General features: G+C 49.6%; 2 protein-coding genes across 3 annotated transcripts; one reads left to right on the forward strand and one right to left on the reverse strand.

Annotated features, from left to right (window-relative positions):
* Positions 1-806: 806 nt before the first annotated feature.
* ITPKB (inositol-trisphosphate 3-kinase B) lies at positions 807-83,093 on the forward strand. The gene is made up of 10 exons (XM_038760841.1): positions 807-1,002; positions 1,112-1,572; positions 1,675-2,174; positions 2,513-3,589; positions 68,343-68,442; positions 68,944-69,157; positions 74,282-74,486; positions 76,002-76,103; positions 77,700-77,771; positions 80,145-83,093. Exons 1-10 carry the CDS (start codon positions 827-829, stop codon positions 80,358-80,360), a joined length of 3,123 nt encoding a protein of 1,040 aa, XP_038616769.1. The 5' UTR covers positions 807-826; the 3' UTR covers positions 80,361-83,093.
* An 11,506-nt stretch (positions 83,094-94,599) lies between these two features.
* Positions 94,600-118,289, reverse strand: STUM (stum, mechanosensory transduction mediator homolog). 2 transcript variants are annotated; one of them, XM_038761315.1, is made up of 4 exons: positions 117,765-118,271; positions 96,263-96,442; positions 95,910-95,918; positions 94,600-94,865 (listed from the first exon to the last, which is right to left on the reverse strand). In XM_038761315.1, exons 1-4 carry the CDS (start codon positions 117,991-117,993, stop codon positions 94,831-94,833), a joined length of 453 nt encoding a protein of 150 aa, XP_038617243.1. In that variant the 5' UTR covers positions 117,994-118,271; the 3' UTR covers positions 94,600-94,830. The 2 variants fall into 2 exon arrangements, with proteins under 2 accessions (XP_038617243.1, XP_038617244.1); XM_038761316.1 differs by lacking the exon at positions 95,910-95,918 and having other exon boundaries at positions 117,765-118,289.
* Positions 118,290-142,582: the final 24,293 nt, after the last annotated feature.

Raw genomic sequence — 142,582 nt, forward strand, 5'->3', positions numbered from 1 at the left:
CCAGGTCTGAGTGACTATATTACTATTCAGTGGTATTGGGCGCTTCCTGTGTGCAGAGCGCTGTGCTGAGCGCTCGCCCCAGATCTAAATGACTTCATTCCTGTTCAGTGGTATTGGTCGCTTCCTGAGTGCAGAGCGCTGTGCTGAGCGCTCGCCCCAGGTCTGAGTGACTTCGTTCCCGTTCAGTGGTATTTATTGGGCGCTTCCTGTGTGCAGAGCGCACGCCCCAGGTCTGAGTGACTTCATTCCCGTTCAGTGGTATTTATTGGGCGCTTCCTGAGTGCAGAGCGCTGTGGTGAGCGCTTGCCCCAGGTCCGAGTGACTTCATTCCCGTTCAGTGGTATTTATTGGGCGCTTCCTGTGTGCAGAGCGCTCGCCCCAGGTCTGAGTGACTTCATTCCCGTTCAGTGGTATTTATTGGGCGCTTCCTGTGTGCAGAGCGCTGTGCTGAGCGATCGCCCCTGATCTAAATGACTTCGTTCCCGTTCCGTGGTATTTATTGGGCGCTTCCCGGGTCCCTAAGCGCCCTCTGTCTCCCTCTCCCCCTCTCTCCCCCCCCCGTGTGCCCCCTGCCCAGCGGACCTGCGGTTTATGGAGGTCTGGGCCGGGGCCAGGCCCGCCGCCCCGCCCGGCCCCCACCCTGTTGCCCAGGCGATGGTCCCCGGCCTCCGCGGACGACGGGGAGGACGAGGACGAGGACGCCGCCGCCGCCGCCGCCGCCCAGGGCCCGGCCCCGGCCCCGCCGCCGCCGCCGCCTCCCCCGGGCCCGGCCCCGGCCCCGGCCCCGGCCCCGTCGGGCGGGGGGCCAGCGGCGGGACCCACTACTATGGCCGTCTACTGCTATGCGCTCAACAGCCTGCTGATGATGAAGAGTAGCAGCAACAGGGGCAACAGCCACGGCGGCAACAGCCCGCCGCCCCCCGGGGGCCCCCCGGCCCCGGGGCCCGCGCCAAGACCCCCGCCCGGACGCGCCGCCGGACCCGGGACCGGGACCGGGACCGGGCGGGGGGGACCGGGAGGACCGGGAGGAGGAGAGGGACAATTTGGAGGAGGACAGCCGGGAGGAGGAGGGGGACAGTCGGGAGGGCGGCCGGGAGGAGGTGGGGGACAGCCGGGAGAAGGGCGGCCGGGAGGAGGAGGAGGAGAGGGACAATCGGGAGGGCGGCCGGGAGTTGGAGGAGGACAGCCGGGAGGAGGAGAGGGACAAGCGGGAGGGCGGCCGGGAGTTGGAGGAAGACAGCCAGGAGGGCGGCCGGGAGGAGGTGGAGGACAGCCGGGAGAAGGGCCTCCGGGAGGAGGAGGGGGACAGCCGGGAGGGCGGTCGGCAGGAGGAGGGGGACAGCTGGGAGGGCGGCCGGCAGGAGGAGGCCCGGGAGGAGCAGAGGGACAAGCGGGAGGGCGGCCGGGAGTTGGAGGAGGACAGCCGGGAGAAGGGCGGCCGGGAGGAGGTGGAGGACAGCCGGGAGGAGGAGGGGGACAGTCGGGAGGGCGGCCGGGAGTTGGAGGAGGGCGGCCGGGAGTTGGAGGGGGACAGCCGGGAGGAGGAGGACAGCCGGGAAGCGGAGGGGGACAGTCAGGAGGGCGGCTGGGAGGAGGAGGAGGGCCGGGAGTTGGAGGAGGACAGCCGGGAGGAGGAGAGGGACAAGCGGGAGGTCGGCCGGGAGTTGGAGGAAGACAGCCAGGAGGGCGGCCGGGAGGAGGTGGAGGACAGCCGGGAGAAGGGCCGCCGGGAGGAGGAGGGGGACAGCCGGGAGGGCGGTCGGCAGGAGGAGGGGGACAGCTGGGAGGGCGGCCGGCAGGAGGAGGGCCGGGAGGAGCAGAGGGACAAGCGGGAGCGCGGCCGGGAGTTGGAGGAGGACAGCCGGGAGAAGGGCGGCCGGGAGGAGGTGGAGGACAGCCCGGAGAAGGGCCGCCGGGAGGAGGAGGGGGACAGTCGGGAGGGCGGCCGGGAGTTGGAGGAGGGCGGCCGGGAGTTGGAGGGGGACAGCCGGGAGGAGGAGGACAGCCGGGAAGCGGAGGGGGACAGTCAGGAGGGCGGCTGGGAGGAGGAGGAGGGCCGGGAGTTGGAGGAGGACAGCCGGGAGAAGGGCCGCCGGGAGGAGGTGGGGGACAGTCGGGAGAAGGGCTACCGGGAGGAGGAGGGGGACAGCCGGGAGGAGGAGGGGGACCGTCAGGTGGGCGGCTGGGAGGAGGAGAGGGACAATCGGGAAGGCGGCCGGGAGTTGGAGGAGGACAGCCGGGAGGAGGTGGAGGACAGCCGGGAGGAGGAGGGGGACAGTCAGGAGGGCGGCCGGGAGGAGGAGAGGGACAATCGGGAGGGCGGCCGGGAGGAGGTGGAGGACAGCCGGGACCGGGAGAAGGGCCGCCGGGAGGAGGTGGGGGACAGTCGGGAGGGCGGCCGGGAGTTGGAGGAGGACAGCCGGGAGAAGGGCGGCCGGGAGGAGGAGGGCCGGCGGGCGCCTGCGGCTCCTCCCCTCCGAGGCTCCCGCGGCGGGCGGTGCATCCGGGCCAGGTGAAGCAGAAGGTGGGCGTGGTGGAGGCAACCATCCCGGACCTCCGCCAGGCCCAAAGCGGCGGCGGCAGCAGCGGCAGCGGCAGCGGCGGCCAGCCCCCGGGGAGGGGCCCCGAGGACACCGGGAGGGGCCCCGAGGACACCGGGAGGACCAAGTCCTGCGGCCACCAGGGCCAGCCGGGCCCGAGGGGGCCGGGCGGCGACCCCCGCCCCCGGGAGCCGGCCGGGCCCGACGGCCGGCCGGGCGGGGACCCGGGAGCCCGCGCAGCGCTTTGCTCAGCGCTTTGCTCAGCGCTTTGCGCAGCGCCCGACCCCCAGCCGCGCGGGCTCCAGGCCGGGGGGCCGGAGGGGAGGCCGGAGAGGAGGCGGCCAGCCGCAGCCGTGCCTCCGCCAAGCTCCGCGCCCTCCCGGGCCGGGAGGGGGCCTGGCTCCCCCCCAGCCCCCGGCCCGGCCCCCTCCGAGAGGTCTGCCCGGGGGACCCCGGCCCCCGGCCCCGACCGGACGGAGAAGCGGCCCGGAGCGCCCCCGGGGAAGGAGGAGACCCCCCCGGGGGGACCGTCCGACCCGCTGCCCCCCAGGGAGGTGGCACAGAAACAGGGGAGACACCAGGGCCCTCCCGGTAACAACCGGGGCCAGCTCAGGAGTGGACTGACTTTGCCCAACTCCACGGAGAAGCCCGGCACGGCTCGGACATCAGCTGGGCCAGGGATGCTCTCAGATGGGCCGCGGCGGCGGCGGCAACAGGATGACGGTCGGGGCGAAGAGCAGGGGTTTGACCCCCCACGGTCTCCCGAGTGGGAGAGGAGGCCCTTCCCCAGGGAAGGCTGCTGCCCCGGCAACATCCCGGCCGTCATCATCACCGACATGGGAGCCCAGGAGGACGGGGGCCTCGAAGAGGCCCAGGGGAGCCCCCGAGGGAAAGTGCCCCCAAGGAAACTGTCCTCTTCCTCCGCCTCCTCCACGGGCTTCTCCTCCTCCTACGACGATTCCGAAGAGGACATCTCCAGCGATCCGGAGCGTTCCTCGGACCAGAACTCGGCCTTCCTGCACACCCTTGACCAGCAGAAACCTCGAGTGGTAAGTCTGACAAGCAGGTTCCTGCCGAGGTGCGTCCACGGTGACCCCGGGGCTATTCTGAGCTCACATATGTTGGCTTCAGTGGCCCAGGCTCTCCGTCCTTTCCTCAGGGGTGAACAAGGGACCTGGTCCCTGCTTCTCCACACTCTTAAAGATCTCCCTTTCCCCCTCGCCCTAGGATGGGGTTACCTTCTTCAGAGGGCAACTGGGACAGTCACAACTTAAGGTGGGGTAGCATCTCTGAAGCTACCGTAAAGTCAACTAAAACTTGATATAAGAATTGCTGCTAATTTCTTAGGTAAGGCTGGGCCCTGGGTGCGTCTTCCCTGGAAATGAACATTCTGTCGATTTATTACCCAGAATGAGCTTGAAGCAGTTCTGACCTGTTGCATCCCTTGGTTAGGTTATGTCAACCTCTCCCAGAGGTACGGATGACTTCCTTGCAGGGTGGGACCTGGAAAACTTGGGCAATGTAACGGTCCCTTACATTGTGGGGTTTTACAGGGTATCCAATAAGCCCCGTCCACCCACCTTCTATCAGTAGGATGAGAGGCGATTAGTGGAGTTTGGTGTCTGATGTGACATAAGTAAAGGACAGGCTTTGGACTAAGTAGGAAGTGTTTTTCTGCATCAGTTTGAGGTTAATATTTGGGTTCTATCAGAATCCAGGGGTGTGGTGTTGTGGCAGCGACTGAGGGATGGCTCAGTTTTTGTGTCTAGGTAAGATCGTTTTCTCCTGTGGGCGGTACATTTATTCATGGGAGTCATGTCCCTGACCTTTAGTTTTGGTGGTATCCCTGGACTAATTTCATCGCTGGGGTTAGTGTCGGTCCAGCACGATCTCCCTCTAGGAAATATCAAAGGAACTGGAAGAGATGGACGAGTTGAAGTTAGCCCTTTTCTGAAAGACTGGATAGTCTCCAGCTTCAGGGAGCGGTAATGGAATTATCGTTCGATTCAAAGGTGAGGTGCAGTGATAAGACTGCATCCATAAGTGAGGGGGGACTTTCTTGCACAAACTTGGTCAGTGAAAATACTCTCTCTGCCCCCTTGCCATTGTCCTGGTGAAGAAAAGTTTAGTTGAGGAATTAGGAAGGTTTTGACTTGGTGGGGATGATCCCACTTCCTCTCCATCTGTTCCCCAGGGGGATGCCGCAGTCCTGTTCTGGTTGTGGTAAAAAGCGTTTTATTGTGGCTGGGACAAATAAGTTGGAAACCTCACTTTTCCTGCGGCAGCAGTCACTGATATTTAATCTTAAAAAACAAAAGTTTTGAAATGCACTTAATGCCTTTTAGTTAAGGCTCTTGCAGTTTTGCCTTTTCTCCTAGTTCCATTGCAACACCCAGAATTGCTAATGATATGCTGCCTTTTCCTTTCCCCACTTTAAAAATAGTAGACATGAATTTTTGTAGACCAGGCATTTGTTTTCCTGAAACTCTCAGGTTTGTTTGTTGTCTGGAAGCAAATCTACATGCAAAATCTAGTCCTGATTCAGAGTAACATTTTGTGGCAAAAAAAAAAAGCCCCAGGCACTCACACCTGCAGTCTGTAACATTAGTTGCCATCCTGAAAGGAAGTTTGGTACACCTGAAGGAGGAAGAAGGGGAGAAGAGCAGGCAGAAGGTGGTTCAGAGCAGAGGTGAATTGAATGGCTTCTCAGTGTTGTGCAGTGAGAGACTCCTTCTCTTGTTTCTCTTCAAAAGTTGTCAACCTGTGAGCTCTCTAAATCACGTCCAGCAGGCTATAGTAACTCTAATGGGGCCCTTTAAATGTGACATTAGCAGGTTTCTGTTTCTGGTGTCTCAAACACACGTAGTTCTAGGGTTTCTGAAGAGCTCTTGACCCACCCCCAGAAGGAGGTGATGCTTAACGTTTTTTCTTTTCTGAAAGGGGAAACTGAGGTACAGGAAGGTTAAGTAGTTTACCTGAAGCCACAGGTTGAGCATTGAGCCAGTTCTATCCAGCACTCATTGTGTTTATCAGCTGATGCAATTCTCTCCTTCTACACGTTTTTTGAGGCATGTTACAGTTGTACCTAAACACAAAAAAACAAGGTAGTGGGGTGAGAGAAACTTTCCTGCAAGGTACTCATGTTCTGTGCTATACAAGCTTTAGGAGTGAAGGGAGATAACCAGAAAATCTTGGGCTCTATCTTACTCTGACCTCTCACCCCAGCCTGTTTCTGTCCAGGAGCATCCTCCCTCTTCATATCTGACAGACAATCATTCTTTCCACTTTCAAAGCCTTATTGAAGGCGTATCTCCAGGAGGCCTTCCCTGACTAGCCCTCATTTCCTCTTTTCCCACTCCTTTCTGCAGCGCTCTGATTTGCTTCCTTTATTCACCTGTTCTTCAGCCCCATAGCACTTATACATGTATCCATAATTTATTTATATTAATGTCTGGCTCCCCCTCTAGACTGCAAGCTAGTTGTGGGCAGGCAGTATCTACCAACTCTGTTATATTGTACTCGCCCAATCGCTCAATCGCATGTTAGAGCACTCGTGTGTAGAACGCTGTACTAAGCACTTGGGAGAATACACTAACTAAACAGACATTTATTGAGCACACACAGTAAACAGTTGAATATGCAGAGAGTCACCATGGCTTGATGGAAAGAGCGGAGACTTGGGAGTTAGAGGACATGGGTTCTAATCCTGGCTCTGCAACTTATCTGCTGTATGACCTTGGGCAAGCCAATTAACTTCTCTGTGCCTCAATTACCTCATCTGTAAAATGGGGATTAAGACTGTGAACCCCACGTGGCACAACCTGATTACCTTGTATCTACCCCAGGCGTAGAACAGTGCTTGGCACATAGTAAGTGCTTTAACAAATACCATTATTATTATTATTATCATCATTAAACAATAATAATGTTTTTTATTAAATAATGAAAAAATAAATGTTTAATTGAATGGATAGTAGGGGCTTGCTTGCCTGCTACCCTAAGATTTCCATGTGCCTGCAAAGTGCTGTCCTGAGACAGACCTCAGGTTTCTTTCCATCTAAACCTGATTCTGCTCCAGGATTAAAGCTACCGTCCCTGTTAAAAATTAAAACTTGTTGTGCATGTGATCCAATTTTAAAATTTTGTAGAAATGTCAGGAATATTAGCCCTATCGTTCAAATAAATGCTGCTTTTGCAAACAGCTCTCTCCTCATTCCTATTCTTTTAAAGGCATTTTGAGTTCATGCGGTTACTCTGTAAAAAAAAGGCTTCACTAAGTAGGCTGATGCTAGATGACTTTGCAGGAAGAATGTCTGCTTTGCTAATTTTCTGTCTGTCTAACCCAACCATGGTTTTTCACAGTTGCAAGTAATGACTTTGTCCTGTCCCAAGCCTAGTAAAAGGGAGACTTGGATTACTTTTCAACAGTTAAAAGAAAAGTGATGTACACGTCGTTCAGAGGTGCTGTGAAAATTACTTACCATTTAGTGTATGCAAATAAGTGAAGGCCTTTTTACTGGAAATGGATGATGTGAGAGGCCAGTTACTTCTCTGACTCCTTCATTTCTGCATCGTTAGAAACTTCTGATCATTGACTTTAAGGATCAACTCTCTCCCTCTACTTATCCTCACCCCTCTCCCACTGTTACCCACTACCTTTGTTTCTTTCAAGCCAACCTACTCACTGGGCTTTGCTCTCTTCCCTCTCATTACTGACCTCTTGCTCATGTCCTCCTTCCTGCTTGGAACTCCCTCCCACTTCGCATCTAGCAGACCATTGCTCTCTCCATCTTTAAAGTCCTTCTGAAATCAGGAGCCCTTCTCTGATTAATCTTCCATCTCCTTGTCCCGACCCTCCCAACTACCACTCCAAGCACTTGTTGTCACCTGAGCACTAGGTTACGGCCCCTCAACACATATGTACATATAGTTAAACTTTTGCATCTCTCTATCTCATTTATGCATGCTTTGCACACAGTAAGCATTCAATAAATACCCTCTGATTGATTCTTCATTTGCTTCCATGGACTGATGCACCAGTGGTAGGTCTAAATTGCTTCTGGATTTTCTGCTCCCAGGCTGTGTTCAGAAGTATTTGCTTTGCATGTGTGGCTGAGAACCTATCATAGAGTGCTCTAAGATCTGTTTTTATATGCATGCTTCCTTATTCTGGTACGTTCTAAGGCTTAAAAAAATACCAGGTGATGTTGTCTATGGGACTTGTAGGTCTACATGCTCTGAGTTATAGCTGAGACACTCAACTTTTCGCTAAGTCTCTCCTTGAGATGTCCTGAATAGCCAGTTTTGCCCCTTAAGTTGAATCAAAGGGCTGGCAACGGCAACCTCAGGTGTGAAGTTTAGTATCATAGCCTGCATTTAAAGAGCAACCTACTGTCAAGTAGCTCAGAGCACCTTTCTGATATTATATCATCTTTGTGCTCTCTATTAATTAAAAACCTGTTCACTCTCCCTCCATAGACTGTGGGGCAGGGACAGTGTCTAATCTGATTGTAGCTACTCCAGCATTTGACACATTAAGAGCTTAACAAATACTAGAGATTGTATATGATACTCATGGTAAGAGAGGAAGCTGAAGCACTGAGAAGTGAAATGACTTGCCCAACATCCCACAGTAGGCAGATGGCAGAGCTGGGACAAGACCCCTGGTCATCTGATTCCCAGTCCTGTGCTCTTTCCACTGGATTTTTTAAATAATAATAATAATAATGATATCATCAACATCATCATTATATGGAGCCCATGAGTTGATATAGTTCTTTGTGCTTATGCTGTGAGCCCCAGGCCACGGTTATTTTCATAGAAGGCTTTAAACCTCTGCACATCCCTCCCATCCCCCTTACATTCAGTAGGAGGAATTGGGACACCAAGAAGGAAAGGGGTTTTGGGGTACAAGGGACCATGACAGAAGTACTTGCTCCAGGGTCTGTGGTGAGATCGTTGGGTCCTGAAGACCGAAGCCACTGCTTAATAGACTCTTTTTCCTGTGGGTTAGCTCCACTCATGAGAAATGAGAAAATGAATAAATGAGGCTTCTTCTGTCAGAGGCATCTACGTACTTTATGGTACAGACCTGGAGGGACTTTTGAAATAAAGTCAAAACTAGCTATGTCTCTGGGAAACCTGAAAAAAAAATGGGCCTAAAAAACTTTTTTCACAGGTGATTATCAGCGTGTGGGATGGGAATTCTTTCTCCAGGCTTTGGGCTCCATCTGTCCTTGGGGGGATAGGCTCCCGTACATCTTACACCAGGAGGCTATGTTTCTGAGTTCAAGGGCAAGACCTCATGGGCAGTACGACAGTGTCTGCAGAAGGAATTTTAGATATGTCAATTCGGGATGAGTGAGTTGGCCATGAGCAGAATAATATACCAGAGCACAGTCTTCTAATAATAATTGTGGCAATTAAGTGCTTGTTATGTGCCAAGCCCTGGGATATAGGTGAAACAATAATCAGGTCGGACATAGTCCCTGCCCCACACGGAGCTCACAGTCTAAAGGGGAGGGTAAACAGGTATTGAATCCTCATTTTACAGAAACTGAGGCACCGAGCGATTAGGGAATGTGCTCAAGATCATACAGCAAAGCTGAGATTAGAACCGAGGTTCTGTGATTCCCAGCCCTTTGCTCTTTTCACTTTGAGAAGCAGTGTGACATGACTTCTCCCTAAAGTCACCTTGTGTATGGAACTTGATTCAGTTCAGCCAGCGTGCAGATAGCTTCCTGAAAATGTCAGGCACTTTGGGTGGTACACTAATTCATTCAGGCTTCCAGAATGCTCTAAAGGAAATTACAATACTTCAGCAGCATGAAAGAGCTAACACACTTCCCAAAATTCAGTGCCTAACCTACACCCAAAGGCTAATTTGGGGAGAAGCTGGCTGATAATAATAATAATAATAATAGTAATAATAGCATTTATTAAGTGCTTACTGTGTGCAGAGCATTGTTCTAAGTGCTGGAGAGGTTACAGGGTGATCAGGTTGTCCCACAGAGGGCTCACAGTCTTAATCCCCATTTTACAGATGAGGGAACTGAGGCACAGAGAAGTTAAGTGACTTGCCCAAAGTCACACAACTGACAGTTGGCAGAGCGGGAATTTGAACCCATGACCTCTGACTCCAAAGCCCGTGCTGTTTCCACTGAGTCATGCTGCTGATTGTTTGGTCTTGTTGGTGATGAGAATCTGGAAAGGGATTGACTGTGTCCTTCTTGATTGTCTTGTATGTACCCCAGTGTTTAGTACAGTGCTTGGCATCTAGTAAGTGTGTAATAAATTTCATGTATTATTAACAATAATAATTTTTAAAAGTATGTTTGGTCATTTAGGAATTTCCTTTGAAATATTTGATCTTATACATAATTCCCTTAAGCTTTAATTGGGTAATGTATTTTTTTAATGGTATTTGTTAAACGCTCACTATGTGCCAGTCACTGTTCTAGGTACAAGGTAATCAGGTTGGACACAGTCCATGTCCCAAATGGGGCTCACAGTCGAAATCTCCATTTTACAGATGAGGTAACTGAGGCCCAGAGAAGTGAAGTGACTTGCCCAAAGTTACATAGCAGACAAGTGGCGGAGTCACTTCTGACTCCCAGTCCCATGCTCTATCCACTAGACTATGCTGCTTCTCTTTATTCTTTATTCTTCTGCTTTATTTTCCTTATGCCATTTAAAGGGAACCTAACAAAAACAAAACACCCCACATCATTGATCAGTTAATGGGCTTTATTTTCTGGAATTCATTATTTTTATCTTGATCTCCAAACAAATGTTACATCTCAGTGCAAATAACTGGGAAAGGACAGAGAGAGAGACAGAGGCAAATGATGGTGCAGAATAAGCTTTTGGAATGAACATATGTGATTCTCGAATACCTTGAAGCATCCTAAAAAAAATAAACTAGAAAGACCCAATGGTGAAATTTTTCAACCAAAGAGAAACCTTGCTCTTGAATCAATCAGTGGTATTTATTGAGTGGTTACTGTGTACAGAGTACTGTAATAATAATAATAATGGCATTTATTAAGCACTTACTATGTGCCAAGCACTGTTCTAAGTGCTGGGGAGGTTACAATAATAATAATAATAATAATAATGGCATTTATTAAGTGCTTACTATGTGCAAAGCACTGTTCTAAGTGCTGGAAGGTGATCGGGTTGTCCCCCGGGGGGCTTACAGTCTTCTTCATCCCCATTTTACAGATGAGGGAACTGAGGCCCAGAGAAGTTACGTGATTTGCCCAAAGTCACACAGCTGACAATTGGCAGAACCGGGGTTTGAACCCATGACCTCTGACTCCAAAGCCCGGGCTCTTTCTACTGAGCCAAAAGTCTTGGGAGAGTTCAATATGACAGAGTTGGTAGATTTCCTGACTACAAGGAGCTTACAGACTGGAGGGAATTTGTAGTTTTGTTAATCTAGTATTTTCTTTTTGTGGTGAGATTTAAAGCTGTAAGGAAAAAAGAATAGGACATACAGCATTTCTAACACAAGGCAGAATAATTTTCATTGATCCAGTGGAAAAAGATTAGGATTTGTTACTCCTAAAAGATTGCCATGTAAATACTGTAGTCCTTAAGGAAACTCCTGGAAAAGCTCATGGTTGGCCAAAAGCCAAATGAAAAGTGCTGCACGTGCCAGCAATTTACCAAGCTCATTTTCATTTTAACAAATGGGCAGAAAAGTGCACTTCTGGTATTGGGTTTTTAGCTTGGCAGTAGTATCTTTCTCTTTCCTCCTTCTCTCCTCCCCCAAAGCGTTTCACGGGGATGAATAAACGTATTGTGCTGTTTTCCAAGAAGAAGCTGTAATACATTTTATATTACAAGCCCTTGATATTTTTATTCACTGTGGGGAGTGCTCAACTTGCATGAGGACCAAAGGGATTTGGCTTCCTGGAGATATGGTCATCCAGAAAGCTAAATCGGCAATCTCTCTTGGTATTTCACAGGTCGTTAGGCCCTGTTCAATCATGGGAGAGGTTATTGTACTTGTCGGCAGCTCCCAGCAAGTGTTTTTCCAATTTTGCTAACATTCTTTCCAGGATCAGCTTAATTTGTTTTTATCTTCTCTATGGCAATTGATGACTGGGCCTTAAGATGTATAATTCTTCAGGATCTCCTGTTATGCCTTTCTTCCCCAGTTGCCTACGAGTTGGTGCTGGTGTAACCCTTCTTTTAGTAAGATACAGATTCCAAGATTTAGACAAAGGTTTACATCTCTTAAGCAATGCTGTGACAGAGGTTAGGCTCATCTCCTTTGTCTAGTGAGTTTATTAGGAAGAATCTAAAAGGCTTGTAAATGATGAGGCAAGGGGCTTAATCTGGTAGTGATTTGAAGTGGAAAAATCCAGAGGATTGAAATGAGGTTTAAGAAATTGTAATTGGGGAGCCATAGACAATACTGTTAAAGCTGGGCCAGTGGTGAAATGTGTTCACTTGTTACCAGAACTAGAAAGGTTAGCAAAAAAACACTTTCAGTATGGGGGGAGGATTGAAGCAGAGTGGCCTAGTGGAAAGAACGTGGGCCTGGGAGTTAGAGGACCCAGGGTCTGATCTGAGCTCTGCCACTAGCCTGGTGTGTAACCTTGGATAAGTTACTTAACTTCTTTATGCCTTAGGTTCATCATCTGCAAAATGAGGATTCTATTCACTCTCCTATTTAGACTGGGCGCCCCGGGTGCGATTCAGACTGTGTCCAACCCACTCGTTTATGCTTAACATTCCAGGGTTTAGCATAAAGCTTGGCACGTAGTACACACTTAACAAATGTTTAAAATAGTGTTGTTTTTCTCCCCCCCCCCCCCCTCTCCCTGTCCCACAGTAGTCCGATGGTGTGAGAGGTGGGAAGAGAGAAAGTATCTTAGCCCCCTCTTATGGGTGAGGAAACTGAAACACAGAAAAGTTAAGTGATCTGCCCAAGGTCAAATAGCAGGCCTGTGGCGAAACTGGGATTAGAACCCAGATGTCCTGATTCCCAGCTCCGTACTTTTTCAAATAGGCCACAGTGATTCCATGAGTAGGAAAGAGCCTGTCTGAAAACAAGCAGGAATTACCGATTGGGTCCTTCTTCTTTTAGTCCTCCTTTGTCTTCCTCTTTCACCTTTGTATAGAGACATGACCTGACTTGTTTTATTGAAGGGAACTTCCTTTTGACTTCCTTCCTTGGCTTTTTGCATGCTTACTTAGACCAAGGACTACCTGGGATACTTGGAAGTACCATTTAGCCTTTGAGTACTGCTGCCCTAGAGAAATCTCACAGTTTCTGATTGGGGCAGCATCAACCTCAACCCATCTGCTTTGTCCAGAGGCCAAGGTGAGATGGAAACTGAAGGCAGGCCTTTTACACAAAGAAATGGTATTCTGTTCACAGCTGCTTCTTAAATGGGACCATTGAGTAGCAGGAAGGTAGAGAATCCTTTGTGAGAGTTGAGGAAATTGACTCAAGCTTCAAAATTGAAAACTCAAGAGTATCCTGGGCCCATTCCATGTGGTTTTACTTTTAGCTCTTCTTCACCTTGCTGGAGATTGGGGATCTTAGAGATCATACCAACTCTACTCTCCTCTTCTGGGGATTTTAGTTTGTAGATCTTCCAAATTTGGGGGCTAGTATGCAGTGTGTTAGCGGGGAAATGTGGTAACATTTTAAAATAAAATCCGTTCTGCTAAAGGAAGCAAACCAACAGAATTGTTTGGTGGAAAGAGCATGGGTCTGCGAGAGTTGGAAGACCTGGGTTCTAGCCCTGACTCCCCCTTGGCCTGCCATGTGACCTTGAGCAACTCACAAAACCTCTCTGGTCAATCAATCAAATACTCATATATATTGAGCATTTACTGTATGCAGAGCACTGTACTAAGCGCTTGGGAGAATACAGTATAACAGAGTTGGGAGGCACATTCCTTGCCAACTGGTCTTCAGTTTCCTCATCTGTACCGGAGGATAATAAAACCTGCCTCTCCCTACTTGTAAGGATACAGTGAGATAGGTGATGTGAAAGCCATGTGGATAAAAAAGTTATATTATAAGATATTTTATCGAAGCACTTTTTTAGTATGAAATTAAGTGATACCTTCTGAATTTCATTTAAAAGCAACTTCAAATTCAAGGTTGGACTGTGTGACCTTGTCCTCGTTCTCTTTGCTTCCTGCATGGGAGTCCTGAAGGGAAGGCTATTGGCAGGGCCAGCAGCTGCCAGGGGCACTGGGCAAACATTTAGCCTCTGTCTGAGGGCTCAGGTGTCTGAGGAGGTGCCTGGCACCAGGGACAGCTTTTGGGCCCCTCGGCCGTTGACATAGTGAGGTCGGAGTAGTGTGGAGCATAAGCAGGCTGCCCTAGTTTTCACTTTGAGCCACAAACTTGACTTATTTTTTTTCCAACTGAAGAGCACTGCGGTGGTTTGTTTGGTGTGGGAACAGCAGTACCAAATGTTGCTTGCGAAAACTTTAGAGAATCTGGCTGGCATTTACCTGGGTTTTAATTCTAGCTTTGTCTCTTACTGGTTGTGTGACCTTGGACAAGTCACTGGTTTGGGGATTAAACACTCATTCTCTCTTTTTCCCCCCTAGATTATGAGCCCTTTGCAGGACTGGGACTGTGTCCAGTCTCATTATCGTGTATCAATCAATCAATCACATTTATCGAGCACTTACTGTATGCAGACCACTGTACTAAGCGTTTGGGAGAGTACAGTATAATAAACACATTCCCTACCCACAACAAGCTTACAGTCTAGTCAAAATTTTGTTAATTTTATAGCATTGCAGAGTGACTCTGATAAATCTTTCAAAACTTTGTTAAAACCAAAACTGATTTTGCTTAGACTGTTCACCAGAGAAGACGGACAGGTAAACCTTGAAACCTTATTTCTTTGAACAGAGCTCAACCTCTGTGCCTCACTTTGAAGCCTGCGGTTCTAAGTTGTCATTCTTATCACCAATTTGTAGTCTTACAAAGATAATAGTAAGCGCTTAATACATCCCATAATTATTATTTCCTTTGCAAAATATGCCAGAGAATGTGGCTTCATCTACATGGAAATAGTGAAATTTTTAAAAGATTAAGAAAATCATTTTAAATAGTTTTAAAAAAGCAACACACTATGCCTGGCAGAAGTGAAAGTAACCTCAGTCTCTAGCCCTTTTTTTCCAATATGGTATTTGTTATGCACTTATTATGTGCCAGTCACTGTACTAAGCACTACAATAGGTAAATGACACAGTCCATGTCCCACATGGAGCTCACAGTCCAAATCCCCATTTTACAGATGAAGAAATTGAGGCACAGTGTGGCTAAGTGACGTGCCCAAGGTCACACAAGATAAGTGGCAGAGCTGGGAGCTTTCTGCAAATAATTTATTTCATGGTTCTAGGGCAGAAACAGCCTTTGTCTTAATTCTGTTGCAGTCCTTGCAGTGAAGAGTGGGAGCTTGGAAAGTAGTAGGAGAAGAGAGCAGAATGGTAAAGAGGAGGGAGCTGTCAGAGAGCCTTAAATAACAATGGTTTTGGGGTTTTGTTTGAGGTGGGAAGAGATGGGTAGCCACAGGATGGTTTTGAGGAGATGTGTAGCAAATGGACACATTAAGGTCCCAGGCCTTAAGTTCCCCCTGTTACCCAGCTGGTTGCTGGGACAGGCTGATCATGGCCTCCCTCCAGGATTGTGTGGGCCCAGCTGGTGCTCTCGACTTTGGCAGAACCAGAAAGAATCATTTGTATTTAAATTAGCAAGCACACAGAAACCAGCACAGGTCCTTCACTTGAATTCCCAAATTAAGAAGCGCTCTCTCTGCTCCTGGAGCCAAGGGGGAGAAAGATGCCATTGACTCGGTTGGTTTTGAAGAGGGCAAGTCAGGAGTGTTTATGGAGACTAAAAGTCCTTCTCCAAAGAGAGGGTTAGCTTTGCACCAAATGAAAATAACAATCACAAAACCCCACAGCAAAATCCCAGTGACTTACAAAGCAGATCCAAGGAAAGCAAAGCAGGCAGAGGACTGGACACAGCAATAGTCTGGGAGCTGTGAGGAAGGGTTGTTTCAATGGCTGTTGGGCCCGGGTTGGGTGGTCACTGATGGCCCTCACTAATAATAATACAATAATAATAATAATTGTAGTATTAAACGCTTACTGTGTGTCAAGAACTGTATTCAGTGCTGAGGTAGAGACAAGATAATTAGATCATACACAGTTCCTGCCCATGTAAGGCTTGCGGTCTGAGGGAGAAGGGTTATTGAATGTCCATCTGCAGATGAGGAAACTGAGGCCCAGAAGAGAGGTTAAGTGATTTGCTCACAGTCACTAATCAAGGAAGTGGCAGAGTCAGGACTAGAATCCAGGTCCTCTGATGCCCTGGCCCGTGCTCTTTTCACGAGGTCACACTGCTGCTCATGAAGCAATTGTACAACCTCATTCTTTAACTCAAATCCAGGAGGCCACTATGTTCTCTGTATGACAGATAGAGCATGGTGCCTAGATGGCTTCAAGGTGAAGACCAATTTGAAGAGCTTCCTGAGTGTTTATTGTCTAGCTGCCTTGACGTCTGTAAGACCTGGACGGGCCACAGATACCTCATCCACCTTCTCGAGCAGGTTCCCGAGGTTCACAGGTGAGCCGAACTTAAATGTCAGAGGGCAAGAGAGCATTTGCACACCATGATATTCCAGCAGTGAGGCCATGCTGTTCCCAGCACAACTTTTCAGGGAGGGGCAAGGGAGGAGAATGGACACAGCAGGATACCTGAGCAGCTAGCAAGGGGAAGAGGACTTAAGCTGAGTAAATCTAGGTGGGTCTCTTCACATCAGTGACTTCTGAGGTGACTTTATGTCAGAAGCATTTTAAAGGCACAATGAAAAACAGTGTACCTAATTGTAAATTGCTGGGAGACACTTATGGCAGAAATACTATCCTGCCGTGGGAAGTTGGGAATGGGTTAACTGTTCTAGAGCAGATACTATAAGTAGGAAATACCACAGCACAGAGACGTATTTCCATGTGCACAGGGTGGAGGGGACTTTGGGGTGTACAGAAGTCTTTCAGCCTTTCAGCCACACTTGCAAGCCTGAGTCAAGCTTTTCATCAGTATCTTTATCTTTAAACACAAGGGGCAGATATAAATTTATATTCAGATATGTTCACAAATGCACACTCACAAAGTTTGACAATCCTCATTGTCAGAAAATACTTCCTTAGAGCTAACCTGTATTTCTTATGCTGTACATTCAACCCATCTTTTCTTCTTCTCGGTAGAGATGGAGAGGGAGGAAAGTGGGCCTCAGTTTCTCCTTGTTAAACAAAGAAACAGATCCTGACCTCTATCCCTCTAGGAGTGAGTTGTCAATTCCTGTTGTAGCCTTTCTTCTGAGGAACCCCAAGCATTTTGTAAACATGTCACCATCCATCTTCCCAGGGAAAGGTGGGCAATGATTCAGTCCCCCTTCATTTCAAAGACTGAGGCCTTGGGGGCATTCCAGAGGAAATAGACCTAAAGTCACCTGGTGAATCAGGGTAAAAGCTGGGATCAGAATCCAGCAGATCTCCTAGGTTCCAACCCGGTGCATTTTACATTAACTCAGATGGAGGCCAGCTAGGAAGCAGCCAAGAACAATTCGATAGTAATAGTAATAATAATAATAACGGCATTTATTAAGCGCTTACTATGTGCAAAGCACTGTTTTAAGCGCTGGGGAGGTTACAAGGTGATCAGGTTGTCCCATGGGGGGGCTCACAGTCTTAATGCCCATTTTACAGATGAGGTAGCTGAAGCCCAGAGAAGTTAAGTGATTTGCTCAGAGTCGCACAGCTGACAATTGGCAGAGCCGGGATTTAAACCCATGACTTCTGACTCCAAAGCCCATGCTCTTTCCACTGAGCCATGCTGCTTCTCAGCTTCTGAGATGGCAGAAGCATGATGACAACTTCTGCTGGGAAGTGAAGCAGGAGAGTCAGCAGTGTATATATATGTGTGTGTTTTGTTTGTGTGTATGTGTGTGTGCGCGTGCACGGGGTGGGGGGGGGGGAGGGGGAAATTCTTTCTCTTGTAATTTCCCTTAGAAGAGAGTCAGTAGGCCCTGACGCCTTCTCTCAGCCCTCCCCTGTCATGTCTCTGAGCCTCAGTGTGCCCATGTATAAAATGAGCTCTTAAGGCCCAGTCATAACCTCCCTCTGTAATTCAGTAGTGGGAGCTTTAAAGAAGAAAGACTTTAAGGCTCTTTTGAGGCTTCTTCGTGGCTTAAGGAGAATAGAATAGAAAAAGGAAGCAGGCTAGGGGCAGACTGTATTTTGGAAAGGAAAACTGGAAAATGAGAGATGCAGCAGAAGCATTCTATCACTGAGGAGAAGGTCTCGCAAAGCAGAGCCAAATGGAAGCAGCTTGGACACCAGGGACCTGGCCCCAAATGACGTAGGAATCAGAGAGTGATGATGGTAATTGTCGTTCCACTCCTTCCAGTTAAACCCACCATCATGCTTTTTCCCTTTCTTTTTCCAAACCTCCAGGCCCTGCAGTGGAGGCCAGGCAGCTTCCTGCAGGTTTCGAGACCCCTACTCTGCCGACTCCCCACCTCTGTTGCTTCCTTTGTATAGAGCCATTAAACCAGGCCCAAGTTCTGGCTACCAGCTGGCTTGTCCCTTGCCCTAAGACTGGTTTGTGCAGTCACCGGGCTCAGCCGGACACCTCTGGCAGAGAAGCAGCTGCTGCCGCCATCACCATCCAGGTTGCAGGCACCCAGACAGAGAGGCAGCCGGGGAGGCGGAGGGGAACATTCCCAATGAGCAACAGAAAAGGCCCCCAGTGCCCTCTTCCTCCACCCCTAACCCCAGCTTCCCTTCCTCCCTGCCTGGGCAGGAGGGTTCCTTGACAGGGCAGGGTCTTCACACCCTGACTCACCCTGGAGGCTGAGTGGTTGGGAGGAGGGAAGTGATTCCCTGGGGCTTCTCTGAGGGGAAGTGGTTGCCGGCCTTGTGGATTTCACCATTTGGAGGTATTTTTCCACATCTCTGCTCTTGATATTTTCCTTTCTGGAGTCCTGACTCCTCGCCTCCTCGGCCTCCATCGCACCCCAAATCTCTGCAGAAACTCAGCTCTCTTGAATCCCCGACTCCCTGCCCTTGGTCAGCCCAAGCACCCTCCTCCAGCCCCTCAGACCAAATGGACTGGTGGGTTTGGAGACGAAACTGGCACCAACCAGTGGGGGCCTGGGGGACTGGATGTTTCTGATGATTTCTGGGAGTTGGCATCCTCTCCTTGCACTCCTCCACCCTCTTTCCTTCCCGCCCCATTCAGAGGATGAGGGAGAGTTTGTGGTTTTCATCCAGGCACGGGAGGGTCCTGACGAGAGAGTGAGGCAGAAACCAAGGCCGAAAGTGGACTGGGGAGCTCACTCGCATGGCTGCTGTGGTGCCGGCCAGGCCTTCTCAGCTGAGTTTGCTTGAGAGGATTCCAGACCCTGAGTGGGCCAGGAAGTGATCTGTCATGCAGGAGCCCTCTGGCTTTGGCCTGGTCCCCTGCTGATTGGCCTGGGGCCTGCTTTCAGGGAAGCAAGCTCATTGTGGGCAGGGAATACATCTGTTATATTGCTGTGTTCTACTCTCCGAAGTGCTTAGTATAGTGCTGTCCACACAGTAAGTGATCTATAAGTACGATTGATTGATAAGCAGCAAGGCCTAGAGGATAGAGTACTGGCCTGAGTGTCAGAAGGACTTGGGTTCTAATCCAGGCCCCGCCACTTGTCTGCTATGTGGCCTAGGGCAAGTCACTTCACTTCTCTGTGCCTCAGCTACCTCATCTGTAAAATGGGGTTTAAGATCGTTGTACCTCCTGACTAACTAGTATCTAGCCAGAATTTAGTACAGTGCCTGGCACATAGTAAGCACTTAAAAAAAAACATTGGAAAAAAAGAAGCTTGGAGGATTGGGCTATCCATGAATGAAAGGAAACATTCTAGATTGCAAATTTCTCTCTCAGACTGAAAACTCCTTGAGGACAGGACTATTGTCTTATCCTTACTGTGGATTTTGTACTGCAGTGACCATTTGGCCTCAGGGTGATTTCCCCTGGGGGGGCAGGGGGCAGGCAGAACCCCAAGAGGATGCACTGAGTGAGTGGCACAGGGAGCCTTCAGCTCTCTGACGGTGGGATTTTCTTGGACGCCCAGAACCCATCATTGCCACTCCCCTGGTCTGGGCTAAACTCTGCACACTGTTGGTGCCTAATAAATAGAGAAGCAACGTGGCCTAGTGGAAGGAGCCCAGGCCTAGGAGTCAGAGGAACTGGGTTCTAATCCTCACTCTGCCTCTTGCAAGCCACATAATTGCTCTGGGCTTCAGTTTCCTCATCTATAAGATGGAGACTCAATAGCAGCTCTCCCTCCTACTTAGACTATGGGCTCTGTGTGGGACAGGGACTGTGTCCACCCTGATCATTTTGTTTTACCGCAGTGCTTTGTACAGTGTTTGGCACATGGTAAGCACTTACCAAATACCACTGTTATTATTATCTGAATTTTAAATGATGGATGTGTATGATGAGGAAGAAGTCGCGCTTAGTACAGTGCTCTGCACACAGTAAGAACTCAATAAATACGATTGAATGAAAAAAGTCTGTTTCACGCTGGTTTAACTAGCCTTCCCTGGAGGATTTTCAGATGAGGTTGAAATACATTAACAAATAAAGCTGTAGATTTTTCCACAAGCCAGAGTCTGGTCAACCAGCCAAGCAGTTTTGAATGTGCATTCCTCCCACTTTAAGTGGGGGATGATTGCTTTCAAATAGAATGGCTGTAAAGTAGCCAAATTGATGCACTGCTCTGGTTCAAATTCTGGCTTCAGTCTTTCTTTGCAGCTGCTCTGTACTAACTCCTTTGATTAGTTGGAGAACACCTAAGCCCAGCAAGGGGCCTAGGAGATTGACAGCAATTTTCACCTTTGCCCTCCCCTGCTGCCCCACATCCAACAGACCTCAGGTTTGCCCACCAGCAGGCAGTCTTTATTAAATCTCTTTATCCAACCTACTCACTGTATCTTGATCTTGTCTATGTCACCGCCAAGCACTTGCCCATGTCTTCCCTCTGGCCTGGAACACTGTCCCTCTTCATATTTGACAAGCTACCACTCTCCCCAGTTAAAAGGCTTTATTAAAATCACACCTCCCCCAAGAGGCCTTCCCTGATTAAGTCCTTGTTTCCCCTATTCCCTCTCCTTTCTGCCATCACTTGTGCACTTCGATCTGTACCATTAAGCTCTTGCTATTCACCTCATCTTCTACCCCACAGCACTGATGTACCTATCTATAATTCATTTTAACGTTCATCTCCTCCTCTAGACTGAAAGCTCCTTGTGGGCAGGGATGTGTCTTCCAACTCTGTTGTACTCTCCCAAGCGCTTTACAGTGTTCCGCCCACAGTAAGCACTCAATAAATGCCATTGAATGATTAATTAATAACTCCTGCCCTGGGGCTGTGGGACCTGTTTGGGATCTGGAGAACCAGCAGTAGCCTTCTCAGACCTTGGGCAGCTTCCTCATATCATCAAGATTTTGCTTTGGGTGGAGCCACCTTCTAGGCTGTCACCTTCTTTCCCTCGTTCTCTCTCCTCCCGCTACACCCCGGCTCGCATTCTTCGCTTCTCCCGTCTAACCTTCTAGCTGTATCTTGCTCGTGACTCTCCCGTACCTCACCCACTGAGCAAGCCCTCCCCTCAGTTCCTGGAGTTCCCTCCCTTCCTCAAATCAGCTGAGCCACATCCCTCCTCATGGCCAAAGCCTAAACTTCTAAAAAGTCACCTCTTCCAGGAGTCGCTCTTGGATTAATCCCGCTTGCCGAATCATGTCATCCCATCAGCCATCCTTAAAATTTAGCATTTTGGGGTTGATTTAATTTCCTTAGGTATTCAGTGTTGCTGTCAATGGAATTTGTTTTTCTTTTCATTCCCATTGTCTTAATATGATCTAGATCTGCCTGCCTCCTCATTGGATCCTCAGCTTCTCGAGGGAGGGACCCTGTCTTTTACTTTTATTAAGTGCTCCTTATGGCTGAGATCAGAGCTCTGCACCCAGAAAATTCTCATTAAACAGTGATGACGGTAGTGGTGGTTTGAAGCCCGAGATTCTAGCTGTCTTGAACTGCCTGCCTGCCTGGCATGCAGCAAGGTGTGAACATTTGTGTGTGGGTGAAGATGCAGATCGTTTTGAAGGCAGAGGGGGTTGGATAGAATGACCTTAATAATAATAATAATAATAATTTTGGCATTTATTAAGTGCTTCCTATGTGCAAAGCACTCTTCTAAGCGCTGGGGAAATTACAAGGTGATCAGGTTGTCCCACAGGGGGCTTACAGTCTTAATCCCCATTTTACAGATGAGGTAACTGAGCTACAGAGAAGTTACTTGCCCAAAGCCCACAGTGACTTGCCCAAAGTCACACAGCTGACAGTTGGCGGAGCCGGGATTTGAACCCATGACCTCTGACTCCTAAGCCTGTGCTCTTACCACTGAGCCACGCTGCTTCTAGCTTCCTAGAAGCTTCTAAGCGTCCTTCTAGACCTGTGATTAAGCAGAAGAGGCTCAGAGTCCGAGGTTCCGGGAGTCAGTCTTAGTCGCTCTCAGATGTCTCTCCCTGACCTCAAAGCCTGGTAAGTGCAGGAGACTTGTGCCAAGAAGGGAATATATTTTTCTATCGGATGAGGAGGCCATTGCTGCTTCCAGACTATTTTGAGTGCTTTTTTTTCATGGCATTTGTAAAGTGCTTATTATATGCCAGGCACAGTACTAAGCGCTGGCATAGATACCAACTAATCAGCTTGGACACAGTCCATATTCCACATAGGGCTCATAGTCTTTATCCCCATTTTACAAATGAGAGAACTGAGGCCCAGAGCAGTTAAATGACTTGGCCAAGATCACCTAGCGGACAGGTGGAGGAGCCAGGATTAGAACCCAGGTCTCCTGCCCCTCAGGCCCGTGCTCTTGCCACTAGGCCACACTGCTTCTTGCTTTTGCCTCGTTCTCTTATGTTGCCGAGGTGTCCCGTTCCCTAATCACTCTTTGACGGGGGACTAGTTCTGGGCCAGCACCTGGCCCTCAGTGATGTGGAAGCAACATCCAAGAGAGGCGTTTTGGCTCCGAAACCCCTCCCCGCCACCAGGTTCCCCCGGCGGGGTGTGCGGGTGGTTCACTCCTCAGGTCGCTGTATCCAGCTAGCTCTGTGGTTTTTGCAAGATCCCCAGGCATCCCCTAGAGTCAGCTGGTGCATTTTGGGATTGCAGCCCTGCCTGCTGAGTTCTGGGCCGTGGGTTTCCTTGCGTAGGCGGGCGAGCTTGCTCAAGGGCAGGGCTGTGCCGCAGAGCAGATAGTGCAGAGAGCTAAAGAGCTCAGCAGCAATGATGTCCGCTCTTGGGCCTCCAGAGGGGCCCCTGGACCTTAGGGAAGACCCATCCTGAAGTGACCAGCCTCTGTTAGCGCTCCTCCCGAGGGGATTTCTGGGCAGCTGTAAGTTGGGGATGGGGGACCCAGGTTTCCTCTTTCAGCCCCTCCCTCCAGGTTTCCGACTTTTGGGTCTGGCCCAGAACGGGTGAGATGAAGGCGGAAGAGACTCTTATCAGTGTGGTTAATAGTAAACAACGTGAGGCGCTGTGAGGAGTTCATGAGAAAGGAATCGAGCACTGTTTTTTTTTTCTGTTTTGTTCATTTGTGTATTTTTAAGAGGATTATTTGTCTTTGTGGCACTCACTCTCCTCACCCACCAAATAAGGATGCTGCAAAGCTATGACAAAGCTCCCAGGCACACTCGTCTGACCACACATGCTCATTTGTGTGGGTGCTCTCGCAGTACACTTAGACGATGCACACTCATACACATCCTCATATTTACACTTCTCAGTGATCCCGCACAATCATCCCTCTTGCAGTTTCCTCCTTGCTTTCCGTCATACCTCCCTTCATCCTTTTTACTGCCTTTCTCTCTTTCTCCCTCCTCTCTCACTCGTTTTTGGCAAACAGTGGGATGCGTTCAGCCATTTCAGCACAATGTGTGAGTCTTTAGTATGCAGGGCACATTTGGTTTCCATATTTTGGTTTTAAGGAAAATAAACGCCTCTCTCCATTTCAAACATAAACCAATTGTGAGATTTTTCTCGCTGGAGCCAGTGTTGACACTGAGTCAGTATGTTTAATTAAAAGAAGTCATCTCACCCAAAGTGCTGTGAGGAGAACCTGGTGAAAAAGTGGCAGGTACGAAGAAACCACTTTACTAAGGAAATATGTGCCGGTTCCTGTGAACCACACAGGCCTTTACTGAGGCTCCAGCAGGAACTTGCCTGTGGTTGGAGCTCTTTCCTGCCTGTATTTGTTAAGCACTTACTACGTGCCAAGCATTGGACTAAGCACTGCCACAGATATAGTATAACCAGGTCAGACAGAACCTGGCACTCATCAGGTTGACAGTCAAGAGGGGAGAAGAGGTATTGAATCCTCATTTTGCAAAGGAAGACTCTGAGGTAGCAAGAAGTGAAGTGATCTGCCCAAAGTCACACAGCAGGCAAGTGGCAGAGCCAGAATTAGGTCCCCCGACTCCCAGGCTCCTGATCTTTTCATTAAGCCACGCTGCTTCTCGCACTAGATTTGCAACTCGGCCATGTGGAAAGGTCAGTGTCTCAGGGGCTTTCCTGCTTCTCTGGAGCACCTATCAGCAAGGAGGAAAAATAGGATATCAGAAGCAACAGCCATCATGCTGGACCCTGTGCAGGAAAGGCCTTTTTCTACCAAGCCCCCACAGCTCTCGCTTGGTTTAACTTTGCCATTGAGTGGGATTCTTGTTTCCAACCAGGCCCCCAAATCAACCCATGTTGCTGCAGCCTGAGGCAGGACAGGTTTGTGGGTGAGAGGACTGAGGCTGGACAGCAGAAGAGACATAGAAGCATTCCCACCACACCCCTTCCTTCAAAGACAGTTTTCTTTTCCTTTTTTATTTCAGTCATATTTGTTAAGTTCATAATATGTGCCAGGCACTGTACTAAGTTGGGTTGATACACTGTATCCAACCTGAATAACTTGTATGTCCCACGTGGGGCTTACAGCTTTAATGCCCATTTTACAGGTGAGGTAACTGAGGCACAGAGAAGTGAAGTGACTTGCCCAAGGTCACACAGCTGGGATAAAACAGTAGATTCTGGTAAAACCGAAGGCTGCTGTCTGCAGTCACTCCTCTCAGCAAATCAAGTTGCCACGATTTCTGTTTTGTTGAGTCCCAGTCCTCCCCATGACCTGTCCATCTTCATTATCAGTGGGCTGTGCAGTCAAGGACAAATCAAGGGCAAGAGCAGCTCAAGGGATGGCTGAGTGGAGGCGGGGGTGGGGACAGAGGACACCCAGTTCAAGGATGAGCTTGCTTTAGCTAAAGCTGAATCATTCAATCGTATTTATTGAGTGCTTACTGTGTGCAGAGCACTGTACTAAGCGCTTAGCACTGTACTAGGCCCAGCTCTCTCCTGACCCCCCAGAATCAAGCCACCTCTGGTTTCTGGGTGTTTGTGGCTGTCACAAACAAACCTTGCCTGCCAGTGGTGGGCTTGTGAATTTTATGCCAGCCGGCAAGATCTGAATGGCAGGGCTACCAGTCCAGCAGAGTTGGTCCAGGTCATCCTTGGACTCCACCTGTGCCTGCACCTCTTTGTAAGCTGGTTGGTGGGTGTCCAGTTTTTTTTGTCATTGTTAGGTGCTTACTAACAATTGGAGTAACAACTGGAGAAGCAGCGTGGCTCAGTGGAAAGAGCACGGGCTTTGGAGTCAGAGGTTGTGGGTTCAGATTCCGTCTCTGCCAACTGTCAGCTGTGTGACTTTGGGAAAGTCACTTAACTTCTCTGTGCCTCAGTTCCCTCATCCGTAAAATGAGGATTAAAACCGTGAGCCCCCCATGGGACAACCTGATCACCTTGTAACCTCCCCAGCACTTAGAACAGTGCTTTGCACATAGTAAGTGCTTAACAAATACCATCATTATTATTATTATTACTATATGCCAAGCACTGTACAAAGTGTACTAAATGCTGAGGTAGGTACAAGATAATCCGGTCCCACATCGGATTCACTGTCTAAGTAGTAGGGAGAACAGGTATTGAACCCCCATTTTTCAAATGAGGGTACTGAGGCCCAGAGAAGTCAAGTGACTTGAGTAAGGTCACACAGCAGATAAGTAGCGGAGAGGGGATTAGGACCGAGAGCCTCAGACACCCAGGTCCATGCTCTTTCTACTAGGCCCTGCTGCTTCTCTAATTAGCAAGGAGGTATTCTGGGCCACCCTACCATGGGGCGTTCTAGGAGAGGACAATTGTGGCAGAACTCTTGTTCCATGTCGTTCCCGACTGACTCAGACACTAGGCATCCTGTTTGAGCAAGGGAGCCCTGGAGTGGACTCTTCATCATGGATGGCCCAACTTGGCACATAGAGAATGCCTTTTTACTGCCTTCTCTGTCCTCTGAATTAACACGACTCTGGAATCATTGCCATAGGAAGGAGGGTTATTTTTCTCTCTCTGTGAACAGGCTGGGGTTAGATAATTGTGCTCTTCAACCAAGCCCCATGAAAAATCTCTAATTCAACTCTGAATGGGCTGTAAGTGGTTCCTTTGACATGAAAAGAGCAGTACATGGTGCCGGTGGTTTTTTTTTTTTGAAGTTTTGTTAGGGCTTGAGTGAGATCAGTGTAACCTGTCCAGGGGGTGGGGAAGGGATTAGATGGCCTCTTGAGATTTTTTCCAGCAATGTGAGTCTGTGGTTTCTAGCTCCATGATGCTCTGATTTCCAGCTATTATGATGTTGTGATTTCTAGCTCTTTGATGCTCTGCATCCCAACCCTTTGACATTGTGACTTCCAGCTATGTGGCGTTGCGACTTCCAGCTGTATTTTTCATTATGGTACTTGTTAAGCATTCACTGTGGGCCAACCACTGTTCTAAGCAATGGGGTAGATACAATTAATTAGGTTGGATACAGTCTCTGTCACAGATGGGGCTCACAGTCTTAAGTAGGAGGAAATAGGTTTAATCCCCATTTTTCAGTTGAGGAAATCGAGGCACAGCGAAATTAAGAGACTTGCCCAAGGCTATACAGCAGACCAGTGGTGGAGCCGGGATTAGAACCCACGTCCTCTGAATCCCAAGCCCATGCTCTTTCCCTAGGCCACTCTGTTCTCTGTTGACATAGTGACTTCCAGCTCTGTTGACACTTGGACTGTCAGCTCTGTGGTGTTGCGATTTCCAACTCTGTGATACTCTGATTTCATGGTCTTCTCAGAGAGCATTTTCTTAGTCATCTGCTGCTGCTGCTTAGTAGAGCCATGGAGGGGTCGTTTCCCCTGCCCCTCCCCTCCCTGTGGTTCTGTCACTTTGGCTGGAGGTGTAGCACCATCAGGCTCTGGATGGGAATCTTGTGGCCTGGCCACTAACCACTAACCCGATGGCAGAAGATCTCTTTGTGAAACTTCAGCCCCAGCTGCGCAGAGCCCCTTGGAGTCCTAATACTGGCTTGGGCAGGTGTCTTTTGCCAGTTCCCAACTAGGGAAATGGCTTCCAGCAGGAAGAAGAGGAACTCGAGCTTCGGTCAGGGCAAGGCCAGCCAGTTGACCGTGGGAAGCGCTGCGGCTTTATGCTTCTAGTGAGGTCTAGTGGATAGAGCACAAGCCTGGGAGTCAGAAGGACGTGGGTTCCAGTGCCGGCCCCACCACTTGTCTGCCGTGTGACCTGGGCAAGTCACTTCACTTCTGTGGGCCTGCTATCTCATCTGTGAAATGGGGATTCAGACTGTGAGTTCCATGTGGGGCATGGACTGTGTCCAACCTGATTAATATGTATCTACCGCAGCACTTAGTATAGTGCCTGGCACAATGTAAGCACTTAACAAATGCCTTAAAAACCTCTGGAAGGAGCAGAGAATGTGTCTGCCAGTTCTGTTGTATGGTACTCTCCCAAACGCTTAGAACAGTGCTCTGCACACAGTAAGCGCTCAATAAATGTCATCCGATAAGACATGTTCGAAGAGGGCTGCTCCCTTACATTTGGTCTAGCCCTTTCACCCTGGTCAGATGAGAAAAAAAAGTTCTTCATTCGGGGCCCCGGGGCCCTAGACTTTAGGTTTGCTGGCTGCCCTGCAAAGTATCTCTGAAATAAAATCCAGGCTTTGGGTCACAAACACTCTGTCTTCAAAGCCCATGGTGGAGAAATTTGCTACTGTTCTCCATCCTGCCTTTCTTTATCTGTTGAGCTCTGGGACGGGGTCCCAGGAAAACCAAATCTGGCAAGTGGTCTTGGAAACTAATGTCTCACCTTGAATAATTGTGGTGAGGTCATGGTCGTTAATAACTCATGGTTGGTGGTGTTGGGTGAGGTGGATGGGGGCGGAGTATGGTATGGCTTGGATTGCCAAAACATGAAATGAGGCCTACAACTTGGAGTTCCCCATACCATTTTTTTAATGTTTTTTGTTAAGTGCTTACTCTGTGCCAGGTAGTGTATTAAGTGCTGGGGTAGCTACAGGTAATCAGAAAGGACACATTCCATGTCATTCCACATGGGGCTCATAGATTTAATACCCATTTTACAGATGAGGTAACTGAGGCCCAGAGAAGTGAAGTGACTTGTGGAGTCGGGATTAGAACCCGGGGACTTCCAGGCCCATGCTTTATCCACTAGGCCACGCTACTTCTCTCTCTCCCTCCTTTCTCCGCCCCTGTCCCCTTCTCTCCCCAACCCTAGCTTCCAGTAAGTTGTTCAGGCAGTCACATCTCAAGGGGAGGTAGATAGGTAACCAGTGAGCTGATGAGAGGCCTAGAGCAGCCTTGGAAGAAGAGGTAGTAAATAGCCTTAGCTTGCTCTTAGCGCTGGTCTTCCTTATACTTGCAGGTCTCTGCAGGGAAGCCAAAATTTTAGGCATCTGTGTCCCTGGTTTGGGATATGCCTAGTGTCCAAAATGCCAAGGTCCAAAGGGGAGTCAGGCAGGCTGTGAGTAGCAGCCTCAAGGACAAACCAGTGCAATCTCTTTGTAATGAAATCCTGGGTTGCAGGGCCTGATGTGAGTGCTGTAAAGTTGCCCTAATGAGTCTTTTCTAGTGCCATTCCCGAGCCTCCAGGGAACTCATGAAGGATTGAAGTAAAGGGACAAATAATAAATAAAGGTCTTCCACTATTTCCTGGTAGCACTGCAGCTTAGCAAAGGCAAGAATTTTTTCTGAGTTTAAAATGTTTCTCCCCAAGGCCTGTCTCTCTTTCTGTAGGGGAATTTGCTTGTCAGTTGGTTTTTGAGCAGTAAATGCCTTTCTGCACATGGATTCATTTTACCAAAGCTTCATTGTAGGGTTGGAGTATAAGGGTGAATTCTAGGGGCTTTCCAGGCCGGGGTGTGGATGGGAGGGACAGGAGGTGGGGAGATTTGAGGAAGGCGGGGCTAGATGTGGGGGGTCTGTAGCCAACTATAGAATCATTAAGCTGGAAGGGGCCAACAGTTTCTCTCTGAGGCAATAAACCCTAATAGTTGTGGTCTGGCAACTGGTACCCTTAATTGACAAACCATAGTAGTCTACAATGGTGATAGCATGAAGTGATGAGGGCCTCCAGAAGTTCCAGGAGCATTCTGACTCCTCCTTAGGGTGACCAGGGAATTGGAAATCCAGGAAAGCCCCTCCCCAGGGAGAGAGGAGCACAACTGGCCTGCTTGCCTCTGAGGCCCATCCTGCCTCTCCCCTGTGCTAGCAAAACTCAGTCGCTAGTTTGTTTTATGGAAAAACTTATTCCCTTAACCCTCTCGGCATTGTTTATTTGTGAAGTTTTCCTCCTCCTTCTCCACCGGAGACTCTCAGCCACATGGGTTGCTCATGCTTTTTTCCTATCAGCAGCTGCCTGGATGAGCTCTCCAGGGAAAACAAGCCATTTTAGAGGGAAAAACAGGTCTCCAAGGTATTCTGGGAAATTAAGGCGATTATCTTTCCAGCAGAGAGAAGGAATCCTTGAGAAAGTACAGGACTAAAGGTCTCATCCACTCTGCTATTTGCCCCAATCAGAACCAGTGGTGGAGGTGAGGAGGAATGTGAGAGTCCTGTCCTTGGCTACCATTGTCTCCTTGGCCTCAAACAGGCATTTGGCAAAGATGAGACTGAGGAACAGATAATATTCTGGAAGTGCTTCAGATTTCCCTCCCCTCCTCCTCCTCTCCCCAGATGAACTCCACCTGCTCTAACATTCCAGTCACTTTAGCTCTTCCCCAGCCCCCAGGCATGGTTAAACACTGTAAATTATGCACTGGGTACACAGAGTAATCCCAGGGCTCCATCTGGGGTCAGGGACTGGGAAGGGGGGCTGCAGTGTTAGGCCTGGTGGCCCAGGGAGTCAATCTAGGGAGAGTTATGGGGAGGAGAGGGCTGGAGACCACAGCGGAGCTGGCCCTGCCGGTCTCACCCTGACCCTTCTGAGGCTCCTCAGTTCCCCTGGGATGCTTCTCTCCCTCACTGAGCCTTCTGCTGTTCCTCCCAGGGAGTAGCAAGACAGATGTACATTGGTCAGAAACTGCTGGCCCATATGCAGAACCTTTAGAAAGTCAACCAACATCTATGCTCTCGTAATATAGTAGATGTTTCTGTAGTTTGCAAGGAGTAGTTATTATGTTCAGTTGAATTGAGTTCTTCCAAATACTTAGAATAGTACCCTGTACACAGTAAATGCTCAATAAATATGATTTAGTGATTGTTCTAGACTTCATTCACTTCTGATTTTTGCTGTTAATTATTGGATTTGGGTTATTGCCTATGGACTGTAGGCTCCTTGAGGTCATGTCCTGCCTTGATTATTTTCCCTAAGTAATAATACAATCCCCATTATTACTACATGGTGATTCCCCAGCATGGAAAACACTGGTAGATAACCTTGTGTTGACATTTGCATTGGGTTTCAGAGCTGGGTTGGGGTGAATGGATCATCTCAGATTTTTCATTGTGGAAGCAGCTCTGTGGGTCTTTCTTTGTGCTCCTGAGTCAATCCCAAGGCTCATAGGCCTTGGTGGCATTCCCTCTCTGGTCCACAGTGATGATCACCAGCGATGCTTGGGAGCCAGTTCTTACCCTTCCTTCTCCTTCATCAATGCCAGGCCCCTGCTCTCCCCACCATCCCCTTGAAAACCTCATTAAGGTCACATCTCCCCCAAGAGAACATCCCTGACTAAGCCCATATTTCTCGTACTCTCTTTCCCTTCTGCATCACCTATGCACTTGGATCTGTACCCCATAGGCACTTGATATTCACCCCCGACGCTCATCCCTGTAGTACTTATGTACATAACCATAATTTTTTTTGTCTGTCTCCCCTTCTAGACTGTAAACTGTCCATGTGGGCAGTGAATATGTCTACCAACTCTGTTGCTGCATACTCTCCCAAACACCTAGTACAGTGCTCTGCACACAGTACCTGCTCAATAAATGCCATTCATCGATTGATAGATCGAGGTGTTCTGGTCCCTTGTCTTTGCTCTAAAGGGCTGTGCTGGAAGGGCTGACCTATGAAAGAGGTTCTGAAATCTGCCTCTGAAACCTAAACAGTGAATATTTAAAACAGCCCCCCACTGGAGCCAAGGGGAGCACCTGCAGAGTAACGAGAGGCTCTTAGGACAGTCTGGGCTATGGACTGATTTTCCTAGCCCTGCTTCTGACCCCAAATGGCCTGTTGAGCTTGGGGGTCACAGGAGGACTTAGAGCTACTCATTGTTGGGCCAGGAGGATGGAAGAGCAGGGCCTGGGTTCTTCTGCCAACTGGATGACCCTCAGTGGATCAATCCATTAGTCATTGATATTTATGGAATGCTTATTGTGCGCAGAGCACTGTTCTAAGCACTTGGGAGAATATAATAAATAGACTCAGCCCCTGCCCTCAGGAGCTTACGGTGTTGCTCCCAGAGTCTTGTTTGGGGAACTCTGTTTCCATATATCATCGTCCTCGAGGCTCACCACAGTTAGAATCTGCTGCCACAAAGGACAAGTTTTTGTTCTCTGGCTATTTCAGCATGCAACTTGCTCTCCAGAGCCACACAGGCAGAGCAGAGACAGAAACAGGGCATCTCAGGGCCCAGGGGTTGGGCTGACCAGCTTTGGTGGGGCTGGCCCTTTAAGAAGTCAACCCCCTGGAACTTGCCCTTGAGATCGAGCCTCTCCACTGCAAGCCAAACCCTGGTAGTTATTCAGCCACAGCTTGGGTTGAGCTGTCAGGGATACCAGGGTGTTGTAGGCCAGAATTGGGAATCCCTGGGGAAATGGGAAGCTGAGGACTTTCCAGCCAAATTTCAGAGCAAACTGAATGGCGCTGGTTGTTGTCTTTGTGGGAACTGTGTGAAGGAGGACAGGAGGAGGCAAAGCAGAGGCTGCGTCCACATTCCCAGAGAGCTTCCTTGAAACCCAGCCAGTGGTTTTTGAGAGGGACGCTGGCTTGATACTACAAACTGAGTGGCTGGCGTTGGGGGTTTGGCATCCGTGCACTGTACTAAGTGCTGGTGGAGGGTCAACATAGATCGGACACAGTCCCTCTTCTGCATGGGGCTCACAGTCCAAGTGGGAGGGAGAACAGGTATCGAATTCCCATTTTATTGTTCTTATCCTGGTTTGAGGCCACTGGCTTGCTAGTTTCCACCCCTTACTCCCAGGAGACGGGCTCCTTTCTGCCCTCAGATGGTGGGTGTGGAGCCCAGTGGTTTGGGAGCTCAGGGCTGGGCCCATGTACATAAAACCCCCAAAATCTACCCTAATGTTGGTGGCTCCTGGCTCTGCAAAGCCTGATATTTATGGACTCGAGGAAGCAGTAAACAAAATAAACGACTGTGTCATTTTTATGTAACATTCACTTTATTTTGGGCCGTTTGGTTCTAAACAGGCCATTTTCAGTGACTTTGTGGGAAAATTGGAAAGGACCCGAAATAGAGTGTTTGGAAGACAAGGTCACAGTTGCTGGGGTGGGATGAGAGGTCAGGCTGCTCTTTGGAACAGGTGGTTCTAGTTATTAGGGAAAGTGAAGATCTGGTCAAAGGACAAAGTTTCCCATAACGCACTGGCCTTGGATCTAGCAGCCTTTCATTCTCCCCTGCCACTAAACAACGCCCAGAACATTCTGGGTGTCGAGAGCACTAGTTGAAGAAATGCTGTCTTGCAGAACCTGGGTGTCATCTGACTCTCAAGCCACACTGCTGTCTGTTTTCTCAAGCCCTGGTGGCAACATTCCTTGGGGCCCTGGGGGTTTCCTGGGGTCCATCTAGAATGCCTGGTCAGTGGGTCAGGACTGACCCGGCCAGCTTCTCGCCACCCCCAACAGTTCTCACAGCCCCTCCCCTCCACCGCCGGAGAGGATGAAGGGGGCTGGGAAGGGAGCAGAAGTGACAGGGCCCTTCTCCCTAGAATGCATTTGATGAAGTGAACCTTGGTCCCTTCAGACAAAAAAAAAAAGAACTATCAAGAGAAGATTCTCCTTTCCCCCCACTGGAGCTTGTATTTGTTCACAGCCTCCTCAGGTCTTGCATTTTGCTGCTTTGTGGAGGAAACTGACTGGGTGCCTTGGGAGTTTCTAGGGGTCGGTCTCCATTACAGTCTGAGGACTCCAGAGGCTTTGGGACAGACCAATTTTGAGGTCAGAAGAAATCCCTGGCTTCCTTTGAGGGAGGATGAAGATTCCTGACCAAGGAGAAAGACTTCCCCATTGATTTATTCACCCTTTTCAATATGCTGGGCACTGGCTGGCTGCCTGGAGGGTAAGCGTCCCTTTTAGAGTGGAAGCTTCTGTGGGCAGGGGACAAGTCTCTTGATTCTGCTGTACTTGCCTAAGTGCTTACTACAGTGCCTTGCACCCAGTGCACTCAGTAAGACCAATTATGCCTGTCTGAATTGCATCCAGGAATTGAGTGTGGAGTGTTTCAGGTTAGGAGATGTTGGTTGAATGTCAAGCTTTAAAAGTAATGGCTCAGGTGCCTTGTAGAGACCAAAGCATTATTCTCTTGCAAGGAACTTCTCTCCTCTCTTGGAGGCTCGGCTGGTGCCGATTTGGAAGCTGAACTTCCGCAGGAGGTTGTAAAAGGCCATTCAGAAAGGCTCCCTTATCAAATTCCATAGAGTTTTAAATGCCAGAGTTTTGGGTGGGCTGAGAGTATGTTAGGTCGCGTGGGGAAGGAGTGAGAGAAGGGAATAATGGGGAAAAAAGAGAGTTCCTGTTTTGCCTTCAGGAAGCTGAAAATGCACCCTTTCTTATGTGAAGCAGCATTGCCTAGTGGATGGGCCTGGGAGTCAGAAGAACCTGGGTTCTAATCCCAGCTCTTCCACTTGCCTGCTGAATGACCTTGGCAAAGTCACTTCACTTCTCTGTGCTTCAGTTACCTCATCTATAAATTGGAGACTAAGACCATGAGCCCTGTTTGGGACAGGGTCTGTGTCCAACTCAATTACCCTGTATCTACTCTAGTGTTTAGTACATAGCCTGGCTCATAGTAAGCACTTAACAAATACCATTATTATTATTATTATTATCATTAAAATGCACCCTTCCTCATGGAAAGCAGCTTGGTCCTGCATGTCTAAGACAGAAATGAATGTACAGAAATGTTAATGGGGGAAAGGAAGGGACAGTAGAAGACAGGTGGGAAGAGAAAGCAAGGCAAGAGAGTGAGAGACAAGGAAGATGAGAGGGAGGAATTATGGTATTTGTTAAGTGCTTACTATGTGCTGGGCACTGTTCTAATCACTGGGGTAGATACTAGATAATTAGGTTGGACACAGTCCCTGTCCACATGGGGCTCACAGTCTTAACCCCTATTTTACAGATGTGGGAAACTGAGGCATAGAGAAGTGAAGTGAATTGCCCAAGGTCACAAAGCAGACAAGTGGCAGGGCTGGGATTAGAACCTATAACCTTTTGACTTCCATACCCGTGCTCTATCCCCTATGTCAAGAAGGTGAGGGAGAGAGAGAAAGCACCCCAAAATGTAGTGGTCTGAATACGACAAGTTATGTATGTAAAGCTAAGCATTTCTGCAGTGTCCTAGAGACTGTAAATTCCCCTCTAGACTGGAAACTCGTGGGCAGGGAACATGTCTGCCAATGCTGTTGTATTATACTCTCCCAAGCACTTAGTACAGTGATCTACACATAGTAAGCACTAGTAAATACCATTGATTGATTGATTATCCAGGCTAGCTTTTGAGCTGGAAACTGATTATTGAATGTGCCTGTGCTGTCAGTGATCTCCATCAATAAGCACTGCCTGAAGATGCTGTTTTTAGGGTCTCTCAGGCAATGAGGGTCCCCTGCTGCCTGCTATTCACCCAGCCCCCAGCCCCACAGCTCTTATGTGCAAGTCCCTATAATCTTCCATTTCCCCTTTCTGTAGTCTATTTTAATGTCTATCTTCTGCTCTGGACTGTAAGCTTCTTGCTCCAGGGATCGAGTCTACCAGTACTATTATATTGTACTCTCCCAAGTGCTCTGCACGCAGAAAACACTCAATAGATATGATTGATTGCCAACCTCGCCTTCTTCCTTCTGCTCCCCATTCTAGTCCTCTTGCTGTGACTTTTTCTTGAGGTAAAATCTTCTCTGGGTTCCCCCTGGAGTTCCCCATGAATCACCCAAATTAAAGTCTCTTTTTAGTTTCTCAGAGAGATCCAGAAATGAGTGCTCAGGCTGCCTTTGGAGAGAAGATCGCAACCCCCATTTCATTCCTTCAGGACCCGCAATGCCCTCCTGCTCTTGGGTTTCCTGCCTGTCCGGCCAACACGGAGGGTCAGAAGCAATAGTGCCCATTAAGGTCGCCGCTACCTACCCATCAACCTTGGTCCTCATTCCCAAAGAGAAATCCCAGGGTCCTCCCCATTGGCCTCTTCCTCATCGGAGAAATGGAGTTGCACCAGAGATTGGTTCAGCTGCCTGGGGCTCAGGGCTCCAGAGGACATGAATGTGTCTCAGCTCCCCTGACTCAAAAGCCTCTCAGGAAGGGCAGGCCAGAGGATGGGGTTGGGGATAGAAAGAAGTGGAGGCCAGCATCCTTAGCCAAGTGGTGTTTGAGAGCAAAGCTTAATGTCTCCCTGTTCAACATGTATTACTCAATTGGAGCAACTCTGTTTGCAGGCCTGGCGAATCTCCAGCATAACTCCTGGCTCATTGCTAGCACCCTGGCACACCCGGGACCATTTATATTTGGAAACATCCCTCATGTTGGTTTACAGTGAGTGCCAGAACTCCTCTAAGCCGAGGACGATACTTCAGTGACAAAAGACAGAGGCTTTTGCCCATGCTGGGTCTAGGCTGTGGAGCCAGGAGTGAGGGACTTTGGTGGCCTATTCAAAATAGGGAAAGAATACGGGCCTGGGAGTCAGAGGTACTGGGTTCTAATCTCGACTCTGCCACTTGTCTGCTGTGTGACTTTGGGCAAGTCACTTAATATATCAGGGCCGCAGTTACCTCATCTGCAAAATGGAGTTAAAATCTTCCTCCCTCTGATTTAGACTGTGAGCCTACATGGGACAGGGACCATATCCAACCTGATTATCTTGTATCTATCCCAGCACTTAGTACTGTGCCTGGCACATGGAAAGCGCTTAACAAGAGTCATTAAAAAAAAAATACACAAGATTCTTTGGAAAAAAAAAAGACGACACAAACACCAAAGCTACCATTTCCATTTTCAGGCCCAGTTTTAGCAGCCAGTGTCACCACAAGGAAAATTCTTCCTTTCCACTGAGGTCAAGGAGCCTTGGAACAAACCAGTCAGAACTGCAGTCTTCTGCATAACAGACCACCTTGAATCCCATGGCCTAAGTTCTTGGCCATGGGCTACAGTGTTTCTGCTTTCTCCCCACAGCTGGGGTTTCTGCTGGACTGCTCGGAACTTCATTCAGCCTAAGTGTAAATGAAGCTAGAAAGAGTTGCCTTTTTAATGACTTACTATTTGCCCACTTTTCCCATAGACGTGACCCAAATACAAGTCAGTGAATGATTTAGTGTAGGTCAGTGAGTCAAGGACTCATTTCCCCAGCCAAGGCTTCCTCCGCTCCACACATCCCAGCTTCCCGTTTGCCTCTCGGACATGTTTCTTGAATGGGGCAGTCGAAGCAGTACTGTGCTCTGGCCGCTTCTCTTGGCTCAGAGTTATGTTGGGTGGTGATGCCTCTGCCCAAAGGGAGTTTGTTCATGCCTGTCTGGCCCTTGGTTGTCTTCTTTTCATTGCCTTGGGGTCGTGTAGGTGACACTCAATCAGTCAATTAATGGTATTTATTGAGTGCTTACTTTTAGACTATTAACCCACCTGTGTATCTCTCCTAGCACTTAGACTGTAAGCTCCTTCTAAACTGTAAGCTCCATTTGGGCAAGGAACTGGTCTACTGGCTTTGTTCTATCGCACTCCCAAGTGCTTAAAATAGTGCTTTGCACAGAGTAAGCACTTAATAAATAATCATGATGATGATGGTATTTGTTAAGCACTTGTGCCAAGCACTGTTCTAAGTGCTGGGGTAACTACAAGGTTATGAGGTTAGATATAGTCCCTGTCCCACATGAGGCTCACAGTCTCCATCCCCATTTTACAGGTGAGGGAACTTAGGTCTAAAGAAGTGAAGTGACTTGCCCAAGGTCATACAGCAGACAAGTGGTAGAGCTGGGATTAGAACCCAGGTCCTTCTGACTCTCAGGCCCGTGCTTTATCCACTAGGCCACGCTGCTTCCCCATTACCATAGTTTAATTCAGTGCTCAGCAAATAGAAAGCACTTAATAAATACCTTTAGTACTTCTGTGAATTGAGCACTGAACTAGGTGCTTAGGAGAGTCCATAGATTTGGTAGGCACAGTCTGTGCCCACAAGGAGTTTAAAATCTAGGGGCTTTAAGGCGGATGACTCAAGCATGTGTTTTATTGGCGGCTGTCAAGGCGAGATTTTCCAGGCAGAGCTCATGCCTGGCTGGAGTCCACCCCCTTTCTTGGCAATCCAGCCCTTGAACGGTGCCTGGATCTATCTGCCGGGTCTGAAGATAGGTTAGAGACCTTTTAAACCGGACCAACCAGGTTTCTTGGTTGGTCCAATCTCCCCCTCTTTGTTCTGGGGAGTTTTGTTTACTCTGTGCTGGGAAGCCTGGCAGAGCAGGTGGTAAGGTAATAATAATAATGCTGGTATTTGTTAAGCGCTTACTATGTGCCAAGCATTGTTCTAAGTGCTGGAGTAGATAAAAGGTAATTAAGGTGTTCCATATGGGGCTCACGGACTTAATCCCCATTTTACAGATGAGGTAACTGAAGCACAGAGAAGTTAAGTGACTTGCCCAGTCACACAGCTGACAAGTGGTGGAGCCGGGATTAGAATCCACAACCTCTGACTCCCAAGCCCGTGCTGTTTCTGCTAAGCTACGCTGCTTCTCAAGATCATTGCAAGTCATTTGAGAAGTCATTGCCCAGCCAGTGGGGACCCAGGAGGTGATGTAATGGGGTAGTGGGTTGTGGCCACATCAGCCCCAAAGTCATAAGGACCACCCTGGGCCGGCAGGGAAAAAGGCAGGAACATCTTGACTTTTTCTGTTGGCAAACCCGTCTTGAACCTTCAGTTGATTTTTCTATTTAAATTCCCTTTGTTTTCCTGTTTGGGGGGTCCATCCGCTTTAACTATGGAATTGGCCATTTACCCATGGGAACTGCTTGAGGGGAGCCCAGGCCAGGAATGCTATCTCTGTGAACCGGAGGAACGGAGAGTGAGGAATGTTTCCACATCCTTTGTAACTAACCACGACCTGCTTTCCAATCAAAACCAGACATGTGCAGAAATGCAGCCAGCCCCTTCTGGGGAGTCAGGGAGGGGGCACCCTTTAAGCCAGCTGGAGCTGGTGCTTCTGGGCAGATGCACTTGGACTTCACCCCCAGCATCCACAGTCATGGATGTATTCGTTGGTCCCGTGTGGGTCTCAACCATTCCCCCGTTGGGGAATTATCTTTGAGAAGTCGCTTTGCCCAAGAACCAGGGACTTTTTTGGACTTACGTGTTGTGTTAGGTGTGACTGTAGCAGCTGGCTTTGTTGGTCTTTGTTGAGTCTAGTAGCAGTGTCTTTTTGACCCTCTTCATTGCTTTATTTTGTCCCTGCCTTCCCTGGTCCTCTAAGCCATTCTCTTTCTGCAGTTGCCATTTCTTTCTAGTGTCCTGAGCTCCCATTTCTTACTCTAGAGGAGAGTCTTGCTAGCACCCTTCATCTTCTGGATCCTCTCTAAGGTTTCCAAAACCAACCATGTGCAGCCCTTGAATCCCCAAGGAAAAGGCCTGGGCCAGCACTGAAGCTTGACGTCCAGTGGTCTGGAGGCTGCACAGTTTTAAGTATGAGCAGACTCGTCCTCAGGCTCACCATCTGACCTCCCCGTACAGGTCTTTGACCACCAGGTCTTTAATTGGCCCTGATTAATTGATTAATTGATCAGTGGAATTTGTTGATAATTTATTGTGTGCAGAGCACTGTACTTAAACACTTGGTAGAGTACAACAGAGTTGGCAGACATGTTCCCTCCCCAAAAGGAGCTTACAGACTAGAGGGCAAGACAGACATTAAAATAAATTATGAATATGTCCATAAGTGCTGTGGGGCTAAGGCAGGGTGACTATCGTAGTGCTTAAAGACTGCAGATCCAAGTGCCTAGGCAATGCATAAGGGAGAGGGAGTAGCGAAATGAAGACTTCATCAGGGAATGCCTCATGGAGGAGATGTGATTTTAATAAGGTTTTGAAAGTGGGGAGAGAGGTGTCTGTCCGATATGAAGGGGAAGGGACTTCCAGGCCAGAGGGAGGATGTGGGCAAGGGCTCGCTGGCTAGAGACAGATGAGATCGCGGTATAGTGAGCAGGTTGGCATCAGAGGAGTGAAGCGTGTTCTGTGCTGGAATCAAGGGGGTAGAGAAGCCTCATGTCAGCAGTTTCCCACTAACATCATCTAGATTCCCAATTCTCTTTAGTCCCCTTCCTTCAAAAGGGTTTCTGATGACCTCCTCATCTATGCTTCAGACCGGGGTGGGAAAACATTTATCCCTGGTGAACGGGTGGCCACCAAGATAAAGTTTTTCAGGTTTTCAAGCTCACCTGAACTTGGGGTCGTCCCAGTCATCAAACCCCAGTTATCTGAGGTGTCTCTGACCGTCTGTGACATGTATTGGGGTTGGATGTGACACAGGGGCCCCCTCCCTTGGGTGTCGTTATCAACTAACACCATCTTCCTTGCTTTACCAATTAACAAATGCTCTCGCTGCAAAATTCTTCCCCACACCTGTGCTTGAGAAATGAAGTGTGAAGTGAAGCTGCTTTAAGTGGTGTTCTTTGAACAAGCCTTTGCCCTTGTTTTTTTAGCTCCTCCTTCCCATCTGCTTTTTCAAGACACTGAGATGTCGTTCTTCCCATTAATCAGAGGAGGAAACAGAAGCCCCGAGGGAGGAAATGACTTGGTCAGGACCCCAGAGAGGAAGCTGGGAATGGGAGCTGGGGCCCTCTGAATCCCTAAATGATGTTTCACCTCCAAGCCTCTCTCTCTCTCTCTCTCTCTCTCTCTCTCTCTGTGTGTGTGTGTGTGTGTGTGTGTGTGTGTGTCTGTCTGTCTCCCTCTCCTCCTACCCCCAGACCGGCTTTTTCTAACACCTTGGGTGGGATATCTCAGGGATGCAAGAAAGGTGGACTTGCCATTCCCAGCTGCATAGACCAACCCCCCCCCCCCACAAAAAGGGTGGAGAGACTTGTCCGTCTGGAGTGGGGTTTCTTGGAAGCTGCTAAGCAGCTCCCAATTTCTGATGCCTTTCCATCCCAACCATTGGGTGTGACACCTCCCCTCACCCCCAGGCACTTGGTCCAGTTCTATGAGATTGCCCCCCACCCCCCCACCCCGGCACCTATGGCCTTGGGTGTATGCCCCAGTCTCCTATTGGCTTGGAGGTTTATTAGAGGTCAGAGCCAAGCAGGCATGGATGGGTCAGTTAGCTTGTGTGTGCCATATTGGCAGCTGCTTGGAGCAGCAGCTTGGGGTGTTGGGAAAGAACTGCCTGCAAGTTTGAGATCGGGACTGCTGCCTGGAAGAGACCACTTTGTTCAGGGATCTATTATCCTGGAAGTCTTCCCTGCCAAGTGGGTTGTTCAGGGATCTATTATCTTGGAAGTCCTCCCTGCCAAGTGGGCTGACCTCCGTCCTACTCAAAGGGAACCCGCATGGAGGCCTGGAAGGCTGGAAAGGATGATTGCAGGGATTGTTAAAGCACCCAGTCACCCAGAAATTAACCACAGTGATTTTTTTCCCCCTACCACAAGAGCACAGGGCTGATAATTAGGAGAACTGGGTTCCAATCCCAACTCTACTACTTGCCTTCTGTGTAACCGTAGGCAAGTCACTTGCCTTCCCTGAGCTTCAGTTTCCTCTCCTTGACCCCCTGCAGTCCGGCTTTCACCCCCTCCACTCCACAGAAATGCCCCTCTTTAAGGTCACCAGAGATCTCCTTCTTGCCAAATCCAGTGACCTCTATTCCATCCTAATCCTCCTCAACCTTTCTGCTGATTTCAGTACTGTGGATCACCCCTTTCTCCTGGAAATATTATACTACCTTGGCTTCATGAACACTGACCTCTCCTGGTTCTCCTTTTATCTCTGTGACCACTCGTTTATCAGTGTCTTTCACAGTCTTCTCCTCTACCTCCTACCCTCTAACTGTAGGGTGCCTCAAGATTCAGTTCTGGATTCCCTTCTGTTCTCCAGCATTCCCACTCAGAGAACTCATTCACTCCCACGGCTTTACCTACCATCTTTATGTGGATAACTCCCAAATCTACCTCTCCCTCCCTGACTTCTCTCTTTTTCTACAGCTTCATATTTCCTCCTGCCTTCCGGATACCTCTGCTTGGATGTACCACTTATACCTCAAACTAAGCATAACAAAAACAGAATCCCTCATCTTCTCGTCCAAACCCTGTCCTCCCCCGACTTTCCTATCACTGTAATTATTATTATTATTATTGTTATCATTATTATTTGTTAAATGCTCATGATACATCAAGCACTGTGATTTTCACTTGATGTGGCTCAAAATCCTGTATTCCTCCAAGAATTTGGGCTTGGGAAATAGGCTGAATAACCTGGTGGTCCCCCAGCCAGCTTCCTTCCAGATCGGGGACAGGACATTAGGGGGTGTAACTTCAGCTGACTTTGCAGTGGACTGGGCCCTGGCTCTGTGGGCAACAGCAACATGTGGATTCTCAACTGGTCTCCCTGAGACTGACTCCAGAATGCAGGAGGGAGCAGGACTTCTCCCCAAAAAGCGGGAAATGGCATTGTGCAGGTGTGCTGGGGAGATGGCATGTCCAATCTCACACTGCTTCCTGTTAGCTCTGATGTGACATTTAAATGTTTTTCAGATAGTCAAAGAGCAAGTCCAGATTGGTGCCATGCAAAAACAAATGCAAATACAGTTTTACAAAACCGATCATTTGTGGGTTTAAAATCAAAGTCCCTGGCAGACTGGAGGGCAGCTGTTCCTTATAGGGATGGGCACAGCTTTTTAGTGTCCTTAGATTCAGGATGTGAGTAAGTGCAGCCGAACCTTCCTGAGCACTTCACATGTGCTCACGTGAAGTCAGTAGCACTTCCTGAGGGGGCAGGACTGAAGCTAGTTTGTCTTTTCCATTTGGTGACTGGCATCCTGCCTAGAGAGAAGTCAGTGAGCTCATTCCCAAGGCTGTTTTAGGAACCCATTTTGTCTAGAAGGGGCTTTGGGGCCCAGGCTGACCACTCGCCCCAAGGTAACCAGGGCCAGCCCATATTGCCACAGGTGGTCCCAGGCAATTTTCTTAAAACAGACCGATGCCATGGAGTTAAAAAAAAATAATGGTTCTTAGGCTCATACTATGTGCCAAGCACTATTCTAAGTGCTGGGATAGATACAAGTTGATCAGGTTGGACACAGTGCCTGTCCCATGTGGGGTTCACATTCTTAATCCCCATTTTACAGATGAGGTAACTGAGGCACAGAGAAGTTAAGTGACTTACCCAGGGTCATGCAGCAGACATACTGGGACTGGGAATTGTGTCCGAACTGGCTAAACAACTCAGATTGTGGCTTCCCTCCACTCAGCTGCACCTACTCCTTGGACACCTAGCTTAAGGGGAGGCCTACACCACAGCCTTCTGGGACTCGCAATACTGACAACCCAACCTCCCTCCCACTGGGGCCCTTCCACCTTGCTCACAGACCCCCCCCACCCCCACCCCCCGTCTCCCTAAAAATCTTTAATCTCATCATTTCTGAGAGGGGAGGCAGTCAGGCTTGGGATCGTGTTCCCAGCGATCTGGATTTTGACAGAAATAATAGATCATCCTCCTTAGAGGAAACATTCAGAAGATTCTTGTTTAAATGGTTGAAGTGTTCGGGTTTGGGGGATGTTTTTCCAGCAGTCTGAACTCATGCGTCCTGTAAATTGAAACCTGGGGCAAAGGTGAGGTGGGAGACTTAAAGACCATGTGTGCAGTAGCTAGAAATATTTTTTTGTCCCCTCTCCGCCCCCGCCAATCTTGTCTTGTATATCTGCCTACCAGGAAGCTGTTCCTGGGCTGGAGGGTAAGGAGGAGGGTAAGGACTCGTGGTAAGGCCTTTTAGTTTCCAGAGAAAGGCCACTGGCTGCTTGGGGCTGTTTATTGAGATTTAGAATGGACGAGTGAATCTTTTTGGCTAGGGAAGGAGTTGAAAGCTAAAACGTGGACTTGTTCCTGTTGAACAGGACCCTGGCAGGTTGTCTCCAGCCCCACCCCTCCAGTGGCCCGAATCCCAGGTGAAACCAGGTGAAGGGTGTTCCTGACGGGTTTCCCCTGCAGAGCCGGGGAAGCCGTACTAGGGTGTGGGGAGGGCTGCTTCGTAGAGCTCTAGTTTGTGGCCTCCGTCACGCAACTGCACTGGGCCCTTGACTGTCTCCTTCTCGGGCTTGGTAGAGACATACAGGTATGTGGCCCAGGGGAGCAGGCTCTGGAAAGGGAAACTACTCTGTTCTATCTCAACTCTCTTCTCTTCTCCCTTCGCTGAATGAAAATCCAAACTCATGGAGGTAGGATTCAACTGCAAAATGAAGAGGCAGCAGAGCCTAGTGGAAAGGGCATAGGCCTGGGAGTTAGGAGCATAGGGTTTGATTCATGTCTCTGCCACTTGCCTGCTGTGGTACCTTGAACAGACAAGTCACTTCACTTCTCTGTGCCTCAGTTTCCTCATCTGTAAAATGGGGATAAGGAAGATTGTGAACCTCATGTCATCATCCTCATCCGTGGGATTTATTCAGCACTTACTATGTGCAGAGCACTGTACTAAGTGCTTGGGAGAGTCCAATTCAATAGAATAGACAGGACATGTTCCCTGCCCACAGTGAACTTACAGTCTAGAGAGGGAGCTAGGCAAGAATATAAATAAGTTATTTATAATATATAATTTTCAAGATATGTATGTAAGTGGCGTGGGGCTGTATATCAGATGCCCAAAGATCACAGATCCAAGTGCATAGATGACACAGATGGGAGAGGAACTGGAGAAAAAACGGCTTAGTTGGGGAAAATTCTTGAAGAATGGGGAGACGTGGACTGAATAAGTTTTTTAGAAAAATGTTCCGTGCAGCAGAGTGAAGTGTGGACTGGAGTGGGGAGAGACAGGAGGCAGGGAGGTTAGCAAGGAGGCAGATGCAGTAGTCAAGGTATGTTTGCAGTGTGGAAGGAGAAAGAAGGGTGGATTTTGCTGTGTTGTGAAGATAGAACCAACAAGATTGGGTGACAGATTGACTATGTGGGTTGAATGAGAGAGATGGCTTAAGGAGAATGACAAGATTTTGGACTTCAGGTAGGGAGGATAATAGTATTGTCTACAGTGATGGGAAAGAGGAGGAGGACAGGGTTTGGGTGGGAAGATAAAAGAGTTTGGTTTTGGACATATTAATGTCCAAAACTGTGTGACTGGGACAGGGACTGTGTCTGATCCGATTGTATTGTCTACCCAAGCACTTAGCAAAGCTTAACAAGTGCCACAGTTATTTTTATTATTAAAATGCATTTTGTGTTGCAGGCACAGATCACTTGCTGGAGTCCCCACAGAGTAAATCCACGGTTTCTCTTGAAGTTTTCAACACTGAGTTTTACCTTTATTCGAGTTTACCTAGCGCTTGTCTTTCAAATGGCTCAAGAATGATTTTGGAACAGTGGATATTCCCCAAACGTAGGAGAAAAAGCCCCATCAAAAATAGTAGCAGGAAGAGAAACAGAATCAGAGAGAACAGGAAAGGGGAAGGGGAGGCTTTAAAGGAAGGCCCAGGAGGGAGAGAGTAAATAAGATCAAAATCAGATGATTAGAAATTGAGGGCTTAGTCAAAGACCTTTTTGGCAGTCACCTCAGTTTATCATATTGTGGGGGAGGGGAAAGGGAGGTGGGGAGAGAGAAGGAGAGGAGGGGTGGAGGTGGGGAGGTTCCATCCTAAAGGAGTCACTGGGGCAGTTATAAACTGGATTATTTTAAGATGGTCCTAGCGATTTCAGAGTAAGCAACAGGAAGTGTTAGATCCCAGGTCAGAGCCACTCGATACTGCACCAAGGTCAGGAGAGGGTCTCACTGTCCTCTTGGGTTGTCAAGGTCAGCTCTGTCAGTGTGATCCAATGACCCAGAACCCCAGGCCTTTCAAACAGAAAGCAGCCCCACTCTCAGTGAGGACCTGGGAAGGAGGAGAAAGGGCCAAGGAAGTAATACACCTGGTCTTCACTCTCCACCCTCATTCATTCAATCATTCAATCGTATTTATTGAGCGCTTATTGTGTACAGAGCACTGCACTAAGTGCTCGGGAGAGTACAATACAACAATAGACACATTCCCTGCCCACAATGAGCATACAGTCTTGAGGGGGGAGACAGACATTAATATAAATAAATTTTAGATATATACGTAAGTGCTGTGGGGCTGGGAAGGGGCAAGAACAAAGGGAGCAAATCATGACATAGAGGGAAGTGTGGGAAAATATATGTCGCTAAATCCCCGGTCTCAGCTCTCAGCTCCCAAAGCCATTGATGGGGCTTCCTGAACTCAAGCCAATGAGAAATGCACTTTGCCCGAAGCCCAGTCGTTGGCTCCTAGAGCAGGGTAGGGTGGTACATCCTGGGCAGAAGCAATGAAGGGGCTGAATAATGAGCCGCATCGTGACCTGGGCTCAGCTCCACATGGTGTCCCTTAGCAACCAGCCATCGCAGCTGGCCGACCAGCTGGGCCTGGGGGGTTGGCGAGTGGCTGAGCCTGCGAGGTTGGCAACCAGCTTGGGCCTGGGGGATCAGCCGGCAGTTGCAGAGTAGAGCATATAAGGGGCCAGGGTTGGGGAGCCTGCCTCCCTCGGCTGGCCGGGCAGAGCACAAGGAAGCACGGACAGTGTTACCTTCTCCTCCCCGTGCTTTGGCTCTGAGTTTACAGCCCTATAACAGGGTGAGTGTCTCTGAGGTGCTGGCCACTGGAGCCCTTGTTAATATCAATAGAAAAGCATCAAGGCCCTTCAGAATTGCTACAATACTTCCTTCTCCTTCCCTCCCTCTGGTCTGGGCCTGGGTCAGATCCACAAGAGGGCATTTTCCTCTGCTCCCCCTGGAAAGAGAAGCAGCATGGCTTAGTTAACGGAGCACGGGCATGCGAGTCAGAAGGACTTGGGTTCTAATAACGGCTATGCACTTGTCTGGTGTGTGACCTTGGTCAAGTCACCTCACTTCTCTGGGCCTCAGTTCCCTCATCTGTAAAATGGGGATTAAGACTGTGAGCCTCATGTGGGACAGGAATTGTGTTCAACCCGATTAATTTGTATGTATCCCAGCACTCAGTGGCACATAGTAAGCGCTAAACAAATACCATTTAAAAAAAAGAAGAGGGCTAGCAGCTGGTCGAGGGGTGTGGGGGCTGCTCTGCTGCCATTTTCAATTCCCACTTCCAAGTTATTTCCACATTTCTGTTCTTCGCCATCCAGCTCTCACAGTTCACTCCAAGTCAGACATGGAAAGCTGTCATGTTGCCTCGTGATGTCCGATGTTACATTTCAGCTTCATTTGGCTTGTTGCAGTGACTGTGGTGGGGAGTGAGGGTGGGGATTGGGCCGGGAGAAAAGTAGGGAGGAGGAAGAGCAGAGCTGGGGGTGGGAAGGGCAAAGGAAGGGGTGAAAATGAAGGAATGTAATTCAGAATTCATTGGAATTCCATTTCTTTTCTCCAAAGAGAAACAATATGGGCCTGACCAGAAATCGAAATAGAGCCTGCCTCTTTTTAAAGTGGAAAAAAAGCCAGCATCTCATAAGTTCTTAGGTAGAAAGGCAGAACACTGTGTGGGGGAGAGAAGAATAGAATCTTTGTATGGGGTCAGGGCTGGTGTCTGGAGAACCTCATTTAGTCTCAGACTTTTATTCATTCATTCAGAGGTGTTACTGAGCAACCACTGTGTGCAGAGCACGGAGCAAGGCTCTGAGGAAAATTTAAAGAAGAAAACACAACGCTGTTCTTATCTTCTGTAAATGCAGATATGCTACCCCAAATATGGAATGTACCAATGGGCAAAATGACGAGAGAGGCAGAGAAAAAAGATTTTATTGAAGACAAAAGCATTCGAACCTAGTTTTTCCACTGGCAGAGGGGCTGACTGGAGTGATCTGAATGCTGTCCGATGAGATTAACTGGGGAAGAGTCGGGTTTTGAGCAGAGTTTTGAAGGCTCGGGGGAACAGTGTGAGCAATGGTGGAAGAGATGAGTGCAGGGGCCAGTGAGCCGGGTGAGTTGGCTAAAGCAGAGACAGGTGTGGAAAGGGAGAAGAGGTCAGTGGTTAGGGTTGGGAGAGCAGCAATTGGAGCAATGATCCCTGAGGCAGATAATAATAATAATTGTGGTACTTGTTAAATGCTTACTATATGCCAGGCACTATACTAAGCACTGGGGCAGATACAAGCAAATCTGGTTGGACAAAGTCCCTGTCCCATATGGGGCCCACAGCCTTAATACCCATTTTACAGATGAGGTATCTGGGGCACAGAGAAATGATGTGACTTGCCCAAGGTCACACAGCAGACAAGTAGTGGAGCCAGGATTAGAACCAAGGTCCTCTGACTTCTAGGCCTGTGCTCTTTCCACTAGGCCACGCTTCCAGTTTTGAGCATTTCCATCATGGGCCCTTGTTGGGACTGCCCTGTCTCTCACTGGTAGCATTAATCAACACCTCTGCTCTTTTTCCTCACCTGGGCAGCACCATCACGCTGTTCACACTACGTCACTCTTGAAGGTGTTGCCAAACTCTAGACTGTGAGCCCACTGTTGGGTAGGGACCGTCTCTATATGTTGCCAACTTGTACTTCCCAAGTGCTTAGTACAGTGTTCTGCACACAGTAAGCGCTCAGTAAATATGATTGAATGAATGAATCAATCAGTCAATCGTATTTATTGAGCGCTTACTGTGTGCAGAGCACTGTACTAAGCGCCTAGGAAGTACAAGTTGGCAACATGTAGAGACAGTCCCTACCCAACAGTGGGCCCACAGTTTAAAAATGAATGAATGAATGAAGCTCCTGTACAACGTAGAGAGAAATGTTTCTTTTGGGAAAGAGCGCTCTCACCCTCTCACCACCTGCCCCAGAGCCAGAAATGATTATTGTCCCAGAATCCCTCCCTCAGGGGGTTTTCTCTTCCCCAGGGTGCCCAGCTGTGGTTCACCAGCCCTGGCTGCAAACCTCAGTGGCTTCTGGAAGGAGGTGGAGGAACCGAGACAGACACCCAGGTGGGTTGGGGTCAGTGTCCTCAGTTATCCTTCTCGTCTGCTGGGCCAGGATGGGAAGGATGCTGGGGGGTTCAGGTCAGAGACCGGGGACCATCCTGCAGCATATAAAGCCACCACACACTTAGGCCGCGTTTTGGGGTAGCATGAGGGACACATTGGTCACGAGAAGCCGATCACTCTGTTCTTTTCTGCATGGTTCTGCGAGAGGAGGGGCATTGAGGGGATGAAGAGAGGGGAGAGGAGAGAGAGGAAGGACCCCGCCCAGTCCCCATCCTACCCCTGCCAGTCATGAGCACTCTGGGCTCTGCTTGAACAGCCATCCCAGAATGGAAAGCTGTGCATGCGGGCCCAGGACCACCACCATCTCCACTGTGGCTTGCCAAAAGAGTCTGGATGACTTCCAAGTGAGTTGGTATTTCCCAGGCATGCCAGGTGTAGACTCTCACCCTCCTGTAGGCGTGCCAGGTATAGACTGTCAGCCCCCTGTAGGCATTCCAGATGTAGACCATCGGCTCCCTTCTGTAGGTGATTTGGAATTGGTCACACTGTGATTTGCTTTGGGGGCTGAATCTGGCAGAGAAACTGAAGGTGAGGGAGGCCTGCTTTGAGCTTTTCTGTGAGGAAGAAGAAACTTTATGAAGGCAACCGAATCAACCTCCATTCCTCATAATAATAATAGTAATAATAATAATAATGATGGCATTTATTAAGCGCTTACTATGTGCAAAGCACTGTTCTAAGCGCTGAGCACTGTTCTAAGCACTGAGCACTGTTCTAAGCGCTGACATCAGGTCTTGTCATCCAGCTCCCCACCACCACCTCCCCTCCCAACCTCCTGGCTTGATTCTTTATTCCTTTCAGAAATTCCTCCTCTGTGGTCACCTCAGACTGTCAAGGGGGCCCTGATGGCACCCCCCTTGCCAGTACTCCCTCCCCACAGTTCCCGGGAGGGGAACAGACCATCTGAAAACAGGGCCATCAATTATAAAACCAGACATATGGCCAACCCTAACCCTGTGTGGCATGGGGACGCCATACACAATCAAGACTAATAGGGAAGAAAGAAACCTGAATCCTCAGCGAGCGGAAGCCAAGGTCTCCCAGCCCAGTTCTGTAATAGCTCTGCTGGCAAGCTTTCCTGAGAGATTGGGTCATAACCCTGGGACCAGAATGCTCCTTTGTGTGCTCTGGAAATTTTCGCAGTTCCCGAGGGTAACACCCTCCCCTCCCTCTGTACAGATGACAGATGCCTTTGGCCTAAAGGGCTGAAGGGAAACACCAGTTTCAAATAGCTCCAGGCATCCTCGGTGGCTGAGGTGGGGGTGGGGGCATGGGAGGTGGAGGGGATGATACAGTGTTTGTGTTTGCAGCAGGGATGTGAGACCTGGTCCGGGCACAGGGTAATGTCTTTGGGGAACTTGGGCAGAGAAGGAGTTTTATAGGGGAGGTCTGACAGTCCAGCAGCTAGTGTCACTAATTGCTTCTAAATCTCAGCCTGAATGGTGCTTTCTCCCTCCAGCGGTCTGGCAAGTCTCTTTTCCTTAACCTCTTCTCTTGGTGCTTGGAGGCTGAACTGTCTTTGAACTTTCCCACTGAAGCATCTTAGACGGTTGAAATTTCAGCACCTCCACAACATCAGACTGAGGAATCAAATGAACAAATAAAAAGGATGGGAAATATACTCAGATGGACTGCCGAGAAATGATGATGCACTTTCTGATGTAGAATAGAAGCATACTGTGCCATCATTTTCTAATACAGCTTTGTCATTCATTCTTGCTCAGCCTGATTTGCAAGAATCAGTGTGGCCTAGTGGAAAGATCCAAGGGCTGGGAGCCTAAGAGTTGGGTTTTAATCCCAACTCTGCCCCTGGCTCACTGCATGACCTTGGGTGAGCTGATTAACCTCTGTGGGCTTCAGTTTACTCATCTGTAAAGTGGGGATAAGATAGGTTGTGAGCCTCTAATAAACTTGCATTTACCTCAGCAATTAGCACACGGTTAAGTGGTTAATAAATGTGTACTGGTGTTGGGAGGTTTTGAACTGCTGAGGGGCCTTAATTTGAGCAGGGTTTGAAATGGGGTGGGACTATCCTCTGCTACACTTTAGTGTATTGGGCTGGTCCCCGGGATACAGGTTTGGCAGTCAGCTGATCCTGTCCCTGTTGAATGACCCATAACCCCCATTTTCCAGCATGACCATGTTGCTTTAAGACAGCCTTGCAAATAAGCCTGGATACAGAATCACCACCCTGGAAGAAATCAGGCAATGACTAAATTTGGATTTCAATAAAATTTGAAAATATAATCCAGGGCCAGTCAGCCGGTAGTGTTTGTTGAGTGTCCCCGGTCTGCAGTGCAGGAGGCTCTGAGGTAGACCCTTGCAAGGGTCTAATATTTAGTCTAAAACAGGTTAAACTGGATCCTAGAATGGGAGTCGGGGATGGGCGGGGATTGCTTCGGGGAAGCCCAGGTAGTGCAGGCCACAAGCACAAGGGTTGCTGGAATGGGGGAGGCCTGAAAAGAGGAGGAGGCCTAGGCCTGTGTCTGGCCTTACCTTCAACTCGACCTGGCCTGCAGGTTTAGGAACCTGTAGACTGACTGATGCCACACAGGACTAGTGCTTTGAGGATTCCAAAGAGATTTTAAGACCTAGCGTCAGTCCTCGAGAAGTAGGGTCATGAAGTGGAAAGAGCATGGTCCTGGGAGTCAGGAGGCCTCGTTCTAATCTTGGCTCTGCTCCTTGCCTGCTGTGTTTACTTGGGCAAGTCACTTAACTTCTCTGTGCCTCCGTTTCCTCATCTGCAATCTGTTCTTCTTTCTTAAACTGTGAGCCCCAGGTGGGACAGAGACTGCATCAGACCTGCTTACATACTGTTTTTATTCCAGTGCTTAGTACAGTGCTTGCCACATAGTAAGTGCTTAATAAATACCCTCATGATTATTGCTCCAGGAATTTTTAAGGCAGAAAAACATACAGTGGGGGTAACCTGGAAAACCTTCATGGAGGAAGTTAGCTTTTAGTGGACTTTGGCAGGAGGGAAAGCATGGAGAGGAGGCTTGGGAAAGGCCTGCCTGATTACTTGGGCCAATAGAAAGGGCTTCTTAAGAGAAAGGAGGGTGGATGCAGAAGTATAAATAGAAAATCCCACTCAAACTTGAGCTTGGGGCAAGACAGATTGTCCTGAACCGATCATTCAGGCAGGGTTTGGGGAGAGGAGAAGGATGAAAGCAAAAAGTCTCCCGTCTTTCTCTGTCCTTAACAATCATTCTGTGTTTTTGCAGGCAGCACGTGCATTCTGCTGTTGTGTAGTACATTGCTCAGTGATCTTGGGAAGGGCTGGTGTTGACAGTTACTTTTCAGCCTGGTGTGTTTTGCAGCATTTGGTGGTCTGGGTAGAACCTCAGAATGGAGTTAAGTATCTCTAAATGCTGCAGGCTCTGTGTACCTACAATGGAAAGTAGTAAGAGTTCCATTTTCCTGTTTCAAACAAGCATTTCCCCCTTGGGGTTAGAACAACCACTTCCTCCTCAGCACCCAGTGGAACATGGTAAACAGTTACAGCAGAGTATTCCCTTCTGAGAACCTAGCTTGAGTTCCTTTTTTCTTTTCTTTTTTTTCACTCGCTGTCCATTCCCTCTCCTTTCACGCTGTCAAGGACCACACAGCCGCTTTAGAAACAGAAACCCACGCATAGTTCATGTGCAGCTCTTGTAGTCAGATGGCTGGCATCCAGGGCCAGATACTTGAACTGGGTGGGAGGCGGGAACTGGTGGGAAGTGGTGTTTGAGGTCTAAGGCAGTCTTGTCCCAAGGGGGTTGGAGAATCCTTCATCTGATATGACCCTCCAAGGCTCTCCCCTCTCTGTGCTCATGCAATGGTGACAGTGCCATCTGGGGTTGTGGGGGATTAGGGGTGTGGGGGGTGGAGTTTGTGTGTGTATAGGGGTGTGGAATGTGCATGTAGAAAGGACAATCAGAGAAAACGGTGGCTGAAAGGGAAATAAGAAATAGGAACTGGAGGGAAGATTGAGGGGAAAAAGAGCAGAGCCTTGTAGTTGTGTGGGGGAGGCAGAAAGAAGCCTTTGTGAAGATGGTGAAGGTCTGGCCTGTGGAGGGAGGAGAAAGGTCAGTTTAGGCTTCAAAAGGGAAAAGGAAAAGACTCAGACTTCAGCAGACCCTGAGGAGGTTTTTGGAGGCTCATGGAGATGGTCAATAAGGTTTAATCATATTTTCGTGGAAAACCTCCTGGAAACAGTACCCAGATTTCTTTTAGGAATTTTGAAAACTCCTCATGCTGTGACAGGGCTAAACCTGGAGTGGGTGGTACGTGCTGGCTAGGCCCCCAGAATTTGGTTTGGAACCGGATTTGGCGAGAAGTGTTTGGGGGGCAGGGAAAGTCTCAGGAGGTGCACTTGGAGGAGAGCTGAGTTAATAGGGACTTAGTGGCAGAGGCATCTACGTCCCCTTTCGGGGCTCCACCCAGCCGAGTCTCAGACAAAGGGGAAAAAAATGGAAATCCACCCTTTGGGTGCTTGCTTTTAACCTTTATGCATTATTAAGCAGAACAATACGAGAGCAGGCTGCCGATCCTATCTAGGGGGTCTGTCTTAGTAGAATAAGCAGGAGCTTCCTGCAACTCTGCTGGCAACATTGCAGGGCTGTCCAGATATAGAAACTTAGATTGCAAACAGGTTTGTCATGTTTCCTACTCGAAGCAGATGGATCATAAAGCCAAAAAGCTGAAAAGCTTTTCCCTCCAGAGGATGTACTCACTTAGGACCAAGGGATTCCAGACAACTGGGGAAGTAGCAGTGTTCGCTTTCCAGACAGGCGGCTCACTTCTCCGGCCTGGAGTGCCGCTGGCTTGGTCTGGAGGAATGATGATAATAATTGTGGTTTCTGCTGAGCACTTACTATGTGCTGAGCACCATTCTAAGCCCTGGGATAGATACAAGATCAGCAGGTTGGACACAGGCCCTGCCCTACACGGGGCTCACAGTCCAAGTAGGAGGAAGAACAAGTGTCAAATCCCCACTTTACAGATGAGGAAACTGAGGCACAGAGAAGATAAGTACCCCACCAACTGGTTGTAGAACTCAACATTTGGGAGGGAGTCCAACAAGCTAATGCCCCCCTTCCTTACTACTACCCTTCTGGTTCAGTCCATACTGGGGCCTGGAGGGCCCTGGGCTAAAACAGAAGCGGTGGGAGGGCAGAAGGTTGGCAATGGACCAGATCCAGCTGGCAGGGGCATGGTCTGGCTACATGTTGTGAGGAGGAGTTCACAGGCTCGGCCCAGTCCTGGTCCTCGCCAGGGAGGAGTCTGCACATTTCCAAGGCTGGAGCAACACCCACAAAGATTCCCTGCATTGACACTCATCACAGGTCCCACCTGCTCTGACTGAAACCCTTTAAACCCCTGCCTCCCTTGGGACTTTCCTTCCCCAGGTTGGAGGCGTCTGAAGCCATGGGCAGTGGATTTCACCTGCTGACTGAGCCTTTCCCAGCCTCCAAGACCGACACCACCAGCCAGAGAAAGAGGCAGACCTTCAAGGGAGGCGGGAAGCTGAACGGAGCCTCTGGCCTCCATATGAGAATCATTGTGGTCCTTCTTAATAATAATAATTATGTTATTTGGAAAGTGCTTACTAGCCGCCAAGCACTCTACCAAGCCCTGAGGTAGATATACGGTAATCAAATTTAGAAACAGCCCGGGTCCCATGTGAGGGGACAATGTAAAAGGGAGGGAGAATCAATATTGACTCCTAATTCTATAGATGAGGAAACTGAGGCACCGAGAACTTAAGCAACTTACCCAGAATCGCACAGCAGACAAATGGCAAAGCTGGGATTAGAACCCAAATGATCTGACATTCAGGCCTGTGTTCTTTCAGCTAGGCCACACTGCTCCTCTTCTTCCTCCCTGAGTCCTGGAATGATCTCTGAGGGGAGAGGATGCTGCTGGCCGGAGGGTTCGGGCCCTATGCTCACACCTTCTTAGAAGGGGCATTTAAAGTCTTACCTCTCTGGGGGTCCCTGATTGCCCCCTTAATTTCTCAGCTCTGCCAGGATGCATATTTTGTATGTAGGCTTTGGCTAGGGCACCAGGGTTAAGTCCCCTCCAGTGAAGTCAGGACTCTTCCATTCTCACCTTGGGGCACAGCGGAACCATCTTCACCTTGGAGCGTAGATGAGCTGTCCTCACCTCGAGCACAGCCAAGCCATCCTCTCCTCACCTCAGGCAAAGCCAGACCATCTCCTCCTTACCCCAGGGCACAGCTGGGCCACCCCCTCCTCACCTCGGGGCTCTGCTTCGGCCTAAACGCTGATCTCCCTACAGACACATCAGTGGGATCTTGGGGAAAGAGCACAAGATCAAGTCAGGAGACACCGATCCTAGTCTCAGATCCGCCGTCTCCTTGCTGGGTGACCTTGGGCAAGTCACTACTCTGTGCCTAAGTGTCCTCATGTGTAAAATGGGGTCAAGATACCCATTCTCCTTGTTTAGATTGAGAGTCCCATATGGGGCAGGGAATGTGACCAGTCTGATTATCTTGTATCTACCCCAAGCATGCTCAGCACATAAATAATCCCTCCGTAGATACCATCGTTATTCTTATCACATGGCTGATGGAGTTTAGATGCCAAGGGGGCCACAGAACTCCCACCAAAAGAGAAGTTGAGGCCACAGGTTCCCAGGCCCTCGCCAGACACCCCTCCCTCCTGCTGCTTTGGAAATATATTCCCCTTTGAAGCCTGTTCAGAGCCGCCTCTCCCCGCCTCCTCCTGTTGGTTTCTGAGTTGGTTTCTTAACCTCTTGTAGGATTAAGGGTGGAACCTTATTTGTATAGGTCTGAGTTCTCCCTCCTGTCCCACTTCCCTCTGTCTTCCTTCTCCCTGGCTCATTCCTGCACGTTTCCCGAAAAGCCTGGTAAAAGGCAGGAGCAATTTGGACCGTAATGAATACAGTGTTTATTAAGTCTTCTCTGTGCCAGTAACTGTGCTGAGACCTGGGGTGAATACAAGAGAATCAGATCGGACACAACCCCAGTCCTACACGGGGCTCACGGTCTAAGAGGCAAGGGTTGCACGTGTAGCGTCTCCTATTTTATATTGAGGAAACCAAGGCCTTCAGAGGTATGAAAACGGTAGAGTGTAGAAGAATTAGTTTCCATTTCCCTCATTGGTTGCCTTGAGTGGTGAGAATGGGGTGAGGGGAAAAAATGACTTGCTTCAGTCTCTGTAGACCAAGATGACCCTTGCATAATGACATGTGCTGATCCGAGCCCATTTGGTTTTCCCAGTGGTAAGACTGCACACCCGGAGTTGTATGGGCCGGGGAGGGGTCTCAGAGGAGGGTAAAAAAAATTGGAAGACCTCTTTGTCCCCTCCAGATTGAGCACCTACCTGCCATGGGACAGAATGGGCTTTGTCCCCCAGTGAACTTACGTGTGAAGTCAGATAAGGGCCTCCAGCTTGAGAGGTGTCATGTACAAACAACACCTAAAATTGTTTTACTTTTCTATATAACACTTCCATGAAGTTGTGAGTCAAAATGTTCTGAAATTCGCTCTGGGTTGAACCAAGTGGGATCTTGATTTTTCTCCCCATTCCTACTCATAGAATTGGGAGGGGGGACCTCCAAGCAGCCTCCACTCAATCTCAGGGCTGTTCTAGGCCTATAGCCTTCAGCAGCCCCACTGAATCAGTCATAGAGGCCTGTGCCCCATCCCCCCTTAGGGTTTTTTTGGGGGTCCTCACAGCCACAGCAGAGATGGGTGTGCTTGCCGTTGGCTAGGTGGAATCAAGCCCTAAGCTTCCTTCCCCAGGCCTTATTAAAAATCACATCTCCCCCAAGAGACCTTCCCCCACCAAGTCCTCATTTCCTCTTCTCCCACTCCCTTCTGTCACCCTTGCACTCGGATTTGAACCCTTTATTGACCACACCCTCAGTCCCACAGCACTATGTACATATCTGTAATTCATTTATATTAATGCCTGTCTCCTTCTCTAAGTTTCTTATGGGCAGTGAATGTGTCTACCAGCTGTTAGATGGTTCTCTCCCAAGCACTTAGCACACTATTCTGCACACAGTAGGCTCTTAATAATATCATTGATTGACTGGCTGGTTGCACCCATTGGAGACTTAATGTGGCCCTAAATCACTTCAGACTGGTGGACGTTCTTCTTAATCATTAAAATCTCTGGGGGGAGAGGCTCTCCATTCTACTAATCTTCCCAGACTTTTTTCAATCGTGTTGATTGATTCCTCCTTTCGAGAGGGAAGGTAGTAGAAGAAGGCTGAAGGAATTCTGTGAGCATTGCTAACAACGGGCTAGATTTTGCCTCTGCTAAATACAAGGAATGCTAATATTTTTCAGGAGGAGACAGAATGGTACAAGGTCAGCTCAACCTCTGAACGAGTTAGGGAGATGGAATGGAACTTGCTTGGCTGGGTGGGGTCAGGGGAGCTCATCAACCAAGCTTCAGTTCCAGTCAATCAGTAGGATTTACAGAGAGCCTGCCGGGTGGCAGAGCACTGGACTAGACGCTTGACAGAGTCCAGTAGAGTCAGAAGACACAATCCCTCCCCTCATGGAACTTACAGCCTGGCGGGGAAAACAAGACACTAAAGTAATTTACTGACAACAGGCAGGGAAAGTGGATATGTCTCTAACTTCTGAAAGGACAAGGTTCTGAGGCTTTTGGATCACATCCCAGTTTTTAGTCCGGGCCAACCCTTCACTTGTATCTGTAGCCCTGGACTGGAGGCTGCCATGACAGAGCGAACCAAGTGAGGAACAGAACGACTGTCGGCAGCCGCCAGACATGGATCCTGGTTCCGTCCCCTGGTGGGACGCAACCAATTCCAAGCCGGCAGTAAATTCAGGCTCTGCAAGGAAGGGGAGCTCAGATCCGGGCAGCCAGGCAGGTTCCCAAGGCCGAGTTTTCCAAAGAATGCTCGGCATTTTGTCCTGTAGGAAGTCAGAGCCTTTCTCCCCTCCTGCCCAGCCTCTGCCTCCCTCTTCCTCCTCCTGTTTCCTCCTATTGTTCCTGCAGCCTCGTCTGCTGTCTTCACCGGACCTCAAGTGCCACGGTTCAGCGCGGCGGTGCTTAGCTCACTGACTAGGTTTCTGGTGTGGGACAGCTGTCGCACCAAAATATATCCCAGGACCTGTTCCCGTTCCCCTTCTCTGGTTATCTGTGGTTCCCATAAAAGTGGAGTGGGAGAAAAGAGATAGTTTGAGTAACACCACATTTTTTGATCTTAGTACCTAACCACCCCTACAACGGGCCTGTGGAATGAAGTAGCTGGAGGGGCTATTAAGTCACCCATTCCATAGTGAGGAAGCAGGCCCCAGTCTTCAAACTCTGAGGACTGTGTTTCTACAAAACGGTGGGCCATGTTTGGCATCCAAGGTGCTAGAGGGAGCTAATAATAATATTAATAATTGTGGTATTCATTAAGAAATAGTATGTGCCGAGCTCTACTGTGGTGGATACAAGATCATCAGATCATACACAGCGTCTGTCCCACATGGAGCTCCCAGTCTCAGGGAGAACTGAGGCACCGAGAAGTCAAGTCGTTTGCCCAAAGTTATACAGCAAGCAAGTGGAGGAGCTGGGATTAGAACCCAGCCCTCCGTGACTCCAGGGCCCAGGGTCCTTCTACTAGGTGACTTTGCTTCTCTCTGGGTGTCCTGGTGGAACTTATTTGCCCCTATTTTGGAGCCTCTATTTCACCCATCTGGAAAATGAGCATTATTTTGTTTACCCACTTTCTTGCAGTGTTGGGGCTGTTAGGAAGACAGTTGAGATGAAGTTGGTAAAGCTCTCGTGACAGAAGACAACCAGGAGTAGGTCTCCAGTGGGAAGTGTGATTAGAAGACCACTGAAGGGAGGATGGAGAGGACAAATAGGAGAGAAATAATCTAGGTGCCTCAGAGTGGCCTAGTGGAAACAGCCCAGCCCTGGAAACCAGGAGACCTGAGTTCTAATCCCAATTTTGCCATCAAAGTGACTTGCCTTGGGTATTAACAAATACCACAATTATAATTATTTAATTTTAATTTTCCCTTACTCTCTTGTGATCTTCAGAGAAGTTTTCTCCATAAGGCCAGATGGCTTTTGATGATGATGGCATGTATTAAGCGCTTACTATGTGCAAAGCACTGTTCTAAGCGCCAGGGAGGTTACAAGGTGATCAGGTTGTCCCATGGGGGGCTCACAGTCTTCATCCCCATTTTACAGATGAGGTAACTGAGGCCCAGAGAAGTGAACTGACTTGCCCAAAGTCACACAGCTGACAATTGGCGGAGCCGGGATTTGAACCCATGAGTTCTGACTCCAAAGCCCGTGCTCTTTCCACTGAGCCACGCTGCTTCTCTAAAGCGGCTTTTGGTAGGACTGGGGCGGGGGGTCTTGCCAGCTGGATCCCCCTGCCTCAGCCTCAGCACAAAACAAGCCTGCTGCCCCCACTGACTTTGAGAGACAACAAACCCGGTCCTACTAATGCCCAAGAGAGTCCCAGGGAGAACGAGGATTGTTGGAGCAAACCCGAACGACTATGGAAAGACTCAGGTTTTGTTTTCAAAGCCTTTTTCCATACATGGGAAGCCTTGCAATTTCAGCTCCCCTTGGGGCCTTTCACTTGTGGGCTCCAGAACAGATAAAATAATAATAACAATAATGATAATGTTATTTGTTAAGTGCTTACTATGTATCAAGTATTGTTCTAAGTGCTGGGGTAGATACTAGATAGGACACAATCCTTGTCCCACATGGGGCCCACAGCCCTAATCCTCATTTTATAGATGAGGTAACTGAGGCCCAGAGAAGTGAAGTGACTTGCCCAGAGTCACCCAGCAGACAGTTGGTGGAGCTGGGATTAGAACGCAGGTCCTTCTGACTCCTAGGCCAGTGCTCTATCCACTAGGCTATGCTCCTTCCCAGAGGACTTGACACAGAACAAATTTCTCCTGAAGTGAAAGCCATCTTCGGAGCCTTTCTCCCTGTGTGGCTTCATTGTGTGAGAGGCAGAGTGTGTGTGAATGTGTGTCGGTGTGCGTGACATTCTGGAGATAGAGTCTGCAGGCAGATCCAATTGTTCTCCCGCATCCAGAAGGTCATTTTTCTGGAAAGAAAGCTGCCAACGGCTCTGTACCTCATGATTGCTGGAGCTCTTTGGCCCTAAGCGGCCATGGGAGCAGGTACCGGCTCTTTTCCCTGCTGTGCAGAAAGACACAACCCAGCCTGGGGGCTGCTTCACATTCTCTGTCCATTGTGTAAATGCCACAACTCAGCTGGCCCACTAAGCACTTTCAGACTGGAGCAACTGGATAATAGTGTTGGCTGTGGGAGGCCGGGGAAGCCTCGGGACACTGGCACGAAAGAGGACGATGCCTTGGGAGGGACCACCATCTCTAAAGGGCAGCGGATGTGAGGCCACAGCTGAGGAAACACTAACTGGCTTTCCAACTTGTATTCGCTAAGATGAAATTTTTACTACATTGTAGCAAGCAGAGGGAGAGTAGCAGATAGGGAGTTAAGGGGTCAGCGAAGAGCAGCCGTCATCCGTAAAGGGCTCTGGATGCATCCTTCTTGCTAACATGTCTGCCAACTCTGTTGTAGTGTACTTGTCCTAGTACTTGGTACATTGCTCTGCACATAGTAAGCAGTCAGTAAATAACATTGATTTTTTTCGAAACTTTTTCCAACCCTCCCAAGCAGAAGACCCAAAGTGTTCATAGTGTCGGCAGGATCGAGGATCCATGAGAGCAGAGATCATGTCTTTTAACTCTCTTGTTCTCTCCCTGACCCTTAGTAATAGGACTGTGCATACAGTAGGCACTCAGTAAATGCTACCGATTGATTGATTGAGTGACCATTCACTCATTCATTCAATCGTATTTATTGAGTGCTTACTGTGTGCAGAGCACTGTACTAAGCGCTTGGGAAGTACAAGTTGGCAACATATAGAGACGGTCCCTACCCAACAGTGGTCTCACAGTCTAGAAGGGGGAGACAGAGAACAAAACAAAACATATTAACAAAATAAAATAAATAGAATAAACATGTACAAATAAAAAAAAAAATAAATAAATAGAGTAAATAGACCAGAAGTCTTTTGCCTTCTCCGACCTGATGTTGGCTGTGACTCTTGCCACCAGGTAGCAAAAGCAGAGGTATTTACAGGGCTGTTTTAAAGTTGTGTGACCTAGTATTTTATTAATGCTTTTCAAAGAGTCCCTTCAGATGGCTTGAAAACTGTCTTGAAACTCAAGCCATCAATTTGGCGTGAGATCTCGGGAAAGAGGTGTTGACTCTGATTTTTCTTTCCTGAGAAGCTGTGTGATGGGGAGCGATGGGACAGGAAGAAAGCAGCATCAAAACCAAGTGAAGCCAGAGAATCCATCTCTCTTCCTATAGGCTTGTTGCTTAACAGAGGGAAAGGCCGAGTGGAGATGAGTGAGTGGCTACCTAATTCTCCCCAAAGGGCCTCCGGTCAGCCGAACTCTGAAGTGGGAAATGTTCATCTTTTTAACCTTTTGCCACCCAAATCAGCACTGGCCCCTAGCTACCATCCAGAGCATATCAATCAGTCAATCTAGGACAAAATGACATAGATCCGTAGCATAACAAGCGGGCCTCTTTCTCTTTCTCCACATTCTTTCTTCTCTCCCTGTGGGTAGGTGAGGCTCCACAGTCCCTGGCTGAGATTTGGAGCTTCTGTGGAGCCCTTTTTGTGGGTTGGGAACGTGATTGCCAACTCTGTTATACTCCTCCAAGTGCTTAGTATGGTGCTCTGCACACAGTAAGTGCTCAATAAATACGATTGAATGAATGTATGAATGAATAAATAAATACAGTTGATTGATTGATTACATCAGGCAGGGCTTGGAGTTGCTATTTAAAACCCAGAGGGAAAAACCCCTGCTGCTCTCTGCCAAGGAGTGGTAAAGAATTCCCCAAACACAAGACTTCTGGCGTTTGTCTGGAAATGGAATATTCCATCTAAGGGGTGTTTCAGTCTGGGCTGCCTTGGGTTTTGAGGGCTTCCTTGCCTTGGGCTGTTGTGGGCCAGGGTGCAGCACTAATAAACACTTCCCACTAGTGGGAGGAGGAAAACGAGAGCCTGCTCAAAGAGGAGAGATGTCCCAGGTATAAATAGGAGAGATGAGCCCATTGTTGGGCAGGGACCATCTCTATATGTTGCCAAGTTGTACTTCCCAAGCGCTTAGTACTGTGCTCTGCACACAGTAAGGGCTCAACAAATACGATTGAATGAATGAATGAAAAGAGAGACATCACAGGTCTGAACAGGAGAGATATCACACTCCTGTTAACTGGAGAGATGTCCCAGCTGGGAATATTAGAGATATCACAGGTGTGAACCAGAGAGATACAAAGTGTGAACAGGAGAGTCATCCCAGGTGTGAGCATGAGACATTACAGGGGTAAATCGGAGAGACTCACAGGTGCTCAGATGTGGCTGCTTTGAGGAGAGGTTGGGTATTCGACAATTGGATGTCAGTCTACTGACTTTGAACCCCTTAAAACTTGAGGTGAGGGGTGTTTGTTCTGCCCTCGACCCCCAGCCTTCACCCTCTTCCTTCCTTCCTCGGAGTCCAGAGTCCTTTGCTTAAGGAGATTGTGTCTGTGATTGGCAGCTGGACTGTCTTTCCCATTTCCTCACCCCCATCCTCTCCCTCCCCTTACAGTACCAACTTATTTTCTGTATAGTGCTTTCACATCAATTTTCTCATTTTATTCTCACAACATAACTGTCAAGTAGGGAGAGGCCAGTATTCTTAAGTCCATTATACAGGTGAGGAATCTCAGGCCCAGAGAGTTTAAGTGATTGGTTCAAGGCCACACAGCAGGCCAGGGGCAAAGCTGGCACTAGAAACTGGGTCTTCTTGACTCCCAGCCCCAGGCTCTTTCCACGAGACCACCTGCCAGATTGTTAGCTTCTTTGCTTAGATCATCAGCCCTTTGAGGGCAGGGATCGTGTATACTATGGTATACTCAAGCGCTTGGTGAAGTGTTTGTTCTTCACAGAGTAAGGGCTCAATTAATACCATCCCCCCACCTAAGTCCAGACATCTCAGGAACCCAGTAGTCTTCACAACTCTGGCGTCTTGCATCTGCCTGTGTACATGGTATTGTTTGGTTGCCAAGTGTTGTGCTAAGGGTTGGGGTAGATATGCTAATTCATTCATTCAATTGTATTTATTAAGCGCTTACTGTGTGCAGAGCACTGTACTAAGTGCTTGGAAAGTCAGTGCTTAGAACAGTGCTTGGCACATAGTAAGCACTTAAATACCATCATTATTATTATTATTACAATTCAGCAACATATAGAGTCAGTCCGTACCCAGCAATGGGCTCACAGTCTAGAAGGGGGAGACAGACAGTGAAACAGAACAAGTAGACAGGTGTCAATACCATCAAAATAAGTAGAAGTATAGGTATATACACATCATTAATAGAGTAATATGTACAAATATACACAAGTGCTGTAGGGAGGGGAAGGGAGTAGGGCAGAGGGAGGGAATGGGGGCGATGGGGAGGGGAGGAGGAGATGATAAAGGGGGCTTAGTCTGGGAAGGCCTCCTGGAGGAGGTGAGCTCCGGAAGAGGTAGGGCTTTCAAGGGAGGAAGAGAGCTAGTTTGGTGGATGTGTGGAGGGAGGGCATTCCAGGCCAGAGGTAGGATGTGGGCCAGGGGTCGACGGTGGGACAGGCAAGAACAAGGTACAGTGAGGAGGTTTGCGGCAGAGGAGCGGAGTTTTCGGGCTGGGCTGTAGAAGGACAGAAGGGAGGTGAGGTAGGAGGGGGCAAGGTGAGACCAGACTCAGACCTTGTCCCAAAAATGTTCGCAATCCAAGAGGACAGGAGAACAGGTCTCCTGGCTCTGAGGCCCAATCTTTTTCCACTAGGTTATGCGCCTCCCCACACCTGCAGCTGTATACGTCTGTTCTCTCTCTGTCTTCTCCCTTCTTTTCCACCTTTCCTTCCTCATCCACTACCCTGCCCTGCACAATAGAGGCCTAAAAGATGGTTGTCCTGAACTCTGATTTCTCACATCACCCCGGAGGTTAGACCTTCAGCCTTTTTTCCTGTTGGAGATAAAAGGAGGAAAAGCTGGAGAGTAAGACTTCTGGGTCTGCTGGAGGGGCAGGGAAGTCAGTCAGACACTTGATCCTGTCTCTAGGACCCCCAAATCTGGATAACAATAATAATTGTGGTATTTGTTAAGCCCTTACTTTGTACCAGGCCCTGGACTATATTCAAGATAAGCAGATCCTGACACAATCCGTGTACCACGAGGGGCTGTTGGTATAAAAAAGAGGGAGAACTGGTATTGAATCCCCATTTTACAGGTGAGGAAATTGAGGCCCAGAGAAGTTCAGTGATTGGCCCCAAGCGACACAGCCGGCAAGTGGCGGAGGCAGGTTTAGAACCCAGATTGAGAATCAGGATGGTCCAGTGGAAAGAGCATTGGCCTGTCAGAGGACCCTGGTTCTAATCTTGACTCCACCACTTGGCTGCTGTGTGACCTTGCACAAGTTACTTAACTCCTTTGTGCCTCAGTTCCCCCATCTGCAAAATGGGGATTAAATATTCTTCCTTCCAGTTTAGACTTGAGAACCTTATGTGGGACAAGGGCTGCATCCAACCTGATTATTTTTGTATCTACCCCAGTGCTTAGAACAGATCTTGACACGTAATAAGAAAAAGAAAAAAAAAAGTACATGCTTTTTCCACTAGGCCATGCTGCTTTTAGTGATCCTCCTACCCGAGAGTGCCCGTAGTTCCTGCCCTCCCAAGTAGCAGCCCAGGGGTTTCCTCCTCCCTGGGTCAAACTGGACAAGCCCAAGGTCCCAGCTGGCCAGAGGGCTAAGGTGAGGAAGGATTGTTCTGTCCAGGCAGGTAGGTCGACAGCCCCGTGACTGTGCCCCCCCACCCCCAACTTGTCGTAATCACCCCTAAATGAGCAGGAGGAGCGGGCCTGGCTTTGCTTGTCTCATCTTGTGTAATTAGCCTTTTCCATTGTTGCCTCTGGGCATTGTCTGCCTGGATTGTTTACGCAGCCTGGGTCCTCAGATAAGAAGTACCTCAGCCTTCATTAGTGCTCTGTTTTTCTCCCCAGCAGAAGGACTAGGAAAAACAACGTTTCCAAAAAGGCCGGGCCCCTTTGTCACAAAGTTTCCTCTGTTCCTGGCCAGCAGCCCCCGGGGTTGACATGAATAGGGTTTGGCCTTGGGGTGGGGGTTAATGGGATTCTGATGAATATTGCTTTTTTTTTTTTTTAATGGCATTTATTAAGCGCTTACTATGTGCAAAGCAGGGAAGGCTTTTCTCAGGCAGGGCTGTTTGAGGATCAGACTTGAACTCGAAAACTTGATGACAGAAGCAGCTGACTCTCACTCAGCAAAGAGCTTTTTTTTGGGGGGGGGGGGAAATAAAGCAAACCACCACCTCCTTGCCTCCCCCTAGAGGCCATCCTGGGATATGCAGGTCTTTGGCAAGAGAGTTTGCTGTCAGCTGGTAGGGAGTTCATTCGTTCAATCGATTGATTGATTGATTCAATCGTATTTATTGAGCACTTACTGTGCAGAGCACTGTACTAAGCGCTTGGGAAGTACCAGGTGGCAACATCTAGAGACGGTCCCTACCCAACAGTGGGCTCGCAGTCTAGAAACTGTGACCAGACTGCGGGTTGGGGGGAGAGCAAAGGGAGAGAGTCGGTGATAGAGAAGGGAGAGGGAGATGGGGAAAAGTTGGGCTTAATATGGGAAGGCCGCTTGGAGGAAATGCCCCTTTGAAGTTGTGGGGGAGGAAGAGTGATTGTCTGGGGGATTTGGGGAAGGAGGGCGTTCCAGGCCAGAGGTAGGATGTGGGCCTGGGGTCGGCGGCAAGGCAGGCGAGATGGAGGCCCAGTGAGGAGGTTAGCACCAGAGGAGTGAAATGTGTGGGCTGGGTTGTAGAAGGAAAGAAGGGAGGTGAGGTGGGAGGGGGCCAGGTGACAGACTGCTTTAAAGCCAACAGTGAGGAGTTCAAGTGCAAGGATGGATACAAGCAGTTCATGTTGGACACAATCCCTGTCCTATGTGGGGCTCAGTCTCCATCCCCATTTTCCAGATGAGGTAACTGAGGCACTTAGAAGTGAAATGACTTGCCCACCGTCCTGCAGCGGACAAGTGGCGGAGCCAGGATCAGAACCCATGACCTTCTGACTCCCAGGCCTTCTGCCTCCCTTCTGACTCTATCCACTACCTCATGCCGCTTCCTAGTAGTCAGTCAATCACATTTATTGAGCGCTTACTGTAAGGACAGCAGTGTACTGTGAGCACCCCCCTGGGACAACGTGATCACCTCGTAACCTCCCCAGCGCTTAGAACGGTCCTTGGCACATAGTAAGCGCTTAATAAATGCCATTAAAAAAAATCCAGCCTTCCTTCCAAGGAACAGAGAGCAAAAGCAGTATCTTGAGTAGGTGGCAAGACAAAACAGCTCCTGCTTTATCTAAAAGCATCAAGAAGCGCTCGCCTTACCTGGTCCTAAAGCTGCTTTTATTTAGAGAAGCAGTATGACCGACTGGAAAATGTACAGGCCTGGGAGCCAGAGGACCTAGATTGAGTGCTTACTGTGCGCAGAGCACTGTACTAAGTGCTTGGGAAGTACAAGTTGGCAATATATAGAGACAGTCCCTACCCAACAGCGGGCTCCCTGTCCCCTCAGCTGGAGAAAGTAGTATGGCCTTGTAGAAAGAGTCCAGGTCTGGCATTCAGAGGACCTGGCTTCTCATCCCAGCTCTGCCACTTGATTGCTGTGTGACCTTGGGCAAATCACTTCCCTGCTCCGTACCTCAGTTTCCTCATCTGTAAAATGAGAATTCAGTAATTCTCCCTCCTACTTAGATGGTGAGCCGCTGTAGAACGGGGACTGTGTCTACCTAATTATCCTGTATCTATCCCGGAGCTGAGCATGGTGCTTAGCATATAGTAAGTGTTTCATAGTGGCCACAGTTATTAGGATGGGTATGACTAAATTCACTAGTGCTAGAGATGACTGATGGGTTTAGGTGTAGGGTGATTGATTGATTGATTGGAAATTAATTGGGGAAGGCTTGCCGGAGGAGGTGGGATTGTAGGAGAGATTTGAATGTGGGTAGAGCTATGATAGTAGTAATAATAATCTGTTGCTGAAGTGTACTTTCCAAGTGCTTAGTACAGTGCTCTGCACACAGTAAGCATTCAATAAATATGATTGAATGAATAATAGTATTTTTTAAGTGTTTACTGTGTGCAGAGACCTGTACTAAGTGCTAGGAAAGAATACACAGGTGGGAATTAGACATGGTCCTTGTCCCTCGGGGGGCTCAGAATCTAAGAGTTTAAATGGGGAGCAGGGGTTGGAGACAGACACAGCAGGAGTGATGAAATCTTAAAACCCAACAAAAACAAAAACACAAAATAGGCTCAAAGTCTCGGTGGGGACGGAGCAGTCCAAGAACGTGCAGGAGCATGTCAGGTTTGGGGAGGGAGGGAGCTCTAAGCCGCGGGAGCCACGAGAGCAAGAAGACAACGGATGCTGTTTTAGTCGCTGCAGATCCAGGAAAGAGCAGGAGTCTTCTGCCCGGCCTCTGGCTACAGCTGCCACCTTCTTGTCTCCAGCGAGGGATCTGCAGGTCTTTGGCAGGAGAGTTTGCTATCAACTGGCAGGGAGTTGTGCTCTCAGTCCCGTCAGGTGGAGAAATAGTGTGGCTTAGTGGATAGAGTACGGTCCTGGGAATCAAGAGGACCTGGGTTCTAATCCCTGCTCTGCCACCTGTCTGCTGTGTGGTCTTGGGCAAGTCACTTAACTTTGTACACCTCGGTTACTTGATCTGTAAAATGAGAATTAAGACTGTGAGTCCCATATGGGACAGGGAATGTGTCCAACCTGATTACCTTGTATCTATCCCAGCATGTAGTACAGTGCCTAGCACATAGTAAGTGCTAAACAAATACCATTAAAAAAAAATCAGGGCCTCTGAGTCTAGCAAATGCTCAGTAAATGCCATTGACTGATTAATTGCCCCAGGGCTCCGCACCCAAAAGGGGGCTGGCTGGGCTCCCGGTTGTCCCATTTTCAGCATGGATGGTGGGCACAGCCTCTGGCATGGCTGTGGGGGCGGCAGCAATTGTGGGGAGTTCACCGTGGAACAAACAGCCAGATCTGTGCCTCTGCCTCCCCACCTCACGTCTGGCCCCCACTCTGTCTACAGTTTGTTCCTTGGGGGTTCCCACCATGTCAGGAGCTGTGTAGAGGCTGTTGGCTCCAGACACATCCAGGAGACAGAACGCCAGAGTGGCAGCAGTATCAGCCCTGGTGAACATGGCAACTGCGACCCTGGCCTCATCTTGACCTCGGTGAACGTGGCGACTGTAGTCTTATAATTGCCCTAGTGAACACGGCTGCTACAATCTCGTCCTGGCCACTCCTCTGACTGCCTGCCCCACACTGCCAACATCCATCCCCTAGGAAAATTTACTTCTGTGTCTCCAGATGCCTCTGTCCCTCTCTCTCTGCCTCTGTCTGAGAGCCAAGAGTTTAGTACAGGCTCCACACACAAGAAGTACTCTTTAAATTCCTCCAATTAATTGATGATTTAGGATTCCTTTCTTCTTGAAAGTGATTCAGGCCAGGAGGCAAAAGACCTTGGTTCTGGCCCAAGCTGTTCTATTAATTGCCATGAAGCATTTAGAAATCTAGCATCTAGGCCTTATTTTATAATATCTGAAGAGTCGGGGGCAGGGAGTTGCTCGCCATGTTCACCTCCTTGATTGTGTGTGAGTATTAGGTCCAAGAAGGGTCTTGGGTTGATCAGAGCGCGTTCTGAGAGATTCCGGAGACAACTGGGCAGTAGAGCCATTTTTGTTTCAACTAACAAAGAGAATGAAGTCCTTGTCCTTATGTAGTGGATGCCCTGTTTTTTTTTTTCTTACAGAGCAAATCATGGAGGAAGATCAAGAACATGGTGCACTGGTCTCCCTTTGTTATGTCCTTCAAGAAAAAGTATCCCTGGATCCAGCTTGCTGGACATGCAGGTATGAGTGGTCCTTGTCAGGGGATGGCCTTGGGTCTGAGAGCAGCCAGGCCTCGAGATTGCCTGCCTCTGGGAAGTGGACAATGAACCATGAGGGAGCAGGGGGCGGGGGCTAGGGAGGGCTAGGGAGTGCTGGCCCCTAGGTAATGAGGGAGATGTGAGTTTCCAGGACGAGTTGAATCTAGGGAAGAGAGTCAAGTTCTGAAATTGTGACCCTGTCCTCTGACACAAACCTGCTCCAAAGTACAAGCCTCATACCGGGCCCCTAATCTCCTTTTTGCTGCCCACCCTGGGGCTCTCCTGACCACTTGCCCAGTGTGTATCACCATCGGCCAGTGTGTCACCTGCACAGGACACTCAATAGCAACCAGGCCCTCGAATCCCTGAGTCTCAGAGCTTCCTCTTCTGTACTGGGGAACAGGGAATCCTCCAGGACAGACTGGAAGCCATAGTCAAATCTGTGTCAAGAAGCTGGCCAAGAACAAGCTCCCTTGCTTTGCAGGGAGTTTCAAGGCGGCTGCCAACGGGAGGATCCTGAAGAAGCACTGTGAGTCGGAGCAGCGCTGCTTGGATCGGCTGATGACGGACATCCTGAAACCCTTCGTGCCGGCCTATCACGGGGACGTGATGAAGGATGGGGAGCGCTACAATCAGATGGAAGACCTGCTGGCTGACTTTGACTCTCCCTGTGTGATGGACTGCAAGATGGGGGTCAGGTGAGAAGGCAGGGGGTGGGACCCATGGGTGGTCAGGTGAAAGGGTGAGGCCTGTAGGGGGTCAGGTGAGAAGAGCAGAGACTATGGGAGGCGGCATATGAGAGGACGGGGTCAGATGAGGCGGTGGGGCTTGTAGGGGTTGAGAGTGGGGCGTGCCTTTGTCTTGGTCAAGTGGGTGATGGGACTTGTTGAGCGGTCAGCAGGAAGTGGTCAGTTTTGGGTGACGTTTAAAAGCTCATCCCTAACCATATGTGAAGAGACCCAAGAGGGAACCATCCCTCCCTTCCTTCAAGCTTCCTTTGGCACAGCTGGCCTGGAGGGAATAGGGAGCTGAAGTCAGACCTGAGACTAGGACACCCAGGGGACCCAAACACCCCCTCTCATTCCACATTGCCCTCACCCCCGTCTGTCCCTGGACCCAACCTGATTCTGGCTCAGGTGTGAATTCAGACCAGAGCAGACAGGGTTCAATGTCAAGGATGGCTGGGCTGGATGGGGAGACTAATTAAGGGCTCGCCTGGAACCTTGAGTTCATTTTAGGGCTGGTTGGGGCATTGACTCAGTCCAGGACACACAGCACTTAGTCTCAGACCCTCCAGGTCTCCATCTCAGCCCAGGACTCCCTCCAACCACCCCCCAGCACTCACTCCTGGACCCTTCCCAGGATTCTAACTCGGTCCGGGGCCTCCCACCCCCACCTCTTGGGTCTCACAGGAAGGGGTGTGACCAGGGGCTGGTCACCTGCACTTCTAATTCTGGGCCCAAACCGTCTCTAACTGGAGAGGCAAGAGTGATGCCGGGAATACCTAGGCATCCATTTAGAGGCACTCCCCTCTGCCGGGCTTCTGAGGGTGCTTCTGGAGAGGACCACTGTGGGGCTTGGGCTGGAGAGAGAGCTTGGTGATGGGTGACAATGACGGAGCCCTAAATTCTGCTTTACTCCTGTTTTCAAGTTGTTGTGGGAAAGAGTAAGACCTGTGATTCCAACCAGAGCTAGCTAGGCTTCCTCCGTTAGCTACTTCACTCATGGAGCGAGAAGAAGCAAAGGTGCTCGATAGGATAGTTGCCATGTAGCGCAGGTGACCCTTGCCTCAGTTTTTGGGAACTCAGGGCTGCAAACAAAGGGCAAGGATTTGTTTTTGAACATAATTATTTTCATATGTAGACCTGAGGGGGAGGGAGAACATTCTCCATTTCACTATTATTATCATAATGTTTAAGAGCTTACTATGTATTAAACTCTGGGGTAGATAGAAGATAATCAGGTCAGACACCGTCCCTGTCCCATATGGGGCTCACAGTCCAAGGGGAGGGAGAACAGGTATTTAATTCCCATTTCTCAGGTGAGGAAACAGAGTCACACATAAGAAAAGTTACTTGCCCAAGGTTACGCAGCAGACAAGTGGCATAGCTGGGATTAGAACCAGGCTGGTGCTCTTTCCACTAGGCCAGGCGTTTTTCTCCACCCTTGAATTTCTGGTGTGAAACCTGTCCTGGTATGCTGAAGGGTTTTGTTTCTTTAATTTCATTTTCCACCCATGGGCAGTGGATAGGAAAGAGGTGAGAGGAAAGGAATGCAGGTAATATGCTGCCGGCTGGCCTGGGCCCCAACCCCTGCCTCTGCCCTTTCTCTCTGGCCCCTCAGGGCCTAGCAATTCCCCTTAGCCCATTTAAAGGAAGCAGAGGGTCTTCTCCCTGCCCCCAAGGGACCCTCTCTTAGCCCTGCGGTAGCCCACTATCTGGGAGGAGGGGCAGGGCCTTCAGTTCCAACCCAGACAGCATGGCGGGACTCTGCCTGCCCGGAGGGGAGCAAAGTTCTAGTTGCAGCACAAACAAGTGGAAAATATTCCAGCTGGCACTCACCAGGGCCTTGCTCAAGAAAAGCACATCCTTGTGGGGAGAGGCTGTGGTTGGGGATTGCCTGAAAACCGGCCTGCCCGGTGAGGGTGGAGACCTGACCCTGGGCCCTGGGGAGGCAGGCGTCGCTGGGCCCGGGGCCCAGTCCAGGGTCTCCCGTGGACTCCAGGGTGGGTTCTGAGAGCCTGTGTGGAAGGCCTGGGGGAGACTGGGGAGCCACCCGATGCCGAGCCGGGAGATTCATCTGGAACTTTGGGAAAGATCCATCATGGGCAGAAATCTGAGAGGGATTACATGAGAGTCTGAGGCACAGAAGAGGGGTTTCCTGTTGTCTTGCTCATTCTGTGGCGAGCTCAATTTCATAGAGAACTCACACAGAGACGGCCTCCTCGGGCCTCCTGGCCTCGTCTGGCAGAGCCTCCGTACCTCTTTCGGGGCAGGGTTTCTCAGACTCCTGCAGCCGCTGCAAGAGGGAGCGGGGAGCAGAGAAGTGGCAGTTTTGGGAGAAATAGGTGTCAGGGAATTGAGAGATTAATCGGGAAAGGACTCCTCAAGGAAACGTGATTTCAGAAGGGCCTTGACAAAACGGAAGAAGTTTCCCAAAGGAAAGGGTTAAAGTAAGCGCTTAACAAATACTATAATTACTACCCCAGTATGGCAGGGGAGACTGATAAAGAAGTCAGAGACTGTGGGATCTTAGTTTGTCCTGAGTTTTTTCCTGGAGGGTCATCTCACAATGGCCTCGGCAGTGGAAGCGGTTAGGAGGGGTTGGGTTGTGGAGGAGAGAAGCCAAGGGTTACACGTGGGATTTTTCTTCCGAATTCCCCTGTGTCTCCTGGTCGGAACACAGATTGACCCTGTTACGTAGTGACCTTTGTGGAGGCCCCTATGGGACCAGGGTCCTTAGGCCAGCTGGGTCAGCGGGGCACTTCTGCCCACCAGTCTGGAGTCGTCATCATTTCTGGCCAAGGATGCTGAGGTTGTTTGTCCTGAAAAGAGGAACAACCCAGGGGTCTCACCTCTGTATCCAGGCTCTAGAGTGTAAGAATATAAGAGTTTGAAAGTGCTTAGGGGCTGTGGGTGAGCTCCGCCCCCATGGGTTTTGGTGTCTGGGGGTTGCGGCAGCTTACCCCTCCTTTGGTCGGGACTGTGTTGGGATCCAGAAGGGAATGTTCAAACTGCCTAACCCCGTAGTCTCTACAACAAATGAGTAACCCCACCCTGGCCCCTCCCAGAAACCAGGCACCCCTGCTGGAGGCCTTGACCCGACCCCACAACCTGGCTACTGCAAGTGACTGACTTCTGAATCTCCTTTAAAAATCAACCAATACCAGCTGGGGAGCCTCATACTTCAAAACAAGTCTGTGCGCAAACATCCTGTGTGACACCCGGCTTGTTGTAGCTCTTGGTTGCTGAGCTGGGGAGGGGCTGGGAGGTGGAGAAAAGGCCTATGGGGAGATAAGGAACAGGAGAGATTCCTCAGCAAATGTCTACACCTCTTGGATGCTCCTAGCATGCTAAGTTCACAGGCAAGATCTGGAATGTAGAAGAAATCCCACCTCCAGCCCCTCCCCGCTTCCGGTCCCCAAATCCAGCCCAGGCATAGTGCCATGGTTTCTGCAGGGTTTTCGGGGGGCTCGGTGGAAGAGCTGGCTCCACTGGACTGGTCTCTCGGGACCCGAGAGCTGGGCCCAGAGCCGGGCAGACAGAGCAGGGCTGGAGCAGGCAGCAGGCAGCCTGCAACCTCTGTGGGGGAGCCTCCACCTCCACTTCCACACTGCGGCTGGGGAAGACTTCCCTCTAATGTAACTGACACCGCTGATTTCTGTTTCGTAAAGAGTCACGGCCCAGTCGGAGCCTGGCTGGTGGTAGGGAACCCCAGGCTGGTGAGGGATGGGGGTGCTTCAAAGGGTAGAGGATGTCAGAGCAGGTTGCTCAATCAATCCTAGTTATTGAGCACTGACTGGGCGCAAAACCCTGTACTAAGCGCTTTGGAGAGTACAGTACGAGAGAGTTGGTAGACACTACCCCTGCTCTGAATCTAGTGAGGGAGACAGACGTTGAAATGAATGATAGACAGGGGAAGTGGCAGAGTATAAGGGTGTGTCCATGAAGGTTGTGGGGCCGGGGGTGAGCTCAGCCCCCGCATGTTTTGGAGTCTGGGGGTTGTAGCAGCTGGCCCTCCTTGGGTTGGGACTGTGTTGGTTCCCAGAAATGAATGGTCAAACTTCCTGACCCTGTAGCCTCTACAGCAAATTTGTAACATCTCAAACCAAACAGGATTGTAGGGAGTAGGGATTTAAGTCACTTCCAAGTGCTTGCCTTTAGAAGAGGTAGGGGACGAGGGTTCCTTTAGAGAATAAAGGGCAGTGATGTGAGGGTCCAGGATGTGGCTGCCAATCCCAGCAACTCAGTGGGCCCAGACAGGGGCCGAGGACAGCATCAGGGTCAAACATCTGGGGAGCCCACCCCCCGCCCCTGCTGACTGCCCCTCCGGATGGAGGGGGAAGCTGGGGAAGGAGGAAGTGCCTGAGGAGATCAAGACCAGACCAGAAGGTTCAGGATGCCCCAGCTTGTGCTGAGAACAGAAATCTGGGTGTCTGCAGCGGGTTCTGTCGGCAAGACTGTGGCCCTGGGGGTGGGTGGGGGAAGGGGAGGGCTTCTAGGGGATGGAGCCATATGGGAGCTTGGGGATGAGGTTGGTGACAGTCCAAACTGGTGGTCTTTGGTGGGCGGACTCAGTCACTCCGAGGATGGTTCCATTTTCCTCTCGATCACCAGGACCAGAGGAAGGAAATGCACTGCCGCCGCCACCTCCTTTCAAACCGTGGACCGGTCACAGCAGAAGCCCCCTCCTCCCACTGCCTCCCTGGGTCCTGGAGAGGGATTCTTTCTAGTGTCCTTGGCAACCTTGGTTACAGCGACCACTCTAAAAGACTTCTTCTCTGTGCTTGTGTCCCCATTGTGCCCCCCCAAGGGATCAAGTGCCACATGAAATAATGCATGCATCCCCCAGGGACAGTTACTGGCAGGCTGTAGGTCTCTTCCCTGTCTGTAACCTCATACGTTTCCAAAATTTGTGTGAGTCTTTAATGTTTGACCGAACCCCACCTTAGAGTCTGGACTCCCCCTATTCAGGAGCCGGGGAGAGAGCTTCACCATAATCCTCAAAGCCCCTGCTCTCCTGCCGACCAGCAGAAACAGCCAGGGTGGGCCTGCGGGGTGGACAGCTGCGTCGCTAACTTACCCACTCTGTGCCCAACCTAGGACCTATCTGGAAGAGGAGCTCACCAAGGCCAGGAAGAAGCCCAGCCTGAGGAAGGACATGTACCAGAAGATGATTGAGGTGGATCCGGAGGCCCCGACCGAGGAGGAAAATGCCCAGAGGGCTGTGACCAAGCCACGCTACATGCAGTGGAGGGAGACCATCAGCTCCACGGCCACCCTGGGCTTCAGGATCGAGGGCATTAAGGTAAGCCCGGCCTGGGAAGGAGCAAGGAGAGGGAATGGGGAACGGGGAGGAAGGAAGGGGGATCAAAAGGCTGAGATGAGTGAATTGATCCTGCAGCCTCCTCCCGAAGCCAACTACAAACTTCTCCCTTTGAGGCAAAATGCCTGTGCCCATGTGCCCATGGCCTGTCTCACAGGCACCCATCAGGAGACTTTGGCAGAGTTGTAACTGGCCCACCATCCTGCTGAATCAGGACGTTCTCACCATCCATATTGAATGACATGAGTTTGATTCTTCACCTGTGCCCCAAACCCCAAAACCATGCTGCCTTGCCTTTCCAATAGGTGTATTTCCCTTCTCTGGGGCTGGATGTGCCTTTTATCTTCTCCTTCCCCCTATCTGTTTTCTTCTTTTCTTTTCTCCCCTCTTTGTCTTCCTTCACCCTCCCCTCCTTCATAGAATGTTCCCCAGGACCTATCCATTGTCTGCTGGCCGGAACAGACTGGGGCTCTTGGGTCAGGATTGATCTTGGGTGAGGGAAACGGCACTTCCCTCCAACCCCAGCTTCACTCCTCGGCCCAAGAAATGCTCTCAGAGAGCCCCAGTTGTACATGGCTCACAATTCTTAGTTTTTCTTCCTTCTCTCCCCGTCCCTCTCTTGCCCACTTCATTCCCCTGCTCCTCTGACCTTCCTGGACCCCGACCCTGTCAAAGCAAGGGGAGCTCATCAGGGTGGAGCTGAAAGGGGGATGAAAACAACGGTAGAAATCATAATCCCTGTGTTCGAAGAGTGCTTATCGTTTTCCAAAGTGTTTTCATGTTGATGATCTCATTTTAGCTTCACAACATCCTTGTGAGGGAGGGAGGGAGGGAGAGGCAGATATTATGAGAAATGTGAGACTGAGAGAGACTAAGTGACTTGCCCAAGGTCATACAGCAGGCCAGTGGCTGAGCTGGGGCCCAAACCTTCTTCTCCTCACTCCCAACTCCATACTATTGCCCTTTTACCATAGTAAGGAATAGCTCAAAAAACAGATAGTTGTACTAATCCTGTAAAAAAAGAGAAAGAGTAGTTTTCCCCTAAAATCTTTAGGCAAGATGAAGGGTGCTTTTCTGTGGATGATGATGATGATGATGATGAAGGTGATGATGGAGTCTCCCATTGAGAACTGAAGACTGTAGTAGCTCCTGCCTGCTAGTCTTTGTTATTCCAGTTCAGCCCTAGTGTCTGGGATAAACTCAGGGTTTACCCAGTAGTGGGTTGGAACAGAAGGAAATTATCTTGGCCTCTGAGTTGGTGATGCGTTGGGAGGCGAAGGTGACAGTCCTTACAGGAAACTTTGACCCGAAATACTAAAATTCCTTAGAAAATGGGCAGACTTCAGGCCCTCGATACCACCAGCTGCCCCTTCCCCCCACAACCCCCCCGGGACAGGCTTCCCCCCTCCTCAGCTTGAGATTGGGACCCCAGGAACCAGCTGTAGCCCGATGTTCTGGTGACATCAACTCATAAGGGATTGTTACTCTCCTCCCCAGAAAGAAGATGGCTCCGTGAACCGGGATTTCAAGAAAACCAGAACAAAGGAACAAGTCACAGAGGCCTTCAGAGAGTTCACTAAAGGGAACCATAACATCCTGGTGAGAGTCTGATGGGGCGTGGGGAGGCGGTCTCCCTCCTCCCCTGGGATCACGTCGAGGGCCGACCTAGTTCTCAGCAAGCAGGTCTTACTCGGTAGCATTGGCTCACAGGGTGCCAATGTCACTGGTTGTCCCTCCACCCTCTAGTTGGGATTAAGTGGGCCCCAGCCGGCTTGGGGCCGGGGAGCAGTGTCTGTATTAAGGGAGGGTGGGCATGAGCTGTTTAATGTCTACACTGGAAGCTCATCCTCTAAACTGTAACTTCAAGTGGGCAGGGAGCATGTCTACCAACTCTGCTGTTTTGTCCTCTCCCAAGCACTTAGTACAGTGCTCTGCACACAGTAAACGCTCAGTAAATAACATGGAGTGGTATCGATTTAGTGCCCTTTCCCTTACCATCAGCTAATACTCACCCTGGGGGAATAGTGGGTTTGTGCCTGGTGGGTAGGAAAGAATGCCCATCAGTCAACAGTACGGGTCATTTACTGTGGACTGGGCACTGAATAAGTGCTTGGGAGAGCACAGTAGAGTTGATAGACATGATCCATGCCCTCAAGGAACTTACAATCTAACAGGGACAAAAGACTAAAATAAATTGCAGATAGAGGAAGCAAATGAGTTTCAAGATACAGATACAATAATAATGATGGTATTTGTTAAGCACTTACTATGTGCCAAGCACTGGAGTAGATACAAGGTTATCAGGTTGTCCCACACGGGGCTCACAGTCTTAATCCCCATTTTAGAGATGAGGTAACTGAGGCACAGAGAAGTTAAGTGACTTGCCCAAAGTCACACAGCTGACAAGTGGTGGAGTCCAGATTCAAACCCATGACATAATGATATAAGTGTTCCCTGGTGGGACAAGGAGTTACCCTAGTGCTTAGAGGTTGAGTAGCCCAATGCTTAGGTGATGGTGGAAGTGCTGAATCAAATAATCAGTGGTATTTATTGAGCACTGTGTGCAGAGCACTATACTATGTGCTTGGGAGAGAACAGTATTAAAGTTGGTAGACACAGTCCCTGCCCCCAGGGAGCTCACAGTGTAGAGAAGAGACAGTGGGCATGATTTTCTCCATTCACCTTTGCAGGGGTGAGGACTGGTTGGTTGAGATCAGGTTCCCGACCTTCAGGAATTGCATTCTCTGGTCTCCTGGGGTCTGAGTAGGCTGCATGCGCCTCCTGCCCCGATGCCCTGGGGAGGCCCCAAGTTTACGGGTGATGTATTAGGGCTGGGCCCCAAAAGAGGCCTTGCATTTTGGCCCTTTGGTGCCAGCGTTGACATGGACCCTCAACGGTGTCCCGTCACCGAGATGATTCACTATCATGGACAAAGCCTTTGCTGGGTGTCGAGCCGCTTAGGGAAGCCCGGGCCCCATCTCGGTTTTGACGTTTGAGTCGTCTGCAGAGGAAGTTGTCATGGCTAGGGGAGCAGGTTCGGCTCTGCCTGCCCCCACGAAGAGGGTTGCTGAGTGAGAGCAGAACAGAGAGAGTGAGTGCCCCACACAGACCCGGAACCACATCCCTGATTGGTGAGCAATCGGCGTGGGGACTTCCCTTCTCAGACGCCTCTAAACCAGCGCTTTCTCCATTCAGGTCTGCTATCGGGACCGTCTGAAGGATATCCGAGCCACCCTGGAGATCTCCCCGTTCTTCAAGTGCCATGAGGTAAGGCTTGCTCTTCCGCATCTCTGGAATAACCCAAGCTGTGGCGAGGCTCCCTAGGGTCCTTGTCGGTCTGGTTGTGGCCTGCGCCTGCTCCTGTCGGGAGGCATGTAGGCTGATGCAGCTGAAACCTTCCCAGCATCAGCCTCACCTGGGGGCCTTCAGCCCCACCCCCTCCCCTGGTGCTCTCACCCTCCCCTCCATCTGGTTGGAAGAAGAAACTTCATTCCCAGAAGCTGCTTGCCTGTCCCTGCCACTGCCTGCAAAGTGTCTCTTTTTTCCTCCTCCTCCTCTCCTCCCTCACGGTTCAGCAAAGTTCCCTCCACTCGGTTCCCCTCCCTACTGCCGTGCACTGGTTGGGACAGTCAGCGGGTGGCTTGTTTTGTGCAGCCCAATATCCTGCCTGCACAGGTGGTCACGGGCCTGGTTGATGGGAGGCTAAGAGGCCCTCCCTAGGGGGTCACATCACCCACCATCTCACCCCAGCGGAGCTGAAGGAAGAGGGGGCTTTCCAGGGAAGGCAGAGGCAGGTGACGTTTCCCCACAACCCTGCACCCAGCCCCTGCCCGCACCCAACCCCTGCCCACACCCTTCCCCTCTGCTCCTGGCTCCTGCCTGCAGCCACCGTGGTTCTTCCCACAGACCCTTGGGATAAGAGCACCCCATCAGTTGGGCAGACCCTGGGGGAACAGCGATCTCCAGCAGGAGCCCAGGGAGAAGCTGGTTTCAATATCTTGAGACCTTCAGCAAAGGCTGACTGGCTCAGGGGTCCCAGGATTCACTTGAGGCCACCTCGAGGAGAAAACTTCATTGGGCTCAGCAAAGCCTTCTAGATCTCTGGAGCTGCCTCACTCAGGGTCCGGGAACGAAGGGGGCATGGAAGAGGGAGGTGTGGGATCTAGGATCACCGGGCTGCTCCAGGAGAGGCAGTGGATGCTTGGCAGTCTGGACTCTCTGGCCTCTCCAAGGTCAAGGGAGGAAAGTGGGAGGAGGGCCTGCAGGGTCTGAGAAATTTGGGGAGGAGCTAGCTGTTACCCACTCCTAGAAAGTGGATTTTTCCTCCATGGGGAAACCTCACCTCTCCCCCCCAACCCCGGAATCCCAGGGGACAGTGCAGAGTGTCTATAAACAGCTGCCGCTCCCCCTCCAGCCCAGAAGGGATCAAACTCCCTGGCATGCGTGGGCAGATGCCAAAGATAAAAGGCAGGTTTTGTCCAGGAAGGGAAAACACGCCACCCAAAGCCTTGCCAAATGCAATAAATTCTACTCCATGAGAGGGTGGGGAGTCAGGGAGTTCCTTTAGGCTGCAACAGATCTCCAGGCCTCTCTGAAGGCAAAAACCTGGCCCAGCTCCACCCTCCGTCCTGAGACTGCCCCCAACCAGCAGCTCACCAGTTTCTCTCCCTTCCTTCCCTCCCACTGGCAGTGAGACCACTATTTTGTAAGGCCCAGATGACCCCTTTGTCCTCCCAGTTCTGTGCAAAGTCAAGGGCACGGACACCTTCTTCTCCTCACTCCCTTGATTCCATCATTTCCTCCCTCTCTTCCTTCCCTCCTTTCCTTTCGTCTCCCCTTGCTATGTCCCACCCTCCTTCCTCCTCCCTCCATCCCAGGATTGGTTTGTGAGAGCCTTTGGGCTCTCCCCTCCTCTTAAACCTACTCAAGAACAGTGTGGACCCTCGGGGTGGGGCGGGGTGGAGAGAGGCCCGGGACAAGGAGGGTAGAGTCAGTGATGGGTTTCATCCAGCTAGCTGCTCCAGTGCCTCTACTTTTTCCATAGCAGTCGATGAAGAACTTGCCTTCAGGCCAAGCCGTTATGGAGGTTTGGTCAGTAAGGCATTTCCTCTCCCGCCCACGGGCATTGCGACTTTTGCCCCGTCAGCTGAGAGGCCAAGAGTGGCAGGAATGGAGCGGCGTGTGGGTCACATGGGCAGAGAGGCCCTCCTGTAGGCTTCTCTGCAGCGCAACCCGGTGCACCACCGCAGAGCCTGGAGAGCAGCATGGAGCAGGGCTGGGAGTCGGGGCAGGGGGCGGGTCCCCTCACCCAGAGACCCCTTGCCAATGCATCGCCGTGCCCCTCGTTGGGTCAAGAACTGCAGTTGACCCAGGGCTCCTGTTTCATTTTTGGGCATCGCTGGGCACAGTGGTTCAGTCAGGGTCACAAAAGTGAAGTTCACCAGGCCCCAGAGGGAGTGAACAGAGCAGCCTCGCTAGTGTGTCCCCTCCTGACCACTGGAGAGTGATGCGAAGCATGAGTCAAGTTTCCTGCATCTTGCCTGAGGACAGGAAGGTCATGTAAACTGGAACTGAATTTTCCTTTCTCTGTCCCTCTCCCTGTCTTCTCCTCTCTTCTCTCTCTCCTCTCTCCCCCTGCAGGTAATCGGGAGCTCACTGCTCTTCATCCATGACAAACAGGAGCAAGCCAAGGTCTGGATGATTGACTTTGGGAAAACCACACCCCTTCCCGAGGGCCAGACCCTGCAGCACAACGTGGCCTGGCAGGAAGGAAACCGAGAGGACGGCTACCTCTCAGGACTGGACAACCTCATTGACATCCTAACAGACATGTCCCAGGGCGAGGCCCTGCCCTGAGATCAGCTCGCCCCCACCGCCCCCCACTCCTCTCGTTCCTTGCTCCCCCCATTTTTCCTCCACCCCTATAACCCAGATTCTTGCCCCCGAACTGACTCTTCCAAACTGCACTACAAGACACTTTCTCCTGGAGGAGGAAGAGGAGGAAGAGGTGGGGCAGGGAGGGCCTTCCAAATGCTCTTTCCCTAAGTTGTCGGCTTGGGGATGGGCTGTTCTTTTTCCGGGAGAAGGCCGCTTGTCAGCTGGCGGGGTTGATGGGCTGGGTTTCACCCGGAGAAGAGGGGTGGTCGGTCTGGGTGGAGAAAGACGACCATCACAATCAATCCATCAGTGGTATTTATTGAGCGCTTACTGTGTGCAGAAGCACTGTAATAAGCACTTGGGGGAAGGTAGACATGACACCTGCCCTCGAGTAGGTTACAGTCTAGCCAGGAGGAGCCCGTGGGAGCCATGGAGCAGGGTTTTTCCCTACTTCTCCTCCTCTCATCCTCTGTGCCCATGCCGGTCCTTCATTTTGGTATCTTGTGGAGCAAATGCTTTGTGCAGGACGTTGGGCACAGGCCCCATCACCCATCCAGCCTTGGTGGGGCACGACTGAGTGGGGGGCTGCCGCCACCTAGTGGCCGGCGAACAGTCCTGCCGCTTTTTTCCCCAACAGGCCCCTGGTGAACTGGGCTTGCAGTGCTGGCTTCATTGCCTTGTACGAAGCCGCCCCTGTGGTTACAGCCTCACCAGGGCTTCTCCTTTCCAGGTGCCTACAGCCCACACCGGGTGGAGGGATGGCAAAGTGACTTCACGTTCGTGAAAGGGAGCCGATAGTAAGGAATTAGAAAAGTGGGGTGAAGAGCCTGTTGGTCAACTGTTGGGGCCTTTCCTGGCCCAGCCCCAGGGTGCGGACAGGTGAGCAGGGCCCCTTGATCCTCCCCAGGTCGGAAGAGCCCAAGGAGACTGAGGTGGAAAGGGGCCACATTTGATCTCTTGGTCACCCCCAAGTCTACGCTGGTTTTCATCTCTACTTCATCCCAAGGAGCTGAGAAAGAGCAGGGTGGGCCCTGGGGGCCACGAACAGCCTCATCCACTATGGGCTGGACCCCTGGACCAGCACTGAGCCAACTGGAGGCAAGGGGGGCCGGGGAGCAGGCCCAGCCTGAGCCCAAGCCCTTCAGGCTCTTTCCCACCCCAGTTCTGTGTCTGTGCCCCGTCTCCCCCCGCATACCCGGAGAATGGAGGACAAGAGCTCAGAGAAACATTCATGGGATCTTGGTCACTTGATTTTCCTTCCCTCCCTCAGCTGCACCAGCTGGTCAGGCTGATCCTTGGCATGAAGCCACGTGCTTCCCCGAGGCACTAGCCAAAGACCCCAAGCTTCGGGGGAGGGGCTTCTCACTGGGTGAGGGTGAATGGAGTCATGGAAACACCAACCCTGCACCCATGCTTTCTCCTTTTCTGCCTCCTTGGCTCCCTCCCTCTTCCCTCTTTGATCCTTTGATCAAAGGATCTCTTTAATCAAAAGAACTCTTCCCCCGCTGGAGGCCATGGAGTGTGTTTCCCGTGGGGCATGGCGCCTCTTACATGCATTAAATGCACCTGTCTGAGCCTTAAAAGCCCACAAGTAGCCGCTGGCCTGGTGGCTTCGCAGGGCCCGGGACTCAAACTGGGCTGGGACCTTGTTGTAGCTGGAGTGAATAGTTCCCTGGGGGGAAGCGGGTAGAGGGTGGCAGATGTGGGTGCAGTTTAAAGAAAACATTTTTAAAAGCAACTGAGACTTATGGGCTAGCAAGTAAAGGCTCTTAGGCCGAGAGCCCAAGGGCAGGCCGGGTGTGACTCCTACGACACAAAAGCCTCACCAGCTGCAGGGAATAACCAGGCTGGAGCCTGTTGGGGCTCTGATGAGAGTTTAAATCACTGACCATCTGCTCCACCTGGTTTGCTAGTCTCATCCCTCTTCCTGCCCCTCTCCTGATTCACCTGTAGCCCTTCCAGTCTAGGCCTCCACAGGTTCCAAGGTGACATGTGGTCCCAGGCAAAGCAATAGGTGCAGCCCTCCTCCACCTCTTCGCTGAGATTTGGACTGCTGCTGGCAGAACATCATCAGCAATGTTTCTCTCTTCTGTCGTTTCTCCTCTCAGTGAGGCTCCAGCCCCTCCAGGCCACTTGGCCTTCCCCTCCTTTCTCAAGTTTTCTCACCAGCACACTTCCGGGGGTTTATATAAGATTCAGTACTAATTCATCTGCACTGTTTAGCTTTGGTCCAAGTGTTTCCTAAGCTGCTTAGGTGAACTTGCCTCTGTGCCATTAGTGTCATGGAAAAAAATTAAGTTATATTTATTTGTGGGGTTTTTTTAATTGCACAAAAACACTAAGACTAAATGCATGCATTTTTTTTTAAAGCTTTTAGCTTTCCAAACATCCTTTCCTTCCCCTGAAGTAAAGACCCAGAAGCAGGCCTTGTCCATTTGTGTTAGGGTTTTTTTTAGCGCTGTATTTAGCTTTTAAGTTTCTCTAGACACGGTTAGTCCAAGTGTGTATATAAGTCAGTTTCCCCACTTTAAGGATTAAGAGAAACAGGATTCCTTTTGCCAACATATGTGCCTTTCCCTAGAGGAGGGAACCACAGGGGCCTCCCTACCCTGGGTTGTTTGAGAAAATCAAACATTACAAAGCACCAATGCATAGTGCCTGTAAGACAAAGTGATATCCTGTAATTTCCCAAATAAAAGTGTATGGAAATCAGGTGGGGATTCCAATTTGTTGCTCCTGCGAGGAAAGGGGAAGGTTGTGTTGGGGTTGGAGGGATGGAATGATGGAGGCTGTCTCTAGGTAAGGTGCCTGCCCTTGTTTCAGGTGAAGATTTTGGCCGACTCTAATCAGGAGCCCTCTTGGAACAGGATTCTAATCCTGGCTTTGCCACATGTCTTCTGTGCAACCTTGGGCAAGAAACTTAACTTCTCTGTGCTTGTTACCTCATCTGTAAAGCAGGGATTAAGACTGTGAACCACATGTGGGACAGAGACTGTCCAACCTGATTACCTTATATTCATTGTCGTATTTATTGAGCGCTTACTGTGTGCAGAGCACTGTACTAAGCGCTTGGGAAGTACAAGTTGGCAACATATAGAGACAGTCCCTACCCAATAATGGGCATCCCAGCAATTAGAACAGTGCTTAATATATAGTAAGCACTTAATATTATTATTATTATTATTACTACTAATAATAGCAGGCCACCCCACTCAAGGATCTCGGGGTTCTGAGGCCTTTTGGTCTGATTAAGAAGACTGCTGTAGCTTGCCCCAGCCCCTCAGATACCTTTGTTCAGAGGTACCTGAGAGGGGAATGCAGTAGCTTTGGAGCAAGCTGGGGGGCAACAGAAATCCTCCTAAGAAATGCTGGTCCTGGGGGGCACTGGCATTATTTCAAAGTGCTGCATGCTCAGCATAATATCCTGTGTGTTTGCATATCTGTGATCAACATTGTGCTCCCCCATTTCTTCTCCCTGATCCCCAAACCTAATTTCTCTGCCCTCCCAGGACCCTCCTGCTCCGTTATGAGGATTAAATTCCTACGAACAGCAGAGAAGAACATTTTCTTCTGAAGGGCCTAAGGTCAAGGAACTCCCACCTCAACTGTGTGGAGGTAAATGGCTGTCAGGTGATCACCCTTTGTTTTCCTGGCTGCCATGACAACCTCGGGCTTTCCACTCACCCCCCTCGGCTTTCTGAATAAACACACAGTGGGGACTCCCCTGCCCAGTATTTGACAAGGTGACAGATATCTTTCTGTCTGTCACTACTGTCAGTCAGTCAGTCAGTCAGTGGAGATTTAGAGCCAGCAGCGTGTCTCTGGCCCAAACTGAAGCCTGGGATGAGTTCACACAGCAGATCTGACCTATTATAAAAGCCTGTTCCAGCACATTCACCTGCCTCCAAATGCAAGAGGGTAAGTGTTAATTGAGAGACCAGGGGGCTAAGCCCAGGGTGCCCTTGGTCCTGTGACCAGCTGGGGATATGACATCTGTCTTGGCCCTAGAAAGGAGTCAACACTCCAGCAGCTGTGGGAAACAGCAATCAATCAATCGTATTTCTTGAGCGCTTATTGTGTGCAGAGCACTGTACTAAGCGCTTGGGAAGTACAAGTTGGCAACATATAGAGACAGTCCCTACCCAACAGTGGGCTCACAGTCTAAAAGCATCAGATGAAATGATTGCAAAGCACACTGTCTTGAAAATCTTTGGACACGTCTAAGGTTCTAATGCCAATGACACATGCAAAACGTTCCGAAGCCATTGAAGGCCTGGGAGATCATCCCTCTCCCTCCACTGGGATCTCTTGCCTAGGATTCTGGTCCATGGGAAACATTTTTGCTCCAGCAGGACTCAGCCAGGATCTTGATTTACCTCATGCTGGTCGACTATAAGAGGGCTTCTATTTTCACTGGAGTTACCGAGGAGTCATCCTACTATCCTATTTATTCCTAGGGTTTGGAGGTTTGGGGTGTTGTTGATTTTTTCAATTGTCATCCCCGCCCCCGAGCCTTTAGAGTTGGGGCTACTTTGAGCCCATATGGAATGACTAATTGAGAGAATGTGAATGAATTAACTTCCTTGTTCTGAGGAGCCAGTCTTGTCTGCCCAGGCTGCCTCCCATCTGCTGTCCCCCCTCCGCCACCGGCCCCAAGGAAATGGCTGAAAAGATGGCACGACTCGAGGGCACCCAGTGAGGCCTCAGTCTTTGAGGAGATTGGCAAAAAGGATTGTTTGGCCTCTCCTACTTTCCGGGGAGGGTGGAGGGCAACCGAGGCTGGCGCTCCCTCATCCATCTTCCTCCTGCCCCTCCTCCAAGATCTATGTATCACTAGGTGCCCCGAGGATGCGTAGCCCTCTTCCAGGCCAAATTGTGGATCTGGAGCTTACCTGCTGCGAGCTAATAATGGCACAGGACGACAAGGCATACCAACTTATAAGCAACATAAATGTGAAGAAACAGATTCTATCATTCCAGGAGGGGACAGAGGGCACACTGCACTGCAGGTAGAGCCCTTACAATAAATTGTCTTCCATCTCTCCAGTAAGCCACAGAACGTGCCCACATCCAGAGGGAGGGGGAGAGGTGAATCCAGACTTCCCGATGACTGGATGTGGGGGCTGGGGATTTTTCCTAAAATACCAGTGTCCCTTTGGCCTTCCCTTCCCACTCCTCACCTCCTCTGCTCCTAGCCCCTTATCCTCTGATGCCCATCATCTGGGAAAATTAGGGTTTCCACCCTCACTTATTCCACTGGGAGAGGGGTCCTGCAGGTCCGTGATCCCTAGCCAACACCTTGTCATGGATTCTGAATAGAAGGACATAAACAAGGAAAAGCTTCTAAAAGGAGTGGAGCCTTTAGCCATGATCTAAAGGTGGGGAGGGGCAGAGCAGGGGGTTGGGGGAGGCAATTGAAAATGAGGGTGGTTTGTTTAGTGCAATAAAGGATTTCTAGGCAGGGTTCTTGGGCAGATAGGAAGGAGCTGATGTCTTTTCTTGTTAGGTCATTTGCCATTTGGTCTATTCTTATTCCCCTCCTCCTCCACCCTCACAAACCAAGACCTTCTTTGTGGGGAACAAAGGATCTGGATCCCCTGAAGGACAAAGCACAGGGTGGCAGATAGAATGCAGTGAGTCAGTTATGAAACCCTGTTCTCATTCATAAAAGGATAATTGAACTGGCCTGCTGGCAAAGGGAAGTGGGAGACAGCCGGGCTGCAGGGGGAGATGGAGGAGGAACCAGTGCAAGTTCAATGAACTCTGTTGCTTTCCATAAGGAATTCCAAACTTCCTAGGCCAGAGGACAAGTTTCTTTTCCAAACCAAATTGTTCAGGAACAGCATCCTGAACATGATTATCAATAAGTCCCAGCCTGAGACTGTTTGTATTTTTAGGGGAAAGAATTTGAGACTCTCTGTCTCCCCCTTTTAGACTGTGAGCCCACTGTTGGGTAGGGACTGTCTCTATATGTTGCCAACTTGTACTTCCCAAGCGCTTAGTACAGTGCTCTGCACACAGTAAGCGCTCAATAAATACGATTGATTGATTGATAGTAGTAGTAGTGGCAGTCGTAGCAGCAGTGGTGATAGTACCTGCATTTATTGGGCACTCACTGGGTGCAATGCACTGAACTAATCACTTAGTACAGTGCTTTGCACACAGTAATGACTCAATAAATTTGATTGAATGAATGAAAAATAGGTGAATTGAGAAATAGAAAAAAGCGAGTGACACATTCTGTGCCCTTAAGGTGGTTACATTCTAAAGGGAGAGACTTATATAAAATAATTTACAAACAGAGCCATCCTTGACTCATGGGATCTTGGGACAAAGGGGCCTGAAGAGGTCATCTAGTTCATTCGATTAATGGTATTTAGCACTGTTCTAAATGCTTGGGACAGTTCAATACAGTAGGAGATAATAATAATAGCATTTGTTAAGTGCTTACTATGTGCAAAGCACTGTTCTAAGTGCTGGGGAGGATACAAGGTGATCAGGTTGTTCCACGTGAGGCTCACAGTCTTAATCCCCATTTTACAGATGAGGTAACTGAGGCACAGAGAAGTTAAGTGACTTGCCCAAAGTCACACAGCTGACAATTGGCAGAGCTGGGATTTGAACCCGTGACCTCTGACTTCCAAGCCTGTTCTCTTTCCACTGAGCCACACTGCTTCTCTATGACCCCTACTCTCAGAGAATTTACAATCTACAATCTCAAACAGAGGTCGACTACATACGAATTATGGTATGTATTAAGCACTGCAAAAGCATTGTGGTGAGGTAGCTAAAGATACGAGCCCCTAGTGGGACAACCTGATTACCTTGTATCTACCCCAGTGCTTAGAACAGTGCTTTGCACATTGTAAGCGCTTAACAAATACCAACATTATTATTATTATTATATCAGACACAGTCTCCTACAACGGGCTCACAACTGAAGTGGGGAGAGCAAGTATCTTTTTTTGTCATTCCCTCCCTAGACTGCGTGCCCCATGTGGGACCCCTGGATCCAACCTGATTATCTTTTTATCTACTCACGGTTAGTAAAGTTCTTGGCACACAGTAAGCACTTAACAAATATCATAATTATTATTAATTATTATGAAGAAGAAAATGAAGCCCAGAGAGGTTGGTGACTTGCACAGGATCAAACAGCAGTTCAGTGGCAGAGCTGGGATTAGAACCTGAATCTAACTCGCAGTCCTATGCTCTTGCAACTAGACCACATTGCTTTTTTCAGGTTATGCAAGCTCTTAGACCCCTCCCCTCTGCTGAATTATCGGTGCATTCTGTACGTTCCCCTACCAAAAGACTCTAATTCTATTGTGCTCTCCTAAGTGTTTAGTTCAGTATTCTGCACAAAGCAGGTGCTCAGCAAATACTATTGATTGATTGAGCCAGAACTCCTGGGACTTATCCCTGCTTCTGCTCCCTCCAACTCAGCTCCAGAGAAACTCACAAAAGCAAGTTTCTTGGCTTGATGGCGTTTTGAAAATGCAGCTATTTTTAATAGAAATATAAATAGCCAGTCTTCTTACTAGAGAGAGACAGCTGCAGGGACAGGATCGGAGAGAACAGCGTCTCCTCCACAGTGTTACCTCTTCCCACACAGACTAGAGGAGGGGAAAAATGCATTCCTAGGTATTTAGAGGGGGGCACTCCTAAGAGGTCCCCTGGAGAGCCTGGGGGTTGGAGATCACCAAGTAGGGAGGAGGAGTTCAGACACCCAAATATCTCATGAACAGTGGATGGCTCAAACTTGTGTCAATTTCCTCTTGGAAGTTGAAAGAGTAAGAGAAGGGGAGAGGGCAAAAGGGAGACACTGTAGTCTTAGGACAAAACATCCCAGAATCCTTTTGTAAGTCAGGTTTGCTTCCATTTGCCCGTATTAGTAAGCAAGTTCTGTTCTGAACTCTGAGATAGAACTTTGAAATGGGTGGCGGGCCGGACCTCCGTAAAGCACAATTGTTCTACCCCATACAGCACACCTGTTCATCATCTATGAGGTGCAGGAGGGGGCAAGGTTGAGCTTGACCCTTACAGAGTGCCCAAATGGTCCAACAGAAAGGGCCTTTTCGTATCAATCAAGAAATCAACCAATCATATTTATCAATTAATCAATCAATTGTATTTATCCAGTGCTTACTGTGTGCAGGGGACTGTACTAAGCACTTGGGAGAGAACAACACAATATAGAAGACACATTCCCTGCCCAAAATGAGCTTACAATCTAGAGGGGGAGCTCCTATGTGCAGAACGCTGTACTAATCGCTCGGGAGAGTGCAATAGAGTTAGTGAACATGATCCCTGCCCTCAGGGAGCTTACTTTCCTGCAGGGGAGACAGAAAAAAAATTGTTTAGGTGATAGTAATAGAGGAAAAAGATTTGTAAGTAAGTACAGGGGATGTGGGTGCATGTTGAAGTGGTAATTGTGGGGATACGGGGTGGAGAGATGAGAGATTAATCAGGGAGGGCCCCCTGGAGGAGACAGCCTCTCCTAAGGAAGTAGGGATACCCACGCCACTCTTTCAAGCCCATATTGGCCCAGGGGTCTCGTTTCTTTTCCTTGCTCTCCGCCCCATGAGAGAAGATTGCAGCACAACAGTGTCCAACTCTGAGGTGTGAGTCAAAAACCTTTCTGGGTCCTAATGGAGGGAGAAGGATGGGGACGGAGTTCCTTCTGGACTGGGCAAATGGCTCCCTAGGAGCAAAAATAGAGGAGACTGAAAGTCAGGCTGTTTATTGAGCATCTGCTGAGTGCAGAGCACTGTACTAAATGCTTAGGAGAGTTCAGAAGTTAGTAGGTACTCTGCCCTCAAGGAGCTTACAATCTAGCAAATAATTTGGAAGGAGTGACATTTGGGACTTGTACTTCCCAAGCGCTTAGTACAGTGCTCTGCACGCAGTAAGCGCTCAATAAATACGATTGATTGATTGATTGATTGGGAGCCATCACTCAAGATAGGACATGACATGGTGACTAGAGAACCCTCCAGAAAGGTAACATAAATATTTATTACATAGAAAAGAGGAAAGGCAGGGTAAAAGTGTCCCAATGCCTGCATCTTCTAGACCTTAGAAAACCTGAGTCCAAAAACAAAGCTTATGCTTTATGTATTTGTGTATATATATATAATGTGTGTGTGTGCATATGTATATATACACACACGTGTGTTGAGTGTGTGTGTGTATCTAAATCTGGAGATATACATGTATACATTCATATATATGCATGGTTTTTGTGTATACATCCTACAAAGCATTTTCCATCGTATGATTGATAAAAACAGCTGCTAAAGTAGTAACCTTCAGCTTGCTGGAGGCTGGAGAAAATGTGAACTGGCCAGGAGTCTGGAAACCCGGTCTTGGGAGCAGTGAATGGGCAGTGACAGTTGTCAGAGAGCAGTTTCCCCAAAAGGGAGGACCCAGTTTGAGTAGATTCAGAGGAAGAGGGGTGCCCTCAGTCTACCCATGGGTCCCTGGAGTGCAGGTGAGAGACTTTATCAGAAATGCCCCCTCTCTGGCCAGATGGGTTTCAGGGCTGGGACCCAGGAAAGGGGGCTATCATTTTTGGACCCACTGGACCCCGGCGGCTAGAGCGGACCCCAGCAAGGGCTAGCAAAGCCATTAGATCTGAGAAGCAATGTGGTCTAGTGGATAGAACCCAGGCCTGGGAGTTTTAAGGCCCTGGGTTCTAATCCCAGCTTCTCCACATGTCTGCTGCGTGACGTTAGGCAAGTCACTTCACTTTCCTGCCCCTCAGTTACCTCATCTGTAAAATGGGGATTAAGAGTATGAGCCCCATGTGGGACAGGGACTGTGTCCAACCCGATTAACTTGTATTTACCCCAGTGCTTAGAACAGTGCTTGGCTCATAGTAAATGCTTAACAAGTACCATAATTGTTATTATAATTATTAATTATTAGGTTGGCCCGTGTGGGCCAGCCACAGCTTAGACAAGATCTCTTCGGCCCTTAGTCAAAATGCAGTCAATTGTACAGCAATAGATCCAATGTACATACTAGAAGCCCAAAACTGAATCAACCCAGGACCCAAATGCTGCTAGGCACAATGAACGCTTATCCACACATACAGTCTGATGCACACAAAGTCATGTGCTCTCTTTTTAAATACATCTTGGCACTCTGTGCAACAGTTCAGGACTTGTGCATATTGAAAAGAGATTGCTTGGGGAGACTGAGCTGTCCCCAGACTCTTCCTGGGGTGTCTAGGGCAGAGGAGAGATCTCTGGTGGGGTGGAGAGGATTCTGGGATCCTGTGGAAAGAGCAGGTCACGGCTGGCGGCACCATCATCGGTCCTGAAGACAGCTGGCTATGGTGGCAGGCAAAGACTTCAGTAGCTACAGTGGCCACCGCGATGGGCTGGGTCATGATGTCATGTCACAGCATTGATGCTGAGTTCACTTTGGCAACAAATGTGGAAAATAACCTTTGCGGGCACTTCACAGTGTGTTGCACCCCTGCCTTGCTTGTTGCATTCATGCCCCAGTAAGAATAATGACTGGCAGGGACCAGAGAGGGTAAGTGGCACTGTGTAAACTCTTAGCACTAGAACCAATTCCTTCCCGCGGATTCTCAGTCACTAGACTCATCCGTCATTCCTGACTGGAGAGTCCATCATTAATACCCCGTGGGGCTGGCTTGTTTTCAGGGAAGTAGGTTAGGACACTAAGCCAGGGAGGGGTCAGTGAGCCTTAAACATTAGGATCTCATCTCTATCCACATTTTATCCAAACTTCCTCCAAACCACCCCTAAACCCATTCTTATGCAGGGATCGTCACTGTGCCATTCTCAATCCCTACTCTCTCTATCGCTTCCTTCCACCTCTGCCTCATTCTGCAGTCCAAAGTTCAGAGTGGGGTGACTTAGAGAGGGACAGCATCTGTGGCCTTCTTGTTGTCCAGCCTAGGCAGCAAGTGACTTGGAATTTCACTTCCTCAGCGCTGGTATATGGATGGATTCCCAATTATCTTCACTACTCTAGCGGTAAATACGCCTTTGCTTGTTTTCCTCCTTAAAATGTAAGCTCCTTGTGGACAGGGAATGTGTCACTTTATTCTGAACTTCCCAAGAGGTTAGTCTAATGCACTAAACCAAGTGAGTGCCCAATACAAGACGGTGACAACAGATACTACTACTTCTACTACTGCTAGTATTTCTTCTGCTACTGCCAACTATCTTTTTGATCCCCAGAGGATTTGAGTGGAAGGAGGGTTCTGAGAAGCCAGCAGCACCCTCCAGTCCAAGCAAGAAATGGAGCAATTCCCAAGTCTCTGTCTGGGAGACACAGAAGGGCTGCCTAGTGGGTCAGCATGGCGGGACTAGGGTTTTCTGCCATGACCCGAGTCGCTTTCCAAGAGAAAAAATGTCATTTCACAATTTGTTTTCTCCCTTTGCAGGCCTCAGGGGTTTGGGGCAGGTGCTTTTGGAGGCACCTTCTCAGTACTCTTGGGAATCTGTTACAGGCCACAGTGACAAGGTTTTAGGGCTTCTTCCTCCCACCATAACCCTTCAGAGTATTTCCAGATGGAGCACTTCTCTCCTCTGAATGAATGTTCCGCTGTTCCTCTGTGGCGCGGGGTCGGGGGGCGGAGATTTTAGCTGTGTGGATAATGTGTTGGTTGTGATGTTTTCTCCATGCTGCTCTTCTCCCCTAATACCTACCTTTGGCACTCAGGGCCCTAACCACTTAAAAAGCCTTTTTAACCCATAGTAACTCTCTCATACTCTCAGGGCCTCAGTCCAGAAGCAAGGTGGTTAGGAAATAGATGTTGAGGGGCCAAATGGGACTTGAGAAAATGTGTGCGAGGTGCAGGGACAGGATTAAGGACTCAGGAATTCTTGGTTCCCAGCCTTATTTCAGTCCCACTCCCACATCTCTGTGGAGGCCATTGGGAGCTGCTCAAAGACAGAAGGGAGGCAAGGCCCTGCAGGCTCCCCCGCTCCCGGCCCCACTCTCTCCGGGCCTGTTTTTGGGTCTCGGCCCTGAGGAAGCTGCCAAGAGAGTGACAGGGTCTTGAGGCCTTGGGGTGCCACTCCTAGCAGCCTCAGCAGCCCCGGAGTCTGGGATTCCTGGCTGGGAGTGGCTACTAGAGAGTGGGGGGCAGGAAGGTGGTCGCCTCATGGAGGTGCTTCATTAGAGGCCTCAGGAAAAGGAGGAAGGGCAGGAGCATTGATTGAGCACCCACTGGGGGTGAGGCCTTAGGCTGAGCACTCAGGAAGTACTAAACACCCCAGGGATGCATCCCCTCCCCACAAGGAGCAGCAGGCCTGGGTTACTCGGCTTTGGCTCCTGAAACCAAGAATCTGCAAGGTGGGAGGCCGCCACCATGAGGAGCTCAGATGGGGCAGGTGGGTCCCCGGGCCTGCCTGTGGCTGCAGGGTGGCCTGTGACTCTCCAGGTGTGGGGCAGCTCATGTATCTCCCAGTGCAGCCCCACTCTGGGCACCCCAGAGCACATCACCCCTCCCACCACCCCCTACTGGGACATCAATCAATCAATCAATCAATCCGTGGTATTTATTGAGGGCTTACTATGTGCAGAACACCAAACTAAGTGCTTGGGAGAGTACAATATAACATGTTCTGACCAGCTGATCAACTGGCAGGTGAGGGCTCTGAGAGCCTCCATGACAGCAGTGGGTCCTCTAGGGCAGTTTCTGTACTAATATTAATCCTAACAATATCCTCCTGGCTAATGAGCGTGGGTGACTTCGCTCTCCCTGCAGCTCCAGTGGGCTGTGTTCCCGGCAATCAGCTCGGAAGTCATTTCCCAGCAGGTTCAGGGAAGGGGACGTCTGTGGGGCTGGAGGAGAGAAAGGGTTCTACCAGCTGGGGCTTGTACCCTTCAACCCCATACTGGGGCCAGTGAGGGAACCACTTTCAATAGAAAACCCAGGATTGGAAAGTTTTGAGGCGTCACCCTACCCACACCCTCCAGATGGGTTCCCTTCCTTGCACCGTGCCCCCCCCCAATCAATTAATTAATCATATTTATTAAGCACCAACTATGGAAAGAGCACTGTACTAAGCTCTTGTGAGAGTACAAAAGAATTAGCAAATACGTTCCCTGCCCGTAACGAGCGTACAGTCTGATTTCTGTCTCCTCCCTCATTTTTGCTTTTGGCCAGTATGGGAAATGCCTCCAGGTGGTGGAGGGTGAGCAAGTAGGAGGGGATGGGCCCGGCAATTGCCTCTGGAACCTCTGGACCTCGTTCCTGGGGGGCAGCCCTGCCCAACTCCAGAGAGCAGGGTGAGCCCTCGCAGCCTCCCTCCCCAGCAAAGGAAAATCGTCCAGCCAAAGCACCGGGAAAGGATTGTCCAGGCCCTGGCAGCGCTGCGGATGAGGCCAGGCTTGGCGGGGCAGCTTTGGGAGAAAGAGGAGGAAGAGGAGGAGGAACAACAGACAGGAAAGGGTGGGGTCTGAGAGGAGAAAGGAAGGGTCTTGCCTGCACCTGCAAGAAAACCCTGGGAGGAAGCACGGTGCTTGTTCCAGGAGTGAGGGTGATGAGGTCCCTAGGCCGCTCCAGGAATCTGGCACTGCTGCCCCTGCCAGGACCCAGCTACAACGAGAGTCTCCTCAGGCTGAGCAGGGGCGCCAGGGCTCCTCCTCCTTCCAGGGCAGCCTGAACATCTTCTGGGCATCCTGGTCACGTCCCATGGTGGTGGCAGGAGGCAATGGTGGACGGGCCCCCTCAGTGCACTGGCCCCAGCATTCTAACTTTCCCTGGAAAGTCTCGGCACGTTTGACTCTGCCACCGCTCCCCTTCCAGACTGGGCTTGAGCCTACTGGGGAGGAGTGAGCTCAGGGTCTTTTCACTGTCTCCAACACTGATGGTCAGGACAGAAGCTTTTTCTGAAGGCCTCAAGGAACCACCCACACACATACACACCCACGCCCATACCAAGGCTCTTTGGGAGGTGGAGGGGGCGGGGAGGGAAGCACTGGGTCACTCCCACTCCCAGGAGCCCCTTGTTCCTTCTTACAGTGCTACTACCCACTGTCCTGCTCCCAGAGTCTCTGTAGCCATCAGGGAAGGGCAATTACGATAGCCCCCTAACCCCAGGGACCACCCCCAACCCAGGGGTGGGGCTTCGACAGAGCCCAGCTGGGATAGCTGGGTAGCAACTGGTTCCTTCCTCTTCTCCTCCTTCCCAACCCAGTCTCCCCCACCCCCACCCCCTGACTCCAACCCCCATCACACTCTCCCACTGTCTTGGAACATAAAACGCAGACAGCCCTCAGGCCGGGCTGAGGAAAAGCAGATGCAGTTTTTGAAATAAATAAGTCCAACAACCCCCCAGGAACTGGACCAACCCAGGAAAACCCAAAAGGGACAGGAGAGAGGTCCTTGTGCCCCCTATCTGCCTACACCATTCCTGCTCCGGAGCTCCTGCCTCATCGCCGTCAGCCAAATCCCCAATCACAGCTGCTGCGGAATGCCCTGCTCCTTGTAGCCTGTAGGTTGGGGGGGGGGGGGGGGGGGGAAGCAAAGGAAACAGGGTTAGAGTTTGTGCCCCTTCCAGTTTGGCCTTGAGCTGAATCTGGCACCCCCCCGACAAACTGAAACACCATGGCCGGGGAGCAAACCGGACTGGATTAGGAGCTGAAATCCTGGCCCGGGAATAACTGCTCTGAGAAAGGCTCACAACCTAATAGTTAAGGACGGTTGGTATCTTATCCCTCTTTTGCAGAAGAGGAAACTGAGGCCCAGAAGTAAATGGCCCCAGGTCACACAGCCAGCCGATGGCAGAGCTGGGGCCTCCTCGTTTCCAGGTCCATGCTCTCTCCATTAGGCCCCACCACATTCCAGCAAGCGTCTCCCACCTCAGACCAGATCCTCAGCCTTCCTCCCCATCACCTGCTCCTACTCCCCCAAACCAGCCGCCACCTACAGCAGTAAGGGCCTGGGGAAGGCAAAGACCAGGCCAGGAGAAGATATGAAGAGTGTGGGGAGCTGGGTTCTTTATCCAGTAAGGGCTCTGCCACAAGCTCCTTGACCCCAGCCCCAAGGAACAGCCCCAAGGCTCTGCAAGAGCCTTGGATAACAGCCTGTATCCACATTAACTAGTGGGGATATTTTCCAATGTGCTCTTCCATCTGCTTCCTCACTCTAGCTTCGCAGCCTCCCTGGGAGATAGAGAAGAGCCAGTATTATTCAGCCCATTTCCCGGATGAGGAAACTGAGGATCTCAGAGATTGCACACCCAGTGGGGTGATTAGAATTGATCCTTTAAGTGGAGAGTTGGGACAGAGTGATCCAGAACCATAAGATGGGAGGAGGAGGTGGAGGGTGGACAGGGGGACAGCTTTATTCAATTTAATCTTTCCAAAGTCAGGGTCTGCAGCAGGGTTAAAGGCTCTCGAAGGGTTACCAGGACCCATAAGCTTTTCTTGGTATGTGAAGGTGGTGTGGGAGGGATCGATGTGAATTTGAACCCAGCCCCTTTCCCGCCCCCACCCCTCCAACGTGCGACCAATGAACCATTTCCTCCCACTTACCTTTTGAAACTGGACAGCGAGCGCAAGGATGGGGAGGAGGCATGAGAGAGAAAGAGAGAAAGGCAGTTGGAAAGAGGAGATAGACTCCTGTAACCAACCACAGCTGTGGGGCTGGAGTTACCTTTTTGACTGAGAGAACTCCCTCTCACTGGTGTCTGACCGCCACAAGGGAACTGCTGGGGGGCCCAAAGGGAGACTGCGGTGCTGAGAGGCAGGGGGAACTAGGTGCTGCCCCAGAAGAGGGCAAATTCTGACCAAGGCCCTGAGTTCTCCCACCAACCCATTCCACTCGCCCACCTGTGCGTAAGTGCGCAGGGGCCCCGGGAGAGAGGCGGCCGGCAGCGGGTACTTACTGGCGAGAATGACCATGTCCATCCCCCAGAAGATGCTCATGATCCAGCCCACCATGACGATGGCCGTCAGGATCTGGATCAGCGCCGCGGCCATGTTCAGCCAGAAAACACAGCACACGTGTCTGTCCGGGAGGTCAGTCCGGGCCCCGCACAGCACCGTAAAGGCCGAGACGAAGGTCCCTGGAGAGAGGGTGACAGAGAGCCATCAGCGGGCGACCCATGAGGGGGCCCACGCACCCTAAGCTCCTCATTATCTTCAACTCCGTGCTCCCCAGCTGCCCATACTGCCATCTCTCCTGCACGCACGTTCAGGGCCTCCAGGTTTTCTCACCGCAATCTTATCAATATCAATAATAATTCCCATTATCATTTTTTGAGTATCTTTTAAGCACTGACTAGGTGCCAAGCATTGTCCTAAGCGTGGGATGGAGACAAGATAATCGGATCAATACAGTTCCGTCCCCATTTTACAAATGAGAAGACTGAGGCAAAGGGAATAATCATGATAAAAATAATTGTGGTATTTGTTAAGTGCTTACTATGTGCCAAGCCTGTTCTAAGCACTGGGGTGAATACAAGCAAATCAGGTTGGACAGTCCCTGTCCCATATGGGGCTCACAATCTTAATCCCCACTTTACAGAAGAGGTAACTGAGGCACAGAGAAGTTAGGTAACTTGCCTGAGGTCACACAGCAAATGTGGTGGAATCGGGATTAGAACACAGATCCTCCTAGGCCCGTGCTCTTTCCACTAAGCCACACTACTCCCCTGCTTGGGATGGTCCAGCTGGCTAGCCCCATCCACGGCAATGGGGAAAGGCCCAGAAGTTTTCCCTCCTTGGGCCCCCTCCCTGCTCTTTCCACAGGGATGTCCCACATCACCAAGAGAACTGCCACTTGCAGGACAGGTCATGGAGTGGGAGTTAGGAAAGTGGAAAGAAACCCAAAAGTCGGACTGGGGGGGAATCGTGGGGGGAACCCTCCCCAAAACACTGAAAGCAAGAGTTCCTGCTAGGCATCCGAAGGGCTTAGGGAAGGGGTGAGCTGCTATTGCTGGCCAGGTGAACCAACAGGGAAGGGTCCACAGAGGAGCTGCTCGTGGAAGTCTAACAACAGCAGAAATAGGAAGAGGAGGGGGGCAGGGAAGGAGGGCGGCACCCCTGGGTGTAAGTTAGGAATGAGAGCCAGGGCAGGGATGGGCAGTGCTCCTTGCCCTGGTCAGGAGCAGCCTCCTAAGCTGTCCCCGGACCCTGAGGGAAGGGGGCCGGCATCTGTCCGACGTGCATCCCGGCCGCAACACTGCTCCAGTGTTCTTGGTTACCCTCATTCCCACTCATTCAACCTCTTGCTCCAGTCAGCCTGGTGCTCGGTCCGAGATGGAGGGCGTAACCCAACCAGACACTCCTCATCATGCTTATTTCATTCACTAAAAACTCCCCATTGTAATTAACACAGGCCTTTCATTGATTAACAGCTAACCACCTTTCTAATTAGTCAAACCTAATTAGTTAAACATAGCTGGTAGCCCACAAGGGGACAAAGCTTTCCCCACCTGGTCTACTGAGCCTGTGAACTGCTCTTACCTGAGACAGTCAGGGTTCACCTAGTTAGGTCTCCTCTCCCCTGGCTACAACCTGACACCGGGCATCTTTTGTCTGGGTTCAAATCCCGGCTTTGCCAATAGTCAGCTGTGTGACTTTGGGCAAATCACTTTACTTCTCTGGGCCTCAGTTCCCTCATCTGTAAAATGGGGATGAGGGCTGTAAGCCCCTCGTGGGACAACCTGATAACCTTGTATCCTCCCCAGGGCTTAGAACAGTGCTTTGCACATAGTAAGCGCTTAACAAATTCCATCATTATTATTAGACGAGGTCAGCAGAGGTTGGGGGAACTATATTTATGCCTGTCTCCCCCTCTAGACTGTAGCTCACTGTGGGTAGAGAATGTATCTTTTTATTGTTAGATTGTACTCTTCTAAGTGCTTAGTACAGTACTTTGCACACAAGTGCTCGATAAATATGACTGAATGAATGAATACAAATGAATGAGGAGGCTTGGGGGAAGAAACTCTAGGATAGCGAAAATGGGTTGGAGGGCTGAATTGCAAGAGGCTTAAGGGAGAAAGGCATTATTTCACTGTGATTTTTAGAAAGAAACAACATCAATCCATCAGTGGTGTTTATTGAGTGCTTATCGTGTACATAGCACTATACTAAGCACTTAGGAGAGCACGACAGACACAGTCCCTGCCCTGGAGTAGTCCCTGCCCTGGGAGTCAAGAAGCCCAGGGCCTAACCTCACCTCTGCCACTGGCCTGTTAGGTGATGTTGGATAAATCACAAGAATAATAATAATAACGATGATGGCATTTATTAAGTGCTTACTATGTGCAAAGCACTCTTCTAAGCGCTGGGGAGGTTACAAGGTGATCAGGTTGTCCCATGGGGGCTCAGAGTCTTAATCCCCATTTTACAGATGGGGGAACTGAGGCACAGAGAAGTTAAGTGACTTGACCAAAGTCACACAGCTGACAATTGGCAGAGCCGGGATTTGAACCCATGACCTCTGACTCCAAAGCCCGTGCTTTTTTCCACTGAGCCATGCTGCTTCTCTACAACCAGTCTCTTCACAACCAGTCAGCATCTCAGTTTCCTCATCCATCTTAGACTGTGAGTCCCTTTGTCTGGTCTAGTTATTGTATATTCATCCCAGGACTTGGCACAGAGGAAGCACTTCATAATACCATAACTAATTGACTAGTGAGTGGAGCTTTGGACAAGGAGGAGTCAGAAGTCATAGATTCAATTGCTACCCCTCCCACTGCCTTAAAGTGTGAACTTTAAGCTAAATCACTTCATAATAATGATGGTATTAGTTAAGCACTGACTCCTGTGCTTAAGTAATCAGGTAGGACACAGTCCCTACCCAACATGGGGCTCACAGACTAAAAGGATGGGAGAACAGATATTTTATCCCCATTTTACAGATGAGGAAACTGAGGCACAGTGAAATCAGATGGCTTGCCCATGGTCACACAGCAGGTAAGTGACAGGGCCAGGACTGGAACCCAGGTCTCCTGATTCCCAGTCCCTCGTGCTCTTTCTTTTAAGTCACACTGCCTCTAAAAGCCCCAAATTTATAATGCCTACACTTTGTGCATGCATCTTAGTGCAAATGGGGTGTGCATTGCATTAAGCACTTAGGGAACATACCGAAGAAGAAAAAGACACAATCCCTTCTCTTGAACAAGCAACCCAGGTCGTTTCAGGCAAAGGAGGGGATTTGAACCCATGATCTCTGACTCCAAAGCCCGGGCTCTTTCCACTGAGCCACGCTGCTTCTCTAACCTCCCATTATTATATTATTATATTATATATTTTATATTATAAAATATTCCCCCATTCCCCCATCCCCCCCGCCCTACCTCCTTCCCCTCCCCACAGCACCTGTATATATGTATAGATGTTTGTACGTATTTATTACTCTATTTTATTTGTATATATTTATTCTATTTATTTTATTTTGTTAATATGTTTTGTCTTGTCTGCCTCCCCCTTCTAGACTGTGAGCCCACTGTTGCGTAGGGACTGTCTCTATATGTTGCCTACTTGGACTTCCCAAGCGCTTAGTACAGTGCTCTGCACACAGTAAGCGCTCAATAAATACGACTGAATGAACGAATGTACGATGGAGGCTTGTGAGCTAGGAGGGTTACCCCGTGAAAAGATTGCTTTCTCCTACTCAAAGCGACATGAGAAGTATACCTTCTCACAAACTGTCAGCTTTTCAGGCCTCTGCTTTCCCAAGCACGAATAAGGAATGGGGAGGGTGGAGAGCAGGGGAAGAGGGTGGAGAGAACATGGACTGCCTCTTCCCATCTGAAATATGGGAAGGAGGCAGTTGGCTTTCTTCAATCCAACCCCTGTCTTCCCCCAGCCCCCTCTGCATGAGATGTTGCAAGAAGAAAGACAGTATTTCAAGGCAGATTTTCCTCCAATTTGAGCAGCACCAGGGGACTAGTTAGGGTGCGTAGCCGAGCTGAATCCCCTTGGAGTGAGTCAGAGAGGTGCTTTGGGAAAAGTACACCCCCTCCACCCCCCCAACAGCAGAGAGCTTCTGGCTGGCATTGATACCACTGTCGCTCTGACTGGATAGGAAAGAGAACATAAACAAAGAGTCCAAGTCCAGCTGGCCCAATGTTCCCAGTTCTCCTAGAGCACGTGGCTGTGTTCTTTCAGAACTTGAAGCTAAGGAAAATTCCCGTCGTCATACTGTGTCCAACGCCACACCTGCTAATAATAATTATAATGGTATTTATCAAGTACTTAGTGTTTGCCAAGCACTGTGCTAAGTTCTGGGGTAAATGCTGACTGGACACAGCCCGTCCTATGTGATGGCCTACCTGTTTCTTCTGGCAACCCATTGCACTGATTCAGATGCATTTTGTTAGACTATCGCTCCCTAATGCTGCTGTTGTGTTCTAGCCAAAACCTGTCATGATGACACGGGTCCCGGCAATCAATGGTATTTACTGAATGCCTACTGTCAATCAATCAGTCATATTTATTGAGTGCTTACCATGTGCAGAGCATTGTACTAAGCACTTGGAAGAGTACAGTATAACACAGTTGATTCCCTGCCCACAAGTATCTTTATAGGCCAGAGGGGACAGCACTGTACTAAGTGCTTGTACTTCCCAAGCACTTAGTACAGTGCTCTGCACACAGTAAGCGCTAAATAAATATGATTGAATGAATGAGTGAATGAATGCTTGGAAGAGTACAATACAATAGAGTTGGTGGACCCAATTCCTGCTTTCAAGAGGCTTACAGTCTAGTTGGGGAGACAGACACTGAAATCAAAAAGGACATGTACATAAGTGCTGAAGGGCTAGGGTGGGATGAATATCCAAGTGCTGACCCTTCTGATTGATTTACTTTTTCCTTCTAACCTTTTTCACTTTTCCTTGTGGTGCCCCCGGGGTGGATTTCTCATTCACAGGTTTACCCAGGCCTCTCTGGGGCCTATAGATATTCTCTACCTGAAAACCTTCCTGTGAGAATGAATCCATCCCTGGGCTCACTACCTGCTGGGTGAAATCCGGTCATCCACCTAGTGGAATTACCAATCAATCAATCAATCAATCAATCGTATTTATTGAGCGCTTACTATGTGCAGAGCACTGTACTAAGCGCTTGGGAAGTACAAATTGGCAACACATAGAGACAGTCCCTACCCAACAGTGGGCTCACAGTCTAAAAGGGGGAGACAGAGAACAGAACCAAACATACCAACAAAATAAAATAAATAGGATAGAAATGTACAAGTAAAATAAATAAATAAATAAATAAATAGAGTAATAAATATGTACAACCATATATACATATATACAGGTGCTGTGGGGAAGGGAAGGAGGTAAGATGGGGGGATGGAGAGGGGGACGAGGGGGAGAGGAGCGAAGGGGCTCAGTCTGGGAAGGCCTCCTGGAGGAGGTGAGCTCTCAGCAGGGCCTTGAAGGGAGGAAGAGAGCTAGCTTGGTGGAGGGGCAGAGGGAGGGCATTCCAGGCCCGGGGGATGACATGGGCCGGGGGTCGACGGCGGGACAGGCGAGAACGAGGTACAGTGAGGAGATTAGCGGTGAAGGAGCGGAGGGTGTGGGCTGGGCAGTAGAAGGAGAGAAGGGAGGTGAGGTAGGAGGGGGCGAGGGGATGGACAGCCTTGAAGCCCAGGGTGAGGAGTTTCTGCCTGATGCGCAGATTGATTGGTAGCCACTGGAGATTTTTGAGGAGGGGAGTAATATGCCCAGAGCGTTTCTGGACAAAGATAATCCGGGCAGCAGCATGAAGTATGGATTGAAGTGGAGAGAGACACGAGGATGGGAGATCAGAGAGAAGGCTGGTGCAGTAGTCCAGACGGGATAGGATGAGAGCTTGAATGAGCAGGGTAGCAGTTTGGATGGAGAGGAAAGGGCGGATCTTGGCAATGTTGCGGAGCTGAGACCGGCAGGTTTTGGTGACGGCTTGGATGTGAGGGGTGAATGAGAGAGCGGAGTCGAGGATGACACCAAGGTTGCGGGCTTGTGAGACGGGAAGGATGGTAGTGCCGTCAACAGAGATGGGAAAGTCAGGGAGAGGACAAGGTTTGGGAGGGAAGACAAGGAGCTCAGTCTTCGACATGTTGAGCTTTAGGTGGCGGGCGGACATCCAGATGGAGATGTTCTGAAAGCAGGAGGAGATGCGAGCCTGGAGGGAGGGGGAGAGAGCAGGGGCAGAGAGGTAGATCTGGGTGTCATCAGTGTAGAGATGATAGTTGAAGCCATGGGAGCGAATGAGGTCACCAAGGGAGTGAGTGTAGATTGAGAACAGAAGGGCTCTGCTCTGCCACTGCTCTGGAAATCCGGTGACCCAGGTTTTAGTCCTGACTGGCTGGCTGTTTGTGGCTGATGAACATGGGCAAAACCTTCCTCAGGGATTCTTCCCTTGGAGATAATATGCTCCTAAAGCCACAGCAATAAATGTTCCCCTTAGTTTTATGGGTTTGTTTATTAGCTTAAGGTGACTTTCAATATTTAAACTGCTCCTTGTATCTCAACTCATAATTGGAGGACATGAATTAAAAAGCTACCCATCTCTGTCTTTATATGCAACTTATATGATTTCCCCTCCACTCCTCACCCTCAGTTGGCTCCCCACAGTGTTATTTAATTAGCTTATTTGTTTATCTTGGGGCTTGTCAGTGTTTGTGCAAACTGGTCTTATCCCTCTGGGGGTCCTTTTATGGCCTTGGTTTGTCTGCCAGTCCCTGTGCTCATCTAGCTCCTATTAGGAAGGCTGGCCTGACAGCTAAGCAAGCAGGAGGCAGACAGGTGTCTTTGCAAGGCTTCTGGAAAAGCAGGAAGGGAGACAGAGATGGAAAAGCAGGAAGGGAGATGGAGAAGCCACAACTTCACTTTTCTTTATTTGAAGATTGGCCCTTGAGGGGGACAAAGGCAAGATAAGGATGAGGTAGGGGCTGGAAAGGTGGAGGGAGGAACTCATATAAAGAGAGAAGGGAGGAAAGAGAGAGAGAGAAAGATGGGGGAGAGAGGTCAGCAAGAAAAACAGAGAGATGCAAAGAGGAAGAAAAAGAAGAGCAGTGGAGAGACGGGGAGAGATGGGCAAATACTGCCGCACAGCCAGCAGTTCAAGCAGGAATCAGGGAGGGATTGGCCGATCTCATTGTACTCTATTTGCCCCGGTGCTTAGCCCAGCGCTTGCCACATAGTGAGCACTTAACAGATACCACAATTATTATTAGGTCTTGAGAACCTACTGAGTGCAGGACAAGGGGCTTCAAGGGATCATTTTCCTGTGTGCAGCCATGGGAAAAGGGATAGGAACACTCTGCCCTGCTCCCCCCAGCCACTCCCGGGCCCCAGTAGTGCCATCCCGTGAGAAACCGGCTCCGGATACAATGGACGCCATCCCCACTATCTCCACTACCCTTACTCCATTTTAATCCAAAACCTGGACTGAGGAAAAAGTAGACTTTGCTACTACCACAGCACCATCAACTCACAGCCTTACAAAGAAACACAACCACATCCCAAATTCACCTTGAGAAAGCATGAAGCAGGAGAAAGAACCAAAGCTGCTTAGGACAGAAGACAAGTCACCAGATGCTGATGCCCTGGTCTGCTATAGTCCTCTTTGTTCTAGGGCCTCCCACTGCAGTTTCTGGAAATTAGTCCTGGTCTGGCCTGGCCTCCCTGGGGTCTATCCTCCTTCTTAACACTGGGAAATCCTTCTTAACACTGGGAAGCAGAGACCCTGAGCTGAGAGGACACTGGCAGAGGGCTTGTGATCCTCTCACTCACTTATGACAAAGGTTTGAAACTTCCTCTCCCCCTGAAGGAGACTCCCCAAGGATGACACAATAGTAGGCCCCGGTATCAGAGTGTTGAATTTTACCGTCCCTGTCAGAAGGCTGGAGGGACGGGCCTCTCCTTTCCCTGAGCCAGATGCAGAGCTTTAGTGGGAACACTGGTCCCTTAGCATGCCACGTCTGAGTGGCCATGCTCCGGGAAAACCTATCCCCCAGGGGCTCCCCAGTGACATCATCAGCTCCACCAACTGCGGCTCAGGCCGGCACAGACGACAGCCTTCATTCTCCCTCTGACCCGGGCTTCCTTCCAACCAGAGCCCCATCTGGACCGGGGTCCTGGGCTGCTTGGGTCCTGGGAGAACGCATCTCTGGATGAGGGAGTGCTGTCAGGTGGTCCAGCTCGATAAGAATGCACCCAGCGATGGTCGGGGAAGGCAGGGAGGGCAGCCTATTCCCTGGGATAATCCATCTCTGCTTCCCAGCTGCTTTGAGAATTGCATGGCCAGGGGAGAATCTTTTATGTGAGGATTTTCTGGATAATCTGGAGTTTGACCACCTGGATGGGTTGATGTTTCAGCTGGCCTTTTTCAGAAAACTCAAGCAAAGTCAGGTCAGAAAGTGACAGAGGTGTGGTCTTTCCCCGCCTACCCGGAGGATAGCCCAGGCTACTGCTGGCCAGAGGCCAGCCCAGAGTGCTCTGGCCAGTCTCTGGTCGGGAGATTTCCTATTAGGGCTGAGAACGTTCCGTGCGTATTCAAGGTTGAACAGTGTCTACAATATATTTTTGCTCACGCTCCCCTGCGGTATTTTGAAAACTCCAGTGAGGCACAGCTGGCACCGGCCCCAACCGGAGAGGCTGAACCACATGGGGTGACATCCCAGGGACACCCCTGTATTTCTGGAAGCTTCGGGAGCTCAGCACTCAGTCTCATATCAGGTGCTGTCACATGGCTGGCCTCTTGTCCTCTCCCCAACTCTATTCCCCCATTCTTCCCTCCTCCAGTTGGCGCCTTCCCACAGACACTCAGGTTCCCATGACCCATCAGACCCTCCTACAGCCGGGCCGTCCCTCTGGATCTGCTCCCGATTCCACATAGCAGGAAATAAGCCCAGCTTGTGGCCTCTCAGAGGCTCCCTTTGAGAGCAATGGTTCGCCGCAGGGCCTGAGCCAAAATAATAATAATGATAAAATAATAATGCTGGCATTTATGAAGTGCTTCCTTCGTGCCAAAGCCGTGTGCTCCGCCCTGGGGTAGAGATAGATAATCAGACTGGACACAGACCCTGACCTACTCTCTACTCATACAAATCCCCCCCCCGCCCCGTGCATTCCTTCAATCAATCAATGCTATGTATTTAGCGCTTACTGTGTGCAGAGAACACAGTATTAAGCACTTCGGAGAGTACAGTGCAATAGAGTTGGTAGACACATTCCCTGTCCACAAGGAGCTTTCAGTCTCCTCCCCAGACTCAGGGCTGTAGCCCAGGCCTGGGCCGGGTCAGACCCTTCTCCCTGGACCTTGAGCAGGGGGGCAGTCTGTCCCAAAGGGAGTGCCTGCCTCAGTTGCGAGTGCAAATGGTGCCTGGTTAATGCCGCAAGTCCTATGGCAATGCAGGCAGAGAGTGCTAGTGTCTAGGCAGTCAGGGTGGCTGATTTTGATCTCAACAACACATTGCTTTAAGCTTTATGTTTTCTATCTTTCCTCAAATGCCAGTTGCCAACCTCCTAGCCACCTGTCAATTAGATTGGTAGCCCCTTGAGGGCCGAGGAGCACTTCTTTTTTCTCTTCACCGTATTCTTCCTCAAATCTCAATACAGTGCTCTGCATTCAGTAGGTGCTCTGTAAATACCACTGAATGAATGAATGGATGAATGAACAACCGGCTACAATTCTACAGAAACTGCTACAAACCCCAGGAGTTGAGATAATTGAGGGAATAAATGGCCCCACGCAATCCAAAAGACTTCCTTTTACTCACATCCAACCTACTTGGGCTTGCTCCCTCTTGTCCCTTCAAAATGGCATTTTTTTCCCCATATGGCATTTTCTTGATAGCACGATGTGCCAACATGAGCCTTGGATGGGCTCTGTTGCTAAGAAACCAGTCCTAGTTGTGTCTTTAAAACCCTGCTCCACCAAACCCTCTTTCTCACTCAACTCTATTGTGAGCCCCTTCCCTCCACATTCAGCTCACAGTGTTGAAGGCCAACATCTTGAGCTCAGGCTGTGGCCAATGAACCATCCTGGTTCCACACCCCATCAATTAGATCGGGGCTCTTTTGGGGAGCAGACTGCCACCGCATTGCACAGTAAGGACTTAACTCCTTTATGACTTCAACTTAGGTCTTAACCACCTCCCCCAGATACTGAGCAACAGTCAGAAAAGGTTCTTTACAGACCCTCCTGTGTGTTGAATTTATAATAATAATAATAGTAGTAGTAATGGTATTTGTTAAGCGCTTACTATGTGCCAGGCACTGTTCTAAGCGCTGGGGTGGATACAAGGGAATCAGGTTCAATCTTAATCCCCATTTTACAGATGAGGTAACTGAGTCCCAGAGAAGTTAAGTGACTTGCCCAGGGTCACGAAGCAGACAAGTAGAAGAGTAAGGATGAGAACCCAAGTCCTTCTGACACCCAGGCCCATACGCTACCCACTAAGCCATGCTGCTTTTATGGTTGGAAGGGCCTGGGGACTTGGGCTCAGGGGAGAACTGCTGGCACAGTTACGTTGATGATGATGATGGAGTCACCAGTGAAAGGAATATACGAGTCTCAGTCCAACCACTTCGGGACCAAAAACCTGCTCAGAGAAATAGAGTGTCCTCAGCTTGTGTAACATGCTCTTTTTTATCATCTTTCAGGCTCTATGGTCCCTGCTGGTTCCGGTCCCCTTGGGGCACAGACTGTGACAGAAAAGTAGGTGGTCAGGGGCAGTCTTTGCCCTCATTAGCCAATTTCAGGCAGAACTGGAGCTGGGACCCAGGTCTCCTGATTTCCAGCACAGTGTTCTTCCTCCCCACACCGGTGACCTGCCAGCAAGGTTACAAGAAAGGGCTAAATAACAGTCAGTCTTCCAGCTGCCCTCCATTTCCTCTTTCTCCTCTAGCTGTGCTCAGTCTGCAAGGGCAGTGGCTCCTATGGCAGGTGAAGTCTGAGCCACAATCAATCAATTGGGCATATTTATTGAGCACTCGCTGGATGTAGACCACCCTACTAAGCATTTGGGAGAGTATAATGGAGTTAGTAGATTCCCTATCTGCAAGAAGCTTATCGTCTAGAGGGGGAGGCAGACAGGAAAATAAGTTACAGAGAGGAGAAATGGTAGTGTGTAATTGATACATACACAAGTGCTGAGGGTGAGGTGACTCTCATATGCTTAAGGGGTATGGAGTGACTTCTGAGAAAGGAAAGGGGCTCCACTTTCTGGGCAAAAGATAAGACTTCAAAGCAACTCTGGGGTGTGCGGTGGCGGGGGGAGGTGGATGGATTTATATGCTACTGCCCACTTCAGATACATTATCAACCCATCAACCCATCCCACCTCCAGAAAAGGCTCCCAGGTTTCCTGGGAAGCAGGCCACCTTCAGTCAAATAGTCAACAAGTATTTTAGTGTATTTCTATCTTTGTCTTTCAAACCAAGTCCTTTGCAGCCATTAGGCAAACAAGCTGGGCAGATTGCACAGCTTTGCTTGCCCTAATTATTATCATTATGCATTTAGCGGGAGAGAGAGTTTATTGTGCTAAAGCTGCTTTAGCACCATTTGTTACTTTGTCCTCAATACAGTCTTGAGGAGGCAGGGATGGTAATTTCTGTAAGTGGGAGTGGGAGAAAAGCCTAGTGCATTTCCCCTATAGGAAATGAGGGTTGTGGGCTCTGCCTTGTGACCACTCTGTATTTTGGAGTAAAGTGACCATGTGTCTCACAATGAGCTGGAGACTGTAGCAGAGTGGCAACCATTAAGAAGGGAGAGATGGTCTCCACATTGCTCTCTCTCTCCCCCTTCCCTCATCTCCCTCTCTCTCCTCTTCCCCATCCCCACCCCTATTTCCCCTTCTCCCTCTTTCCTCTTCTCCACCCCTACCTTGCCTCTTCTCCCTTTCTTAACCCTCCCTCTCAGAAGGCCCCAGCCTGGGCCACCTTTCCCTGAACCAAACTGTCCACCAGAGAGCCTCTAAGCTCAATAGGAAAACCCAAAAAACCCCTTTGCTCGCTGGGGAGGGTGGGGCCCAGGATGGGAGAGTCAGCAGAGCTGAGCCCTGAGTCTCTTCTGCCCACTGGTTCCCTGTGTGACCAGAGGTTAACAGCATTTTCCCAATTTCCCCAACCAAATTCTGGAGACAGTATGCCCCAATCCCCACTTGGGCTCCTCTGAAGACAAGGGAGAAAACATATTTCACTTGAAGCTTTCAGCTCCGAATTCAAGGTATTATTCCTTTCCGACCACACAATGGATGCCTCGGAGGGATTTATATCTACAGGATTGCTGGTAAGCCCCCGATTCTGAAATATCTGCCCCCATAAACAGGCTACAATTAACTAGAGAAGAAGAGTGCTTTCTCTCCCCCTCATTCTTCCCTTTTTCTTAAAAAGACTTGTCCTTCAGTTGGAACCACCTGTTGTTGCTACTGCTGACAATGAGTTGGCCTTCCTGGGTGTGTCTTTGAGAGCCTATCTCCCCCTCTAAACGGTAAACTCATCGGGGGCAGGGAACGTGTCTATCCACTCTGTTATATGTAATTCTCTGAAGGACTCAGTACCCTGCTCTGCACACTGTAAGCACTGAATATATATGATGGATCTCTTGCCCGCTTGCACACTTTGTCCAGGAAAGTCGATTAGTTTGCCATCTCCAGCCCCTTGCCATCTGGGAAAACTTATTGTTCAGATACGAACCCCAGATGCCAAGGGACAAAGCACGGCCGTTTTGGGGGCAAGACACAGGGAGCACCATCCCTTCCAGAACCAGTAAGACCGACTCCTAATAATAACTATACTAATGATGATGGTATTTGTTAAGTGCTTACTATGTGTCAAGCACTGTTCTAAGCGCTGGGGTAGATACAAGCTAATAAGGTTGGACATGGGGCTCACACTCTTAATGGGCTCTCACTCTTAATCCCCATTTTACAGATGAGGTCACTGAGGCCCAGAGAAGTGAAGTGACTTGCCCAAGTTCACCCCGCCGACAAGTGGTGGAGCCGGGATTAGAACCCAGGTCCTTCTGATTCCCAGACCCATACTCTATCCATGAGGCCACACTGCTTCTCAATTATGCAGAGCCATAAACTCCTTCTGATACCAGCAGATGCCTTACCTGCATTGGGCTGGACCACAGTTACCCCTGGCTCTTTCTTCCTCAATCAATCAATCAATGGTATTTATTGAGTGCTCACTATGTCTAGAGCACTGTACTAAGCACTTGGGAGTGTACAGCACAACAGAATCAGCAGACATGTTCCCTGCCCATAAACAAGCTTACAGTATAGCGGGGGAGATAAACATAAATACGAAAAAATAATTTGTACTGCAGAATTTAAAGATATGCACTTAAGTGCTGTGGGGTTGTGGGTGGGGGCTCTCCATTGGCTTCCCAGCTTGGAAATTTGCTGCCATTTGGTTTCCTGGACTCTGCCCTCCAGCTTTGGAAAGAGGCGGCAGCAGAATAGCCGCCAACCAAACCACCTACTTTCCCCCCAATGCTGTCTATCAACCACAGCGTTTCACTGTGCAAAAGAATAAAATAAATAATGCTTATGGAAATCCTATTGCTATGGCAACTGCAAAGGTCTCACAAGTATTTTAAAAATAGCAAATTAACAAAACCCATGTATGAAATCCAAAATCTGTTCTTTTGTGAACCCACTTGAAATTCTGATTTGGGCAAATACAGAGCATTTTTCATGGTCCAGTAGAGAAATGCCTGGATGAATTAGAATGAGGGGTGAAATTTTTGAAGCAAAACTCAGTTTCCTAATAAAGGACTGTGTCAGGTTTAACTTGGGCAACAGTGCAGGATAGTGTTTCTCTACTACGGAACAAGATCAGTACTACTCCTAGGCTGCTAAAATCCAAAATACTAATTTCTTACTTTCTATTGTCACATCAGCAATATCACTACCTTCTTCATTTGGCAACACTTCCATTGTTATTATGATTATTATCAACTACCTCCCTGATGGGGCTCACAATATACGTTATGCCCATTTTACAGAGGAGGAACTCGAGGCACAGAAAAGCAAAATGACTTGCTTGTGGTCACACAACAGGCCAGTGGTAAAACTGGGACAAGACCTGGGTTTCTTGATTCCCAGACCTCCTGCTGCCTGGGTCCTACAGCCTGGAGGAGGGGGTGTGTAGGGGGCAGGAGGGGAAGGAGTTAAACAGATTTCAATGATCTCTCTGAGGGAAGTGAAGTCAAAACAAGGGAAGAATCTTAAAATCTGAACTTTCCTCATTTCACTGGGTTGAGTCAGATCATGCTAGGGCAGGTAGGAACCATATGATATTTTATATACTGTGATGTGTGGACCATGAGGGGCTGTATGTATCATGGTGGGAGGACCACATGATGCTCTATGTATCAGATGTATCAGATAGATAACAATAATAATAATGGCATTTATTAAGCACTTACTATGTGCAAAACACTGTTCTAAGCGCTGGGGTGGTTACAAGGTGATCAGGTTGTCCCACAGGGGGCTCACAGTCTTAATCCCCATTTTATAGATGAGGTAACTGAGGCACAGAGAAGTTAAGTGACTTGCCCAAAGTCACACAGCGGACAATTGGTGGAGCTGGGATCAGATCTATGTAACATATGTATCAGATGTATCACTACGTATCACGGTGTGTGGACCATGAAGGGCTGTGTGTATCACGGTGTGGGGTCCATATGGGACTGTATGCTTTATGGTGTGGGGACAATACAGTGCTGTATGTTTGCCATGGAGGTGCTTCTAGGACTACCCCTCCTTAAGGCATCAGCTTTGCCACTCCAGCAGGTCTTTGAACAAAGTTAGGTGCTGGCAGGCAAGACCCTCTTGGTCCTTTGGGACCTTTGGATATTGGGCCAGGACCAGGGAGAGCCCAGGCTTGGTCAGACAGGGCCTGGAATCCCTGGTTCCCACTCTAGTGTTCTGCAGACATTCGGATAGTCAAGTTCTTCATGCCTAAATGGATCCAAGCAAACCTGGGCTATCGAAAGACAAAAAAAGTGGGCTAATGAAACAAGTTCTTGCCCATGAGAGCCAAACCCAATTTTATTTGATGATCTGAACTAGTCTCTTAGTCCCTACAAGTGACTAAATCTTGGTGCTTTGCTGAAATTCCCTCTTTTGAGAAATACATTTTGATGAGGAGATTATCAATGAGTAAGGGTTACTGTTTAGTAGATTCTAGATGTGTCACAATGTTTACTTCTAACTTCGTATCAGTGTTAAATTACCAATGTGCTTTTTGATGTATTAAGAACAACATTTTCATTATTTCTCCCACATAGAAAGCTGAGGTGGCCCATCAGACTGAGGTGGATTCTGGCTCCTAGCTTAGTAAGAACTGGCTGGCCCTACCCTCAAAAAGCAACTGCCATGGCAATTATTAATTAATATATCACCTCAGAAGCAGCGCACCTCCTGGATAGAGCTCAGGCCTGAGAGTCAGAAGGACCTGGATTCTAATTCTGGTTCTGCCCCTTGTCTGTGGTGTGACCTTGGGCAAGTCACTTAACTTCTCTGGACCTCAGTTACCTCATCTGTAAAATGGAGATTAAGACGGTGAGCCCCTTGTGTCCAACCCAATTTGCTTGACTCCGCCCCAGCGCTTAGTACAAATGCTGTTAAGCACTTACTAGTTGTCCAACACTCTTCTAAGTGCTGGGGTAGATACAAGTTCATCAGGGTGGACACAGTCCCTGTTCCACATGGGGCTTGCAGTCTAAGTAAGGGGGAGAACGAGCACGGAATCCCCATTTTACAGATGAGAGAACTAAGGCACAGAGAAGTTAAGTGACTTGTCTGAGGTCACACAGCAGGCAACTGGCAGTCAGGATTAGAATCTCGATCCTCTGACTCTCAGGCCTGTGTTCTTTCCACTAGGCCACCCTATCAATCAATTAATCAACCAATGGTATTTCTTGAGTGCTTACTGTGTGTGCACAGCACTGTAATAAGCGCTTGGGAAAGTATAATATAACAGAGTTGGTAGACACATTTCCTGCCCACATCGAGCTTAGTCTGCTCCAGTTTCCACGTTGGCACCATCTGCTCAATGCTAAGGAATCTGGTTTGGGTGCACAGTGAGGCCGCAACAGCCCTCCCTACCCTACTGGGAAATTCACATTTGAAAGTAGGAACTGACGGGCAGGGTGGCTACAAATATATAATTTTCTGGTAACTCTCACATTCATATTTTCTGTGCTTTGAAGTGGCAGTGAGGTAGACCTTCTTTAAGCTCCAGGTCCTGTTTTCACTGATTCTTCAGAGACAGGCCTTTGGGGAAGACTCTACCCATCCAAGAAACAGAGAGAAAGGAAGCCTGCGTATTCAGCCTTAAAATGATCAGCCCACCCCACAACACCACCTCACACCCGGCCATCATCATTCCAAAATCAACAACAACAGGAGCAGAAACCAAATTCCGAACCGAACCTTCTCTTCGAGGTACCCCTCGGTTCATCTCTCATTTAGGGGCTGCTGGATCTGTTTGAACGCTCTCCTTTCGGCAAGACTGACTTGCACACACCCACATACGCACACACACGTATAACGAGTCATAAATTAAAACCCCTGAATATATAAGTACTATGATGCTACATGGCTCTAACCGTTTACAGTAAAGACTAAACACACGCAGACATTTTCACTCACTTTTGCTTTAACTGTTTCCCCCTCCAGTTTCCGATACTGCATAGATCGCAACAAAGTTACAACTCATCACGTTCGGCTTGGTGGTTATGAGGTATCGGTGCCTTTATTTGTTTATTTTTTAATAAGGATCAATCAATCAATCAATCATATTTATTGAGCACTTACTGTGTCCAGAGCACTGTACTAAGTGCTTGGGAAGTACAAGTTGGCAACATATAGAGACAGTCCCTACCCAACAGTGGGCTCACAGTCTAATAAGGATGCTATAAAGGACTAATTCCTAGCTCTCCTCCCTGCGTGAGAATCCAAGTAAAGGAATTTCAAATCTGGGAATGGCAGGCGATCACCGTGAAAGCCCTCATGGTATCACTCCCAAGCTTGGCAGTTTCACTGTGGATGATGGAAACTGTCCATGGAAATTTAGTAGACACTCTGAAAAGTGTCAGAAGCAGCGTGGCCTAGTGAACACGGCAAGGACTGGGGGGTCGGAAGGACCTAGGTTCTAATCCCAGCTCTGCCACTTGTCCGCTGTGTGACCCTGGGCAAATCACTTAACTTCTCTGTGCCCCGGTTTCCTCATCTGTAAAATGGGGATTAAGACGGCGCACTCCATGTGGGACATGGACTGTGTCCAACGCGATTCGCTTTGTATCTACCCCAGTGTTCAGTACGGTGCCTGACATGTAGTAAGCGCTTAACAAATACCATTAAAAAAGTCCACCCAAGGGGGCCTTGAGGTGCAGGACTAAGAATAATTAAAATAAACCCGAAAGAGAAATGGAAGTGTGATTTGGTGCACCACTGACTGATCATTTCTGGAATGGAGACCTTTTTCTAAGAGCTCCTGGCTTCTGGGTCATCTTATCATGTCTCCGGTCTCCTAAGCAGAGTAGATTTGACTGGGGCAGAGCCTTCATGGGCAGTTAGCATGGTCAATCCCCCTTCCTCTCTGCCAGCACCACCCCAAACTCAGGTAAGATGAACTTGGTGAATACACTGCTTCCCCAGCTCGGTCTCCATCTAAAACCCCTGGACTTTCCCCTCATGTTCCCCTGGTCAAGTCCACTTGGTTTCAGGGACCTGACAGAGTTGGGGAGTTCAACATGGTGACAAGCTGAGGACCTCTGTGAGAGGAGATATACTCAGCTGGGGAAACTGCTCTACCAACTAGAAGACTCTTGACTGTTTTAAAATATATGCAATATATATATATAAACACACACGAGTGTTATATTACTTTCAGTATTCATACATATGTTACCTGAATACATTTGTCCCCATTAAGATACAAAGATGAGTGTTTAATCATTGCCTCCTACGTCTGAAGAAATCACCAAAAATGGTCTTCTTTGCTCCTTGGATGTAGCTACATAGGTCAGGGGTCAGACTCCGTCAGTGTTCCTCCAGCAGCTCAGGGTCAGGGAATAATTAATGACTTTTGCCTCTCTCTCCCCTGAGCCCTGCCAGGAAAACCTTCCTGGGAGAGCTGACAGAAGGTCATTTTTATCCTGGCTTTGACTTCTCTGTTGACACAAAGTACCACCCCGTAGCATTTACTTCATTATTTTTAAAAAGAAGTGGAATTTAAACACCTCACCCTCATGAGAGTCACATCCTATCAACAGATGGGAAGACAATATGCTTTTATTCCAGCAGGTGGGAATTTCTGACATGACTGAAATGACATCCGCTCTCCTCCCTGACAGAATCTGGGTGCGTGGAGAGAGAAAGAGAGGTGGCTCAGAAGCAAAATATATCATCTGGGGACACTTCTTCCTAATGAAGCTCCGCACACCAAGTATTGCTGAGCTAGGGCTGGAGCCATGCCCCAGAAGGTACAAAGAGAAGAGGAAGTGCATTCCCAAGGGCGGCAAAGTCACTACCCAATTATCTGGAGGTTTGAAACGGGGGGTGGGGTGTGTGTGTTTGTGTGTGTGTGTGTGTATTAGCTAGCAGGAGCATATGCCCGAAAGCTCACTTAATAGCCAGCATGGACTAAGCCCTCTTCCCTGACCCCCAAATTCCATTCCCATCCTGAAAGGGAGGGAGGAGCAGCATGGTTTATTGGAAAAAGCAAGGACCTGGGAATCAGAAGAACTGAGTTCTAATCCTGGCTTCACTATTTGCCTGCCCCAGGACCTAGGGGCCTTCTCTGAACTAGAACCTTCTCTGTTCTAGTTCTTCAATTGTAAAGTGGGGATTCAAGACCTATTCTTGCTCCCACTTAGACCAGGAGCCCTCCGTGGGACAGGGACTCTGAGATTACCCTGTATCTACCCCAGGGTTTAGAACATTGCTTGACGCATAGTAGGCACTTAGCAAATAGAAATATAATAAATAAGCTTCACATTGACGACTCAGGGCCTCCCTGTGGGAGAGGATCCTGTGGGCTGGCAGTGAGAGGGGAAAGAACAGAGGATTGACTTGGCACAAAAACACAGTCAAATGCACAGTCGCACTCACAAGCCCACACACTCACTGGTGCACTCAATCAATCAGTTGTATTTAGTGAGCACTTACTGTGCACTGAGCACTGTACGAAGCGCTTGGGAGAGTACAATATAGCAGAGCTGTAATCACACAGGCGTATTTACACTCATGCTCTCACACACGAGAAAGCACACTCATGCATGCATGCATCCACACAAGCTCGCTCATGCGCTCACATGTGTGGAGCAGCGTGGCTCAGTGGAAAGAGCCCGGGCTTTGGAGTCAGAGGTCATGGGTTCAAATCCTGCCTCTGCCACTTGTCAGCTGTGTGACTTTGGGCAGGTCACTTAACTTCTCTGTTCCTCAGTTCCCTCATCTGTAAAATGGGGATTAAGACTGTGAGCCCCACATGGGACGACCCGATCACCTTGTAAACTCCACAGCGCTTAGAACAGTGCTTTGCACATAGTAAGCGCTTAATAAATGCCATTATCATCATCATCATCATGTGTGCGCACACACACACGCACAATCACACATATACACGAGGTGGCCGAGTGGTTAAGGCCATGGACTACTCATCCATTATGCTCCGCACGCATGAGTTCGAATCCTACTCTCGTCATTGACATTCTGTTTCAGAGAAGCAAGAGCCCGGGCAAGTGGCAAGAGCCCGGGGTTGGGAGTCAGAGGTCGCGGGTTCTAATCCCGGCTCCGCCACTTAGCAGCTGTGTGACTTTGGGCAAGTCACTTCACTTCTCCGTGCCTCTGTTACCTCATCTGGAAAATGGGGACGAAGACTGTGAGCCCCACTTGGGACAACCTGAGGACCTTGTATCCCCCCCAGCGCTTGGAACAGTGCTTGGCACACAGTAGGCGCTTAACAAATACCACAATTATTGTAATTATTACACCCCCACAAGCCCCAGCCCACAGACTGCCACGCCCACTCACCGCCCCAACCACACACGCCCCGCCCACTCACTCGAGGCACCGCCCACCTCATTAACACAAACTCCGCCCACTCACGGCCCCGCCCACAAACTGGCACGAAGCCCCGCCCACTCTTGTTAGCGCCAAGCCCCGCCCACTGACACGAAGCCCCGCCCACACACGGCACCGCCCACTCTTCACACCAAGCCCCGCCCACTCTTGTTAACGCCAACCCCCGCCCACTCACTGACACGAAGCCCCGCCCACGCGCGTCCCCGCCCACCGACACGAAGCCCCGCCCACGCACGGCACCGCCCACTCTTGTTAACACTAAGCCCCGCCCATACACGGCCCCGCCCACTCTTGCTAACGTCAAGTTCCGCCCACTAACTGGCACGAAGCCCCGCCCACACACGGCCCCCACTCTCAACACCAAGCCCCGCCCACACACGGCCCCGCCCACTCCAGCCACCGTCAAGCCCCGCCCTCGCGCGTCCCCGCCCACCGACACGAAGCTCCGCCCACACACAGCACCACCCACTCTTGTTAACACGAAGCCCCGCCCCCGCACGAGCCACGCCCACTCTTGCTACCGCCAAGCCCCGCCCACTCACTGGTACGAAGCCCCGCCCCCACACTGGCCCCGCCCACCCTTGTTAACACGAAGCCCCGCCCGCTGATGCGAGGTCCCGCCCACTCTTGTTAACGTCAAGTCCCGCCCACTAACTGGCACGAAGCCCCCGCCCACACACGGCCCCCCACTCTTAACTCCAAGCCCCGCCCACACGAGGTCCCGCCCACTCTAGCTACCGTGAAGCCCCGCCCACGCGCGTCCCCGCCCACCGACACGAGGCCCCGCCCACTCTCGTTAACACGAAGCCCCGCCCCCACACGGCCCCCGCCCCCCCTTGTTAACGCCAGGCCCCGCCCACACGCTGCCCCCGCCCACTCGTGCTAACACGAAGCCCCGCCCACTGACGCGAAGCCCCGCCCACACGGTCCCGCCCATTCTTGCTAACGTCAAGTCCCGCCCACTAACCGACGCGAAGCCCCGCCCACACGAGGCCCGGCCCACTCCCGCCACCGCCAAGCCCCGCCCGCCGACAGTTAGCTCCGCCCACACGCGGCACCGCCCACTCTTGTTAACGCGAAGCCCCGCCCCCACACGGGCCCGCCCACTCCTGTTAACGCGACGCCCCGCCCACTCACGAGCACGAAGCCCCGCCCACACACGGGCCACGCCCACTCTTGTTGCAGCCGAGCCCCGCCCACTGGAAGACACGAAGCCCCGCCCACACCGGGCCCGTCCCGTCCCGTCCCGTCCCGTCCGGTCCCGTCCCGGTCCGGCCGCCTTTTCGGGGAACGGTGCCGGGGTCCCCGCCGCCCCCCCCGCCGCCGCTCCTTACCCAGCCCCGGCACGAAGGTGTTGAGGAAGAGGCAGATGACGGCCACGGGGAACGGCATGTAGGGGATGGCGGCGCGCAGGGGCCCCTTCTTCTCCCGGACCTGGACCACTACTCCGCTGGGGGGGGGCGCCCCCGCCGCCGCCGCCGCCGCCCCCGTCGCCCCCGCTCCCACCGCCGCCGCCGCCGCCGTCGTGTCTCCATCTTTGCGGGGCAGCTCCATGGTTTGCATGCCCTCCCAGGGCCCGGCCGATCCGCTGCTGCTCCTCCTCTCCCGCTCCTATTCCTGCTCCCCAAGCCGAGCCCCGCCGGGAGGAACCGCTGGCGGCCGCCTCCCCGTCTGTGGAAGACACTTCCGACAGCTCACACACATGCACAGGCTCACACTCCCTCCAGGCAGGCACACACACACACACACCACACACACACACCCCAGCGGCGGAAGGGAGGACGCGCGACACCGTGACAGCCACTTCACTGCCCCTCCTCCCGCTCGGCCCCCCGAGGAGAATCCAGACGGGGGGGATGGAAACTCGGAAAGAGCCAAGGTGTCGTCCGTTCACTCATTCATTCGCCCCGTCGTATTTATTGAGCGCCTACTGTGTGCAGAGCACTGGACCGGGAAAGCACAAACCGGCAAAGTCCGGAGACGGTCCCTACCCAACAACGGGCTCACGGTCTAGAAGGGGGAGACAGACAACAAAACAAAACAAGTAGGTTGCAATGCCATCAATCAATCAATCGGATTTATTGACCGCTTACTGTGTGCAGAGCACTGGACTTAAGCGCTTGGAAAGCACAAACCGGCAACGTCCAGAGACGGTCCCTACCCAACAACGGGCTCACGGTCTAGAAGGGGGAGACAGACAACAAAACAAGTAGATAGGTTGCAATGCCATCAATCAATCAATCGTATTTATTGAGCGCTTACTGTGTGCAGAGCACTGGACTTAAGCGCTTGGAAAGTACAAGCCGGCAACATCCAGAGACGGTCCCTACCCAACAACGGGCTCACGGTCTAGAAGGGGGAAATAGACAACAAAACAAGTAGACAGGTGGCAATGCCATCAATCAATCGTATTTATTGAGCGCTTACTGTGTGCAGAGCACTGGACTTAAGCGCTTGGAAAGTACAAGCCGGCAACGTCCAGAGATGGTCCCTACCCAACAACGGGCTCACGGTCTAGGAGGGGGGGACAGACAACAAAACAAAACAAGTAGACGGGTGGCAATGCCATCAATCAATCAATCGTATTTATTGAGCGCTTACTGTGTGCAGAGCACTGGACTTAAGCGCTTGGAAAGTACAAACCAGCAACATCCAGAGATGGTCCCTACCCAACAACGGGCTCACGGTCTAGGAGGGGGAGACAGACAACAAAACAAAACAAGTAGACAGGTGGCAACGCCATCAATCAATATCAATCGTATTTATTGAGCGCTTACTGTGTGCAGAGCACTGGACTAAGCGCTTGGGAAGTACAGGTTGGCAACATATAGAGACAGTCCCTACCCAACAGTGGGCTCACAGTCTAGAAGGGGGAGACAGACAACAAAACAAAACAAGTAGATGGGTGGCAATGCCATCAGATAAGGGTGTCCTTACGTGGTGCCGTGTAGAGATCACATGGCATAGCGGGTAGAGCCCGAGCCTGGGAGTCAGAAGGTCATGGGTTCTAATCCCACCTCCTCCACTTGCCTGCTGTGTGACCTTGGCAAGTCACTTCAGTTCTCTGGGCCTCAGTTACCTCCTCTGTAAAATGGGGATCGAGACTGTGAGCCCCAGGCGGGACAGGGACTGTGTCCAACCCGATTTGCTTGTATCCACCCCATCTTAGCACAGACCTGGCACACAGTAAGCCCTTAACAAATATCATAATTATTATTACCATTTAGATTGTTATTAGTTACGAGTAATAGCGTCCAAGTGTTCTGAACTTGCGCAGACCTTTGTCTCCTAAGGCAACTGCATCCTTGAGTAGCGGCGGGAATTATTCCTTAGGGAAATCCCGTTATACAGATGAAGAAACTCAGAGAGGTTGAGTGATTTGTTCTAGGTAACACCGCAAATCAGTGTTGGAGCAGGAATAGAATCTCCTGTCCCCAGGACTCTTTCCGCTTCAGGTCCCTGAGACTCTGGACTTTTAGCAAAACACAGAAGAACAGGTCCAGACCAGAGATCGTCCTAGGCTGGAAACATCTACCCAAGATGTCAAGCGGCCAGCCTGCTCGGCAGCCTCTCTGTCTGTGGAACTGATTTCCAGCAGGGGTTTGTGTCCCGTCCTGCCTGAAATTTGTCCTCTCCGGGGTGGGAGGAAAGAGAGGAGGTGGGAGTCCTCTACCCAGGGTGGTTCCCACCTATCTCAGCCTCCCATTACCCTCTCCCTCAGGCCTAGGGATGGTTCCCGGGGGACCATTCCTACTTCCTGAATGCTAAATAGTGTCCCTTGAGGTGCTTTGAGAGGCTAGGGATTGTGATGTGTAGAATCCCAGCCCCTGGCTACAGTGATCTGAAATCACCCCCCAGGAGCTGTCCCCAGCCCAGCTGTGGTCCAGAAGACAGCCCTCCCTCCCTCTCCTCCTCACTTCTGCATCAGCCCAGAAAGGGAGAGGAAGCCCAAAGCAGAAGTGGCTGGCATCCTCCTCCTCCTCCTCCTCCACCACCTTCTCTTAGATCTTTTGTTGAGCTAGTCCCACCTCCGTCTGCTGCTCCCCAGATGTGTCTGTGGCGAGTGAAAGGCCAATAATCAAAAGCTGCTCTGGGGTGCAAGCTAGGAGATTGGAGTCCAAGTTCAGGAGGGTTTTGCCTCGGCAGCTCAGGGACTGTCCTCTGGATTTTTGACTGACTGGGCCATCCAGGCCAAACGAGGTGGATATGAGGGCCAGCTATTTGGATCATCAGGCCAGCCTTCCTTACTTCTCCCCACAAAACAATCCCACTTGCTTTTGAAGAAGAAGTTATGCCTGAGCGTAGCAGATTGGGAGCTACTGACATCAAGTTGCCTGGAAAAGCTGTAAGCTTCTTGTAGGCAAGGAACTTGTTTAGCAGCTCTGTTGGACTGTGTTCCCCATTCCATACAGAATTACCCATCATCAATCGTATTTATTGAGCGCTTACTATGTGCAGAGCACTGTACTAAGCGCTTGGGAAGTACAAATTGGCAACATATAGAGACAGTCCCTACCCAACAGTGGGCTCACAGAGGCCAGGAGAGTGGGTGTCTTGCCTCCATTTTACAGATGGGGAAATTGAGGTACTGAGAGGTTAAGTGATTTGCCCAGTATCACACAGCTGGTGGAACTAGGATGGGAACCCTGGCTTCCAGACTCCCAGTCCCGTGATCTCTCCAGCTGGGCACCCTGCCTCGCTGCGGGAGACATACTTCTCGCCCCCTCCTCCAGAGGATGACTTTAGCCCACCAGATAAATGAGACACAGGCTAATCACATTCCCGGAGCCGACAGATAAACTCAAACGCATCTGATTCCCTGGCTGTCTCCTGTCGTGTGGAATGAAGTGACTGTCACAGCTCCATCTTTCTGGGGAAATCATCTTTCTGGAAGTCATAGTCATCATCAGCAACTCCCAGACTGCACTGGATGGAGGGAGGAGGGTGGCACTTCTGCCACAGCTGAGACCCCACCCCAGGTGGGCTTCCGTCAAGCCTCACCCACATATAGGAAGCTTTTCTGTGAGCTGGTGAGATATCTGTAAATTGAAAGAGTCTGCCAGCATTTCGCCCTGTCCTTTCTCCCCAACCCCACTGGGCGAAGGCCCTGTATGGAAACTCCACCTGGCTGAATCTCCACAGCCCTCGCTGGGATTTGGGCAGCAGTCTAATCTGGCAAGATTATCAGAGCCACATCTTTCGAAGGTTTGTGACATCCTCTTTATTGCCTGTAATGGACCAACATCTAGACACTAGGCTGCTTTTTGTTTTCTGAAGATGTTTTAAGTGACCACAGTATTGGTTGCGGGGAACTCTTCAGAAAGTTGCTGTGTCTCTCCCAGGAAGAAGCATCATCGTTGTGGCGTGAAAGGAGGCAGCCAGGAGGAGTGAACAATAAGTTTGGTGAGTACTGAGGTCCCCGGAGGGGAAAGTGGACTTTAGACTCCTCTTCACCAGAGACACCTCTGACTTGCAGCAAGCCCTTCCCCTAAGTTTACAATCAATCAATCAATCGTATTTATTGAGTGCTTACGGTGTGCAGAGCACTGTACTAAGCGCTTGGGAAGTCCAAGTTGGCAACATATAGAGACAGTCCCTACCCAACAGTGGGCTCACAGTCTAGAAGGGGGAGGCAGAGAACAAAACCAAACATACTAACAAAATAAAATAGGCCTCCAGCCCTTTTTGAAAGAAATCCACCAGATCAGCCGACTGTTCAGCATATGGGGCTGAGGCTGAGGCTGGCTGGGGATGCTGGGTGCAACCCTGGTGGGAGAAGAAGAGGTGCAAACTCTGTCTCGAGGATTTGTGGAACACGTAGTCACAACGTCACTGCCCCGGGAATTGAATTGGCTTCTCGGACTCCATGTCTCAGAGTCCTTGGGGCAGCACTGCTGACACTGCTACACGAATCTGGGTAATTGGTGTGAAGTGAATACGGCACACCACCTCTTCATGGAAGCATGGCTGTATTATCCACAGCAAGGCAGCCAGCCAAGTGGGCTGCCATGTTTCCCTGAGAGCATGGCCCAAGCTTTGGCATAGTGGAGGAAGCTCACGGTAGCAATGGCTCAGGGCATCAAGCTAGTTCAGGCTTTGGAGATTTCAAATTGGTTCAATCAACCAATGGTATTTATGGAGCGCTTACTTTTTGCTGGACTAGGCATTAGTGGGAGAATCCAATAGGGTGAGGAGACATGATCCCTGCCCTCAGGGAGCTGACAATATAGTGGGGAGGGCAGACATTACAACCAACCCCTGGTCCTGACAGCAAACATTTATTCATTCAATCGTATTTATTGAGCGCTTACTGTGTGCAGAGCGCTGTACTAAGCGCTTGGGAAGTACAAGTTGGCAACATCATTCCCCAACTCCTCTCAACCTCTCAGTTTAATCAATTCCCCGCAGGGTCAGGAAAAAATAAAACGGCAATGATGGAAGCTTCCCCGTTCTCTGGAGGAAAAGTTTCCAGCCAGAGCGTCCTGAACAGTGTCAGAACAATGGAGAAGTGGAGTGCTGTCTCTTTAAAAGTCCCAGAGGCAGACCCAGGGGCTTGAGCTCCTTCCAAATCAAGTCTTCCTGGTTATATAAACAATTTAAAAATTTTTTAAAGCTAGTACGGCATCAGTCTCAAATACAAATAAAACGTGGAATGCTGCTACGAAACATAACAAGGAAGCCAGCAGGACCCTGAAAGTCTCTCAGATGCCTACAGACCGACACTTGTCTACAAGGCCTGGAAAAGTCCCATGCAGAGACAAGAGGGCTTGTCACTGCCTCGATGTTCAGTTGCCCATCGGTTAGGTCCGTGGGGCACGGGCTAAAGAGAAGAATCATCATCATCAATCGTATTTATTGAGCGCTTACTATGTGCAGAGCACTGTACTAAGCTCTTGGGAAGTACAAATTGGCAACATATAGAGACAGTCCCTACCCAACAGTGGGCTCACAGTCTAAAAGGGCTCACAGTCTAAAAGAATCATCACAGAGGGTCCCCTAGACTTTTTGTATCTTCCCAGCACTTAGCCTGCTGGGAGCACTTGATAAATGCCATTATTGTTATTATTATTGTTATCATTATTGCCCCCAAACCCTCATCCTTGGTCTAACCAACTACTACCCCTTCAACTATCTCTCATTAGAGTGTAAGCTCCTTGTGGGCAATGGTCGTGTCACTTGTTTGTCTTGCATTTTCCAAGTACTTACAAGTGCACCCAGGGGCACTCAGTAAATGCTCTTACTATGAGTAGTACTAGTACTCCTTCAAGTCCTTTTCCCCATTCTTGATGCTATTCTTTCCTATTTTTCTCCTGTCCCCCTTTCCTTCATAGTCTATCCCTTCTCCCTCTCTTCTCTTCTATACTCTCTCCCCTGCCCTCCATCCTCTCCTCTCTTCTGCATTCTCTCTCCCACCTCCTCCATCCTCTCCTCTATTCTCATTCCCTTCTCTTCCATCCACCCTCATCTTTTCCCCTCTTTTTTTTCTTCCTCTTTGTGCCTCCCGGCCAACAGATGAATAGCACACGTTTTATTAGTCATCGACTTTCTCTGTCAGCTCCCTTAGGCTTGTAATAAATCTATTAAACTGCAATCAATCTGCAGATCAGCTGTCCTGCTGGGGTCCAGGTCGGTGGAGTCTTGGTAATTCTAGGCACAAAGCTGCACAGTCCATTAGGTTGATGGACAAGGGAACTAACACGAGCTCCTAAACCCACTCATAAAGTCACTGGATTTGGATCTCATAGCCTCCCTACTGCCCATCCTACCAAATTTATGGCATTTGGAGGAAGACTCTGTGCTGAACAGGAATTGGGGGGGATTAGAAATGTCTGATACTAATGCACATTGAGAAAAGTATTACTTAATGGTTTGCCTGGAGCATTTTTGAAATTTAATCTTAGCTCTAACTCAAACTCCTCTGTATTCTTAAACTATTTTCCCTCTCTTTCCCTTTTCCTGGAATAAGAATTGGGAGGAGGAAGAGGAGGGTAGGGTAGCATGAAGGGGGCTGATGGGCAGACAGTATTAGGGTTAATAGGAGGCCCCCCATCATCCCTTCAGAGGTGTTTGGGGGCTGTTTTCACCTGGGGGTGTCCACATATATTTAGAAAAGGCCCAGTGGACAGTGGGCCCCTGCTACCCAGAGGGGTGAATGGATTAGGTCTGGGGACAACCCAGAGAGATGAAGACATAAGCTTCACAGGAGCCTTTATGTGTGTGTCCTAATGACACATGTTACTTACATCATAGTACAGTGCTCTGCACACAGTAAGCGCTCAATAAATATGATCGAATGAATGAGTTTCCGGGATTCTTTAGTGCCATTATCACCATCACCCTAAGTAGCATTCAGGCCTCCGGAAAAAAACCCAACTTGGGGTTGAAACTCTAAACTCTTTCAGCCCTGCGAGGAGGCTCTCTGTCTGAGCCCAGAGATGGGGGTTGGAGGGTGGCTGGAGTCCAAGCTGGGAGGGAGAAAACAGTTACTTGGTCCCCTCTGATCCCCATGGAGTCTACCCTTTCGTCCCTAATCCACCAGGGATCCAGTTTGAGAGGAAGCTTTGACTCTTTTAGCGCAGGCTTTTGAATAGAAAGGTCTAATAGAGAAAGATAACACAGCCCTCCTGTTGTGGGAAGTTATTAGATGGTGAGCTCCTTGAGGGTAGGGAATGGGTGTCTTGTTACTGTTGAATTCTCCCAAGTGCTTAGCACAATCAGTGCTCAATAAATACCATTGATTGAAGTGGACAACGCTTTAAGCAATTCCAGCCCAAGACCACCACACTCTCTCCAACAATCAATCATATTTACCGAGCCCTTTACCGTGTGCAGGGCACTGTACTAAGCGCTTGGGAGAGGCAAAAGTGATAGTAAACATGACCCCCCTCCCTCAAAGAGTTTCCAGTCCTGGGGCGGGGTAGGCATTTGCAACAAGGGGCTGCGTGGTTATTAGTGACCAATAACTTTTGATCCTTCCTGATCTTTGCTGGGTGTCAGGGGAGGAACCCAGAACCGCTAACCCTTAGAATCACTTCCTCCTCCTCTTCGAGAAGCTTAAACTTTTCATAGAAATACTAATCCAAAAAAATTGCAGTACTTGTTAAGCACTTACTGTGTCCCAAGCACTGTTCTAAGCTCTGGGATAAATACAAGATAATCAGGGTGGACACAGGCCCTGTCCCATACAGGGCTCACAGTCTAAGTAAAGTTCCTCCTACTTGTACTACTATCCCCAGGAAATACTGGCTTAATGAGGGAAGCCAAGCATCCTGAGTAGAGACAGATTGTCACTAGAGAAACCCCCTGGAGCCAAGCCTCTGGGAATTACATTTGGAGGAGTCTGCGGGAATGGAGAGTTGAGGGTGGTCAGTTCTGTTGCATCCTGAGCTCCTCAGACAGAGCTTGGGAAGGCTGGAGGAGGATTATGCAGAGAACTTTAGCTTGCTGCACCAAGAGGAATTATGTTCCTGTCCAAAAGTCTTGCCACCTATAAATGAGCTTTCATTTTATTACTCCATAAACCAAGCTCCAGGCGTACTTGGAGATGCCAGCCATTTCCTAAAGCCGCAAACACCCGAAACACGGGCTGTCACCGTGGTTTAGGAAGTGATGGATTTTCCTCCAAAATGAGGCTTAAGAGAAGGGTTCTGGGGAGCATCCATGGTGGCGGCGGCATCCCCTCCGTGTTCTGACCAGGACCACAGTGTAACAAATATCACTAATACTATTGCCTTTCCCTCTCTCCCCCACTCCCTCTTTTCCTTTCACTGTCTCTGACCCTCTTCTTTCTCCTCCCCCTCCCCTTATCTCCTTTCTTTCTTCCATCCCTTTAGGCCCTGCCCTCCCCAAAGGTAGCCAGATAACCATTCCTCTTCCCCAGGGTCACTCCCCATTAGTCCTCTATCATGCCCCTTTGCAGCCCTGATTTACAGGCAAGTTTAGTTAGCCCCACCCCGCTACACACACACATACACCAGTCAGCAGTCCATTATTCAATCATATTTATTGAGCGCTTACTGGGTGCAGAGCACTGTTCTAAGTGCTTGGGAGCATACAATAATATAATAGACAGATTCCCTGCCCACAATGAGCTTACAGTCTAGAGGGAGAGACAGACATTAATATAAATAAATAAAATCACAGATATAGTACATAAGTGCTGAGGAGCTGGGAGGGTGGATAAATAAAGGGAGTAAGTCAGGGCGACACAGAAAGGAGTGGAAGCAGCGTGGCTCAATGGAAAGAGCTTGGGCTTGGGAGTCAGAGGTCACGGGTTCAAATTCCGGGTCCGCTGTGTGACTTTGGGCAAGTCACTTAACTTCTCTGTGCCTCAGTTACCTCATCTGTAAAATGGGGATTAAGATTGTGAACCCCACATGGGAAAACCTGATCACCTTATATCCTCCCCAGCACTTAGAACAGTGCTTGGCACATAGTAAGCACTTAACAAATACCAAAATTAAAAGAGGAAAGGAGGGCTTAGTCAGGGAAGGCCTCTTGGAGGAGATGTGCCTTTAATGAGGCTTTGAAGTTGGGGGCAGTAATTGTCAGATATGAAGAGGGAGGACATTCCAGGCAAGAAGCAAGACATGGGCGAGTGGTCGGTGGCGAGATAGACGAGATCGAGATACAGTGAGAAGGTTGCATAAGAGGAGCGAGAGAAAGGGGCCATGGGGTTGGTCCCAAAGGATTTCTCAGGACCCTGGGGAAAGCATTACTGGAACAGGACAACCCCACAAAAACTGGAGCACCTTATCGACCTACCCCTGAGGCAGCCCAAGCCAAAGGGTGGCACGGGAAACAGGAATTAAATGGATCCTGCGTCCTGCTGCCCTGGTTCTTCATGCCTTCTTTGTCCTCATGAGCCCAGCTCCCAGTTTGGTGGCTACTCTGACTGTGGGGAGTCCCAGATTGGATTCAGCCAACATATCCTGGGGGAAATGGCTGGACGTTTCCTGTTCTCACCTCCCTCCCCAACACCCCCCCGCCCCCCGCCCCGCAAAAAAAAAATTAAAAATGTGATAAAAGGAAACAATCTGCCCTTCAGAAAAGAGGTTTGGGGAGCCAGGAGCAAAATGTTTCATAAGAGAGATGGTCTTTTCAAAAGGAGACTTCTGGTCTCCCTTGTCTTGTCCTATGCTGTTGAATCGTCTCTGACCCATAGTGACTCTATGGACACATCACTCTCAGAACGCCCCATCTGCAGTTATTCTGGTAGTATATCCATAGAGTTTCCTTGGTAAAAATTATGAAAAAGGTTTACCATTACCTTTTTCTGCACATTCAATTTGAGTCTCCGCCCTCGACTCTCTTCCATGCTACTGCTGCCTAGCACAGGTAAGTTTTGACTTGTAGCAGATTGCCTTCTAGTTGCTAGCCACTGCCCAAGCTAGAAATGGAATAGGTATGCCTCTGCTTGACTCTCCTTCCCTTAGCCGAGTCTGGTAAAGTACTGGAAACTCTACAGGTGCAAACCTGAAGAGTCTGGTCTCCCTACCTAGGCCTAAACTACAGTCAGCATGGTCATTCAGGGGGCAGATCTGGACACCTGGGCACTCCTGCTTCCTGGCCTTGAGGTCTTTCCCACTGCAGGGACTCCCTCCCTTGAGGGGCTGCTGCAGTCAGGCCCCCTGTGGGCTGTCTGTTCCCTCTTGCCCCCGCCCCCCCCCGACCCCCCAACAACAAATCACCTCTGCACCCCCAGCCTCTCCACCATCACCCTCACCCCCCCACTCCGGCGGAGAGGAATGGAGCCACCAAGTCTCTATTCGTAAATTGTAAACAGAAACACTTAGGCCCTGAGCTAAGCCACTCAGAAATTTACGAGGTCCAAGGTTTTATGGCCAAACACCTGAAATTGTGATAGAGCAGCAGCAACAGCATTTTCACAATCTACCAGGTTATCATGTTTGCATTTGGGATGGCCACTGGCAGTACTCAAAAATATAAGACACCCCTCTGCCAACTCCCTACCCTTCCCACAGTACCAGCCAGCCAGGGCACAGACCGGGCTCTTGATGCCCCTGATTTTCATGGAGAGAGGGGGATTGGGGAGCAAGATCCTGTCCTTCTTTGTCCCATCTGCTTGACATGGTCAGTTGAAGTCCCTGTGAGGAGAATCCCTGACACCCTCAGCCCTCTCCTCCATCTCTTGTCCCTCGTTGCCGGCAGGGTGAATCCAGGAGCCTGGCCACGATAGGCTAGGGAACTGCTGAGAGAGGAGGTGCTCAGTTGAGTGCAGGACTCCCTGCTCTGGAGAGCCAGGGGGAGTCCCAGCTTCCCACTCCTCTCAGCTAAGTGTGTCATCGGGGCTACCCCTCATCCCCTCCACCACCTCAGAGCTCCCCTCCCAGGCCCCTGGAAAAATGGATGCCACATCTGAGCTGGGGGCTGAGACAGGGGACAAAGAGGAGGAAGGTGCTGAAAATAAAAATATTGGGCATAATTTTGGTGGTATTTGTCAGTACTTCCTTTGGGCCAAGCCCTCTACTAAGCACGGAGGTACAGTGAAGATGAATGGCCCTAAACTGCAAGTTCATTTTAGATAGGGAATGTCTCTACCAACTCTGTTATATTGTACTTTCCCAAGTGCTTAGTACAGTGCTCTGCAAACAGTAAGCACTCAATCAATAACATTGATTGACTGATTACAAGATCATCAGGTCAGACACAGTCCTCATCTCTCATGGGACTCGCAGAGGCATCCACAGCTGTATCTGTGCAGCCGGAAGACTGGCCAACTGTAAACCAGAGGAACAGCTACCCTTTTTGCCCCGTGACCAGAACGTTGGATTACTAGCCAGGGACCGTGAGCATGCGACTTCTCAGAGGTAAGATCCCAGGGCCTGTCCGGCCGAGAGCTTCTGAAGCCAGTTGTTGTTGGAAACAGATGAGGTCTAGAAGTGATTGGTTTTCATGGCACAAGGACACTTGCATATATCCCCTGTTTCTTTGGCTCTTGGATTGAAGTCTTGAGTGTGCTCAGTTGGCCCTTTCTGAAGTTAACCCTGCTCAAAGGGATAGTCTCTCACCGGTTTCTGACAATCAGGAGTCGACCAGGGTTTGCCCACTTTCCCTCAAATTATGAAATTCTCACACATCACAAATGTTCAACAGTGGTTGCCATGGGGATTAGATGGCTCAGTGAATGAGGATGGGACTCTTCAGAGACTGTTTGTTCCATTGGAGGCTCTGACAGATGGTAGCCCAGCCCATGTTTGTGACTATCATTGCCATCTACTGTGGCCTTTGGAAAACAATTCTGTAGCCGCTGGCCAGCTCCTAGTGAAGTGGCTGTCTGTAGTAGGCAGCTAGAGTATCCCCAGACCATAGAGCAACGGGGGTGAGGACTGATTTTCCACCCCACCTATTCCCCTTCTCTTCTCTTCTATATAACCCTGCTCTTACGATACCTCTCATCCAGATCATTTCCTTTCCCTGGTTCTCGCCTGTCGCTCAATCAATAAATTAATCAATTATATTTATTGAGTGCTTACTGTGTTTAGAGGACTGTACTAAGTGCTTGGGAGAGTACAGTATAACAGAGTTGGTAGACATATTACCTGCCCACAACAAGCTTACGGTCTAGTGGGAACTGCATTCCTGGTCCATTTCCCTCTTAGATGGTAAACTTCTTGAGGGCATCTCTTGAAGCCATATCCACCCCAAGCTCCTACTATAGTGCTCTTTTCAGCGAAAGCCCTCAGTAAAGCTGCTGAGGTTGATGATGATCCATCCAAACTTCTAACTCTAACTCTAATAGCAATAAAAGTGAAGATATTTATTACATATTGCTATATGCTAAGTGTTGAGGTAGGTACAAGGTAACCAAAACAGAGTCCTTAGCTCACAGTCTAAGAAGCAGGGCAAGCATGTATTTTATCCCCATTTACAGATGTGGAAACCAAGGGAGGTTAAGTGACTTGCCCAAGTTCATACAAAAGGCCAGGGGCCGAACTGGGGCTAGAACCCAGGTTCCCTGACCACCAGTACCTTGCTCTTCCCACAAGCCAAGACTGCCTCTTGGGAGTCAGTCACAATTTATTTACCAAAAGTAAGAAGAGGAGGGAAGGTGTGATGCTGACAGGTGTGGAAAACTCCCAATCCTCGCCCAGAGCAGGGATTAGATGGAGAACACGAGCACAGTAAGTGCTCAGTAAATATGATTGAATGAATGAACATGAGCAAGACTGTATTGAGTCAGTCCAATGGTCCATCCATTCTGGCTTTCTGTCTCCACTTCTCCTAACCTCCTTCTAGTACAAGTGTCCGTACCAGAGAGTTGGAGACCAAACTGTCTGATATCCAACCAGGTGAGTGTCCACCTCTTTATCCCTCAACCAAGTGGCCTGCCCCTTTTCTGAAGTTCCAGTGCTTCAGTTCATCTCCAAACATCAGCCACCTGTCCTGGCTGGATTTCTGACAGCTTGTCTGCTTTCCTCTGGAGGAAAATTAATGTCTGCTTTTGGCTCAACTTCCATCCTGCTTAGTAAACAGTGAGGCAGAGAATGGCCTTCCCCTTCCTTTTGTTTCTGTCTTTTTAAAGCTGCATCTGCCTCCTCTGTCCGTACTGTGTCCTTGTTCTCTGGCACAGGATTCCTCCACTGGCCTTTCTTACAGGGACTGGCAAAGGGCTGTCTCTCCCTCTCTTTCTCTCTTCAGCCAGAATCAAGACCAGCTCAGACAGTAAGCTGGTGAGGGGTTGGCCTCTGGGAGCATGGCAGAGGGGTGGGAAGGTGGCATGGAGTCTGTGGGATGGCGACAGTGCCCAAATCGAATTAGAGGTGTTGCCTGTGTGAACAGAAGTCTGGGAGGAGAACACCATGGTTTGGAGCAAGGTGTAGGACAGGAGTCCCCCAGAGAAATACTTCAGGCCAGGGGTTACAAAGGACTTCTGGATGAGATTCTGATTCACGCTGCAGGCCTGCAGAGCGGAAGATAATGAGGTCATTCAGAGCAAGGGTGGAATTTGTTCCTGCCTCAGGGTGGCAGTTAAATGTCTTGAGGCCACTCTTCTCAATCAGTCTGGGTCGGGACAGATGAGAGCGAGGCATAGTGAGTTGACTGGCATTAGAAGGGCGAAGAGTGTGGACTGGGCTGGAGTGGGAGAGGAGTAAGGATAAGAGAAGGGGAGAGGGATGATTGAGTGCCTTAAAGCCAATAGCCAAAGGGTCTTTCCCAGGGAGAAGACATTCCCAGGAGCCTCAGCATCCCTCAGCCAATCCAGAAAGCATCCAAGTTATGCTGATCAGCCCGTTAAACTCGGTTACATTCAACCTTGCCACCTCTAGCAGAGGAACAGAGCAGAGCGAAGCTGATCCAAAAGGAAGTGTGAGTTTCATTATCTCCTTCTTTCTTTCACAGCGGGGTCTCCCATGCCCTCAAATCCGTCCCACATATTTAGCCTCATTAACAGAGCTGGAAGCAAGGCGCAGTGAAGGTACGGAAACAGTGCGGCCTCATTTCCAGGTCTAACCACGGAGCCCCAACTCTACCCACTGGATGGGGGCCCATTTAAAGCCATTTTGGGGAGAGTGACAATAGAAATGATCATGACAATATGGAGTGTGTGTGTTTTCAAAATTGATTAGGTGGCACCTTCCTTCCAAAGTATCTCACATACGCTGTGCTCTGTTCTCAACCTAACCCAGGTGGGCTTCCACTAGCAAGAGCAGTTTTTCCAGATTGAGGATCCTCAGGGTCTTTGGCTTCTCTTCCTTCTCCTCCCATGCACTTTTGCTACTGACCTTTTTACTTTTTGGGAGAGGTATAGTGGGGGCTTGGTGGGGGGAAGAAAGGAAGAGAAATTCAAACCAGCTTGTTTTCTTAGCAATCTACTAATCAGTTTGGGGACAGAAGAAAACGTAAATGAATGGCTCAACAGAGGTTTGGGATAATCTGTCTATTTCAATTATCCCTGTTCTCTCCATGTTTCTCTTCCTTACAGTTTGTGGGTGGAGAGTTGGCTGTAGTTAGGGCAAGAAGGCTGACACTCGTCTTCCCTTTGAGGGAAGAATGAGAAATCTTTTCTCCTTTCCCTTCCCCTCTTCATATGCAATGACTAAAATGTTATTTCTCCCTTCTGGGGGATAAGCAGCTTTGCAATCCTTTCCTAAACCAACTATTTCTCCTAACAGTTATGAAATAGAGAGGGATACTGGTGTACCCATTACACAGATAAGAAAACCAAGGGACAGTGGAAAAAAAAAATACATTGCTTAAGATTCTACCAAAAGAGTCATTAGAGGAAAAGGAAGCAGGTACTTGTGATACCTGCTCATTTTACATGTGGGACTGGAGCTGTGTACAACCTGATTATCCTATACCTGCCCTAGGGTTTAGCACAGTGCTAGGCACATAGTAAGCACATAAAACATGTCATTATTGTTATTATTCTGATGTTGATGAAGTGAAGAGCCTAGAAGTCGAGAGGCCTGGGTTTTAGTCCTGGGCCCGCCACAAGCTGCTATGTAACTTTGGGCAAATCATGTAACTTCTCTGTACCTTAGTTCCATCATTTGTAAAATGGGGATAAAATACCTATTCTCCCTCCAACTTAGACTTTCCCCGGCACTCCCCCAGGGACTGTGTCCAACCTGATTATCTTATATTTACCCCAGCACCTAGTACAGTGCTTGATACCTAGAAAACGCTTAACAAACAGCATCCTTATTACCCGTGGTGATAGATGGTTGTGTTGGCCCTGAAATGCCACCCCAAGTGAGTTTCCCCAGATAGAGAAGAGGCTGGCTGACTCAGAAGCACCAATCGATACAAGTTGCACAGGGAAAAGTTTAGCATCCAACCCACAGAACTCTCTGCCTATCCCTTCCGGCTGCTACAGATGCTTAGCTAGAAACAGCCAAGATCTGTCTTGCAGAAGCAAGAACAAGGGAATATTTCTGGCCCAATTAAGCTTTAGGAAATACATCCTTCACCTCTTTAAATTACTAATGTGAGAAACATATGGGCTCTCTGTGTGCATCTTTGTCTCACTCTGTCTCTATATTTATGCTCATTACACACATGCTATGCAATATATATTACATTCACACACACACGGCAATGAATTTAATACAATATCATATACACAGAGTTAGGTGTCTATTTCTACCTTCAGAGTGGGAGGCAACATGAGGATTTTCAATGGATGGGACCTGGGAAATGTAGCATTTTGGGCACACCTCATTCCAACTGTTTTTCTTGGCACTCTTGGCCATTGCCATAAGGAGAGTCCCCCTCCTTCACCCCTACATCTCGAAGGCCCGGTTATCTAGACCCTGGCCCTGGTTTCTCCTACTACTACTCTCTCATCCATCGCCATCCCTCACCAGAGAAAGGAGGCAGAGGAGAGCTGTGAGGTTTACTAAATACAATTGATCGATTGAGGCTGGGGGCCATCTTGTCCTCATCCCGCCTGTGTATGGAGTCTCTGGACTGGGAGACTATGGAGAACTGAGACTATGGCAGGGTTGAGTCTGGAGGAAGGTGAGCGAGTTTGTTCTAATGACCAACGAATAACAGAAAGTGTGGCCTAGTGGAAAGAGCCTGGGCTTGGGAATCAGAAGACCTGGGTTCTAATCCCAGCTCCACCACTTTGGGAAAGTCACTTAACTTCTCTGTGCCTCGGTTTTCACCTCTGTAAAATGGGGATTAAGATTTTGAGCCCCGTGTGGGACAGGAACTGGGTCCAACCTGATTATCTTGTATCTACACTGCAGCAGTTAGTACAGTGCCTGGCACATAGTAAGCATTTGATACTTTAAAAAAATAACAAAAACCCAACCACTCCTAGACTTTGGTCACTCCTATCACCTTCTCCATCTCCCAGGGCTTCTGTGGTCCTCAGTCAGCTATGGGTTCATTTCTGTAATTTGCAATTTTAGATTTTTGTGGCCTCTGTTTCCATCCCACAGGCTTTATTCGCCTGTCTGGCTGTGCCATTGGGCTGGCCTGCCTCCCTCATCAATTTGTAAATTCCTCACTTGTTCTCCCTTTGTGACCTCCTTAGTGCTCAGTACACTGCCGTGCATACAGGAGGTGCTCAGTAAAAAACAACTGAGCCCCAGAGTTCACCCCACATTTCAGTAGGAATGCATCTACCCACTCAGTGTGGGACAGAGATTGTATCCAATTACATAACCTTCTATTCACCCTGGAGCCCAGCTCAAAGTAATGGCTAAATATTACTATTGTTGCCATTATTACTGCTCCTCACCTGATATCTCCCGTCTTCCCCCCACAGTACAGCAGCCACCTCTCAGTCTGGCTTCTCCACTTCCATGCTTCAGGCTCAGACATCACCACAAGCCGGCCCATAAAAATGATTAGCAGAACCCAAACGCATACAATTCCTCCGTCCCTAGGCAATTTTCCAGCCTCATATTACATTCCTGGACAGTTCAACAGATTATCTTATTAGAGCTGGAATGAAATAACTGGAAGATGATTCTGGTGAGTTGAGGGAAAACAAGTTGAATCAGGGGAAATAAGAGAATGGAGCGGGACTCCAGCAGAGCAAGAGGAACGGAGCTTCTCAGGGGGGTCTGGTAATGAAGCGTCTCTCTTTGCTTACTCCTGATCCCGCTAGCCCTCACCCATCCTTTTGGAGGCTGCTAAAGTGGCTATCAGATCCTGGCCCAGCCCCTCCAAAACCTGTTGCCTCAGTTTCTCTTCTGCCATGTTCCGTTGATAGGCTCTGGGGGTGTGTCCCACTTCAAGAAGACTTTTCTCGAGTTTATTTTAAAAAACAGGATTGGGTAGGGAGTGGTGGGAAGGGAAGTGCTATCAGTTGCCCTTCATAATAATAATGATGGTATTTGTTAAGCTCTTACTATGTGCCAAGCACTGTTCTAAGCACTGGGGCAGTACAAGGTAATCAGGTTGTCCCACGTGTAGCTCACACTCTTAATCCCCATTTTAAAGATGAGGCAACTGAGGCACAGAGAAGTTAAGTGACATGCCCAAAGTCACACAGCTGATAAGTGGCGGAGCCAGGATTAGAACCCATGACTTCAGACTCCCAAGCCCGGGCTTTCAGAGAAGACACTATTGATTGATGGTGAAATGCAACTTTGGCTCTCAGTGTGGTTAAAGAGGCTAAAGCAGGACCCACAGGGACCTTCTAGATTGTGAGCCCATGGGGACCATGTCTGAATTATTATTCTTACCCCTTTCCCCAGCCCTTAGTGCTTTGCTCCTGTTACAGTGCGTGGTATAGTGCTCTGCACACATTAAACCCTCAATAAATATCATGGATTGATTGCACAAAGCAAGTGCTTAACAAATGCATTAAATAATAATGACATTAATTAGACAGAAACGGAGGTGGGGGTTCCGTGGGGTCAGAACACATGGCACTTGGGTGAGTGCGGGTTCTGGAAGGGGGAAGGAGGGGAAAGGGCATTCTCTTGACCCTGAGCTTGCTGTGGACAGGGAATGTGTCTGATGCTACTTTTTACTCTCCCACGCACTTAGTACAGTGCTTTGCACACGGTGAGCGTTCAGTAAATTCAATTGAATGAGGGAGCAGGTGAAATAAAGCTCAGTTAGTTTTCAGTTGGGTGCTCTGTTGGGTGCAGGTTACTGGGGGAAAGGTGGGCCCCTAATGGGAAGCTGAGGGAATGGGGAAGAGTGAAGGGATCTGCTCACATAATTGCGTTATTTGTTAATAATAATAATAATAATGATGGCATTTATTAAGCGCTTACTCTGTGCAAAGCACTGTTCTAAGCGCTGGGGGGGTTACAAGGTGATCAGGTTGTCCCACGTGGGGCTCACAGTCTTAATCCCCATTTTACAGATGAAGTAACTGAGGCACAGAGAAGTGAAGTGACTTGCCCAAAGTCACACAGCTGACAATTGGAGGAGCCGGGGTTTGAACCCATGACCTCCGACTCAAAGCTCCTGCTCTTTTCCACTGAGTCACGCTGCTTCCAAGCCCTTACTATGTGCCAGGCACTGTACTAAGTGCTGGGATAGATACAAGGTAATTGGGGCCACATGAGGCTCACAGTCTTAATCCCCGTTTTTTCATATGAGGAGACTGAGGGACAGAGAAGTGAAGTGACTTGCCCAAGGTCACACAGCGGACAAACAGCAGCGCTGGGATTAGAACCCAGGTCCTTCTGATTCCCAGACCCGTGCACTGTCCACTAGGCCGGGCTGCTTCTGCATCCTGATCCTGTCTGAATGTTCTTATTTATGATAATGAGATTTATTAAGCATCGACTAAATGTGCCGGGGACTGTGCTAAGCACTGGCGAGAATACAATTACAAGATAATCATATCGAATGTGGTTCCTGCCCCACACTGAGCTCATAATGTAAGAGGTAGGGTGAGAAAGTGTCTTATTCCCATTTTACAGATGAGGAAACTGAGAGGTTAAGTGACTTGCCAAAGACCACCCAGCAGGTCAGTGGCAGAGTTAGGACGCGATCCCAGTTTTCCTTCCCATGCTCTTTCCATTAGGCCACTCTGCCTTCTGTAATACATTTTATGTCTTCTGGCCTCCCTCCCCTTCCCACTCCATGTGTCTTTACTTCCCACACCCTAAAGGTAAGAGGATGAGAAGAAAATCCTAGAGTTTTGGCCCAGGGCCCTGAGTCTCAGGGAACTCTGGGATGGTAGGGGGTGGGTGGGTGTGGAAACAGTCGGCTGCCTCCTCCAACCCCTGGAACATCAGCCAGCTTTCCCTCTAATCAACAGAAACAAATTACCAGGGAAAATTGATAGAATTCTGGGGGCTAAAATGCTCCTGTAGCGGTCGTCTAGTCCACCCCCCCTGCCTCTAACCCAGACAAATGACTCTGTCCTGGAAAGGAAATTGTAAAACTTCCCTTAGCAGGATGTTCAGTGCTGAACAGTCTTCACTGAAAGAAAGTTCTCCTTAGAGTTAACCTAAATCCCTTGCGCTGGCTGCACCCCAAATCCTGTTCTTGTTCGTTCCTCTGGAGATAAAGAGCTGCAGATCGCAGCTGGGATCACAGCTCAGCAACTGCCCCACACCTAAGATGGCACTCAGGAGAGAAGCCTGTGAATGCGGCTGAGGCTTAATCCATGCCTCAGTTGAGGTGGGCCGGCCTGCCCGCCACCCCCGAGGCTTTTGATTAGGGCCCGGTATTTACCCCAGAGGTTTCTGAGAGATCACCAGGCTCCAGCCTGCTTCTATAGACCAATCAATTGATCAACCAATTAATCAGTGGTATTTATTGAGCACTTACTGTACTATACTAAGCACTTAGGAGAGTATCATACAACAGAGTTGGTGGACAAGTTCCATGCCCACAAGGAGTTTATAGTCTAGAGATAGATCTTTCACCCATCTCCCCTGGGCTCCCCGTCCTTAAGGCCCAGCAACCAAAAAACAGTTCCTGGTACCCTATCCCACCAGGACCTCATGACTGCAATAACCCAGTCAGTAGTGGAAGGCAGCGTGGCCTACTGGAAAGAGCTTGGGACCGAAAGGCGGGATGTTCATCCCAAACTCAAACCTTTATCCCAAATTCAGACCTTTGAAAGATGAGGGGAGAAAAAGAATCTTAACAGGCCTCGCCCCACCCACCATATTTCTGGCCTCTGACCTGGAACACCCTCCCTCTTCATATCCGTTTCATATTATTCATATTCATATTAGTACAATGCTCTGCACACAGTAAACGCTTAATAAATACGATTGATTGATTGATTGATTGATCCGACAAACGATCACTCGCCCACCCTTCAAAGCCTTACTGAACACACATCTCCTCCAAGAGGCTTTCCCTAAGCCCTCTTTTCCTTTTCTTCAACTCCCTTCTGCATCTCCCTGACTTGCTACCTTTATATGTCTCCCCCCTTTTAGACTGTGAGCCCACTGTTGGGTAGGGACTGTCTCTATATGTTGCCAATTTGTACTTCCCAAGCGCTTAGTACAGTGCTCTGCACATAGTAAGCGCTCAATAAATACGATTGATGATGATGATGATGATTCGTCCCACCTCCCTTCCCAGCCCCACAACACTTATGTACGTATCTGCAATTTATTTACTTATATCAATGTCTGTCTAGCCCTCTAGACTGTAAGCTTGTTGTGGGCAGGGAACACATCTGTTATATTGTTCTACTGTGCTCTCCCAAGTGCTTAGTACAGTGTCCTGAACTCAGTAAGTGCTCAATAAATACGAATGACTGGCGGACAGGTCACAGATTCAGGAAGGAAGAGATGGGGTGGTGAGGGACACTTCCCTCCCGTTTGGTCCCTGGTTAATTAGCTTGCCTGGGTTCTCGGGGCTCATGTCTGATTCATAGCAGTTCCCCATAAATCCACAGAGGTGGCTGCTGAACATCTAATTGTGGCTACGAGGGATGATGAATAAGTGGCATGAGAGGGCATGGGCTGAATCCAAATAGCCAGAAAGAGGCCTCAGCTGGGAAGAGCTGCCTGTCAGAAGGATCCGGACAATCAGGCTGGCAGATGGTATGTATTATGCGCTTACTATGTGCCAGGAACTGTACTAAGCGCTGGGGTGGCTACAAGCAAATCGGGTTGGACACAGTCCCTGTCCCACATGGGGCTCCCAGTCTCGATCCCTGTTTTACAGGTAAGGTAACTGAGGCACAGAGAAGTCAAGTGACTTACCCAGAGTCACACAGCAGACAAGTGAGGGAGCAGGGATTAGAACCCATGACCTTCTGACTCCCAGGCCTACACTCTATCGCTACGTCATGCTGCTTCTCTAGTATTAAATTATATATTATAAATCATTTATAGATAATCATTTATCTATACTTTAAATGTCTATTTTCCCTGCTGGAGTGTAAGGTCCTTGAGGGCAAGGATCGGGTCTTCTAATTTTGTTGCACTTTCCCTGGGGCTTAGTACAGTGCTCTGCACACAGTAGGTGCTCAATAAGTGCTCCTGACAGATGGAGAATTAGTGTGGAGGGTAAAGGGTGTCCCTTAAAATACCTCGAAACCTGAAGTTTTGCTTTCAGAAAAAGTGAGCGAAGATGGGTGAAGATTCTGGGGACTCCGCATCAAGCCTTCATTAGGAGCATAATCTAATCAACTATGGAATTTATGTCTCGATGAAATACCTTTGCTTTGTTATAAACTGTGGGGATAATGAAGATCCTAGCCAACTTCCACAAGTGTACTCGCAATCCACGGTTTTATGATCAGAAAATCACCCTGTGGCATTAACCCCTGGAAAATAATTTAGCCACTAAATTTCCTCTGCTTCTGAGTTGGCCAACTCAATTCCCATCCCATTTAAAGGCAATTTCAAAGGAGGCCACCCAAAAGGGAAATAATAAGAGTGGCATTGACCGAACCCAGCAAGAACCTCATCAGTCGGGAGACGATGAGCGTAAATTATTAGCTCTGCTCTGCTCCCAGATGGAGGACTGAGAGGTGTTTAATGAACCTGGGGAATCAGTTCTCTGACCAGCACATGCAGGCTCACCTTGAGCCCCTTGCTGAGACTCATAAAATGCTCTCAGGCCGTGCCTGTTTGAAAGGAATAGAGAAGCAGCATGGCCTAGTGGATAGAATATAGTCCTAGGAGTCAAAAATACCTGGGATCTAATCCCAGCTCTGCACTTGTCTGCTGTGTGACCTCGGACAAGTCACTTCACTTCTCTGTGCCTCAGTTACCTTATCTGTAAAATGAGGATTAATACTGTGAGCCCCATACGGGACAGGGATTGGGTCCAACCTGATTAGCTTGTATCTGCCCCAGTAGTTAATGCAGTGCCTGATGCGTAGTAAGCACTGAACAAATACCATGAAAAAAACAAACTATAAATTATAGGTTATAATTATAAACTCACCCAAGTACTCACCCAAGTAACTTGAGAGTGAGTCTCAACACCACTGTACTCTTCCAAGCTCTTAGAACGGTGCTCTGCACACAGCAGCGCTCAATGAATGCTACTGATTAACTGATAGCTTGAAAGAAGGCTCTGTATACAGTAGGGGCCCCATTAGTACTACTGACTGATAAATATCCACCTTCCTTCTCCTGGGTCCACACACTTCCCAGAGGAAGTGGCTCCCTGGCCACTTCCTCTTCTAAACAAAATATGCTGCAGACATATCCCCTCTCTCCTGCAGGAGAAGGCCTAGAGAGAAGTAGCATGCTCTGGTGGATAGAGCAAAGGCTTGGGACTCAGAGGACCTGGGTTCTAATCCCAGCTCTACCACTTGTATGCTGTATGACCTGGGGCAAGTCACAACTTCTCTGTGCTTCAGCTTCCTCATCTGGAAAATGGGGTTTCAATATCTGTTCTCCCTCCTACTATTTAAACTGTGAGCCCCATGTGGGACCTGATTGACACGAATCTACCCCAGCACTTAGTACAGTGCTTGACACATATTAAGCACTTAACAAATTGCACAATTATTATTTTTATAAATGATTTCATGTCTCTCCGACTAGAAAGCCAATTCTGTTTGGGCAGGCATCAGGTCTTCTAGCTCTTAGTTCAGTGCTCCGCACACAGTAGGCTCAATAAACATTACTGATCGATTGGTTGGTCTTAAAATTAAAGAGGCCGATTCCTACATACCAGCTGCCATCCTCAAGTACTTGAGCACATTTAGAAGTCGGACAGATGACCATCTGTTCATGGAGTTGTCCGGTTGCATGTATTGCTTGGCTCTTGGAGATCCCCTCCACCACTGACTCCACAGTTCCTTGGTGATCCCGATTAAATCGTTGAATGTGTGAAAAATGCAGCAATTTAGACTGTAAGCCCGTCGTGGGCAGCGAGTGTGTGTTATATTGTTATTCTCTCCCAAGCACTTGGAACAGTGCTCTCCACACGGTGTGAGTGCTCAATAAATATAACTGACTAACAAAGTGGCCATTAAAAATTAAATCACTGGATACTTGAAAAACTCAGCAGATTTGCCCTCCGGCCCCATCTCCATGGCTTTCCCTCTTCCAATGTCATTTCCCGCGCGCCTCCCTTCTTCCAACTATACCAGGATTCTCGTCCTGCCATTCCTCCAGGAGGCCTTCCCAGACTGTACCCTTTCCTTGCTCTCCCCCTCATCCCCCTCTCCATCCCCCCATCTTACCTCCTTCCCTTCCCCACAGCACCTGTATATATGTATATATGTTTGTACATATTTATTACTCTATTTATTTTACTTGTACATAGCTATTCTATTTATTTTATTTTGTTAGTATATTTGGTTTTGTTCTCTGTCTCCCCCACTTCTAGACTGTGAGCCCGCTGTTGGGTAGGGACTGTCTCTATGTGTTGCCGACTTGTACTTCCCAAGCGCTTAGTAAAGTGCCCTGCACACAGTAAGCGCTCAATTAATACGACTGATTGATTGATATCTATTCTATGTATTTTATTTTGTTAGTATGTTTGGTTTTGTTCTCTGTCTCCCCCTTCTAGACTGTGAGTCCGCTGTTGGGTAGGGGCTGTCTCTATGTGTTGCCGACTTGTACTTCACAAGCGCTTAGTACAGTGCTCTGCACACAGTAAGCGCTCAATAAATACGATTGATTGATTGATATCTATTCTATTCATTTTATTTTGTTAGTATGTTTGGTTTTGTTCTCTGTCTCCCCCTTCTGGACTGTGAGCCCGCTGCTGGGTAGGGCCTGTCTCTCTATGTGTTGCCGACTTGTACTTCCCAATCAATCAATCAACCAATCAATCGTATTTATTGAGCTCTTACTGTGTGCAGAGCACTGTACTAAGCGCTTGGGAAAGTACAAGTTGGCAACATATAGAGACAGTCCCTACCCAACAGTGGGCTCACAGTCTAAAAGAGAAGGAGCGTGGCTCCGTGGAAAGAGCCTGGGCCTTGGAGTCAGAGGTCTTGGGTTCGAATCCTGCCTCTGCCACGTGTCTGCTGTGTGACCTTGGGTAAGTCACTTCACTTCTCTGAGCCTCCGTTACCTCTTCTGTAAAATGGGGTTTGACTGTAAGCCCCACGTGGGACAACCTGATCACGTTGTATCCCCCCACCAGCACTTAGAACAGTGCTTTGCGCATAGTAAGCGCTTAACAAATGCCATCATCATTATTATTATTAAAAGGGGGAGACAGAGGACAAAACCAAACATACTCACAAAATAAAGCACTTAGTACAGTGCTCTGCACACAGTAAGTACAGCGCGGCTCAGTGGAAAGAGCCCGGGCTTTGGAG

This window comes from Tachyglossus aculeatus, chromosome 19 (assembly GCF_015852505.1).
Source record: "Tachyglossus aculeatus isolate mTacAcu1 chromosome 19, mTacAcu1.pri, whole genome shotgun sequence".
NCBI classification, from domain to species: Eukaryota; Metazoa; Chordata; class Mammalia; order Monotremata; family Tachyglossidae; genus Tachyglossus; species Tachyglossus aculeatus.

Excerpts from the sequence above, each read along its gene's own strand:
- STUM (XM_038761315.1), bottom strand. The coding sequence starts at position 117,993 with ATGCAAACCATGGAGCTGCCCCGCAAAGATGGAGACACGACGGCGGCG. Across the intron at positions 96,443-117,764 it reads CACCTTCGTGCCGGGGCTGG|GGACCTTCGTCTCGGCCTTT; the intron begins GTAAGGAGCGGC and ends CCCTCTCTCCAG.
- ITPKB (XM_038760841.1), top strand. The coding sequence starts at position 827 with ATGGCCGTCTACTGCTATGCGCTCAACAGCCTGCTGATGATGAAGAGT. Across the intron at positions 1,003-1,111 it reads GGGACCGGGACCGGGACCGG|CCGGGAGAAGGGCGGCCGGG; the intron begins GCGGGGGGGACC and ends GGTGGGGGACAG. Across the intron at positions 77,772-80,144 it reads CGTTCTTCAAGTGCCATGAG|GTAATCGGGAGCTCACTGCT; the intron begins GTAAGGCTTGCT and ends CTCCCCCTGCAG.